The 137,500-nt window shown below is 43.1% G+C and overlaps 1 protein-coding gene and 1 long non-coding RNA gene across 2 annotated transcripts in view; one reads left to right on the top strand and one right to left on the bottom strand.

The window, feature by feature from the left end:
* Window positions 1-38,864: 38,864 nt before the first annotated feature.
* LOC141778384 (uncharacterized) lies at window positions 38,865-97,762 on the bottom strand. Its single transcript, XR_012596058.1, has 3 exons — window positions 97,177-97,762; window positions 94,139-94,280; window positions 38,865-40,847 (listed from the first exon to the last, which is right to left on the bottom strand). It is a non-coding gene; the product is annotated as an uncharacterized LOC141778384 (long non-coding RNA).
* A 30,529-nt stretch (window positions 97,763-128,291) lies between these two features.
* Window positions 128,292-137,500, top strand: part of rspo3 (R-spondin 3) — a 17,932-nt gene continuing 8,723 nt past the window's right edge. The window contains exons 1-5 of the mRNA XM_074652517.1: window positions 128,292-128,764; window positions 135,171-135,365; window positions 135,913-136,056; window positions 136,249-136,395; window positions 136,935-137,120. Of these exons, the coding sequence (XP_074508618.1) occupies window positions 128,680-128,764; window positions 135,171-135,365; window positions 135,913-136,056; window positions 136,249-136,395; window positions 136,935-137,120 (757 nt within the window). The 5' untranslated portion in view covers window positions 128,292-128,679. The remainder of the gene's footprint in view (window positions 128,765-135,170; window positions 135,366-135,912; window positions 136,057-136,248; window positions 136,396-136,934; window positions 137,121-137,500) is intronic.

Below are 137,500 nucleotides of genomic sequence, written 5' to 3'. Positions count from 1 at the left end.
AGTATCCACAGTGGAGCTATGATGGGCTTTAGAGAAAAAAGGTTTTAAACCGTCTGAAACATGTCCGTCCATCAGAGTCGAGACCTAGACAGCCTCCGTCAAGACTCACTAATTGCACTGATGCGTCGGTTACAAATGTCCTTTCAATGTTGTCGCAACAGGTCCAGGCAAATTCCTTCCACCCCGGGGACGAAGAAAAGCACTGTGGGAAATGTAGGAAAGAACTAACTGAAGCTAAGGGTAATGTGGTGGAGGAGATGTAGAAGTATCGGCCTACCGATCCGCTCACCATTCAAACAGACAGAAGAACAAACTGCATACACAGACTGAGCCCAGTTGCAAAGTGACGTCTACTGGAGCCAAAAGTCATGATAAGTAAATGTCAACGTGATCTCATGGGAAGCCGTATAAACAGCAATGCCACGTTTGAGGACATTTTGTGTACGAATATACTGCAGCTCCTAAAGACCAACAGGAGTTCCCCGTGTCTTGTTTCCCGGCAGCTGAGTGGAATGACGACGGGTGTATCGAGGCGACGTTGGACAGAAGCGTGCACGCAATTCATCCCAGTGCATGTAGACGCTGCCTGCACGGCTCCACGAGCAGAAGTACTCAGCTTCCTTGGTCAATATATCAATTGACTCATCAATCAATTATTCAGATGATTAAATTTACCATCAACACATCCACATGAAAGGTGCAGAATTTAACGCCGTTCTCATTCCCAACTCGTGACATTCAGACGCACGGTTGCAGTTTTACTCACGTGGTTTACAGCGTGAATTCAAACAAAACTACTTGGTTAGTTGGTTACATAAATGAAGTTGTGTACATAAGTGAAGTAGTCAACGTAAATAAGTCAACGGTTGACTTTTGGTTTCACACGGGACATGGACGGCGTTCTCCTGAGTGAAAGTGGTGTTTATTTAACCCATCCGTCCACCCCGTCCTCCTCCCTACCAGAACACTTGCTCTGAGCGTCTTTTGCGTGAAATGACACGCTGAAAGCAAAAAAATATGAAGTGATAACACAAAATGACTTGAGAAATTGTCGTGTTATTCATTACTGAGACCTGCCTGCAAAATCTAATCAAATGTATGAAAACCTCCCGTCTGTTATGTATCTGTTTGCATATCCTCATCTCTTTCTCCTCCCTCTCATCCCTCCTTTAACCAGCCCTCTTCCTCCTCACCTTCATACTTACTTCCTCTTTCATCCCCCTCACCTATCACCCTCCTGTCCCCCCGACCTCCCACCTCCCTCCCGCTGCTGTCTCTCTGCCAGCCCCGGTCTGTCTCCAGCGGCCCAGCCTGAACCAACAGAGCTCTAATCCCAGGATCACCTCTCATCGCTGGGTGACAGAGAGCGGGATCAGCCCTTCTCCGACCTCCAGGAATCTCCAGTCCAGCTCTCATGGCTGGGCCACACGTCGGTGAAGGTGGGGGGGACAGGGACAGAGAAACGGACAGAGATAGACACTGACACATGCGTCATGTATTGTCTATGTAATTAGAATGAAAGCAGTGGCTGCTATTTATTGAGCCAGCTGAGCCTGTGTGTATTGGCTGTGTAATTGTCAGTCTGGTACAAGGTGAACGAGGCTTGTGGCAACATTTCCGTCATAGCTGACATGCTGTCTGTGTCCTCTCCTCTGTGATGGTGAGCTATACTTCACACATGAGCTTTAATACAGCAGATCAGCCCGCGACAACAGACTGAGGCTGAAGGCCATGAATCCCATCGAGCTCTGACCACAGACCGTCGTCTTTGTTTGGTTCTGGCGTTCTCTCTTATTGTTCCGTCAGCAGTTCATGAAATACTCACAAGATTGAATGTATTGATTTGTGTACATAGACACGGATTTCACATGTTTTTCGTGATGGACATCACTAAATCAAAACGTATTCATGGAAATGTGAGCTGAAAAAGTGCATGGTGGAAAAAAACAAAAAGGACTTTCACCCAGCAGACCGGTGTTCGTGTCCCGCGTGAAACAACAAGTCAGAGTTGATTTGTCACGTTACTTCCGTACTTAAAGGCAGGGGTGACGATGTTCTCCAGTATCCACTAGCTGTTATACTGGTTGAAATGGTCTTCACACCCCGACAGCGATCCATTACTGATGAGCTCTGAAAAAGGACCTGAAAAGAGCCGTCATCTGTAGCTGCTGTAATCCTGTAAAAACGTCTACCAATCACTGCCTCGCGGTCCGCTTGGAAAGAACCAATCAGATGCCTCCCTGCTTCCCTGCTCGTTCTCTACCCTTGGCGTGCACCGGCCTGAACTCAAAGCGTGTCGCCGCCGTCGCATGTTTCCTGGAGAATGGAAGAGAAAACTCAGCCCTGCAGTAGGACTGCCGCGGTTACTGGTCATGAGGTAGTGTTGTTGAGTTGAGGCCCTCTCTCCGCTCTGTGGCGGTGAAGTAGTTACGATGCGGCGCTGCTCATGCATGTGTGTGTGTGTGGGGGGCGTTGCCTTGGAAGGAGCCCCGAGGGGACGAGGGGGGGGGGTTTAGACGGAGCTTTCCAACATCGTCGACCATATCTTTAAGTTGTGGCACTTCCTGGACATTCGTAGGAAAATGCACGAAAAAAACGTTGTTGAAAGTCGTGCTGAGCTTCACGAAAAAAACACAGGAAACGCAAACACGAATCAAATAGAATACATTTCGTGACTATTTCACGAACTGCTGTGAGGCTGAGTTAGTTCTGTAGTAATGACAAGCATATATCATAGTGAAGGTTTCTCTGGCATTAGCCTGCAGAACATTCACTCTACTGTAGAGCACACACACAGGGACTCACAGCTCTGCTGCATCACGACACATTCTACTAGACCTCCGATAGAAAGCAACCCAGTTCTCTCTAAACGGCCCGACAGCAAAGAGTTAATAGTTAATAATGGGTCCGGTCATCCCCCCTATTGCACCGACAGCTGCTGTTAATCAGGAAACTGTTAGAGCCGTCATGGGCCACAAAGGAGGGCAGCAGGCAAGCAGGAGGGCAGCAGGCAAGCAGTAGGGCAGCAGGCAAGCAGTAGGGCAGCAGGCAGGCAGGCAGGCAGGCAGGTAGACAAGCAGACAGACAGGCAGGCAGGCAGACAGGAGGGCAGATAGACAGACAGGCAGACAGACAGGCAGGCAGGGCCCTCTGAAAACTGAGGGGTTGACTTTGGTAGCGCTGCTGTAGCATGACAAGATACCAGACAGCACATCTGCTTATTCTCAGCACTCACACTTTATCACCATCATTTTAGGAAACTGAAAGGGTCTCCGGCCCTAATCGTAGAAGTCAAACCTCACACACACATTTATGAATAGTCCAAGAATTCCTTTTTGTTTTAAGGTCATTTAACATATTAGTAATAGTATATAGTATTTGTTTGTTTTATTTAGGGCTGTCAATCAATTCAAATATTCAATTAATTATTAATCGCATGACTGTCTATAGTTAAACGCGATTAATAACATTTTATTATCTGTTCAAAATGTACCTTAAAGGGAGATTTGTATTTAATAGTATAGTAGTGTTTAATACTCTTTTCAACATGGTATTTAATAATCTTATCTTATCTTATCTTGACAGTTTAATTGTTTATGAGAGAATAGTCTGGAAACATTGTTATGTACTCTATGACGGGGCAAACAGGCTCATGTTGCTGCGTGACTGTGTGTCAGTGGTGCGATTCTAACCAAAAGCCTGAATCTGATTTCCTGTACGCCAGACCCCGAGGAAGCCGAGTAGCTGAGGCTATACCTCCAACAGGCTTCTGCTCAATGTCAAAGCCTCAGACGTTTAGTCATCAGACTATTACAGTATATTACTATTACACACTATCCTCCAGTTAATGAGGTATCAAGTAGTATTGAAAATCAAATTCAGGCTGAACCTCTGAGTCCTGAGGGTTTCCTTCAGTAGCTCCGTGTGATGACAAGATAAAACACAGCAACATCTGCTCAGCGTCAGCGGTCGGCCGCGGCAGAGGGCTGGAGGGATGAACTGCTGGAGGAGGGGAGTGTGTGGCAGCGGTGGCTGATTTAAACTCATGAGCTGATGGCTCTGCTTTTACTCTTCAGAGAAGGGCGGGGGGCTAAAAACACAGAGGGTGTAATGCACAGGGCTGGGAAGTGATGGAGTACTTGTAATAGCATTACATCACACAGTATTTTCAGATTTACTGATTACTGACAGTACTGACTGATCACCTGACCTGGTTGTTTGGATGCGTCGCGGTTGACTCTGTTGCTGCATGTCATTTCACCATTTTTTGCCTCCTCGTCTCCTCACTCCTCTGGCTGTGACCCGGAAATCGATCTCAGCGCTCCATCTTGAAGGACGTCCCAATTCCTGAAATGCATCTCGAGGACCGAGGATCGAGGAGGCTTGCCAGAGGAGCCATGAGCGAGGATACACCAGTGTATCCTCCACGGAAGATTTTACCGACCGACATGCCCCCTTATTGACAGTTTGATCTGATACACGTCAACATCACTAGAGTTTTATACCGGAGTGAAGACAGATCACAGATTAAAAGTTTTATATTTGAGTTGTCTTCTGATTCACCATCTAGACCATGTTGATGGTGAAGTGTTCCAGCAGCAGAAGGACCTGCAGCATCTCTGCTTCACACACCGCGGCTGAAGGAGTCTGACAACGACAACGAACGGACCTCAAACAACTTTCTTCATTTATTAGAAAGAGTTTTCTTTTGATGATCTGTTATTTCCCCCGTTAACTTTTATTAAGGATCCAGTTAAAGTCAGAGAGAGAAGGAGGGTCTGTCTTTTACACCTTTTTACATCATTTCCATTCAGTCCCATGTGAAGCTGATAATTCCTGAGCATTTGATATTAGTTACATCATTTCAAGTGTCAGAATATCAATAACTACAGACGCTAATAATGAATAAATAATATAAAGATATTGATCCAGTAGAGATGGTTCCTGGTCCTCTAAGCAGGACTCAGTCCACAGTAGAAATACAGACTGCAGCTGTTATTCATGTGCAGGTGTTTGTTCAACAGGTAACAGGCTACAGAGAGGAAACACTGCTGCTCTGATAACAGCTGTTAAAGCCGACTGACAGCTGATCCAGCTGTGATCAGCTGCTGCTGTCATCAGAAACGGACGTCGCTTCACGAGACGCTTCAGAGGAAACGACGTCTCATGTCTCTAAAAACATATTTCCTCTCTTGCCCTCTCCTCGTGTCTTTTCCTCGCCTCCTCCACTCGCATCTCCCATGGGCGGGACTAAGACGCGAGGAGAGGAGTCGAGGAGAGGAGTGGAGGAGAGGAGTCGAGGAGAGGAATCGAGCCGTATAAAATGGGAAATGGAAAAGGCCCTGTGTGTTCTCATGGTCTCTCAGACGCACATAACAGTTCAACCAGATGTATTTGGAATATCCTGCATGAACCGGTCAGAGGTCGACACGGCTCAGTACAATCATCTGAAGGAGGAGCTGCATCCTCTGACTAATAGGTTTCGGTTTCTCACCGTGTCATTAGAGCTTCTCACCGCTGGATGATTCACACAGTCGGCCTCTAATTAAGTCTCTCTGGAGCTGGAGGTTGTTGGTTTCAAACCACGGACCTGTTTGGGGAAAAATAGACGAGGAAAGTGAGCACGTTTTCCCTCTTTCCTCCGCAAAAACCACAACGCTGCCCATGAATGAGCGAGGCACTTTATCCATCGCTTCTTATTGGAGGTGATATTTGCTTCCGATAAAAGAACAATAAAAGTTATTAAGATCCTCTCGCTGACATTAAAAGAGTTCAGCTTCCTCAACAAAGAGATTCTCTGTTGACCTCTGTTACTTAAATGTAAAATTGCAATAAAAAAGATATATATTTGTCCCCTACAATCTATGAATAATCGTGATGAATAATTATGATCTCAATATTGATCAAAATAATGATCATTTTGGCCATAATGGTGCCGCCCGACCCCTCAGGAAGGTGAGATGAGATGAGATGATAAAGATAAAGAGAAGGTCAGCTTGTGATGAAACAGAGAAATTAGGAAACACTTTCTCTCTGCTCTCTCCCTCCTTCCAAAGGCAGGACGTCTACCTTACACAACATCTCCTTCATTTCTCTCTTTCTCCACATCTCATTTCATTGCATTTGCACCCTCCGTCTCCGTCATGCAACCCTTCCTCTTATCTTTCATTAAAACCGCTAAATGACCTTATAAACTGGTTGGATTTATGGAAAAGTTGAGTACAAACCTGAAGAACAACACTTTATGTTTAAGTCAGACTTTTGGTCTTAACAACGTCCACGATGGTTATCATTTTATGAGTATGCATATGTGTGTGTTTCTATGTGTGTCTATGTGTGTGTTACCTGGGGTCATAACTCTGCCCAGGACAGTTTTATAAAGTGCGCTGCAGCCAGCGAAGCAGCAGTAAATCAGTTTTATTTGCTGTGTGTTGGGGGTCAGCTCTCTTGACACCCCCCCGGACCCTGACACCGCAGGAATGGACCGGCTGGATTTTGCTATTGCAGCTGTGTTGTTGCAGGCTGGTAGTTAAGGGAGATTTATTCTTGCACAACGTGATTCACCTGAGGAGAAAGAACAGTTGCCATCGCCTTTTTCAATATTTACTTTAGTTTGGACGGTGCACAACAGTTTTTTTTTTTGCTTCCTCGAGTAAATACTGTTCAATATAACGCTGGAATCAAGAACTTAGCTTAGCATAAAGAATGGAAAGGGTGAAGCAGCTATCCTAGCTCGAGGTGCTGGGAGGCAAATTCAGTTACCTCTGGACAGAGCCATGCTAGCATTTCACCCTTATTTACAGTATGTATGCACATTGATGCATACATACTGTATGTGACTGTAAAATGTCTGCAAGCAGACTTATTAGTGTCTGAATTGTTTGCTGCCTCTTTCATCCCCTTCATCGTCTTCCTCTCTTGACCTCTTCCTGAGGGGCTAGAGGAGGGTGCTGATGCTGGCTCTTCTTCCTCAGCATCGCTGCCGTTGTCACTGTAAGAGGATCCACATCCTTCCACAGGCCGGTTGACTTCCACCTCAACTTGGGGCTCAGCAGCAGCGACTTCAATAGGCCATCAATAGGTCGTTAATAGACCGTCAATAGGTCGTTAATAGACCGTCAATAGGTCGTTAATAGACCGTCAATAGGTCGTCAATAGACCGTCAATAGGTCGTTAATAGACCGTCAATAGGTCGTTAATAGGCCGTTAATAGGCCGGCAATAGGCCGTCTATAGGCCATCAATAGGCCGTCAATAGGCCATCAATAGGCCGTCAATAGGCCATCAATAGGCCGTCAATAGGCCATCACAGGCCGCCAGTAGGCCGTCAGTAGGCCGTCACAGGCCGTCAGTAGGCCATCAATAGGCCGTCAGTAGGCCGCCACTAGGCCGCCAGTAGGCCGTCACTAGGCCATCAATAGGCCGTCAATAGGCCATCAATAGGCCGTCAATAGGCCATCACAGGCCGCCAGTAGGCCGTCAATAGGCCATCAATAGGCCGTCAATAGGCCATCACAGGCCGCCAGTAGGCCGTCAGTAGGCCGTCACAGGCCGGCAATAGGCCGTCTATAGGCCATCAATAGGCCGTCAATAGGCCATCACAGGCCGCCAGTAGGCCGTCAGTAGGCCGTCACAGGCCGTCAGTAGGCCATCAATAGGCCGTCAGTAGGCCGCCAGTAGGCCGCCAGTAGGCCGTCACTAGGCCGTCATTAATCTAACCATCAACATATGATGTATTATGTTACTGTATTACAATACAGACTCACAAACTGAAACAAGTATTCAAACACACACATAGTATATCATGTGCCGGTGATATATGTTATCTAATAGATAAGAAAACTGAAGAAGTCATCTTTCACGCTAGACAAGCAGAATGATTAAAACCCTCGCTAGCTGTCGGACCCCCTGCCGTTTCTAAAACCAGGACAAATTGCTCTCCTGATATCTGATAGAAGCTGCGTCTGGCTACTATAGAAATACATATATATGCATACTGTACTCAGCGGGGGGGAGAGAACTGACTCTCTGATGCTGTAGGCTCCGTGAGATAAGATTAATGAAACACCAGTTTATAAATTCATCCAGCTGACAGTTAAACAGAGCCTGAAGGGTAACGTACTAGATGTATTGAAGAGGTCTGAGATGTCCCCGTAAGGACACTTCCTGATGAAGTGAATAGAGAGTCTAAGTCTTTAGACTTCCGGTGGACTCTATGGGACCTTATTTTGGAAAAAAATATGTATGATAGTCAACAAAGAGAGACAAATAATATATTGATCCTGTTTGAATTGCACATATGATAAATTAGAAAGTCTCAGTTTGTCGTAGTATCATTTATTTCTGTGTGAAACCGCTCAGTGAACTACATCTCTCGTCTCAAGTCAAGTTCATGGGATAGCATAGAAAGTTAGATGTAGAAGTGACCAACTGTATTAAATGAAGAGCTCCTTCACAGGACGATTCATCCTCAGTTCCATATGTTAGTCTCATCCCACCATCGGCGCTGGATAAGAGGACTTCTCACCGGTTCACATTAGCATTGGTCCACTTAGCCACATGCACACGGTGGTTCAGACGATGCCCACACACCTCTGCACACATGTGCTCTGGTGTTTAGAATAAGATGCATTGATATTCAGCAGGAACCGGGGAAATCCCCCTTCACACACTCTCTGTCAGAATCTGGGGGCCATTTCCTTTCTCTCTCTCTCTCTCTCTCTGTTTGCATGCACCTGTTTTATGTTTCTTAGCTATCAACTCTGGAGGTCCTCCGAGGCCGGTTGCAGAGTCCAATAGTCAACAGATGCCTTCTCACAGGGTCAAGATTAGCCTGTAGGCTGTGAGTGTAGGAGAGAAACCGAGAGAGGCATACCAACAGAGAGAGATAACATCTCTTCCATCGTGCATCTGACCCTAATTTAACGTTTCTCCACGATAAGCTGAGGAAATGAAAAACCATAAACTGAACACATACTTGTGCTTAATTAGGATTTATGTACATATTTGGGTAATCATGAGTGTAAGTGAGTGAGTTGAACTCGGACTGTATTCGTCTGCTGCAGGTCTCTAATCGGAGTAGACGCAGCGCCGGTCACACATTTAACCAATCAGTGAGTGAAGCCCTCTGGCGAGGCAGAGTCTATGGTGTGTGTGGTATGACCTCAGGTTGCCAAATCTTGGACCCAAACGACATCCAGAAGCACTCGATCAGGCCTCTCCGACGACTGGAAACTATTTCACCAGAGGTTTAACACCTGAGAGCGAGACACAGAGGGGGGGATATACGGAAAACCAACCTGAACCATGTTTGGGTTCAGAAACAGGCTCCCTTTGTGGGAACACTTGGGTAACAAAGGATATCTGTAAGTGTGTATTAAAACATTTTAAGTTCTATTTTGTACTGAATTGTATTATTCTCTGTCCTCTTTCCAAAAATAAAATCCTTCAATAACAACACAATATCACAAACTTACATTGTCCAAATTCCCTCAAATGAACAGCTCATGTGCATATGCATTGTAAAAAGTGTAATTTTCATGGCTTTTATATTATAAAGCAGGTTTAAATGTTATATACAAATACTGTCAAAGTATCGAAAATTGCGTTCTGAAACAAGCCGTCAGGAAATCTACAGTATTTAGACGCTGACCAAGGAGTCTAACGCACGCGCGAGTCAGAGGGTGCAAGCAAAACCCCGTGGTGCAATGAAAGTGAGGGCCGGCGCGCGCCGGCTGAGGTGGGATCCCAGCTGGACCGCTGACCCGTCTATGTATATATTTGTATGTATAGATTTTCTTTTCTTTTTTTTTACATTTTTTAGACATTTTTCGGATTTTTAAAAAAATATTTTTTAGACATTTTTCTGTTTGTTTTTTTTTACATTTTTCTGACATTTTTCTGATTTTTTTTTTTTTTTAGACATTTTTCTGATTTTCTTTTCTTTTTTTTTTACATTTTTTGGATTTTATTTTATTTTTTGACATTATTAGATATTTTTCGGATTTTTTTTTTTTTTTACATTTTTTAGACATTTTTCGGATTTTTCTTTTTTATATATTTTTAGACATTTTTCGGAATCTTTTTTTTTTTGTACATTTTTTGGACATTTTTCTGATTTTTTTTTTAATTTTTTTTTAGACATTTTTCTGATTGTCTTTTTTTTGCATTTTTTAGACTTTTTTCGGATATTTTTCTTTTTTTTGCATTTTTTAGACTTTTTTCGGATATTTTTCTTTTTTTTACATTTTTTTAGACATTTTTCTGATTTTCTTTTTTTTTACATTTTTTAGACATTTTTGGGATTTTATTTTATTTTTTTACATTATTAGACAATTTTCTGATTTTCTTTTTTTTTTTTTACATTTTTTAGACATTTTTGTGATTTTATTTTTTGGGATTTTTTTAAACATTTTTTATTTTTTTTTTTTAACATTTTTTAGACATTTTTCGGATTTTATTTTATTTTTTTACATTATTAGATATTTTTCGGATTTTTTTTTTTTTTTAATTTTTTAGACATTTTTTTTTTATATATTTTTTAGACATTTTTCGGAATCTTTTTTTTTTTTACATTTTTTGGACATTTTTCTGATTTTCTTTTTTTAAAAGTTTTTTAGACATTTTTCTGATTTTCTTTTTTTTTTTACATTTTTTGGATTTTTTTTTAAAAATATTTTTTATACATTTTTCGGATTTTTTTTTTATATATTTTTTGGAATTTTTTTACGGATATTTTTCTTTTTTTACATTTTTTAGACATTTTTCTGATTTTCTTTTTTTTTTACATTTTTTAGACATTTTTCGGAATTTGTTTTTAATATATTTTTTAGACATTTTTCGGAATCTTTTTTTTTACATTTTTTGGACATTTTTCTGATTTTCTTTTTACATTTTTTAGACTTTTTTCGGATATTTTTTAGAAATTTTCTTTTTTTTAAATATTTTGTAAACATTTTTCGGATTTTTTTTTTAACATTTTTTAGACTTTTTTCGGATATTTTTCTTTTTTTGCATTTTTTAGACATTTTTCTGATTTTCTTTTTTTTTTACCTTTTTTTAGACATTTTTCTGATTTTCTTTTTTTTTTTTTACATTTTTTAGAGATTTTTTGGATTTTGTTTTTTTGAATTTTTTTAAACATTTTTCATTTTGTTTTTTTAACATTTTTTAGACATTTTTCGGATTTTATTTTATTTTATTTAAAATGAAGATCTTTTATCTTCATTTTTTAGACTTTTTTGGGATATTTTTCTTTTAATATTTTTTTTAGATATTTTTCTGATTTTCTTTTTTACATTTTTTAGACTTTTTTCGGATATTTTTCTTTTTTTGCATTTTTTAGACATTTTTCTGATTTTCTTTTTTTTTACCTTTTTTTAGACATTTTTTGGATTTTCTTTTTTTGGATTTTTTTAAACATTTTTCATTTTTTTTTTTAACATTTTTTAGACATTTTTCGGATTTTATTTTATTTCTTTACATTATTAGATATTTTTCGGATTTTTTTTTTTTTTTTACATTTTTTAGACATTTTTCGGATTTTTTTTAAAAAATATTTTTTAGACATTTTTCGGATTTTATTTTATTTTTTTACATTTTTTAGACATTTTTCGAATTATTTTTTTTCCGGAATTTTTTTGGACATTATTTCGGAAAAAAGGCCCTCACACGTTCACATATCTGGAGGTCAGAGGTCAAGGTACCCCTTTGAACATGGACATGACAGTTTTTCCTCGCCAAAATGTAACCTTTTTTTTTTTTTTTACATTTTTCTGATTTTCTTTCTGAAAATGTATTTTTTTTTTACATTTTTACTTACAATTTTCAGACAGTTTTTCCTCGCCAAAATTTAGCGTAACTTTGGAGCGTTATTTAACGTCCTTCATGACCAGCTAGTCTGACCTGGTTGGTACCGATGGATTAATTTTATAGTTTCATATGATGCCAGTATCTTCACTCTAGCTTTAAGCCTTTAGCCCGCTACAACCTAAAAATCACAAGCTGCGTTAATGCATTAAAGAAATTAGTGGCATTAAAAGAAAATCTTCCGTTAACGCGTTATTATCACGTTAACTTTGACAGCCCTAGATTATAATTATAAGAGTGTATAGTATATGAAAGATTAAAATCAACATGAAGTGTGGCCATAAAACAAAACAGTATACACATGTGAAAGAGATGTGATTGAATAAAAAGATTTATTAAATGACACAGTTTATAAACTGGAAAAGGTTGTTGAGATATTGGAACAGGGCTTGTTTCATTGTTCCACTACTGGTTAACTGTTATATCATACAACATCTTTATGAGGAAGAGATTGAGCTGTATCTGAATTGAAAGGACTTATCCTGGGTGAGCGCAAAAATTCAGGGGAATTCAGGAAGGGTGTGAAAACTGGCAGCAGCCTCGAGTGGTTATGGCAGCACTTCCTGGTTAATGGTGTATGAAGAGCCTTTGATCGCCTCTCGGAGCGTTAAGCCACCGTCGCCGAGAAGCACAAAGAAGAAAAATGTGTTGAGGCCAGCAAATGACTTGCTAATTATCAAAAAACCTTTTCTGTACAGTGGTTATCTACAAAATGAGTTTAAAATTAGCTTCCTTAGTCTGTCCAAACACAGAACTCTAACCACCTCTTAAGAACATGCAACGCCCGTCTGAGTGGTTCTGATCTTTTCTTCATTTTCATTTTCAGCATCACAGTTTACCGTTAAAGTCCCCGTTTGATTTACAGATAAAACACCAACACAGTAGCAGCTGCTACCAAGCTGCTCTTATTCTCCACCAAACTGGGAAACTATGTTTGAACATTTCCATAACCTTTCATCAGGAATACGGTACGCGATACCATCTGTGGTGAATAAACGGCCTTCATTAAAGGGCAGGTTGCATTTATTCTGCCCCGCTTATAAACATTGCATCCATATAAAAGCCATGAAAGCGGTCCACTACACACAGTACTCTCCAATATTACCACTAATACATTCAAGGATAGTGTAACGTATGTACGATATCAAAGCATTAGAAGTGTTGGTATCAGTGAATCTCAACTGTGTTGGAGGTTTTCATGCTTGACTTGTGTTTCCATAAGAACATTAATGTCTTATCTTCTCATCATCCACTGCTGGAACGCACAGCTGGAACATTATATTCACACTTCATTTAACCTCTTACCAGACACGGACACATTAGCACTTCAAGCACAGTCATTTAAGATGGAAAAAGTGAGCTAGAAAAAACCTCCGGCTCCAATATGTATTTTTTATTAGTAAATATGATGTATTCTGCCCGGGGCTAGTCTCTTTCATTTCAGCCTGCTTCCAAATGCCAAAGCCCAGGGTAAATTAATACAAACCATGAAGCCATGTGCCAGTAAACTGGACTCAAACTCCTGGCAGAGCACCAGACGCCCATTATTATTTATTAATTTATTTTTAATTCTGCAAATGCTTTGCAGATGTTTCGCATACCTCATGTGTTTTTGGGAGACGATGTGAAAGAATAGTAGTGGTACCTAACATGTGCTGAATGCTTTCTTTTTTTTTTTTTCCTATCACTTACTTGTAGCAGAGAAAAATGCTGCAGCTTTTAAACGCAGTCTGTTTTAGTTTATTTTCAGGTGCTCGTCTTTCTGGAATTCCCTTCTACCGTCTGCGATTGTGAGATAGAAATTGTACTGATGTGAAGTAAGCAACCATGAATCATTCTGGCTTTTCTTTCTCTCTGTTTCTTTGTATTTTGGACACTGATGTTGACATCAGGATTACCCACAATAAGAAAAGTCTGTAAGAATACGGGCCAATGTACCGTATTAATGTGAAGGAATTTTCTTTATCAATTTTTCACAGGAGTTTTACCCGTATCTTTAAATACGCATTGCATTGTGGGAACAACAACCTCCGCTAGCGTGAAAGTTGGAAGAGGCAGAGACCATCACATGCAGCAAAGTTTAGTTCGGATGTGGAGAAACCTTTCTCTCACTTCTGTGGTAAAGAAATCAACATTTAATGTCTAACCAGAGTGATTCATGTTCAGGACTTAACGTTAGCTCAGAGTCGTTTTGGTTTGAAAGCTGCTTTGTGGTTTAGTTCAGCTGTTGTCGACCGTTAACGTTACCAGATACGCAGGAATATTTTGAGACTAAAGCAAGTTTGGTATCATAATTTCCGTTTTACCAATGTTTATATTTTAGACTTCAGTGGACGTCAGGTAGAGTTAGTCCCAGTTTAAGCCTCAGGCGGTCTGCAGAGACCGATAGGTAACGTACAAATGCTAGCGTCTGTTTTCCCTCCAGAATGTAAAGGTTGGGCCTGCTATTTGGCTCGGTACGGAGGACATACTGTAAATCAACAGAAATTTCCATTTTAGGGTTGAAGAAAATGTCCGTAAACTTAACGGAAAATGTCCTGGTGGTTTTCTGCCAGGACATTATCTGCTTCTTAGAGTGCAGGAGGGTTCATGAGTTCATGTCATTGAGCTGTAAGGAAGCTTCTATTCAATGTGTTACAGTCCCGGTTAGAAGACCGCGTTCAACCCTGTGCTTTCATCATTAGAGAAGCCCGTCAAAGTGGCAGAAAATATTGTGCTGTGTGACTAAATGTTGCACCACCACAATGTTCCACAGATCTGAAAACTATCTTCCCTTTGAAAAGGTTGGATTGGGTCATTAAATCCATCTGGCGGTGCATCTGTGTGCTTATATACAAGAAGAAAAACACATTAAAGTCATATACTGCCTACACAAACACACAGAGCTTCAGTTAAAGTACGGTGCAATCATAATGAGTAACTTTGACCACATTAATACCGTAGAACACCAATCAGACCACAACAGTCCAAACCAGAACTGTTTATAGAGACCTTACTGTTTGCTCCTAAACCAAAGCAGAAGAGCGCTTCTGTAACGGAGGCCGTTTGAAGTCCTTAATCAGTTTTTAATGGTACGGAGTGAGGTGGATATTAACTACTACATGTGTGGTTTTATGGTTACTTGGCATTGCAGTAGTTTGCGTGCTATATTAAGCCGTGCCAGATGCACTTAACCCACAGCCTCTTGTTCAGATAGCTGGCTAATGATAGTAATAAACAGGTGCTGTGTGAAATGTTTTCTCTTTTTATAAAGCAGAATCTGACATTTAGTTCCTCCGAATGGCGGCGACTGTTGGCCCGTCGACTTGGAAGAAGAATTAGCGGATGCTGCCTGTTGCCATGTGCGGCCTTTGGGGAGGTCACTGAGGGTTTGTGGGTGTATTTCGGTGTTTCACTTACAGCCTGTATGATTGGAAGGGCAGTGATGACTCAAGTAATGAGACACATTATACATATATTTATTTCTAATGTGGTAAATGTGGGTTTTGGTTCTGCATGTATATGTAGATGCTTGTCCACTATTTGGCAGCGGCTAAGTATGTCTTACTGGAAATCGGTGGCTTCGGCGGTTAGCGGTTCGCTCACATGCATAACGACAGAGGAAGCCGTTTGAATAGGAGGCACAACTTCACAGAGCTGGCCCGGATCAATTAGGTGCCCTAGGCGAGGCTATAGCTGATGCCCCTCACATCGCAGCCAACTCCACCACCGATCATTGTGTTCATACACTTTATGTCTTTGAGATTAAGCTACGCAGATCACACGGAAAAGAAAAACTCTTTTTCTCAATATGATGTTGTAGGTTATTCCCCAAACGTGAATAATCTTTCCAACTTTCCCCTAACTCTAGCGTTTTATTAGCTATCAGGGTGATGCACCGAGCGACTCAGAAAATATATGGAGAAAATCAAATATCACAATATCTTTGACCAAATACCTCGATATCGATATTGTGACGATATCGTAGGGTTGACCATTGGTGCTTTCACATATTTACACAATGAGACGTAACGATTAAGTGACAGTCTGGTCAATTCAGAAAACGACATCACTTTTACTGTAACGCAGTCTTTAAAACCAGGAAAAGACAACATCCATGCCATATTATGATGTCCAAAACGACCAAGACGTCCACGACGACATCTGGTCTCATATCCCGATATCGATATAATATTGATATATTGCCTTTTCCTATTTAATAGGCTATGTAGGTGTGATGTTGTGGGCTATTTTTTGGTAATATTTCGAAATAATAGTCTAATAAGTCTTTTTTTCGAACTTTTTTCAGACATTTTACAGACTTTTTTCAGACTTTTTTGGACATTTCTCAAAGTTTTTTCGGACAATTTTCAGACTTTTTTTCGGATATTTTTCTGAGTCGTTTGGGAACTTTTTTCAGACATTTTATTGGACATTTTTCGGGCACTTTTTCAGGTTAGGGTTAGGTTTAAAAACCTTCACACATTCACATATCTGGAGGTCAGAGGTCAAGCGTTGGTGCCATTGGATTCCTTAGATTTTTTAGTTTCAGATGACGCCGTTAACTTCACTCACACTCACCTCTGGAGGACAGAATAGCGGCCGGGCCGCCGGATCTTTAAGAGGTTAATTAAAAATCAATACAGTGTTTTTGAGAATCAATACAGTATCACAACACATAATAATATTTTCTTACACCCCTACTGACATTGACATCCATATACACGCTAGCATTGCTAAAAGGCTATGATACAGAGTTACCTTATTTACCTGCTCTGTCTCAACTGAGTATATAATATCCTCTCCGTCTATGAGCTCCGTCTTTCGGACTACTTTTGGTTCTCTGTAACGTAATGAGTTAAATTCATCCGTCCAGGGCCAGCTGGCTGGACTTTATAGGCCTCGAGGTGGAGACCCTGGCTGCATGTAAAAGGAGACCCTGTCTGCAAGGTGCACCGCTTTACAGGGGTCTAATCCAGCAATAAAGACACAGAGGAGAGAGAAGCAGAGAGAAACAGTGAGTGTTCTTTTACATCGGCCCACTCTTTCCTTCTCTCCGGTTTGATGTAGCCTCCGGTGCCATAAGGTTTCACATATTTTTCCATGATTTAATTGGCATTTGTTTGCCTCCAGTTTTTACACTGAGGGTCATGGGGTTTGTTGAAAATTAGCGACTGTTCTGTCGCTTTTATAGCTCCGTTAGTGCCTACCCAGTGAGACCTCGCTCTGTTCTGGTCATACGTCTGCCCTCATATAAACTCTATACAGGGACATAATGGTGGCAGAGAACAGCCATTCTTATGTCACTGCTCGTCCAGCATTTGTGTTCATATGTGTTGTATTACTGGATAGCATGGACTAAAAAGCCTTTAGTGGTACGGAGTTTAAAAAGTGAATACAATGTTTGAAATGCATTCAGTTCATTTAGACCAGGGCTGGCCCGGGCCAGAAGTCAACACCTATCGTATTGTACTGTGAACATGCAAAATGGTACTGGGATCCCACGTTCTCCTAATTCAATATCATTTTAGCTTTTACATAATTAACCCCTTAAAACCCACCTGCTGAATACAATTGGACTCATTTCCAGTCATACCCAATTTATTCATTTTCAAAACTGTTTAGTGACCGCAGCATGCAGAAATATTCAAATACACCATTTTAGAACATAACACATTTATACTGCATTAAAAGAACTGCATGTTTTTTTTTTTTGCCTCAAACTGCATGTGATGATCATAAAGTGGGCATGTCTGTAAAGGGGAGACTCGTGGGTACCCATAGAACCCATTTACATTCACATATCTGGAGGTCAGAGGTCAAGGGACCCCTTTGAAAATGGCCATTCCAAGTTTTTCCACGACAAAATGTAGCCTAACTTTGGGGAGTTCTTTAGTCTCCTTCCCGATAAACTAGTATGACATGGTTGGTACCGATGGATTCATTAGGTTTGCTACAGCCTCCGAGTAAAGTATTAAAGTATTTAAAAAAACATCATCTGGCCAAATCGAACCTGATGGTGGGCCAACTTTGGCCCGCGGGCCCTACTTTGGTCAGCCCAGAAATCCAGTCCTATTCTCACAAAAGTCTGAGCTGTGTTTGTATTAATCATTTCCAGTTTAACATTTAGCAGATTTCCCTCAGCAACTGTCAAAATCTTAAAGTGAAAGACCTAAAGACCTCAAACTGTGGACGCCTCACATGTGAGGTGAAAAAGTGCTGACTTCTACGAATGAGTAAATGTCACAATGGCGTCTCCAACAGCTCACTTTCATGCGGCTCCGGCTGCTGAGGGAACCGTCCTGTGTTTATACATGCTGGGCCTTCGGAGCGGTTGCAGCGGCTTTGGGCTCGTTGTGTTGTTTCCCCTCAGCGCCGGCCACGTTTGATGGTTGATTGAACGCGAAAACACTTGGCTGCGTTCTGCGAGGAAGCCGTGAAACTGTCGGCCTCTAGACCTTCCTTCTGTGCAGCCGGGTCTGACAGTGGTGGACAGACAGATGATCCTCTAGACCTCAACACTCTAAACTTAACAATCCCATGTTGACAACCAGTAGATGAAGTGCTGAGTAGTAATTGGACGAGTTTTGGGAAATGAGAGTCGGGCTGCTTCTCAGGGTTCCTCTCCCTCAGCCCTCCCTCCCTCTCTCTGCAGGTCATCAGTCACACCCAGGTTAATGAGAGTTTACTGAGGCCGACGTGATGTTTACTCTCTTAATGGAAAGCAGTAGGTGGTTTTACTATTTCTAAGTGTGGATATAATTCTAATACTGGACAATATGCTTCTTCTTCTTCTTCTTGTGAATTCATTTGTAAACCTTGAAGAAAAACATATATTTATCTAAAATGATTTCTGTAAATTAAGACATATTGCTCCAAGTTATGAAAGGACGGCGTACAAAACTGAAAAATGCTTCTTTGCTTCTGAAAATCAACAGGATGGAAATGACTTCTCCCTTTAATCAGTCAGCTGAGTCAGCAGCATGACAGCTGTTTTAATGCTTTATTTACATTAACAGCTTAAAGATGGGTGGTGTTGATTAGGGATGCACCGATACCACTTTTTTTCAGACCGAGTACGAGTACTTACATTTGGGTACTCTCCGATACCGAGTACCGATACGAGTACTTCTCTGTGCCAAAAGACCCTCGTGGACAAAGTGCTCGCTGCACCGCCGGGGAGGGACGGGGTCCCCTGCTCCAGGTGCGACTGTCGACCGGGGCGGACTGTCCTCAGTGCGCCCCGACCGTATCGTGCCCCCAGGGCGGGGCTCGGCCCACGTAAAAGGCTCCAGGGGTCTGCGGCGATGTCTGCAAGCCACCCGACCCGTCTTGAAACACGGACCAAGGAGTCTAACGCACGCGTGAGTCAGAGGGTGCAAGCAAAACCCCGTGGCGCAATGAAAGTGAGGGCCGGCGCCCTGCATATTCCAGCTATTCTCGTCACTCTCATCTTGCCTGTCAGTTTTCATCGTATAATTTAATAAAACAAGTGCCAAAAAAAATCACCTTTGATTTGACGGTGTAACTCTAACCAGACTCCGAGCTTTGATTATCTCCCGGGCCAGACTAAACTCTGCTTTGCAGCCAGCTGTCGGGGAAATATCCAGACACCCCAGAGATGACCCCACAATTATGAAAATGAAGTATTAATAGCTTAAAATTGCACCCAAATGGCTATCATGCAGGCGCACAAGGAAAACCTGTTTGTTTTTACTTTCCATCGAAATCATTAGCAGAGTTTGGAAAAATTCTCTTGGAGGAGGTTCAGAGGTATTCGGGACATTTGCGGTGTGTTAAAATGGGGAATGTGTGTGTGTGTGTGTGTGTGTGTGTGTGTGCATGTAAACCTGTCCATATATTTTCAGTATCTAACATCTCTACCTTACTCAATCTGACAAATATCTGGCAAATATGCTTTTGCCAAGTTAGTGTCAAATTTGGGCGATCTGGCAGTGTGTTTGCATGTGTGTGTGCATGTGTGTGTGCATGTGCAGGGGGAGGCCAGTATATAAATTTACTTCAGCTCATGTTGATGGCTTTATTGTGTCTATTCCATCCAACAAGCTTTGAGTCCGAAGTGCATTCAACTTCACCTCAATTTATGAATCTGACGCATCAATGAAAACGTATTTCCAAAGCAGAGAAGACACATCGTTGGTCTGTTGGGTCTAAACATATCAAAAAGAAGCAATGTGATGCTTCTTGTTTCCCCAGTTGCAGAACGAAGGTCCCTTATTTCATTTAATGCAATGTCTCAACTCGGTTTCAGTTAGTGTTGCAAGGCTTCAAAGTGAAGTAATAGACGGGGAACTTTGAAGTTTAAGAGAGTCGGAGCATTGAAGCAACAGTCCGGGGAGCAGACTCTCCTAATATATGAATAATGTAATAATAGGGAGCAGTGGGAGAAAAAGCTCCTCAGACATTATGTGCCTTTTCATCTTTTTTGGCAAGAACGCTTCTCTTGTTTGGTAACATGTCACTGATGTAAGTTCAGACCTGCTTTGTTGTGTCATTCTTATAATGAAAGAGTCACTCTGTTGTTAAACTCAAACGTATCTAGACAAAAGGTCAAACAGGCACCTTTTCTCTGATGACCTCAGTGATGTTCCCTCTGTGAGTGAGGGTCAAGGTACTGAGGACTGTGTTTGACGACGACATCAGTCCAGATAGTTTGCTAACAGGAATCCCTCCTGTCTTTGTTGTGAACATGTATTTGAGTGGACCCGTATTATTCCGGCTCCTGTGCGGACCTCCAGCTCAGCCTCTCGTGACGAGCCGGGGGGAAGATGGATGAGACGCAGAAAACGAGACAATTTCCTGGTGTAATCCCGGGTGGAGGCGAAGAACGCTGAGACAGAGGGAGATCCGTGTGTGTTTACTAGCGTCTTTATCTGAGAGGACTTGTAGTTTTATACTTCTCTTAGTATTAATACTACGGACCACCCAAGGTTTCACAGTTTGTTTGCCGAGTACAGTTACTATTTCTTAAAGTTGTGACTAACTTTCTGAATTAAGAGAAAATCATCAAAATAAAAACATGCAACCCTAATTATTATATTATTATTCACCCTAATTATAAGACTCTAAAAGTAGAAAACAAAGTACTTGAGAGTATCTCCCGTTAGTGGACTTTTCATTCACATATCTTGAGATGAGAGGTCAAGCAGCAAGCTAGTATCACATGGTTGGTACCGATGGATTCATCAGGTTTTCTAGTTTCATATGATGCCAGTATCTTCACTCTAGCTTTAAAACTGAGCCGCTACAACCTTAGAAATTAGTGGCGTAAAAATTAATTTGCGTAAACGTATTATTATCGCGTTAACTTTGACAGCCCTAAAAATGATATGTTGTATTTAAGTTACCGGCATACCAACAACAGCTAATAGGTGTGACAATAGGTTGTTGGTTAACTGGAGCTGTTGCCTCCGCAACCCGACCCTGGATGAGAGGTTGAAGATGAGTGAGTGAGTGAATATTGAGATCACGATTATTCAACACAGCTACTCTTTGACTTTGGAAATATCATAATGCATTTAGAAAGAACATTTTGTAGCCTACATTTTAATTCTAAATTCATCAATCTGGTGCCCTTTGAGAGCAAAACTAAGAGGCTAGATAAACAAGTTTGTAGTCTAGTAAACAATTTAATCCTAAATGTTTGGAGACAGGTCAGGTGGATTGCCGATATCGCTGCACTGAGGACAGTCCGCCCGGTTAAGAGTCGCTCCGGGAGCACGGAGCTCCGCCCCTCCCTAAGCGGTGAGGTCCGGGCGAGGGGTGCTGTAAAACGCCACCTTCACCCCGGGCCATTCCAAGTCGACCTACAGCCGGTCATGGCACGGAGGAAGTACGCCCGACGATGGCCAGCCAGAGCCGGGGAGAGTTCCCACAAGGGGATCCTCCCACACTGAGAAGTGCACCGCTGTAAAGGGGTGTGCCGGATTTATAAGAAAAGACAGAACCAGAGTGTCATTGTGAAATTGGATTAATTGCACAGCCATCAGCACATCACTAGATGCTTGGTCACTGTTAATGTAGTTTGAACACTTTGTGACTCTACAACGTTGATATTGTATCTGATATTACTGTATTAGTATTTTCCATTAAAGATTGTTTCTTCTTTCCAAAAGGAACCTCACTCTGGCTCCATAATGTGAGGTTACTGTTGCTGATTTTATGGCCCATTTGCTCTTCTTTCTCGCTCTCTGTTTCACTCATTCCTGCAGCGCTGCAGAGGAACATGTTGCATCCCGACAGAGACGAGCAGCATTACCTTCTTCTCAATGGGAGCTACCTCCAGCGTGATCGGCCAGAGAGAGAGAGAGAGAGAGAGAGAGATTGAGTTTCACAGCCACATATTAATTTAATCATGCAGCATTGTTAACAGATGTCACTGTACGGCGCCTGGCCCGTTGATCCTTCATCAGCATGTGTTGCTGCAATCAATACCCTCATTAGCGAGCCGTCAGGGCCGAGGAAATGCTTAGAGAGAGAAGGCCTTTTTCATGTTCGATTACACTGCGAAGCACTGAGCCGCTGTCCAACAGTGGTGCTGGCTGAGCTCTCGTGAGCTCTGGGAGTGTTTCACGTCACACCGGGGAGCTCGGGCCGAAACAAGAAACATGATTTTACATTTGTTGGAGAGTCTGGAGGAATGGACGATGTGTTCACGCCCAATCTGCTGCTGATTGTAATGAAGTCTCTGGTGATTCCTCTGGTCAGAGAATATCCCAGACGGATGCGTTCACACGCATATACACAAACACTTACATACATAAACTGCTCCTCCGGTGCACAGTGCAAACATATAACTTTGTTTTGGTGCAGACAGACTCTCGCAGGCTGTGGATTACATTTACATACAGCAATGCACAAACACACATTCACAGTGTGCATGTTGATGCATCACGATTTACGATTTTGAAATCGATGTTTTAATGCCAGAATCGATATATTTTCTTCATTTGAGTCGCTGTGGAGGTAGAAGGAAGTTACCGCTTTTATTGTTGTAGTAATGTTGAGTAATGTGACGTCATATCTCTTCCGTATCCGTCAACCAAAACAAACCACGACAGCGAATTGAAACGACAAAGTATAAAACGTTGGAGGGTCGTCGTGGATACGACCTGCACCCTCACATGTTAGATCCAGCGTGGTAAACACTACACATCCAGTAAAGGATGGAAACACTTTGGGTTTCACACATTGACAGGAAAAGCAGAGTTAGACAGAGCAGAGCTAAAGCTGCATGCTAACTCCGTCACGGACAGGAAACGTTATGGTATGGCGGTAACGTGGCGGTGGAGCCGGCCGTCTCTCTCGTCTCCGTGGTCAAATGGGCCGACGCTACGACTGTAGAGCACCCACATACTGACATTTGTGTTCTCTGCATTGAAACGGCCCCGATGGAGCTGACCATGGATGGATAAAGAGAACGGAGCTGACGGGAGAGCTAGAGACCACCTTGGAGAAGTTAGAGGAAGTAGACACGTGGGACTACGTCAGCTTTTCAAAATAAGGTGTTAACAAAGGGAACTGTAGATACTAAATACATCTATGGAAATCAGATTGATGGATTATATTCACCAGAAGTATAAAACATTACATGTCCCTTATAAATTAAATAGAAAATACCACTAATCTGTGAGGGAAATTCTTTTTTTTGGTTGCTGGATAATAAATGTAATAAATAATTCCTGACAATGATCCTGATATATTTGACTTCAGGACATCTCTGACTACAGACATGCTGAAAATCAAACATTTTGACTGTTCATTTAGATATTTTTCAAAGTAAAAGTCCCTAGAAGTGTCTGATTCAACTTCTTCCTCATGGTCTAGTGTTAAAAAAGTAATAAATAAATGGCACTATTTAAAAATCGTGATGGTATCGAATCGGGAGGAAGGTGTATCGTCCCAGCCCTACAAAATATGAACATTTGTCATTGCAGAAATCTCAGTCTGACTGTTTGTCTGGAGCAGACGTTGGCCCGGTTCTCTCTCCAAGTGATTCTGGTTCTTGTGAACTTGTTTCTAAACTGAAGAGTTTAAAGCAACGCCATACTGCACAACCAAAACGAGAGTGTCATCAACACCTGTACCTGGGTGTACATGTGCATGCCCTCTTACCTCCTGACGGACACTATCAGATCCGTGTATCTGCAGCCCCCTCACATATTACTTAATAGCTGCTAATAAACAATTTATGCCACTTAACTGTGGTAATACATTATATCCTGACACACGGTTGAGTAACCACCTCCACTCTCCCCCCCCCCCCTCTCCTCTTCCAGTTATGGAAAACAAAATAGTTGGCGCCGGTCCACAGACAACACTGAGGCCCATTATCTGGTGCGTGCTGGCTGAGTTCAGCGAGGCCTCTCCTGCTGACCAGGTATTACTGTAGGTATTGAATAACTGACCGGCATGGTAATGAAATATGGATAGAGTGTTACTAATGAAACATGGATACCGCTGCGGTCCAGTGAGGCCTGCAGGCACAATCACCACCACGTTTTGTAGATTTGTAACAGACATGTGCAGCAATTGCATAGATTTAATATCAATCCTGCTCATTTACAAGCATGAAATGCAAATATTAGACGTCATTAGAGCTCAATAGCTTGTATGTGAACTAGATATCAGTGGGCGTCCAGAGAGTTCCAGATGATAGAAGGTTATAATGATAGATCGTAATGATATGATGATGGATTATATGGTAATATAATACACCTGAAGAGGTCCGGAGGATTCAGAGGAGACGGTAACATGTGCATGTTTTCTGCTTTCTGCACATGTATGAACGAGGGTGCCGGCACACAGACAGTCGCACACACAAATACCTCGACCAGCGCTCGCACATGTCAAAGGAAAACAAATGATTCTCCCTGTACTCCCCTTCCACACACACACACACACACACACGCACACGCACACACACACACTCCTCTGTGTGCTATCAGGCCTGTGTGTGTCTCCAGAGGGAAACTGTATCAGACAACAGAGTTCACGTGACCCGGGGAGTCAGCCTTCCTTAATCCTACTGTCAGCCCTAATTGGGCAGCAGGGGATTGATCTAGTATGCCCTCTCTCTCTCTCTCTCTCTCTCTGTGTGTGCGTGTGTGTGTGTGCGTGCCCTAAATGGCCTCATAGCTGAAGTTCGTTTACAGACGGACTCCTGACTCCACAGTCCAGAGAAGCTATGGAGGTAAAAGAGAGACAAAGAAGTGCCAGTTTATAATTTACTGATAGACTCCAGGTGGAATATTAAAGCTTCAGCAGGCAGTATGTTTTTGGCAGGTCATTACAGAGAGAGAGAGAGAGTGTTCCTATTGGCTGTTCTCTGGTCATGTGACCAGAACTTGTCATTCCTTCAACAGATTTCTACAATGGCGGCGGCGTCACAAACTTTTTCGTTTTCCAGCTAAACCGTGCACTACAAGATGATTCTGAGAACATCTGAGGAGAGGAATAGACATTAACGTAACAGAATATTGATTCATATCTGATCAGCGCTGTCTAGTTTGACCGTTTGGTCGGAGTTCAGAGTGATTGACAGCCGGCTCTCAGAGACGGCAGCTGGACAGCAGACCTCAGATCAGCTCTGACTGCTTGTTTTCCTCCGGTCTGTGAAATCTTGCAGATGCCGTTAGAAGCACCGGAGGACACAGAGGACACAGAGGAACATGATTTTTTTCAGGTTAACTGTTTCATGTACTACTGTCACGAAATAGCGTTTTATAAAAATAACTTTTTTTAATGATATTTGCTCCAATCTGCCTCCTGATGCTTTAAAACGGATCAATCTACTGTATGTAACACTAAACAGAGTGAAACTAATGCTACCCCTCACAGGTAGAGAGATGTGGGTATCATGGAAGATAAACTTCATATGATCCTTCTACTAACTGATGGTTACCACTTCTATACAGCACATTATATCTAAATCAGAAAGTCTATTGCACTTCACCAGTAGAGGGCAATACTGCTAAAACTACAGTGACCAGTGTCCAACTCCCTCTGAAACACACTAATCACATCCATTATCTCCGTTGTTTCAGGAAGGTTGAAAGCGTTGCTTTCAGAGGAGACATATATTTGTTGAACAAAGACAGGAACTATAACAGATGATGCCGTGGTGGTGGAGACAAGGGAGGTGGCTGTAAATCACTGGCCATCATTGCATTCGAGACCAAAGGAATTCATAATTCCAGCTAAGATCCCCCCCCCCCCCCCCCCCCCCCCCCCATCCCCTGGACCGCCATTCATCTGCATGCTCTTCACTATGTGAAGGAAGTGGCTGCGTGTCTCAGCCTGAATTATTAGAGCGCTAAAGGTGAGCAGCTTAAAGCGAGAGACGCCGTGCAAGATGCACAAAGAAAAAGAAATGGATGAAAAAATGACCAGCTGGGTGAAACTAACCAGACTTGGCACCGCAAATGGCCAAAGACATCTATTAGAAACAGAAAAGTCCAACACATGTGTTCTTCTCTTTCTCCTCTTTCACCATTTGGAAGGTTTTATTCTGTGGATTCTTTGGCCGGAGGACAACAACTTTAGTCACAGAAATAAACTTCAAGAGCAGCGTGCTCACCACTAAAACAGGAAGGACCCCACAAACTAACCGAGCTCACCGCTTCATGTTGGTTTGTTTAATCATTCTCTTGCTAATACCTTTCATTTATTTCCTTTGCTGTTTTATTTGATGCCTACTGAGGTTCCACTGTAAACCCACTAAAAGCAACTCAGCCTCTGTATGACATCATGGGTACACTTACACATTTTGATTGGCTATTAGAGACCTGTTCCAGTTACCATGACGACCAGGAAACACTTTAGAAGTTGTTTCTGCAGAGACCAACACAATAATCTTGTCAGATGTCAGAATGAGGGATGACTCTCCTCAGCTGTCCAACAATGAAACCAAATCCAAAACTGAACAAAGATGCAACCGGCAAACAAAACAGCAGCCAACTCTGAAATAAAGTCATAAAGTAGACACAACTGTCTGAGATGACTTAGTGTCTTCTTCACATGCCCTGCAGGCATCTCGCTTTTGTCTGTGAGTGCCCGCTGATCTGATCTACTGCAGACCGTCCACACGACATCGCTCAGAACATTTGGTGAAAGAGTTGTTATGCAGCACGTTATCTAATAATCTGCACTCTAATGAAGCAGCTTTAGTTGATCCTTCATTTACCACATGTTGTGTTTTACCACCATGTGTTTGCAGGCATCAGACTGGGAATGCACCAATACCGGATCAGATCCCGGGCCAATACTGACTCAAATAGCTAGATCGGGTATCGGGGACAGTGGGGCCGATCTCTTCAATTCAACTGTATTGTAAATATATTGTACTTTATACATCTATATCAGCCGTAACATCGGGTCAGCATGGGCTCCCTGACCGGTCCCCATACGCAACAAACTGCTCCTCACTGTGTGTTCTGACTCCTTTCTATCAGAACCAGCATTAACTCTTTGTTTGTTTGAGCTCCAGTAGCTCTTCTATTGGATCAGACAACACGGGCCAGCCTTCGCTCCCCACGTGCATCAATGAGCCTCGGGTCCGACCCTGTCACCGGTTCACCGGTTCTCCTTCCTTGGACCACTTCTGGTAGGTCCTGACCACTGCAGACCGGGAACATCCCACAAGAGCTGCAGTGCTGGAGATGCTCTGACCCGATCGTCTAGCCAGCACTATCTGGCCCTCGTCAAAGTCGCTCACATCCTTACGCTGGCCCATTTCAAAGTTCAAAATGTTCACTAGCTGTCTAATATACCCCCCCACTGCCAGGTGCCATTGTAAAGAGATAATCCATGTTATTCACTTCACCTGTCAGTGGTCTGACATGTGTAGATTATATAATGGAATTCGAATTCCTATTTAAGTTCTGACCAGTTTGTTGCATTAAAAAGGTTTACATTTGAATCATAATTCCTGCTAAGATTTTAAGCTGCTGGTGTACAATTTATTATTTTGATAATAAATAACAATTCAGTAAATGTATATCTGTGTATTTATTTGTTATATTTTGTTTTCTAAAGTTTGGAAAGCAATGTTTAAGTCCAGCCTGATGTTGCCTTACACATAACAGAATGATCGCAGTCACTTCCACACAGCGATGCAAACAGCTTATTAATTAAACTATCGGATCGGTACTCGTTATCGACCGATACCCAAAGTTCAGGTATCGATATCGCTATCGCCTCCCTACATCAGACACAGTTTTTATTACTACTACAAACAAACGGTGAGTATGTATCAAAGAAACATCACTTAACAGATGTTAGGAAAAATATGGTCATTAATAGAGTCGTCTAAATTAATAACTATCATCTTACTGGGAGGAGCAGATACTCCACCACCATTTAGATTTAAAGTTCACCAAAAATATTAAATGTTTACTACAAAAACATCTTGATGTGCACGTGCACTTTTTTCCATGAATGAACCCCGGCGGCGGCAGCGGCGGCTCGTACGTCGTCTCGTACGTCATCTCGTACGTCGTCTCGTACGTCGTCTCGTACGTCGTCTCGTACGTCGTCTCGTACTCTCCCTGAAGATCTGGTGAATGACAGATGTTCTGACAGAGAGCTGTTGTTTAGACAGGTAATGGGCTGAGAGGAACACCACCACAGAAACCACCGCTACGCCAGATCTGGTTACACACGCACAGCAGCAGTGTGTGTGTGTGTGTGTGGGGGTGTGGGGGTGTGGGGGTGTTTGCATCTGCCTCTGTACATGTGTGCAGGCATGTGTGTGAGCACCAATGTGTCCATGCATGTTATTCTGTGTTAGTGCTGCTAGTATGATCGTTCACACAACTTATATGTGTGCAAATTGTATGCGTGTGTGTGTGTGTGTGTGTGTGTGCGTGTGCGTGTATGTGTGTGTATGCGTGTGTGTGTGCGTGCGTGCGTGTGTATGTGTGTGTGTGCTCACCATAACATAACAGCAGGTTATGAGGTAGGTTAGGGTGTCTGTGTTTATTTGTTTGCCGAGCAGACAGCGTGATGCAGGGCACTCAGCTTGTGGTTCATTTAACACATCCACATGTTTACACAGCTGGATATGAGCTGATGAGCTGATAGAGACGCTCGTGGTTCATCAGTTTAATGTTCATGTTAAAACGGAAGACAGAGAAGGTTCGACACATTTGATTTTCTTTCTTTTGACTTCTTGACGTTCTGACAGGAGAACTTCAGTTCCACACGGACTCCACCATCTCTCCCGTCATCTCTCCCTCTTTTCCCTTCTCCGTTATCAATCCATCCCAGATCCTTTACTCCACCGTCTCTACGCCCAGATGCTCCACATTTCCTCCCCATCATCCCCATCTCTCTTTCTTCCTCTCCTGCACTTCATTTCCCACCTCTCTCTCTTCACGGTCTATCGCTCAATTCTTTCTCCTCCACTCTCCCATCTCCATGCCCACCACCACATCCACCTTACCCTCTCTCCTCTGTTCTACCTTTTCCACATTTCTCCACCTCCTATATCCCTCTCTCCTCCTCCTCCTCCTCCTCCATACATACAAAAGCCACATGGAGGGTCTGCTTCTAATCTCCACATGCTGGGGTCTCCATTTGTTTTGCTTGTCCCGGGACCCCACAATGCAGTTTCCAGTGCTCGGGACCCAGCGAGTGCACATTTAATTAGATAAAGCCAATGGTGGAAGGAGCTGGAGAATTGAAATTGGACATGGGGGGGGTTTACGAGGAGGGCTGGTTGGTCCTTGGCACTGCAGGAGCCCGGCGCTACAATGCGCTTCACACTGAGAGGGGCAATGAGAAAGTGGAAGAGAAGGGGGGGAACGAGAGAGAAGAATGGAGATGGCATACTTAACTCTACCCTGGTAGTCACTAAGGGTGTGTGTGGCTATTGTGCTCCCGGTCTATAGGCTGCTGGTGCCACACCTTCTCCTGCCGCTGGGCCTGTGAGCTTGAAGGGTCTCAACAACCAGTACATTCCTACACTACACCAGTAATATGTACAGTAGTGATGCACTGGTCAGGGGTTTCTTATTACCCGCACCCGACCCGCCATAATATGTGTTAGTCAACCACCTGAACCTGACTCGCAAACTCACAACTTCATGCATTATAGTGCTGAACTCCACACCAACCTTTTACATTGATTTTACACTGGTGCGCATCATTTTTTCATTATGAGTGAACCAGCACATAATTAATATTAGTGATGTTAATAATTAACCGTTTAACCGTTAACCGACATTAAGCATTTTAACCGATTAACGCTATCGGTTAAACGGTTAAAAGAAATATTAATATTAATTAAAAAGCTGAGCGGCTCAGAGGAGCAGCTCGTCTCTTTAAGGAGAAACTCTGGTCCACCTTAACAGCCCACCTTAAAGGGACTGTTTGTAACTTCTTCCACGTATAAATCATTGCTGGTCGGTGTCCCATGTGCGCTCGCGTGTGTCTACGCTGTTCAGACTCAGACTCCAACACAAACTACAGTGAAGCACCAAAACCTCTTGGTTGTATCTAGTGAAGCTGTTAAACAGTGTTGGCCGCGGTCGGAGGATGCGGGGGAGACCGTAGCTTTGGTCTCCAGGACCGGAGTCTCTGCTGTACTCTGCTCCTCTGCCTGCCTTCACTCACAGCTCGCTCCACCTCTCACGTGCATGCTGCTCACTCCACACTGCAGAAGAGTTAGTGTAGCTCTGAGAATATCTAGTGAATGTTCAGTGGACGTTTGTGCAGAAATAACTGCTGCAGCTCCTCCAGACCAACAGAGGTTTCCCGTGTCTTGTGAAGTGACGGGGCTCCGCAGAGAGAAACGTTATCGTCTCCGACCAAAACTCTTGTGTCTCCCCTGTTCCCCAGAGTAGCATTATGTAATGTGTGCGTTGAGAGTATGTGGTGGAGTGACGGTGAGAGAGATGATCTCACATCTCAGGATCAGTTCTAACGTCCACTGAAAGCATTGGATGTGTTCAAGCAGTGTTTTATTTTGCAGATACATTTCTAACAATTGTTTTAAGGTTCTTTTTTTACCCTGATTGTGTTGTGTTTACCTTCTTATCATTTTACTGTATTTCTCTCACTGTTCTGTCCATGATTCACTTGTTTACAGTTTAAGTTGAACCTTTTTTGTGTTCTAACTCTCACGCTGTAACGCTGCTGTGAGTCCAACACGGATCAGGGTCACTGTGCTGCTCACAGGTTACCAACTCATGCTATCTGCTTTGCGTGATGGAAACATATTAAAACAATATTTTGCTTTCCATTCGTCTTCCATGTAGCTTTTTCTTCCAGGTTGGCACTAAAGCAAATACTAGCATGTATGATGACATCATTCTTACGCTGACAACCGAAGGGTTCTCATTATCCCGCCTGTCAGCACAGAACCACATTAATGTCTAGGAGACAACATAACAAATAGACGTACTGGATGGGAAGCAGAGCTCCATGGACAGAGGGAGTGGAGAGTGAAGAAGAGAGACGGGCTTATGATGAAGAGGAAGACGTTGAGCGGACACGTTAAAATATTGGATGGAGAAGAGAGAGTTTCCCTTTGATGGGGAACGAGTGTGTGCACGAGAATGAGCATAACAAGAGTTTAGTAGTTGTTGTGACTCTGGGCAGAGACCTCTGCCATCATGTAACTCCAGCTGCTGTGTTTCTATTAGCAGCACCATTCAGCTGGGTTGGATTACAGAGCACAGGCTGTACCAGATAGCCACTTCAGATTACTGGTTCCCAATTGGCAGGTGGAGGATGTTCTGATATCGTCGCTGTTGATTCTTGATGAACATGATCGGTTTTCCTGTTGTAATCGTGAGGGTTGATTATCAGTCTGCTACACACACTGCCTCACGTGACGCGTTTAATATCCTTCGTGGTTCCAATTAATTCAGGGTCTTCCTTTAAAGTATTATTGGCAGCACATGTGTAGTTTCAGGCGTCACTGAACCAACACACTGAACTCTCTGTATCACTGGAGCTGTTGTGAGGCGCCGCTCCTCGTTGATCATCCTCTGGGAGGCTTAACGAGGAGTTACGGCGGTTTTGACTAAACGAGAGACAATCGTACAACAAGGGCTGCACTCGTCTTTCCTCCGCTGTCCTACAGTCAGCATGTCCACAATGTGTTTCATCTTCTGTTCACCAACTCTCCTCTGTTGGTTCCTCTCCTCCGTTTTCTCCCTCCTCCTCCAGAGATGCGTTCATGTTAATCCATCCATCAGCCAGACTCTAAGGGGCCACCATCACTTTTGAGCTTCCTATCACAACTTTCCCAACCTTACACACACACTGACTTACACTTAAAAGATGACGGTCAACATGTGTAGCGCGCATAAAGCCGGGATGACATCCCTTTGCTGAGTATTAGTTAATACTAAATAACCATCCTAGTATCACATGTTCCTGGAGGAGAACAGGAAGTGTCTCACACTTTGAAAGCACAACACACGAGTATCACTTTCCCGCCGTCAGACATCACAGACTTGTCGTTCTGTGTGAACTGTTCTCTCTGTTTATCTTTACAGATTCCAGACCAGCTCTCGCTGAAAGGACAGTGGCCAAACATCTGTGTGCTGGCACTGAGCAGCGACAGGTCTGCTGCAGATTGGTAACGTGCACGGAAAAAACACGCGGAAACACACATATGTATTCAGACAAATGCTTGACGCACACACACATTAACGTACGAGGTCACATACCCAGAATAAACATTCATAATCACACCCAGAAACACTCACTGATGTGTGTTTAGCAGGTGCTCAATAATTCAACTTTCAACAGAGACATAGAGAGATGTAACCGCCGGAGAGACACGCACACCTTCCATCAACTCACGGCTCACCTTGAGGCAACCGACGAGAAAGAAAACAATTAAGCCGAGCACGACAAATCCTGTTCCAGAGCTACTATGTCCTTGAAACTACAGAACCTCAAGATGTGAAGACACGATTAGGTTAGAAAGACCACAAAGCAGGCAAAAGGTTATCATTTAATATCCGGGACACAGATGTGACTGTTTTAGCTGTGATAGTGTTCCAGTTAGCGGCTGTTCTCAGGACTAAAGATGCCATTAAGCCTCTCCCCCTCATGTTTTCCTTTTCAAACCATGCTTTCCTTTTGTGAAGGTTGTATATTTACGACTGAAAGCGTTTTCCACTGTTTGAGATGACATGGAACACCTGCTGTTCAACTCCGTTCCAACATAAAAAAATGTTTCTTGTTCTCGCTGCTACGAAGTCAAGGACGCTGAAAGACAGACCGTGATAGTGATGATGTTTAACAAACTCGGAGCCATCTCTGTTCATACTTCTGTGTCTTTTGTTTGGCCACTAAACTCTCTTTCTTTGGCTGCGATAAAACAAATCATGTCAAGAAACCAGACGTGATGACTATTCAGCGCAGAGGTAATAACACTGAGGACAAGCCGTGGTAGTTGATATTCACAGACCGCCGCGTAATCATATTCTTAAAGAGTCCAACTAACGTTGATCTGACAGCATTGTTTTGATGTTCTCTTTTTTCCCCCGTGAAAAACAGCAGGTTTGTGTTTGGGCAGATGGACGGGAGTTGGCTGATGCTCCCCGGGGATGAAATCAACTCTGCCGTAGACCGAGGTCCGTGTTTATCTTTGGGCTTTATTAGATGTTGATGTTGGCTGTGTGAGAGGACCACTTGTATAAAAAACTATTTTTAAGGGAAAAGGGAGAGAGAGAGAGAGAGAGAGAGAGAGAGAGAGAGAGAGAGAGAGAGAGAGAGAGAGACAGAGAGAGAGAGAGAGAGAGGGCTGAGGAGGGGGAGAGAGACAGCTAGAGTACGTTTTTGGATTTCATCAACTGTACATCTAGATAAAAAGATACACATGAACACATTATAGTACATGTTGTTCCAGAACTAAAGGAATGTAGTTGAGGAGTAGGGTTTTTATGTTTGAAGAAAGACTATGTCTGTAAAGCCCTGCTTCCACCGCAGGAACTTTCCCACGGAACTATAGGAACCTTTTGAGGAACTCGTTGAGGTTTGAACCCAGGGACCAGAGTCTAAATTAAGTTCTGGTTAGGGGGGTAATACTTTTTGAAAGGACCAGAACCTTTGGGGTGGAGTTTGCAGGGATGACTGTCGCTGATTGGCCGAACACACACACAGCGACACTGCTTTACCTGGTGGACCGCTTCATTCATAACACAAGGAAATACTTTAGTATCGATATCAGACCATTTTAGGATATGAGGAGAACATGTTTCTTTGCTTGATAACTTTGAAAGTAAAGTTCGGCTCTGAGAGAAAAAGGGTGAGCGGTAACGTTAGAAGAGGGAGACAGCCGGGGTTGGAGATTAGCACCAGCCACATGCTGGTAAAATATGCAAGTGGCTGCTAGATTTGCTTCACTCACCAGGCAAAAGAAAACCCAATGGTAATCTATTGAGTGGCTGGTAGATTTTGGAATCCATCAGCCACAGTGGCAGGTGGACAAAACAGTTCATTTCCAACCCTGGAGACATCGCGATGGTGCTGTGAACGAGAGGAAGAAAAGTGATTTTCTGATTGTTTCATAGCGGCTACGTTCTAAAGCAGAAATAAATAACCATGAAACACTCAACATATGATTTAATGTGGAGACAGAAACTCTCTCTGCATTTCATTCATTACATCCAACGTGCATCAGTAAATAATATGCTGCAGGTTTAAGGTTTTTTCTTTTTCAACATGTTTTTTAGATGAAACGTTCGGACACACTGAACTGTGTGTTTACCGATGTGAGCACCAGCAGCCTTCGTCTCTTGTAATATGCCTAATCTTAACGGGTCTTTAGACTGCTATAAAAATGCAGACAACAGTGGGCTGAAGGATAAGTTCCAAGAAAAGTAGTTCCTGGGACTAAAAGGACTTTTGGTGGAAACATGGCTTATGTAACCACTGGCCCACTGGACAGATGTCTGGTCTTAAGCAATAAGTAAAGTTGATGAAGTCAGTGATCTTGTCATCTCTGGTAGAAGTGCTATCCTTTGGAAGGCTCCGCCAGCGGTGCAGCTGTCCGTCACACCGCTGCAGAAACGACTTGTGGTTTTGGGCCTTTAACACTCGGTGCGACGCTTGATTTGACCCAGCGTTGGCCCCGTGTGTGTGTCAGTGTATCATGTGTGCTTTGTCAGCACTTGGAAAACACACTGTTTTGAACTACACCTACAGCGGGACCGAGAGAGATGTTTTTGGTTGCCTTCCATTTAAACAAGCATTAGTCATGTTGGTTTTAAACCACGTGTATAAAGCTGCCTTCACGCAGCACGCCAGGGTGTTTTTTGACCTTGTGATATCAACAGTAAAACGTAAGGACTTTCACATTTAAAACGCCGCGGGGTATTTTTGTATTTGTTAAACATAACATCTTTTGCTCGTAATGACAGTGTTTATCGTGCAGAACTTGTTTTTACCCAAACAAAAACCAATCAGTCGAAAAAGAGCTGCCTAAGGTTTTTCAGAGGTATCATTATCCAAATCACCTGCGTGACTTTCACACTGAGGTCTGGTTACACAACACCGCCACTATCCCGGATATCTGAGGTGAAAGCTCGGATTAAAGGAGAAGAACAGCAAAACATAAGTAGAAATGATCAAGTTGGACGGGAAGAGAAAGAGATGAGACAAGCAGAAAAGAAGAAAGAGAAAAGCTGGAGAGGGATGCGTTTTGTGATTGCCAGAGGTGCACCTGAGCGCTGTTTAATGATGACTCATGGGAAAACAAACTGTGGATCCAATGGGCTGAGTCCACAGCTGGCAGGCCGTTGGCTGCTGCTGCTGCCATGTTGTGTCAAACTGCAGTGATGTGAGGAGACACCAGAGGACGGAGCATCTCTACATCTTCTCCTAAATGCATTCTGATGTTGCAACCATTGCAAATTTCCCCACTGTGGGACTAATAAAGGAATATCTTATCTTATTACATTTTGATATAAACGCTGCAATCAGTGCACCAGAATGCTGCCTAGAGCTCTGACCTGTATTTATTTCTTTGGCCACTGCTGTCATGACAGACAGAGAAGCAGGAAGACGGGCAGACAGACAGACAGACAAGCTGATGGGAAGTCAGTCAGAAAGGCAAGTGCAAACACACAAAACCAAAAAAAAATAAAGTAAAGTGACAAATGGCTGGCGAATGGACGGACGCAGAGCTGAGTGAGGAATGTGTAAATGATGGATCCACGGATGGACGTGAGAGAAGACAGATTAACACACCAAATGAAAGACGGATGGAGTTTAATGGCAGGGTGCAGTGGCACACTGACAGACAGACAGGGGCCTCCTCCACACGCACAGGTGCACCAAAAATGTAATTATGCCATCGCTTTACATGCAATGATTGTTGGCCAAAAACACGCCGCTGATGATCTGTGACACTGTTTGACCTGATCAGAAAGACATTTTTGAAGATGCAACTCTCTTGAGAGAAAGCCCTTGTGCATTGTGGTTTGTCCACATGGTCAGCGGTGAAGATGTCACCTGCCCAGCAGCTGGTGTGTGCCGAATTAGGAGAGCGTGTGTGTGTTTGCACTTCCCCGTGCTCCCTCGCCTATATGCACGTGTATGTATGAACATATGTGCTTGTGTAAAATACGTCTATGTCATCGTGTGTACGAGCAGGTTTTCGTGCTTGTTCGGTCCAAGACGGAACATGTTTGGCCGGGACTAGAGGTCACGTCTGGTGCCAAACTAAACAAAGGGGTGTATCTGCTTTCCCTGCGAGAGAAAAGAGCTGGCAGCACTCTGGTGTCCACTGGATTCAGTTAAAACAGGCTCTGGTTTGTTTTTGTGCACAGTGCTAACCCTTGCACAGTGTTTGTTGTTAGCGCCTCGCAGACATTGGATCGATTAGCTCTCAGTTCTAATGATGGGATAGCCCAGTTTCAATGTAAATATTTGTCTTTCGTACAGTTTTACACTGTCAGCTAGCTGACTGGCATTCCCAGAACAAAGCAGAATATAAAATGTTTTAGGTTGCATCCATCATGTCTCACAGCTACATTCAAACAAATGAAGAGGCCTTGTCACCATGTTAGTAAAATATGCCTCTCATACGACAAGCTGAAAGCTCTGGAAGCTGATGGAAACGACAGAAGATGTTTCTGTGATATACTGTAAGTGGTAGTAAAAGGTGACCACAGTTTAAGAGGAAGGAACCAGAAGGGGTAGAAGAAGACGTATCGGTGATGAGGTCATTACTGACGGTTTGGTGAAAATGAACATCTCTGTTTTCCGTCTTGCCGTCTCCCCCGGTCCGTCTGTCCACCCCCCACCTCCCCTATCTGTCATCCTGCTGTTATTTATTGCCTCTGTCCTCAATCCCCGGGGTTTATTTACCTGCTTTGAAACCCCTCTACCAAATGTGTGTGTGTGTGTGTGTGTGTGTGTGTGTGTGTGTGTGTGTGTGTGTCTGTGTGTGTGTCTGTGTGTGTCTGTGTGCGTGTGTGTGTGTGTGTGTGTGTGTGTGAGGTGGTGTATTGATGGGGTGTCGAAGGCCGGGGGAGTCGGTGTACATGAGGCTGGAGAGTTAGTCCCCCAGTCGAGTCCCTGTATGTCTCTGTACTGTTTCCTAACATGTTCCTGGTGTCTGCCCTCACCACCTCACCACCTCACAGACGCACCATCGGATCCGGATCCTGGCATGAGGTACGATGAGTTAACTCCCATATTCAATAAGAGATCAGTTCTTGAAGAATTGATTGCTAACTTCTTGACGAATGAGCTACAAATGCAGAATGTTGAACCCTGTAAGGTTAAGTTATGGTTTAGGTTAGGTTAACCAAAACAATATATCACTTCCAGTCAGACTGTGACTGAGCATGGGCATATGAAGCATTTCACCACAGTGTTCGAGCACTTTCACAGACTAATAGAGAGCTGCAGGAAGGAGTCCTAAATACAGAAATGAGTTAGCATTTTAGAACACGTCCTGTTCCATCGTCTCAAAGTCAATGTTTTTTTTAATGGGTTTTGATGCCTGAAATAAGATCTGTGGTTAACACAAGCTGAAGAGATTTTATTACACGGCTTTGTTGAACACTCGATTCTGATTTGTCAATCATTGCGTTCTACGGTCTGTTATTTCTTTATAGCAGACCGTTGCTATGTATAACAGACCGTTGCTACGTCTAACAGACCGTTGCTATGTATAACAGACCGTTGCTATGTCTAACAGACCGTTGCTATGTATAACAGACCGTTATGTATAACAGACTGTTGTTATGTATAACAGACCGTTGCTATGTATAACAGACCGTTGTTATGTATAACAGACCGTTGCTATGTATAACAGACCGTTATGTATAACAGACTGTTGTTATGTATAACAGACTGTTGTTATGTATAACAGACTGTTGTTATGTATAACAGACCGTTGCTACGTCTAACAGACCGTTGCTATGTATAACAGACCGTTGCTATGTATAACAGACCGTTGTTATGTATAACAGACTGTTGTTATGTATGACAGACCTTTGCTACGTATAACAGACCGTTGCTATGTATAACAGACCGTTGCTACGTCTAACAGACCGTTGCTATGTATAACAGACCGTTGCTATGTCTAACAGACCGTTGCTATGTATAACAGACCGTTATGTATAACAGACTGTTGTTATGTATAACAGACCGTTGCTATATATAACAGACCGTTATGTATAACAGACTGTTGTTATGTATAACAGACCGTTGCTATGTATAACAGACCGTTGTTATGTATAACAGACCGTTGCTACGTCTAACAGACCGTTGCTATGTATAACAGACCGTTGCTATGTATAACAGACCGTTGCTATGTATAACAGACCGTTATGTATAACAGACTGTTGTTATGTATAACAGACCGTTGCTATATATAACAGACCGTTATGTATAACAGACTGTTGTTATGTATAACAGACCGTTGCTATGTATAACAGACCGTTGTTATGTATAACAGACCGTTGCTACGTCTAACAGACCGTTGCTATGTATAACAGACTGTTGCTATGTATAACAGACCGTTGTTATGTATAACAGACTGTTATGTATGACAGACCTTTGCTACGTATAACAGACCGTTGCTATGTATAACAGACCGTTGTTATGTATAACAGACCGTTGCTACATATAGCAGACCGTTGCTACGTATAGCAGACCGATGCTATGTATAGCAGACCGTTGCTACGTATAGCAGACCGATGCTATGTATAGCAGACCGTTGCTACGTATAACAGACCGTTGCTACGTATAGCAGACCGTTGCTATGTATAGCAGACTGTTGCTACGTATAACAGACCGTTGCTATGTATAGCAGACTGTTGCTATGTATAACAGACCGTTGTCGGACTCTGGAGGACCGTTTTTGTGTCAAAATATTGATTTCTTCAGTAAGTAGCCGTTGTATTAAGCGGGATAATGTACAGCTCGCGGGTCATTGTGGTGAAATTAACCCTTTCAGGGCGATGAGAGACCTGTCTGGGTTTATTTCACAACAATGCTGTTCATTATCCCTTAATTAACGCTTTCTTCTACAAAATAAAATACGTCAGTAAATATCCCACTCGAATTTTGAAGCTCCGTCTTAAAAAGGGTGGTTGCAAACAAGAGTGGCTAAATGAGACTAAACGTCATCACACCGACTCGTCCTCCTTCACTGCCTCATTGTGTATAATGCACTCATGCGACCGTGGTGTAGTTCGTTTATAGCCTAACGTTAACTTTTTACTTCTGGCGACTGCATTCACACTTCAAAAATCATGAACACGGTGTTCATTTGTGGAGATTATTTTGTTTAACAAAACGTGTAAGTATCTTGTATTTTCTGCAATAATCCAAAACCCAGTGGAACAATCCCATTGGCTTTTAGTGGAGAGAACCAGGGCGATTCTAACTACCTGGTTGGCCTACAGTTCTCATCTGAAGCCACAACGTGTGTCCAAGACTTCCGGTACATGTCATACAACTGGCAGAGAAGTGGCTGAGTTAAAGTCAGATAGATGTATCCCTACTTTCCTTAGTAACCAGTCCCACACACACTCATACAACACACACACACATACATGCCTAACCCCCCTCCCCTTCTCACCCCGTCTGTGGCCCATGAAATCAAGGTGCTGATGAGCAGCCCCTATCAGCAGATGCCATCTTGGCCTTGTCATCGGTGGCTTGCACGGTCACAGAGAAGGGCGCTGATGGCTTCGCCTTTCAAAGGCTCTTCACCGACCGCGGCCTCCCCTCAAATTCCTTCGCTCTCCATCTCTTTATGCTACATTTATTACCTGCACTTAGATAATATCCTGTCTGATCGTCCTTTTTTTCTCTTTTCAGGTCAAATTGCAGCGACTCTGAAACCACCAGCAGCCTCTGGAATAAGAAGAGGTGTTGAAAACCCGACATCACCATCATGACTGACATTTTCACTGATTCACATGAATTTTCTAAGAAGAAGAAGCAGCAGCTTTATTAGCTTGGCTCAGTGTGTTCTCAAAGTCATCCATATTACAGCTGATATGTTGATATCTTCTAGTGTACTTGTTGTGTTAGTATGGAAGTAAGAGTAAAGTCATTTCCTCCTCATGAGCACAAAAGCTGCATCATAAGGCTGCACGTCTTTCCATCTGGTTCTTGCACTTGTCTGTACAAGAATCTGCGTATATGTTTGTCCGCTCGGTCTACCCAGGCAAGGTGTTTGTGTCTGAGTCTGGCACACTCCGTTTCATCTGGTCTGAGTGAGGGTTTGTGGGCCGTCAGTGTTGTATGAGTCAAACTCAAAGTGTCAGTGTCAGCATCAGCAGGGAGACGGGTGTGTGAGCGCCGTGCCCGTCTGGTTCCTGGACTCCACAGGAAACAGACGTTTTCAGAAGACACCTGGTACCTGTTTCCTCTTCAAACATTTGAAGGAAAACAAACACCTGAGTGGGAAGGCGAGGGGTGGGGGGGGTTTCTCCCTGTTGGCCTCTCATGACGTCAAACAGGGCCTCTGGTCCTCATCGCCCTGCAGAACTGACAGAAAGAGGGAAAGAAACAGAAGCAAAAAGTGCTTCTCAAAGTTAAAGCTTTTGCACTCCGTATTTTTTCGTTCAAAATTGTCACACGTTCAAAAATAAATACAACCTCATGTGGTGTCACGTTTACACACGCAACGTGGAAAAGATCTCAGAAACCTAAAGAAACTATTCAAGTTTTCTGAACAGGTTCTATTTTCTGCATTTTTCTCATCAGTCAGAGTAGTTTGACCAATCAGAGCCACCGTAAATGCAAACGTCATCATCCAAAGTGGCGTCTGATAAGCTGATTCACTTCATTCAATTGTCTCCCAACACAAAACACTTTATGACAAACAAAGTAAAGAACACAGAGATGCAGAATTTAAAGAGCGATTGTGGCAGCTGATCGTAGAACAGCTTGTGATCGGGGATGGTTGCAAAACAAAGGATGTATGAAACATTAGATGGTAGTGATCGTGCTCTAGACAGCTAAACGATAGCTTCTTGCTTATGTCATTCACTCATTAGCCCCGTTTGGGACTAGCGCTATCCGTCGTACCCAGGCTAATAATTCAGTTTTGTCTTGTATGGCAAATTTTGCAATGAATAGAATAACTAGAATTACCACCAACCAATCCATGTCTGTCCAAAATGCCATCACTTAATCAATATTCTATCAGACATTTGTGTGAAGGTGTCATAATTAGCATATGAATTCTTAAGTTATAGCCAAAAACGTGATTTGTGAGGTCACAGTGACCTTTGACTACCAAATTCAAAGTGGATGTTTGTGCCAAATTTGAAGAAATTCCCTCGATGCGTTCGTCAGATATCCATTTCACAAGAATTGGACAGACATAAGGTCACAGTGACCTTGACCTTTGACCACCAAAATCTAGTTTGTACTTTTCATTTCCACCCAAATTGCATCATATGTGAACAAAGCTACTTGAATGTCCATTTCTGGTTTGTTACAGTCCCATGCAGGTGTGCCTCATCACAGTCCACCTGTCTTTCATTGTGTTGTGTACTGTTCTTACTCAGTTGTTCAGTGGGTACAATAACTCGATACATGTGGGGTGCCCAGTATTAGTAGTTTCCATAAGCTTCAAATATGTTCCCGGCTTTACACACTCCGACTCTCCAGAGAATATCCACTAAACTGCTGCAGTTGTCTTGAAATGACTCAACGGCGTCACATCCTCCCAGTGGAAATGTCACGAATGCAACAACGATGCATCATCCGTTAACGTACGACAGAGCTCATCGTGTCACTGTAAATTCTCTCCTGGAACAGCGGAGGAGGAGAACGGGACAGGAGGCCACCCATCTCACAATGAAATGTTCCAGAAACGGAACCGCAGAGGACTCACTGACAGTTCAACATATGGTAGAAGACGGAGATTTCTGAAGGTTTAATGGGCTTTTTAATACGTGTATGTGTGGCCAGAATATGATCTCTATCAAGTCCTTCCGAGGGCTCAAAGATAAAACTATTATTTAGAGTTTAAAGAACTACGGACTCATGGGTCTTATGTGCTGAATAGTGATGAATTGGGTGTTTTACAGTAATTAAATGTTGTGCTACTATTGCTTAGACACGGCTTTACAGCACTCTGATTTAAAATCACACGTAATTCATGTATTCTTCATTCATTGTATTCATTCTGTAAACAGACACCCTCCGATCATGTATCTACAGTAAACACGTTCAGGAAATGTAAAAGGTTAAATGAAGAGCAGACGCGTCTTCTTGGCCAAGATAAAAGCCAGAATCCTCGATTTCAGAATCGGGGCCGATCGTTGCATGGTTGTCAGCTGCTGGGCCTGTGGCTGTGTAGGCGTGACGGCCACCCCCAGTATACCACACACACACTCAAGCAAGAACACGCTATTACTCCAGCGTCCGTAAAACTGCTCCCCCCTCGACCTCCCTCCACGAGGAGAGACACTTCCTACGATTCGCTGCAGAATTTTTTTTATAGACGGTGGTTTAGTACTTTAAATGGCAGACACTCAGAGACACGAACACACTAATGATCACACGTGTTTATAAATAGAAGGTTTGATTTCATTATATGGGATGTTCATGCATGACGACATGAAAAAGGAGCTGCGTTCCCTCCGAAGGCTCCAAACTGTGAGGACAAATGAGTTAGCATGGTGGTCACGACCACAGATCCACTACTTCCTCCCATCGCCTCGCCTTCATCCTGTTCACATCGGGCAGCCTCGCCACACAGGAGGATGACTACGCTGCTCAGAGATTGATCTTATTTACCTATATAGACTGCAGATGTAGCTTTTCTTTAACATCCTAACTTCCTACTGCTGCACCGCCCGAAGAACAACGACCAGAAAACTCAAACCTGCTGATGTTCTTTATGAATCTTGTAATCTGTTACAGAGCCCGTTTTGTGGAAGTACTGATCATTTACCAAATTCAATATTGATTCAATGCATTGCATGTAATAATTATTATGGTATAGATGAAGTGAAACCAGCACTTGGTTGAAGGATCTTTGTTTCATGAATCAGAAAAAAGAAAAATGACAAAATATTTAGAGCTGCAACCATTAATTAATCAATTAGTTGTCAACTATTAAATTAATCGCCAACTATTTTGATAATCGATTAATCAGTCTGAGTAATTTCTTAGGAAAAACAAAGTCAAATTTCTCTGATTCCAGCTTCTTCAATGTGAATATTGTCTGGTTTCTTTCCTCCTCTATGACAATGAACTGAATATCTTTGAGCTGTGGAGAAAACAAGACATTTGATGACGTCATCTTTGGCTTTGTGAAACACTAATCAACATTTTTCACCACTTTCTGACATTTTATAATTGATTAATCAAGAAAATAATCAACAGATTAATAGACAATGAAAATAATCGTTAGTTGCAGCTCTAAAAATAATCATTACTCCGTCATCCGTTGCCGTCGGCAGCACTCCTGATCCATAGCGTCTGTCACTGTTAACTCTCTTCAGTTATTACCAAACAAACATCTGTCGGTGCTGACGCATGTCCCTGTACGCAAGAGGACTTTCCAGCTAACACTTTCTGTTTAAAAGGGCAACAGGTTGAGTCATTGCTGTGTTACATCAATATGTACAGCAGAGTTCTCTGGTAGTTCATCTCAGAGCTGCAGCAGTGCAATGAGCCTGTGAAGCAGTAGCTTCGTCTGTAGGTGTTCCCAGGCCGCAAAGAGCCTCGCAGGCTCGTCACATAGGTGGAAGAGATGTAAAAGTACACTTCCTGCTGTTCTGCTGCTCTGTGGGCCGTACCTGTGGGGGTTGTGTGGGGGGTATCTTCTGCACTTGGTCGCCCACACCGCATAGGAGAGACAGTTCCTCTCGGACTACAGTGGATCCAGTGGATTCATGTGTGAGTGTGTACTGTAGCAGCACATACAGTAGGTCTGTCTGACTGCGTTTTAAGTGTGTGTGCATGTCGGGGATGGCCCGGGGTAGTTGGACTGGGCTAGTAAACTGGTGTAATTAAATGGAGTTAAAGCTGCTGGTTCTGCTCTGCCACCGCCTGACAAAGCATAGCCCACCCCTGGAGACTAGCATGTTAGCACAATATTAGTGTTAATGTGCTTTTATGGCGTGGTGGGTGAGGAGGAGAGAGAGAGAGAGAAAAGACCTGATTCAGACTGGTGTGGTTGGGTTTGTGCTGTGTTTCCTTTTCATTAGTAGTCTAAGTAGATTTGATTTAAAGTTAACCCCCTGTTCATAATACAACAGAGTCTTGAATCATGTGAAATCAAACTGAACTCACCAGACTAAACAGCAGGAAGTGTTTCCTTTGAGCCTCTGCTTGAATAGGATGTGATTGACAGGAGGGTTGTGATGTCATCACAGAGGGTCAGCTAATGGTTTTGAGTTTAATGTCTCTGTGACTTGTCTCGGCTCTCACAGTGTTGTGATTGATTTGACACGATGAGAATAACCCATAGAAATAGAATAGGAGTAGAACGGACATTACCATTCAAATGAATGTAGCAGGACGGTCAGAGCGAGGGCCATTATCATGTGTACCGTTTCCATTGGATCCGTCGTAGCGGGCTGACTTCCGTATAAACTAAACTAAGTCACAGACTCACTCATGCCGGCGTGAAAATGGGCATGACGTGTAAAACAACAGCGTTGGCATCTAGTGTTCGTATAGTCCCGTCCTACTGGCTGTCCCTTTTACAAGTAAGTTAAAGGCAGGGTTGACGATGTTCTCCTGTATATCTGTTATACTGGTTGAAATGGTCTTTACACGCCGACAGCGATCCATTACTGATGAGCTCTGAAAAAGGATCGGAAAAGATCCGTCATCTGTAGCTGCTGTCATCCTGTAAAAACGTCTACCAATCACTGCCTCGAGGTCCGCTTGGAAAGAACCAATCAGATGCCTCCCTGCTCGTTCTCTACCCTTGGCGTGCACCGGCCTGAACTCAAAGTGCGTCGCCGCCGCATGTTTCCTGGAGAATGGAAGAGAAAACTCAGCCCTGCAGTAGCACTGCCGCGGTTACTGGTCATGAGGTAGCGTTGTTGAGTTGAGGTCCTCTCTCTGCTCTGTGGTGGTGAAGTAGTTACGATGCGGCGCTGCTCGTGCATGTGTGTGTGTGTGGGGGGCGTTGCCTTGGAAGGAGCCCCGAGGGGAGGGGGGGGGTTTAGACAGAGCTCCCGAGGCCATGCTACTTTCAAATGATGCTAGCTTTCCAACATCGTCGACCCTACCTTTTTATTAAGAAAGAAAGTATGAATTTGAATTTGTTTTAACAGACGTGGATTTGACTCTGTGACGACCTCCGCGGCCAGCTTAATGGTGGAGCAAAGCACTTTACGGCCCCACTGACGTGTGTTGTCACCTTAACAACTAACAATCACCATTTTCTTTAACGTAAGTAACGTTACAACAGGCAGACACAGCTGACAACCACGCAGCTAAACCAGCTAAATGGTGTGGTGGAGAGTTACTGAAGTGTCTGCATGTGTCCTCGACAATGCACGCTGTCTCTCCAGGACGGGTGAACTGGGGACTCAGCACACTAACACTGCAGCTGGCGCACCGCTGCATGCGACGCACTAATCTTGTCGGTTAATTGTTAATAATCGGTCAATGAAAAAAAAATCTAAATTAGCATCCCTACGACAGACATCCCCATCCCTAGAGCCACACCGCTAAAAACCACACAATGTGAGGACTGCGCTGTAAAAACATGAAATTAAAGAACAATATAAACATTCCTTAGAACTGTAAAAATGGATATGTGAGACAACGGTGTGTGTGTGTGTGTGTGTGTGTGTGTGTGTGTGTGTGTGTGTGTGTGTGTGTGTGTGTGTGTGTGTGTGTGTGACCTGCTGTGTAATTAGCCCAGTGGTCACTAGAGGTGACGAGGAGAGCCGGCCCTGGAATCCCCTCCTGTATGTCTGCAAATCCCCCAAAAAGACTCACACACACACTCTCTGGGTCTGTCCACCTCGACGAGCCCCCGCCGCCAAGCCTTCATTACCCTCCAGCCCCCCTGAGGGCCGCGAGGAGGAGGTGGGGGGGCAGACAGAGCTCAATCTCTCCTTCTATCCGGAGCCCTGGGGCTGCACTGGAATTTACACCTCTGGCCCTGAGAACGGACGGGATCCACACTCCTCCACTCTCCCATTGTTGAGGAGGAGGAGGAGGAGGAGGAGGAGGAGGAGGAGGAGGAGGAGGAGAAGGAGGAGGAGGAGGAGGAGGAAGAAGAAGAAGAAGAAGAGGAGGAGGAGGAGGAGGAGGAGGAAGAGGAGGAGGAGGAGGAAGAAGAAGAAGAAGAGGAGGAGGAGGAGGAGGAGGAGGAGGAGGAGGAGGAGGAGGAAGAGGAGGAAGAAGAAGAGGAGGAGGAGGAGGAGGAGGAGGAGGAGGAACTGATTTCCCATGTCCTGGTGGAGGCTTTAGTGATCAGGGGGATGGAGCTCAGCAATGGGAAAATCTCATTTTATTGCATATTTGTCCTCATCTTTCAACAAACTTTTTTCCTTTATATGTTCCTTTCTTTGTCTCCTCACTGAATGTCTCTTGTAACCCCCAAGGCGCTGCTAATTTCTTTAACTTAACAGGCCACATTACACCCATAATAACCTGAAGGTGAAAATTAGATTAGCGCCATCGTTGGCTGTGTTTTAAATCCATCGACGGGGGGAGTCTATTGTAAATTCTTCTATAAAGAAATGAACATTGTTCTGAATTCACACTCACATTGAGTGTGTGTGTGTGTTCTGCCAGAGAGGCCCATAAAAAAGCACTTCCCCAGTAATTGAGGACGGTATCATCCCCTCCCCTCCTGTTAAAAACAAACTGAGCAGTCAGACAGAATGAGAGAAGAAGGGAGGGAGGAAGGTAGAGAGCGACTGAGTGAGCGATCTCCTACCACCTGAGGTCTGTGTGTGTGTGTGTGTGTGTGTGTGTGTGTGTGTGTGTGTGTGTGTGCGTGCCGGCCTGCTAACCATGAGTAAACACAGTAAATGGTTTTTACTGTAAAAGTTGGGCCGTCCTTTCTCACGAGGAGGGAGCGTCCGAGCCCCGCGCTCCGGACCGGCCAGCCAGGACGGACTCAGATGAGCTCTGTGAAATTACAACTCAGCGACGGACGGATCGCCGTTGTCACTGTTCTTTGCCTAAGTTGGGATATCCTGGGTGGGCTTGTCTCATCTGAGCTCTCATTCCTCACTACCACTGTGCTTCTCAATCCCACTGTGGAGAGCTCTTCACATTAAATACAGTAATATTTCTGAATGATTATCTGGAGACTCAGAGCCGTCACGCTGTCGACACCTGTGTTTAATTCTACTGACGTGAGAGTCGCCCATTGGAGTCTATTTAATGCTTTGTGAAGCCGACTCATTGTGCAGTGTTTACACCAACACACTGGAACACGGGGCCCCATTGTGCCTGGTCCACGCCCCACAGCTCGCCAACTGAGTTATACCACCGGCTGGGCCCAGAGTGCCCCATTAGCTTAATGGCCGTCTAGGATTTCACAGGGGATGCGTTGCTGTTATGGCTGAGAGCTTTGCGTTTCCCTTTTTATGGCTCCTTCGGATTCACAACACCCAGAAATAGGGGTTAGAGAAGAGAGGAGGAGGAGGAGGAGGAGAAGGAGGAGGAAGAGGTGGAGGAAACGAAACAAAACAAACATAGAGGCAACTTTAAACCGGCTCGGGGCAGACGGGTCAGGGAGGGAGAGATGGTGCGAGGAAGAGCAACGGAGGAAGAGGCAGGAAGCAAAAAAGGGAAACAGAGAAGATTTTACAACACCGAACAAATGAAACAAAGGAAGTACTGTACAGTGTGCTGAGATAAACTGTAGAAGCTGCTGTTTTAGGTTTAGCAAAGAGTCCTGAATCTCTTTAAGTGTCTCTCCTGGGTATTGACCGACTTAACAACTCATGACCTGATTCTCTTTCCCATAGCTTTGACCTTTGACCTCAGTGACTTCTCCAGCTGGTCAAAAAGCAATAGGAACCAAGGGTCAAGTTCCACTTCAGCCAAGTGGTGCACGTGACTTTCAGCGTTTCATTTGTTTGACTTCCAGTCTTCTTTATCATATTCATCAGAGAATGAAGGTACATATAAATGTCAGTCTTCATTGACTTTGGCCTTTTCACACCAAGTACATCTTTTTCGGCCGTCATTAAAGTTCTCAGAAAAGGTTTGATTTTCGGTGTTTTTTTCGCGTCAATCAAACAGCAAAAAAAGAGGGTTGTTTGACAACTGAGAGCCACCGTCCGTACAAACATCAACATCCAAAATGACATGACAAAGGTTGTCTTCCAGCACAAAGCCCTTTACGATAACCAAATAAAAGAAAACAGAGATGCAGAATTTAAAGAGAGACTGTAGCAGGAGATCGCAGAAGAGAAGAAGAGCTTGTGATCGGGGATGGTTGCAAAACAAAGGGAAGATTAGACGGTGGTGATCGTGATCTAGGCAGCTAAACCATAGCTTCCTGTTAATGTCATTCATTCATTAGCCCCATTTTGGACCAGCGCTATCCATCGTACCCACGCTAATAATTCAGCTTTGTCTTGTATTACGAATTTTCACAACAAATAGAATAATAAACACATGGGACTCGGTGTGCAAGGCTTCTGTGCATAATGTTTTTTATTGGATGACGGATTAAAAACTGCATACCAAAAATACAGACTTGGTGTGAAAAGACCTTTACTCTTGATAAATGTGGAGGTTTTAACTTACTCATTAAATCATTCCATCATCTTGTTACGTTCCTTCTTCTACTAAAAAGAATCCGGTTAACCAGTCGAGACATTCAGAATACATCCAATAGCCCCAACATGATGTCCACTACAATAAATGACCCGACTCTCTCATCCTTTGTCAGTAGCCTTATATTAAAACTGTGATTTATACGTTTGCTCGTACAGAAGGAATGTAGCATTGATAGCTGATACTTTTGTGGACAGACGATGATCAATAGCTGCGTTATACACCAGCATTCCTCCTTCATGAACACCGCTCTGCTCACTCTTCTTTGTTAACTGCAAGCAGGCATCCGGGTGCCACAGAGGAGACACTTTAAAGGCTTTGCACTCGTTGGATTATGAAGGCCGATTTGATGACGTTATGTGATGCTGTTAGCCAGCGCAGTGAGCGTCTACGTTGGCGGTGAATGTTAGGCTTCACTTAAGGACCCACAGTGTCATATCTGCTTGGCATATATCGGGCACGTAGCCAAAACCATTGAGACTAACCTCCCCTGACATACGTTTGTCCTGCTATACAAAGTAACCTGATACTATTATAGGGCTCTGTGGAGAGATGGTGAACTCGGAAACTGGCCATCTGGTCGGCATTAAGGCCAAATGATGGTGATGAATTGGCTTTTATTTGGAGATGAGTAAGACGAGGTGGGATGATGATACTACAGCACTGATGACTTGCTCTTGACAGAAAAAAACACAGTTCCAATGACCAGTTTAAATCAGTTTTTTGTATTTTTTATCCCATCAGGATGTTTGCTCAACCAAAATTCACTCAGTGATTAGTGAATAATGGTTTAGAAAGGGGACCCACCCCTGGTTAATGTATGAATGTTACAGTTTAACTACTGTTTGATATTTAAATAAACATGTTAACTGAACTGGTTTTGTTTTTCTGTATAAAATTCTTAATATGTAGAACTCAAAATTTTAAGTTTTTATAAACAAGAAAGATTAATTATCTGAACAAAAGCTAAATAGTTAGCACATGTTTTATTACTTGAAATTGTTAGTATGTACAGTAGAACATATGAATGATAAGTTATCTCAACAAAAGATAATTAGTTGGCTCAAATGAAGACAGTCTTCTTCAAAACTTAAAGGGACTGTTTGTAGCTTTTTACACGTATAAATCTACCGGGTCGGGATCCCATGTGCGCTCGCGTGTGGCCGGAGTCTCTCCTCCTCTGCCTGCTTGTCTTCACTCACACACCGTGCACGTTCTCGCTGTCTCTCTCCACCTCTCACGTGCATGCTGCTCACTCCACACTGCAGAAGAGTTAGTTTAGCTCTGAGAATATCTAGTGAATGTTCAGTGGGCGTTTGTGCAGAAATAACTGCTGCAGCTCCTCCAGACCAACAGAGGTTTCCCGTGTCTTGTGAAGTGACGGGGCTCCGCAGAGAGAAACGTTATCGTCTCCGACCAAAACTCCGGCGTCTCCCCCGTTCCCTCCGGCCGCGGTCGGGAGGCTGAGGCAGGAAAAGCCAACACTAGGATCAGCATTGATTCATGGAGAGACCTTGGTCTGGTCAGCTAACATTACTGCCAAGCAGCTGGAATATAGAGTGATATGGTGCTTTTAGCTGACGTGTGTCTCCTCACTGTGTTGAGTGATGCTCCTTCATGTCTATGTAGAGCGAGCACAAGCGCGAGCACAAGCGCGAGCACAAGCGCGAGCACAAGCGCGAGCTCGACGCTGAATTTCGTTGACTTCACGGCCACGGGTGTCGCTGTTAACAAGCATTTCTGAAAGTTACAAATAGTCCCTTTAAGAGTTTGAGTTGGCCTGAAAACTAAAAAATCTAGTGTAGAAAGTTGCCTTGAAATTTAAGGAATAGTCGGGGAATACGCTTTTTAACCTCCTGTCCTAGAGGTGCAGCTGCAGAAGTATACATTAAATCAGGTATTACTCTTCAATACCACTAACAACACGCTGTCTGCAGATGACATGTAGGCTACAGCGCACGTTTATGTCCCCTCGTACAGCCTGCCAGCTGCTGTCAATCAAACACAACACCCTGATGACATCATCAGGGTTATCTATTTTATTTATTTTTTCAAACTTTGTGGTTAAGACATTTGGAATACATGAAGAAAGATTTATTGTGCCTAACCTATGATTTTATAAAGCTAAAATGATCATCAGATATTAAGGATAGAGCGGGATGTTACAGTATTGAAAGAGGACGAGTTATCTTCCTTCATGTTCAGATATTAAAGATAGAGCGGGACGATACAGTGTTGAAAGAGGATGAGTTATTCTCCTCCATGTTTAGATCTGCGGGCCAGGAGCGTTTTCACTATTGTGACCAACGTGCTTTGATATATGGAGCATGAAGCACAATGTGGTTATTGAACTTAAAGTGAGCATCTGCTCGTCATTGAGAACATGTGACTGTGATTTATGACTTAGATTCAACATCCAGACATGAATGGGATAAGAGATGACATCAGGGAATCATAAACAGAATGAGAAGAAGGTTGTTTTCTTCACATTTACCTTTCTGAGCCGAGGTCAGATCGTTAGTGGGACGTAAATCTGATGATAGAAATTAGCATAGTGATAAATGTTCATACGGAGATGAGATCAGGGTTACGTAGGGAACGTCATTAGAAGGATAGGGATGTTACTAAAGGGAGATGTGTCAGTTGTATTTTGTCAATTTCACCTACTGACTCCCATGGAGGACAGAGTATGAGGCTGTGAGCCATCAGCTGATGTTATTATACCACAGACGTGATGCAATAGGCTCTGATCTGATCTGTGTTTCTGACACAGTTGACATTTTGTGAAGTAAACAACACTGAACTGGAAGTAACGGACAAGTTGTTCTGGTGACCCAAAGGAACTGACTTATGAGAAGATCAGGACCAGGAGCCACTCAAAACATTTTTCTTTTTAAGTCAAAAGGTGGCCTTTTCTTTTTTCTTTAATTTATGGTTTCAGAGTACCTTCTAAGAGTAGATTTTAGATAAAACAATATTGTAATAAATAGTTTCATGGCAATAATGTGATGGCAAAGACTTACTGTTGGGAACCGAAGAACATAAATTAAAATCTAGTCCTCTTACTAGCTAAGTAAAAGAACACCAACAACTTACCTGCTGACTTTCCTCCTTCGTTAATCTGAACATAAAGCCCAATGAGTCTAAAACTATCTGGACTTTAAGAAGAGATCATATTCAAGATATATTTGACAACTCCTCAACAAAGGAACAAGTTTTGTTTTCAATATCATCGTCTTTTATCTTTGCGTCTCATTCTTTCAAATATTGCTGCAAGATTAAAGAAGCTGAATTTTTGTAATACATGTTAATATTTTTTTTAATGTTTACACATGACTCTGGTCAACAGGGTTTGTTCTGGAGGCAGAGGTAGTACCAGTCTGATCATGTGCACACTCGTGCATGTGTACCGCGGCGGCGTGCCTTCAACTGGCTCAATCAACACTTTAGTGGCGGTCCTGTTCTCAGATGTTTTGTAATGAACTAATATCATTTGTTTTTTTTACTCTCCTACCTGGTAAAGTGTGAAAAAAGTTTATTAAAAAAAACACAACTAGCTTCTTTAAGTCCTGACATCTCACCGGGTGTTAACAGACGCATACTGGTGTTGAGGCAGTGTTTACGACAGGATTTGTTTTTGTACATTTTAAAGTTAAATGCATCAATCTGGTGCACTTTGAGAGCAAAATGAAGAGGCTAGATCTATAGAGAGTTTAGGCTAGATCTTGTGCAAATGTAAATAATGTTGTGCTCCAGCAGAGGATGTAACTAACTACACTGAGTCAAGTACTGTACTATACAATAAGTACAATTTTGAGGTACTTGTACTTTACTTCAGTATTTCCTTCCTATGTAACCTATAGCTCATAACTCTACTCCTCTGAGCTACATCTCAGCGGGAAATATTTTTATTTGACAATATTAGTTACTACCTATTTTACAGATTCAGATTCTTAAAACAAAATATAAATCAACTAATAAACTATGATGTATTTTTAAGTAGTATATAATTATACAGAATGTACCAGCTGCAATATTAAAGTGATGAACACATTAATTCATCAGTAATTATAATACAATGATATATTGTAATATGTATTATTCTGCGTAGTAATTTTACTTTTTGTACTTCAAGTATATTTTGATGCTAACTTTTACTGAAGTGACATATTGAATGCAGGACATTAATTAGTTGATGATATTCTCTGTATATAAATTATAAAACATAAGCATCGTTGCATACTGTTCCTCCTTTTCAACCTGCTTTTCTCTCAGTAATATTATAAACCTGAAATATCTGAAATGATCTTTAAAGCATCCAGTTTTGTGGAAGTGTTTTCTGTAACCTTCATGTATACAGTAAGACAGCTGTGTGAAGGAGAAGAGCAACAGTCGGCCGATTGATGTGGGTCAGGTCAACACTCGAGCGTCTGTACCGCCGCTGGGACAGATGGAGGTCCGTCCACTTGATACCACTCTACAGGACGTCAATAGTCCCCACTTGAACTTTACAGTAAGTCCTTCCTGTTCTTCCTTCTGTTCATCTTTTATTCTTTCCTTCTAAACTTCGGTCCGTTGGCATGCTTGGCCGTCGAGATTAAAGATCCTTGATTGTGGGTAAAACGAGGGCCCACTGGGAGAGAAGAGAGCCCATACATGGCTGCGTTCACATCCCTTACCCGAGCTGACTTCAGTGTAGAGTTCCACCACAGAGCAGAACTGTGTACTCGGATCCAGTAAATAAGACCAGCGGTTTGTCATTTGATAGAGGACGTGAGTGCGAGGAGCGAGGTACACAATAACATTTGGACATATTTTGTCAAGATAGGTATAGCTCAACTGGTCCAACCCGAGCAGGGATTAAGCATGTCACTTATTATCTAAATAACACATGTGGGTAGAAAACATGAGATGGGTGAATGCTCATTCGGCTTTGCTGGATGCTCGACTCATTTCTTCCAAAAAAAGACTAATTTCTCAACATGTGATTAAACCATTAACTGAGAAATGTTTTAAATGTCCCATTCCTTGATTAAAAAATAAATAAATTACATTACATTATAGTCGTCAATCGAATCAAATATTTAATCACACAATAGTTAATCGTTTTTTATCTGTTCAAAATGAACCTTAAAGGGAGATTTTTTAAGTATTTAATCCTCTTATCAACATGGGAGTGGACAAATATGCTGCTTTCTGCAAATGTATGTATGTATTTAATATATAACACAAAAACAAACGCAGATATTGTCCAGAAAGCCAACAGGCAACAACAGCTGTCAGTGTGTCAGTGTGCTGACTTGACTATGACTTGCCCCAAACTGCATGTGATGATCATAAAGTGGGCATGTCTGTAAAGGGGAGACTCGTGGGTACCCATAGAACCCATTTACATTCACTGATCTGGAGGTCAGAGGTCAAGGGACCCCTTTGAACATGGGCATTCCAAGTTTATCCTCGCCAAAATGTAGTGTTAGTCTGGAGCGTTATTTAACCTCCTTAACGATAAGCTAGTCTGACATGGTTGGTACCGATGGATTCATCAGGTTCTGTAGTTTCATATGATGCCAGTATCTTCACTCTAGCTTTAAAACTGAGCCCACTACAACCTAAAACTCGCGAGTTGCATGAAATGAGGCCATCTGTATAGTCTGTGCATCATGTCCTTCAGAAGAAGATGAGCTCAGTGTCACAAATAACTATCTATATCTATTTATCTATATCCTGTAAGTGGCAGAGCAGCCAGGGCAGCTCTATCAGACTGGCGCTCTTGACCTTGTACGACTCCGCTCGAGTACCAGGTCCTCTGGCCAACAGCCAGGACCGCTTAGACCACTTTAACCAGTCTGCTACAGCAGAGGAGTAACAGGAGATATCAACAAGGTGAAGCAACAGGAATACAGGTAGCCATCAAGAGAAAATTAAACTCTGCAAACTGGAGGTGAAGGTACAACCATACCGCTCTGCTCATCTTACTTTGGTTTCACTGCTTATTAAAACTAATCCTGGTTTGCTCGTTCAGCATCACTGCCTTCTTTCCTTCTCACTTCTTTCTTATCCTATTTAATTCATTCCTTCTTTCTTATCCGCCTATAACCCTCTTCCTCTTTTCATTCACATATTGCCATCTCTAACTTTTTCTATTTTCCCTCTCTCCCTCTCTCCCTCTCTCCCTCCCTCTCTCTCTCAGCTCACTACCCTGACACCTCACCATCAGGGAACCGCGCTAATCTTTTTGACCCGCCACATCCTCCGCAGGCTCTTCCGCCAGCTTAAGTAGGGGCTCGACTACAGTATGTGTGTGTGTCTGTTGGGGAGTCTGTGGCGGGTAGTGTTTGTTGATGTGTCTTTCTGTACTGGTTGTAGAGGCCTGTTTGAGCTCCTCTCGGGGTCACTGAGCTCTTGGTCGTGTAAGCAACATCAGAAAAGAGCAGACGGTTCTCTCTTTGAAAAGCAAACGAGGCAAACACACAGAGTTCTGTTCTAATTACAGTAACACTAACATCAACTCAGTCAGTCCAACATGGTAATGAGATTACATTATGTTAGACGCTCTGATTTACCAAAGTTAATGTTTACTAAATGATTATCTTTGTCATTAACTACATCAATGTGCATTTGATGTAATTCAGTTATGAGAACATGTTTAATCTGCATTCATGTAGCTCATTCATTTATTTTTTATTTTTTATCTTTGAATTCTTTCTTTTATAAAGTTGTTACAGTTACTCCTACAGTATTATAACAATTATTATTCATTGCACACTAGTCATTTAGCACAGAGTATTTCATTTAGCGCTGCCCCCTCTTATGCCAGGATCAGACTACAGGATATCTTTGACGGTTACGATGGTCACTATGTCAGATTAGACGATGGAGAGTCATAAATTCTTGCCTTGACTTGGCCGCGACACACGACAGACTACACGTCAGTCCCCTGTTCCGGCAACACACACTCTCCCGGCACCGTCTTCTTAATATATACAGGCTTACCGGGGCTCATGTGAAGGGGCCCACGAGGCTCCGGGGGAAAACAGTAAAAGTATAATTCACAGGGAGAAGAGAAAGCGGGCGCACAACGGGATGCTCCATGACGCAAAGACGCAACAGCGTTGGTGTTTTTTACTCCGACACAACCTAGATTGAATATCCTACAGCGAGGTCCGGCAGAAGTTGAAGGTCCGATGACATCATTCTGCATAATAAGTAGCCTTCTGTTTACAGCTGTGTTCGTCTGAGCTCAGCCGGTCAAATTCACGGCCGTGACGGAACACGACGTGGAAAGCAAAAAAAATCTAGACTTCCTGTCGGGACGTCGTGAGGCGTCCCAGACGCGGCGTCGGTTGTCGTGTACTATGACACACTACACAAGATAAAACCATAGATTTTCGCACACGACACTCATCTATCGTTCCTGATCCGAGTCGACACCCTACGACGGCCGTGTCGGGCTGTAATCGGGCTGATATCCTGGAGTCTGAACCGAGCATTAGTCGATAAGTCGATAAGTTACTCCTCAATAGAAAGTCAGATTTGAAAAAAAGGAGAAAGAAAGAAAAAGATTGAGATATCAGGAGAGAGAGAAACAGCATTAAGGGGAAAAAGACGTAAGGAGAGAAAACCATTTAAGTTAACTATGAACTGTGTGTGTGTGTGTGTGTGTGTGTGTGTGTGTGTGTGTGTTGAAGGGCCGGCCCGACGTCGTGATTTATGAGCTGAGAGCAAATTCTATCTCTTACTGACTTTTACACTTTGTCAGCGGTGATAAACGAGCGGGTCACACACTCTCACCCCTAAATGAGCTGAATCTACCTCACCAAAACACACAACCCTCGCTGTTACACATTTACATTAAGTACACACACACACACACACACACACACACATACACACAGTCCAACATCAACTGTGGACGTACAAACGAATGCACAACACAAAAAAACATCTAGACACGAGCGCTCTCCTGAACCCATAAACACACGTTCACACACACTTCTCACTCATTACCCAGAAGTCTCTTACCCCCCCGAGCCACCGTCCACTGACAGGCGCTCGCCCCGACTTCTCTCTGACACGTCCCCCCGGGTCAAAGGTCACCTCAGTAGTGTGAAGAGCAGGGGGCTGTTGAGGGCCCCGTGGTGTGGTTGGTTGGGGCGGGGGGGGTCAGACCTATTCCTCCTGGTTCCTTGTGGAGCCGAGGGCCGGGGGGACCTGAAGGGGGCACGTTGTTGAAGAATACTTGTGATAATGATGTTATTTGGGTATCGCACGGCCTGCTCGGCAGCTGTTGACAGTAATGATGTAGTGTGTGAGCGTGTGTGTGTGTGTAATTAATGATTCTCACAGCTCTCCTACATACCAGCTGCTGACTGAGGCAGGAAGTGGATGATTGATGGGAATTATTGATACCTTTCTCCCTCAGACACACATACATGAAGCAGCAGCGTGCCGGCCTGCGTTGCTGAATCTGTGATCGGCGTTTTTAGTTTGTTGCTTTTTCTCCATCTATTCACAAAGTGACTCATCAGTCATCGCTGAAGGAATGTCAATACTCCACTGTGCTTTAACTTACCGTCTCCCATATGCTGTCGTTTCTCTCTGATACTCAGTCCAGACGGAGTCTTTCTAATATAACAACAGTTTACGTCTGAATTTGAGATAAAAGCCACAGAAATGTCAGATATATATAAACTGTAATGGAGAGATTGATGGATGGCGTTTGGAGCCCGTGGGTTCATGATCGGTGATTGAAAACCTCATTAAGGATGTTTTATTGTAGGGCATTCCCCTCTTAGTCAATTAGTCGACTAATCGTCTGTTTCCGTCTGAGTCGACTGAGATTACTTTAGTCCATTACTCATTTTTTATGTTTTTCCATAACACATCAGATTTAACGTAAGATTGCTGCTTTTGTGTGATTCTTTGAGGAAAAACTCAGTTTTATAGATTTGTCTATTGAATCAACCAATCGATTAGACGACAAAACAGTCTGAGTGTTAGTCGACCTAAACCTTTCAGAATGGGAAACATTCACTAAATTAAATGATTCATGAGACACGTTGATGATTTCATTTACAAAATACTAAACCAACAAGACAAATTATTAGCTGCAAATTATAGAAGACCATTCATATAATATTATAAATGTAGCATGAACACCAACACTGATCACTGAAGGCATCAGTTTGCTTCTACCAAAGTACTTGTCGGATGACCGAACAGCGTCTGAACTTAAACTGACAGTATGACAGGTATTCCCACGTTATTCACGCAGCAGCTGGCCAGGTGTGCAGAAGTAAAACAGTAAGCAGGGTTTGATCTTCTCTCTCAAGCTCTCACTACTTCACTACAACCGAACACTTTCTGATGCCAGGCCATTCAGAACAGCTAAACCTTCTGCCTTCAGACACGGTCGGACAACACATCCTACAAACGAGGATACTGACAACTTTATAATATACCGATGTTTTACCTATATTGTCTCTATGGGAGGTCAAATTATTTTAACATTACCTGTCCTGCTCAGTGAATTTAATCCCGTCTGCTGCGTCTATGTGGATAATCCCTCCATGCTTACACCAACATATAGGCCTATTTGGGAACCAATATGATGACAGAATCTTTTCTTTATTTTATCGTGGTTCAAATTCTGTCCAGAGCGATCGGTTAAATTAGTTGAGGAGCACCATGAATATGGCACCCGGTCGGTAACGAGACGATAAAGTAACTCGCTGCGGAGCCCCGTCACTTCACAAGACACGGGAAACCTCTGTTGGTCTGGAGGAGCTGCAGCAGTTATTTCTGCACAAACGTCCACTGAACATTCACTAGATATTCTCAGAGCTAAACTAACTCTTCTGCAGTGTGGAGTGAGCAGCGTTCACGTCTAGAGGTGGAGCGAGAGAGCGAGAACATGCGCCCGCTCTGAGTGAAGGCTGGCAGACAGAGGAGACGTACAGCGGCCACACGCGAGCGCGCATATGCGAGCAAGCATGTGTCCCGACCCGGTACATTTATACGCTTAAAAAGTTACACACAGTCCCTTTAAATTAGTTGAGGAGCACCATGAACACACAAGCAGCCAAAGCTGACCAATCTCAGTTCTTGGCCGCTGTGATCGTTGTTTTCATAATCAGTTAATCCATTTCTTTTTGCAGGGCATCACACTGAGGATGGTCGTCACTGTTGGGACTTAAAGCTGCTGAAGGGCCTTCTTCACAAACTAAATGTGATGCACAGGAATCTCTCTGCTCATAAATAAAGACATATTCTGTGTGCACTGATCTTGCAAATCTTTGCATCTTGACATCACTGCGATGTTAAAAACATGTGTCGACTCTCTAGCTGTTATTTTTTGGAGCCAAAACCTACATATACACTTGCCAGATAATGTGACTTCTTTATGTTTCCATTTGCGCCTTTTTGCACTCAGGCCAGTAGATCTTTATGTGTAACAACTATAAAGTATTTTTATTTATCAACTTATCTACTGGCAGGTACTCTGAGGGAATGCTCTTCATCACTCTGTCATCATCACAGACTTTAAGAAAGTCTTGCCAGCAGCCGGAGCCATCAATAATCTTGTGTTATACAGTCTGAGTCAGGAAAGTGTCCATGTTGATTTCACTCTATTTTAACTGGAGCTCTGCTGATGAATATTCATCTATTGTGTTTAAAGTTCCTGCATCATGTACTATACACTGCACAGAACGTTCAACCCATTGCATTTATATAGAAGTTCAATTTCTATTTATCACAAGTGTCCTTTGGTGCTACATATGCAGAGAATAATAAGCATCTTGGCGAGTTACATTAAGAGACTACATTGAGATGTTGACCTTTGACCTCATCTGGGTCTATATCTACAAAACCATCCAGGATAACACTGCTCTCATCCAGGGAGTTATAAATTAATGCCGGGACATGGGGACATGGAGAGGGAGGTGAAGAAACATGAAGACAAAGGATGGGACATACAGTAGAACGATGGGGAGACTGACGGTACGTGTCCACAGGCTCTGTGCTTTCCACGCTCCCCATTCATTGTCTATGTAAGCAGCCACGCAATGCATTCTGGTAGCGTGGCGTCGCGATTCAAGAGACTAGTCGTCACGACGCCCGCTCCTTATTTGCATAAAGTTGAGGGCTCGTCTACTTTATGTAAATCACGGGCGTCCGACGCGACTCGCCGCCTCTCCAAACTCCCGATAATCTTTTAAAATAAACGTTGTTGATCCAAAATAAAGACAGATTCATCAACTGCATGGATTATTTCTCGCCTCAAATGTTTTCAGAAACACATTTCAGTGAACTATTTTTCGTGAAATAAGAGAAGAAAGTTTCCAAACGAGCCTCCAGACTGGTTCCGGTTTGAAAGCTGGGAGCAGCAGCCAGCGGCGGGAAAGTGTTCGTCCAATAAGGAGCCGAGTGCCTTGTTCCTAGTGACCGCCCACCAGGCGTCCAATGCTGGGAAGCGTCGCGTCCCCTCGCGATAAAAAACGCCCCTGTGGACACGGACCATGAGACACGTTGGAACTGAGAGGGTACGAGACAAAGCGCCTACACATGGCTCTGCATTAGCTCTCATGCTCCTCGTGCATGTGTTCGGTGTGTGTGCGTGTGTGTATTTACAGTAAAACAGGTCGTGGAACATGTGGCTGCTATTATCACCACAAGCCGTGGTCAGCGTAGAGGACTCGCCGCCTCTTGTGAGAGCATGTGTGTGTGTTTGTGTAAAACCCATCTAAACTGCGTTTGAACTCTGGATTAGCCTTTATAGCACATTATCATCAGACATCATCAACCTGTGGTTCTAGCTTTGGTTATAATTGAGTCTCTTTATCAATTGTCAGTGTTGGAGATAAACACTGAGACAGACAGAGATGAACAGATACAGTAGAAGGTAAAGTGAGTCAAATATACAGATTGAGAGAAATAGAAGAAATAGAAAATGATTCAACGTGTAAAACACTTTATTCCAACGTCCTCTGTCTGTCTGCTAGCAGCAGGTCATAAAGTGGAAAGTCTCCTGGTGGATCTGCAGCGTTTTAATCGGTGTGATAATTCAAAGCGATGCGATGCACATCAGGAGTTGGCAGGAAGTCACAATCTCAACCTGCAGACCTGTCCAGGTTTTAATGCCCCACAGAGAGACTGGTGGGGGGGAATGTCTGTGCTGAGGTTCTCTAAACTCAACACAAAATGAAAAACAGAGAAGGTTCAACGGCCTAAATGATTTCACAGGTTAAAGCACCTTCTGTTCTTCTGTCATGTGAGCTACAACCTGGTACAACAGTGTATCTGTAACCATCAACTATAAAACTAAAGAAGAAAAGCTGCATAAAGTCATCTTTAAAAGGTTAATAACATGACAGTAATAATGTCACGATGACATCAATGTGGACCTAAAGGGACTGTTTGTAACTTTCAGAAATGCTTGTTAACAGCGACACCTGTGGCCGAGAAATCAACGAAAGTCAGCGTCGGGCTCGCGCTTGCTCGCTCTACATAGACATGAACGAGCATCGCTCAAAACAGTGAGGCGACACACGTCAGCTAAAAGCACAATATCACTCTATATTTCAGCTGCTTGGCAGTAATGTTAGCTGACCAGACGAAGGTCTCTCCATGAATCACTGCTGATACTTTGTTTGCTTCTCCTGTCTCAGCGCAGGCTGAGGCAGCGGGGCTCTGCAGCGAGAAACTCGTCTCCCTCCGCCCGCAGCCGGAGAGAGCAGGGAGACATTGGCACCCGGTCGGTAATGAGATGACAAGGTTTCTCTCTGCGGAGCCCCGTCACTTCACAAGACACGGGAAACCTCTGTTGGTCTGGAGGAGCTGCAGCAGTTATTTCTGCACAAACATCCACTGAACATTCACTAGATATTCTCAGAGCTAAACTAACTCTTCTGCAGTGTGGAGTGAGCAGCATGCACGTGAGAGGTGGAGCGATTAAAAGATCCTCGGGAGTTTCGAGAGGCGGCGAGTCGCGTCGGACGCCCGTGATTTACATAAAGTAGACGAGCCCTCAACTTTATGCAAATAAGGAGCGGGCGTCGTGACGCCTAGTCTCTCGAATCGCAACACCACGCTACCAGAATGCATTGCGCGGCTGCTTACATAGACAATGAATGGGGAGCGTGGAAAGCACGGAGGCTGTGGACACGTACCGTTACACACAGACAGACAAAACATTCACACCAACAGGCAAAGCAATCTCAACTTCACCTGAACCTGAACCACATGTCTTTAGACTGTCAGAGGAACCTGGAACATCCAGAGAAAACCCAACGAGTTTGATCCCAGCGGGACGGACTGTACATTAGCTACAGCACATCTGACATGAAATGATAACTCACTTTATTGAGGTCTTTTAAAAAAACACGAAGCATATCCGGGATTAGAGTTGTTCTAATTGGAGACCACATGTGAAACACGTTCTGATTAAGGTCATGTAACACCCACTTGAACTCCTACTAGAGGCTTCAGAAGCTGCCGTACCTCTCCAGCTTGTATTCGATGTACGGTCTCTATTGTTGGTGAAATCAGACATCAAACAGCGCGGCCTGATGTTCGTCTGCAACATCTGCCTCAGTGCTGCTCACTGTTTATTGTTTCATCTCCACCTTATTTACTGTTGGCTTAATTATTACCATGTTTGATCTTCTGGAGGGATGTCGAGGGATGTCGGGGGCAGCCATCCACACAGTCACACACACCACGTCTACAGTGTGTGTGCATACATCCACTGTCACACACACACACACACACACTCGCTGGCAGTGCAGGTGACAGAGACCTGAACCACAAGATGGATGAGTGTCTGACTGCGACATCTTAAACCTGTTACCTCTGAGTGGATGTTTATTTGATTCTCCTCCCCGCTGTATCACGTACAGGACCGGGGGGGGGGGGGAGATTCTCTTGAACTGCAGCAACAGGAGTGTAAATATTATGGGGAAAACCACCGAGACATGAAATGTAGCTTTAATTACAACACTGATATATGGAGGTCAGTCTCTCAGCGCATGTGGAGGGAACTTGACCTTTCCTTTTTCTGCCCATGATTTCTTGTTGGATTTGGTGTACACACTCATTAAACCAATGTATATACTGTATTATATATGGGACAATATGTTTGTGTAAGGGCAAGATGTATGGTGAAGGGTGCTGGGGGAGGTCTTTAAGGCAACGGAACAAGACATCAAGGAAAAGTTATTTAAAGCATTGAAATGATTCATTAAATCTGTTCAAGATAACGGCTCCTTTTATCAAGTAGGTATAGAAGCAAAACAGGTGTGCACCGAGTTAAACATAATTAATTAATGATATTAAATAACTTACTATAAATAAGCTACTGGTTCAAAATTGCTTGTGAGGCCATAATTCACTCATTTTAGCTGGAACACGTTACATCAATTCTTTCTGACGGGTGAGGTTGATGGAAATGTGATTTTGTTTCAGTAAAACAACCGTGGAGAATGTGATAAACATCGGCTTCAGGCTACGCTTTAGAAATAAACATCCTCCTCTGTGTCTCACTTTATCAGTGTATCAAACTATCACATGTTTCAGATCAATAATCTTGACCTTAGAATGACTGTTGTGGCTAAAAATCAAATAGACGTGATTAAAATCAATTTCAAGGCGGTATTATTGTACGGCCAGTTAAACATGTAGCGTGCTTTAAAGCCCCGAGACACTTGGTTTCAGATCGTAAGTGTTTCTCTATAACAACAAATATTCATGACTTAATAAGCAACAATCAGCGGGCAACCTCCGGGTCTGAGAAGTGAAGCCGGTGAGGAAGAGCCTTAAACCTTCATCCTCTCTACCAGCCAGCAGGGGGCGACTCCTCTGGTTCTACAGAAGTCTCTGAGAAAATGAGCTTCTACTTCTCTCTTGATTTATTACCTCAGTAAACATCGTAAACATGAGTTTATGGTTTCAATCTCTAGTTTCAAGTCTTCTTCAATACAGCATGATGTTCATTTAGTAAATGATGGTCCCATTTAGAGTCAGATAGACCATAAAGCAGGGGATGCTTTAGGGCGGGGCTACCTTGTGATTGACAGGTCGCTACCACAGCGTTGTCCGGTCTGGGAGTTGTCCGTGTTTTTATCCTACAACTTTGTTTTCAGCTCATGAAAGTAATTACAACCTTTTTGGTTGCCTAAAAAGGTCTTTTTCAGCGTTCGGTTGTGCTTAGCTCCACCCTCTCGTATCACAAAACCAAGATGGCGACGGCTAAAATGCCAAACTCGAGGCTTCAAAGCGGTGACTAAGACCACTTTTTATATATATTTACTATATACTATTCAAACCAGAGAGAAGAGACGCCCGCTTCAAACCAGAGAGAAGAGACGCCCGCTTCAAACCAGAGAGAAGAGACGCCCGCTTCAAACCAGAGAGAAGAGACGCCCGCTTCAAACCAGAGAGAAGAGACGCCCGCTTCAAACCAGAGAGAAGAGACGCCCGCTTCAAACCAGAGAGAAGAGCACAAAGAAAACTAAATATACAGAAAACCTCTTGTGAAATAACCAAATCCTTTCACACTTTGGCAGAAATGTTCATGTTAATGTACAACCCCATCGTTCTTAGTAAGAAACTGATTGAGACATTTTCAACGCTTTTAAAAACCTAAAAAGATAGTAGAAAGAGTGTAGTTATAAAGTGTTAGACTCCAGGTTGCTATTGTCCCTTAAAGGTTACACATGGTGTGGATGTGAGCTACTGCCCTGGTGTATCTGAGCCCTCAGCTCCACAGTTTACACTGTAGAAACATGATAACCATCAGCCACCACCTCCAGCGTCAAGATTAAACCTCCATCTGTAAAGAGAGGTGTTTAATGAAATATCCATCTGCCTCTACTCCTCTCCATCTTTGGCATGAAGAGGAAGCCACGGCATCTCGTAGCGTAACGCTATGTTTGGATAAATATTACTTTTAACCATTTTGATGCTGCAAAGGTAACTTATATTATTAGATTTTTTATTTCCAAGTAAGACATAAAGAGTTACTTTATGATAGGAATAGTTCTTTCTATCAGATTCATTTTAGAAAAACAACGTTTTGTACACACAGCGAGTCGTTGTTCAGCAGAGAGGAATGAGAAGGCTGTTACAGGCCGCAGGTGTGTTTTCATGTGAGGTCTTTTAGGTTTAAAAGCACAGACAGACTCCCCCAGCTTACTGACCAGGCTCTATGCTGGTCCCCAAGGGCATAACAACCCCCCCACCTTGCTATTCCCAAAAGGACCCAATATAAAGTTAGAGGGATGAAAGTCTGTCAGACATACCTGTTGTTGTCATGCCTGCTTCATCATTTAATAAGACATAAACCAAATGGATGAGCTGCAATAAAGATGGTATTCACTCCCCCCAGCTATACATGCTTGTAACCCAATACTCAGTGCGGGTGAAATTTAAGACCTGGTCTGGGCCGAGCTGGGCCGGGCCAGGCCAGTATATGCCTGCTCTGTGGCTCAGGGAGCTGACAGGCTCTCAAACACAGAGGGGGGGCTCTGGTGAAGTTCACGGAGGAGGTCTGGTTGTTTTTAGAAAAGAGTTCAAGTAAGGCACCATGTCAAAAAGGTAGAACACATGAGGCGCTGTACACCTGATCCTCTTAATGAGCAGTGACCTATCAATACGGCATATAGATACGTCTACATTATGCACAGGTAGATAAAGTATAGTCTAAAATATAGTCTACATTAGATACATTTTTTAGATTCGAAGCTTCTATTGAGGTTTTCGAAAGGAGCTTTGAATGTCATACTTCATGATGTCATCAGCCTAAACAAATTGTGGTTATATAAATGCAATTTATATATACTTTATATACTTTATGGTGCTATTAGATTGCTACTAGGCCGCCCCTCTGTGTGCAGTAATGGTAATTAGATGCAGTCTAGCTCTGGGTGAAACAATGAGAGAGAAATAAAGAAACTGAAATTAAAATAATGTTCAGAATTGCAGTTTGTTCATCTTTAGCAGCGTTGGCCGCTGTAGGCTTCTCTCTCTGTAGGGAGATGTCATTTCTTTGGAACAGCTCACCAGCATGTGGAAAATTACAGAAGATCAGTTACTGTTGAATCCCAGTGTCGTGTCAGGTGAGTTGAATAGTCAATTAATAAAAGGTATCAGGGAACTGGGCCAGCTCTGAGAAAAATACAGAGAATTTTTGAGAGATCTGAATGTGGGCTTCGTCCAACGAGCCGTATTAACGAGACGGAAATGCAAGAAAGCCTAATCCAATGACAAAGTGGATCATGCTTTTGCCTCCACTGTCTGCACAAATCGCTGTGATGTTTTATTGCATGTATTTATGCAGGCTGTTTGTGCCTTCCTTTACATGGTAGGTAATAGGTCTGGCCTGTACGGGCTCTGTGAGTGCAGGACGGGTATGGGTTTGACCCTGGAGGACTCTGTACAATGATGATGGTAAATGTATCTCCAAGCACGCAGGACCTTCTATCTAGAGCTGTGATCGGGCCTAAGAAATCAGGCCTGACAATACATGAACCCGCATACTTTCTGTCCAAGCCCGACCTGAGCCAGAATTACATCAGCAGTTTTGTACCCGAGCCCGATTCAAAAACAGAATTTCCACTGTAAAACAATTATAATTATACAAGATATTAAAAAAAAAATTATTACAGCTAGAGTCTTTGCAGTGCATTAACGGACATTTGTGACACAATCTCCAACATGCGCCCACAAAACTATCATCACAACGACAGACAGAAAAAACATTGGGATATTAGTGCAAACCAATCTGATTCAAGCCTGAGGGAGTTTTGGGAAATTACAGCCCGAAACCGGTGGGTCCAATCGGGTTAGGGCAGAGGATCAAAGCTCTAGACCAAACCACTGATGTGAAGAAAGGAAATGTTTCACATCATTACAGAGTTTCCTGAAAGTTACTGAATATTAAAGCACATGAGAAGATGCTAACTGAAATGTTTGGATTCTAAGTTCAGCTGTTGTTATCATGTGGGACATGACTCCCAGTGGATGAATATGGTAAGGCCACATATGTACATAGTATGGACCCTACCAATCCATCAATTAAACTTCAATCTAACATCAGCATTCAGGCATCAATCATGTGTTTTAAAAGAGCAACTGGTCCTGCAGCATCTGAACTTCTGTCAGCGAGCAGATTAGCATTATGAGCATTAACTTTTCCTCTCCCCAGTGGTCTTGTGGTTGAGGAGAACACAATGGGATGTTTCTAAGTCAACAATAATAATAATGCTGCTTCAGTGACGTCGTGCCATAAAGAATGCGTATCAGTCATTAAAGCAGGACAGTCCATGTGGAAATACTGCAGCATATAAACCACAAGAGCAATGTTTGCATTGAGGTTCATCAGAACATTCTTGAGTGACTCAGTGTGACTAAAATATTCATATTTGTAAAGACATATAAAATACACCCACTCACTATACTGTGTATATAACACAGATTTATCAAATTAGACATAGTGAGTATTAATTTCAGTTCAAGGGAAATATTTTAGGTTTCCACTCAGACCGATCGGTCTAATTGAGCCGAACCAAACTTAACTTCCAGTGGCTGCAGTGTGTAATCAATCATCCTTCAGCCAGAACAAAATGGTAAAACAACATTAACCTCACAAGACTCAAGCGGTGTATGTTTCATATTTGGACCCAGAGTATAAATCACATTAGATTTTAACAATGTGACATTTCTATATGAGGTTTGGACCTGCCAGACTGTGGAGTGTAGCCAAGGCTATTGTCTTTTATCCCAATGACATGGTCCCACTGTGGTGTACGGAGGAGATAAACAGCCCCATAGCTGGGAAGCCACGACTGTTTCCTATAAGCCGTAACGATGCAGGGATCCCATTACAAAACACATGGATTGAGAAACAGGGAAAGAAAGGAAGCCACGGGAGAGAGAACAATCAGAGAAAAAGGGTTTAGACAAAGATTTAGAAATATGATCTGAGCATTCGAAGAATCGTCCTGATTAGGAAACGTCTAAATAAGCCGTGATGTCTGCTGACTTCTTCTAGCGGAGGGGCAACACACACTGTATTATGCAACCGTAACCAAACCGAGTAATGTCACCATGTCCGATAAATAAATGTGGCAAATGAGAAGCCAAATTCTTACAAATGAAATACAAAAATTAGATGGGGGGGCGGGGCGGTACCCCGTTCTACACACACCAACTGTTCCACAACCTTGTCCTCAGCGCTACCCCGTACCCCCCCCGACAAGACTCATATTACAAAATAAGAGCAGCAGTTTACAGTCATGCTATAGAGGCTCTGTGAGGCTGTAACGAGGCCAGGGGTGCAAACCTGTCATTTCATGGTAATTCGTCCAATAGTTCTCCAGACGTTTCACTCAGAACCACATGTCAACCTTTAAGTGGTGCTAGATGATCAGTCCCTACCGGGGCTTTACCTGTCACATCTCGTTATGAAATATGTTTTTGCATTCCTCCTACTTAAAGAATAAATATGTTTTATTCCTCAACTTGGTTCTGGTTATTTCTTCTGCAGCTCTTCTCTTTGCAAATTCCTCAAGGTGTGCCTCTCCAGTAGGGCATATCACTCCCCCTTTGCATCCCTTCTTCTCCTGCACAGATGCCCCAACCATCCAGCAGGGAGACTGCAGCGACAACAACATGATCTTGATGGCTTCCCACCAGGAAATCCTGTCAGTTGTGCCCAGTGGTGAAATGGCGAGATGGAAGCTTTGTATTGGGGGACTGACCCCTGATCTCTGCTTTCCCCTCTGCACTGAAAAGGTTGATTTGTTATATACTGTATATATTTACAAAAATAAATAAATCACAATACATAGGTGATTTTTTTCCCCCACCCCTCGTCTGTACCGGTAAGCATTGTTGCAACCTTCCAACACATTCTTTCATCTTTACTAGCAATCCCACCACGCCCATTCCCGCCAGCCTCCAATCCCTCACCTCAGTCATTGACCTCCAGCCTCCATGGTGGATGCACAGCTAAAGAGAAGCGGGAGGCCGGGGTCACTGCTCCTGACAGGCAGCCTTCACTGATCTGTCTGTCGGCTAGACACATCGACAGGGATTTGGTTACTGTCAGCGGGGTACTTCAGAGGACGACCCGACACACACACACAGTAGCATGTCTGGATGAATGGATGAACACATGCTCTCTCTGCCTCACAGGCATAAACACACATCTAGGTCTCCTCCAACGCTCACACTCACAATCATCAAACTACAAATTGCTACACAACCACACATAGAGGGAAGGAGCCTGGAGGACGGGAGAAAGCCGGCCTCGGGTTTGATCCTAATTTCCCCGTGAACAGATGTTACCTGCTACCAATTAACAGCTGTTGTCCTTGCTGCTGAAATAGATGCACTGGCCTCGCTCCAACACTATTTCCATCCTGACCTTTTTCCCAGTAGCTGTTTTTTTTTTTTTTTTGAGGGAGTTGTTTTGTTGCCATGAGCTCTTCCGAGCAGGAGCTGGGTGTGTTACGCCTGTTACATCCAGAGTGTTGACAGTCTCACTCTCCAACATGCTAAAAGGCATGACTCCACATAAATTGGAAATTCAGAAGAAGTTGGTGGAATTTCCTGGTTGTGAACCTGAGGTTCACTTTAAGTGTTCCAGTGTTTTTATCCAAATTACTGATTTTATGGAAATTATGACGGTGTCTGGCTTTATAAAATGTGCACTGACATTGTTAATTTCAGTAGTCTACAGTAGCTTGAAAAGGCCCTTATATTAAAAAGCATGCTGTATTTATGACTGGAATTATGTCAAAGAGAACTTATCTGTCACCTGCATCAGTCTGGTCGGAGTGCACCTGTGCAAGGTGAGCTAACCCAACTGGAATGTTTCACAGATATAATCGTAAATATACTACTTCATTTTGTTCATATTGCTTGTTGACTTGTTTGTGTCGTATAAACACCAGCGTACACCTGAAAACAGAAATGCTTACTTTTACCTGCTTATATCATTTATGTATTATGTCTTCCCGCCCTCTGCCTCCGACCCTTTGAGCTTTCCTCCCTTTGCTCTGGTAACCCAATCCCTGTGAATCACCAGGTGATAAATGATCATTTCTTTCCAGCAGAGTGCGGGTGGCTTCGTCTGACCCTGCAGCTCGACCTCGCTCACACAGACAGAGAGACAGCAGAACAACAAACCGCCGTAGTCTTGACCTGGCACTGTAAGCTCACAGCTTTCTCCTCTAAACACCGCGGACATCTATCACATGAGAGTGGACGGCAACACAGAAGTGAAGATCAAGAGTCTGGCTGCTTTTCTTTAGGAAGCAGAGGAGAGGTTACCTGGAGGACCTGTTGCAACCTCTATATTAAGAATCAATAGGAAATTAGTAATTTAGTATGTACATGTATATTTAAAAATAAACGTGCATTTTCTTAAAGCTGCAGAAAAGGAACAAATAGGACTTAAAACAGGTATTCTTATAAAACGGTCACTATATCCTGACAGTAATGCATGAGACAGGTAATCTGAAAAACATCATGTTCCTCTGTGTCCTCCGGAGGAAAACAACCAATCAGAGCCGAGCTGGAGCCTGTAGTCTCTGAGCAGCTGTCAATCACTCACCAACTCCAATGAAACGGTCAAACTAGGCAGCACTGATCAAATATGAATCAATATTCTGCTACTGTAATGCCTATTTCTCTCCTGAGATGTTCTCAGAATCATCTTGTAGTGCACGGTTTAGCTGGAAAATGAGAAGGTTTGATGAGACAGCCATGATGAGATCAGTTAAGGAAATACCAAGCACCGCCCACCAGCTGGAGCAAACTTTCTTATTTTCTCATTTTTTTCTCACTACAAGAGAGAAATAGGCATTAAAGTAACAGAATATTAATTCATATTTGATCAGCGCTGCCCAGTTTGACCGTTTGATCAGAGTTTGTGAGTGATTGACAGCTGCCTCCGTTGAATGAACAGCCAATAGGAACACTCTCTCTCTCTGAAATGACCTGTGATTGGTCAAAGTGGTTAACGGGTAATTATTAACATCCCTAGTAAGCACAAATCATCAACAGAGAAGTACAATACAGTCCGCTACATGGATCTCCTTTCAGGCCCTGGAAATAATGTTCTTGTTTTTCCTCCCGCATGTTGCTGATTTTCCGTATCTTCCACTTGGTTTGCGAGGAGCGTGTCACTTCCTTGGTGAACGCTTCTCTGGTATATGTATGGACCCTATCAATATAATTAGATTCAACTGAGGCATACAATCCCCAGGAAATACTTTCCTGAAACTACATGTGCACACAATGATATCAGGCCTTTCCATCTGCCATTTCAACACAGCACAGGTTTTCTAGACAAAAACAAGGAAAGGAGGCTCACACACATTGGAACAACGTCGATATGCTGTAAATACCCTCCGACTTCCATCACGATAAACCTGACATGCCCTATTGAGCGTAACACCCCTTGATCCCGTTTGAAGGTTTTAATCAAGAGCGACAAATGGAAGTGTTGGACTACATGAGCGGTGGAAAATATGTGATTTCCTTCATCTCAGTTAAACGACATCACAACCTGCACAACGGTAACGTTTCACAATAAACAAGGGGAACACTTTAAAATGAATATTGGAGACCGATAAAATGAACATCAGCAGCTGTGATGAAGAAATGTAATTGACGGAGGAAGCCGGCGTAAACTTGAACAACGGAATTAAGTTTCCAGTGCACCTGTAAGATTCCTCACTATGACGTCTGCCCTTCAGTATGCCTGTCATGCACGGCTCACGGGTGGCACGGCCCCGTGGGAAGCACTGGTTCCTGGTCCGACACGCATTCCAGTCCCCCCGAGTGCGCACATGAACACACACCTAGACAAAATACACACACATACAACGACACACACACAGACACACTCCCCCAGCCCGCCCACCTGGGCTGGATGACCCCCTAAACAGCTCCAATTACCAGGCACTGACAGACAGACAGATTAGGTCTGAACAAGGGTGCTGAGGCCTGCGCAGACAGACAGACAGACACACAGACAGACAGACAGATAGAAAAGGCAGGCAGACAGAGACAAAGAGACAGACAGACACAGAAAAAGGAGTAAAAACAGCAGCATGGCTGCCCAGGAGAAGGAGAGAGGGATGGGAGAGATTCACCAGGGAATTCTGTCATTTATTACAGTGAAGATGTTTACATGGAGCCTTCATCAGACCAAACCCAGGTGGAGATTAGTTAGCTCTTTCATCATGACCGAGGTTCCCATGTGCCTCCCTCTACCTCCCCTTTGTGCGCACACATGCACATGCACATGCACATGCACATGCACATCCACATCCACATGCACATGCACATGCATATGCTCATGCACGCACACACACATACCAAATGTTCACCTTCACCCTGCAGCCACCTTCCCTCATGACCTAGAGCAGACTAGAACAAAACCTCTGTTAATGTGAGTCTGAAGACGCAGATCCAACACGGATACCTTCCCTCTCTGTGTCCCTCTGTGTTCTCTTCATATGAAGGTTTGGGAAGGGAAAGAGAGGGAAAGAATGCCAGGCCCCGGGAACAAAACAGGGCATTTTCTGGGTTTAATTGAGGACCAACCAATAAACTGAGTCCCGACCACATTGACAGCGAGAAGGTACTGAGGCGTTTCGGATGATTTATTATTCAGAGACTTTGGACGTCTTTCAGGGTTTTGGCTCGTTCTTGGACAGCAAAATGTTTCGGCTTTTATTTCAAGACTTTGGGGGAAATTGCTGCTCATGGTGGAATTTTTTTTCCAATTAAGCCGGCGTTTACGCGGCAGCGCTGGACGAGGCGATGACAGAGCACACTATGTGTTTAGACATGGGGCTGGGAGACAGACTGCCCTTCTCACAGGGATTTTGGGGAGCACGATTAAAACAGTGAGTTTATTGTTTGGAGAGCCTTACATGATACAGCCGATCCCTTGACCACTAACCCCCTCTGGAATACAGAAACATACATGTAAACACGCACTGATTCCTCGCAGCCAATCCTCCATGCAATCATGTCGTGCTCACAACAGCAGCGTGGAAATGTCAAGTGTAAAACTTTTCTTTTTTCCTCCCCTAATAGATCTCATGTGTGTCTTTGGTTTCTCTCAATGTCGCTTTCTTTGCCCTTTCAGTATTTTTTATGGCTGTGATATTGAATGTTTTGTGCTTTGTTTTTTCCCTTTTATGTAAGTTACACCAGGGAATGAAACCGAGGCCTTTACAGGGCTCAACATTTAAAGGGAGAGTATCAATGTGTGTTACTACGAGCTATTAGCAGCGTTTATTAAGCCCAGCTGCTGAAACAGTGGTTCTGAAACTGAAACGAACTGAAACAACATTATTCTTGAGAACATATCTTGCTCTCAAGCCTCGAGTCTTTTGTTTGTGCTCAATCACAATCATCTGTTTCTTTTCTGTCAAAAGTCTGTCCAACTTCTATTTCACATGTTGTTTCACTGAATAACTCCTGCTAACCTGAGTCTTGACAGCTAGCATTAGCATTAGCACGCTCTTGTCTGGTTATTGTTCCTTAAAGGTTCTCTACACGGCTCTCAACATGGCGACGGCTGAGCCGGAGGCCCGCAGCTAACGGTGCTAACAGCACTATCAGTGAAAACAAAGGCAAACCGTGTTACCTGAGGGGGAACCGCCGGGTGGGCGCTACGCTTCCGTGACGACGCTGTCGGTCGGGACGGCGTTATCAGCTGTAACCATCATATGAGCGCAGTGCAAGGCGGTGGCCGTGAACTAACCAGTAGGGCACACGTTACAGCAGCGCGACGTTAACCTCTCGTCACCATCTTTCGGGTCCTCATGCTCCACCTCCCCGAGGGTGCGGGCGAGACGGGCCGGTGGTGCGCCCGACCCCGCTGGGCCGGGATCAAACCTCAGCCGGCGCGTGCGGGTCCTCACTTCATTAGGCCACAGGGTTTTGCTTGCAACCTCTGACGCACGTGTGTTAGACTCCTTGGTCCGTGTTTCAAGACGGGTCGGGTGGGTTGTCGACAACGCCACAGACCCTGGCGCCTTTTACGTGGGTTGGGGCGCACTGAGGACAGTTCCGCCTCAGTCGACAGTCGCACCGGGAGCAGGGAGCCCCGTCACGGTGCGACAAGGTCGGGGCGGGGAGCGGTGTTAAGCTGCGGCCGCGAGCCACGTTCACCCGAGCCTTTCCAAGCCGACCTAGAGCCGGTGGCGGCGCACCGCCTCGTATGCGGGACTCCCCAGCCTGCCGTGTGTCGCTCACACCCTCCAGCTGGCTGTTAACGAGGGTCTTTAGGCACAGAGAAGTACTCGTATCGGTACTCGGTATCGGCGAGTATGTAAGTACTTGTACTCGTACTCGATTTGAAAAAGAGTGGTATCGCTGCATCCCTATGAAGAACAAAGGCTTTCTTTAAGGACATGACAAGCACCTTAGTAGGAGATCAAATGTAACTAACTTCAATTAGAAATCACAAAGACGGTTTGAAAAGCAGTTCAGAATGAATCGGAGGTGTTTTCAAGAGCGTCTGGCCAACAAAGACTGGCTCAGCAAAGTGTCTGATGAGAACCACATTTTCGCTGCTAAGTGGAAGATCGATTGAAACAGAAAACGGAGAAAAGGGAGGGAACGAGAAGACGAGGACAAGAGAACCGAAAGAACCCGAAAGAGCAGAAGGTAAATCAAAGGGAGAGACCCAGAACAAAGAGTAGGAGAAAAGAGAGAATTGAGTTTGTGTAACTCTGTCAGGGAGCCCCCTTCAACAAGTTCAACAAGCAGACTTTCTCTAAGCGGCTCATTGGATCCAGATGACAACTTCCTCCCTCCGTCCAGCTCGGTGTAGTATTGATCAGCCAGGAGAGCCACACTTGGCTGCTTCTGAAAACCCAAATCAGTCATTATTTTGATTTTGCCTTTATATATTTTATGGTATGATGTATTGACAAATTGCTCCCTAAGTTTAACTGATCTCCGTCTCTGTGGTCAAAGGGCGATGGAAGCAGCTGTAGAAATTGGATGGCTTACAATACATTTGTTGTACGAACATGCTTTTTGCTGGATTTCTGTCTTTCTAGCTTTGCGTAGTGATAGAAAAGAGTTTAGCAGACAAATCTTGCTGCCTGAATGTGAATGTTTGAGGTTTATTGAGTATTCAATCACTCTGTAAAAGCTTTAAATAAGATATCAGGGTAAGAGCTTGGACGGACACAGATACATCACTGAGGTTTGACGTGATGTGTTTGAAGAAATAAGAATAACCTAGTTGGATAAAATATGAGATTAACAACGTGAGATAGATTGTTGCGAATATTAAGTTGTGGAAAGAAAGTGATTTATTTCATCTAATATTTGATTCAGTTGCTAAACTTTATCATCTGAAACTTCTTGGGAGATGTTGTCCTGCTGACTCTCATCACTTCCAACAGTACACAAAGACAATATGTGTGTATGTTTTTTGTTTGTTGTCCAGTTGAGTTTCCATCTGATTTATGGTCTTCAATGTCAGTGAAGCAAATAGTTTTCTTCCCAACATTCCTGACTTGTTAGTGGCCCTAAACACTTCATGTCATCCTGGAGTCTTTCACTAAGAGAAAGAGAACGGCTCCTCCTTAGATTAAATTGTTAATAAATTGTGACTGGTTAGTGTGGCTGTTGCTTGGCAGAGCACCGACGTATCGTAATGATGTTTCCATTTGTTCAGCATGTTTCAGCATGGCATGTTGTTGTGTCACGCAATGCAAGTCCCTGCCCTGCATCATCCACACTGCATCAATGTCCAAGTGCATCAACAACCTTTTTATTCATTTCTAAAAGTAATAAAGTTGTGAGATCCATCTGAAATCAGTCTGCTCTGCATAATCATTCACACACAAGCAAGTTTCAAGGGTTTACCAATTAAATCATATGGAAATGTAGAGTAATATACCAACTATGGCTGTCAATCGATTAAAATAGTTAATCGCGATTAATCACAAATTAATTACATGTTTTATCTGTTCTAAATGAACCTTGAAGGGAGATTAGTTCAGTATTTAATCCTCTTATCAACATGGGAGTGGACAAATATGCTGCTTTATGTAAATGTGTGTATATATTTAGTATTGTAAATCAATTAACAACACAAATCAATGACAGATATTGATCCAGAAACCCTCACAGGTACTGCATTTAGCATAAAACAATATGCTCAAATCATAACATGGCAAACTGCAGCCCAACAGGCAACAACAGCTGTCAGTGTGCTGACTTGACTATGACTTGCCCCAAACTGCATGTGATTATCATAAAGTGGGCATGTCTGTAAAGGGGAGACTCGTGGGTACCCAGAGAACCCATTTACATTCACACATCTGGAGGTCAGAGGTCAAGGGACCCCTTTGAAAATGGACACGACAGTTTTTCCCTCACCAAAATTTAGAGTAAGTTTGGAGTGTTATTCCTTTCTTTTGGACATTTGCTTGACTTTTTCAGACTTTTTTTTTTACATTTTTCAGACTTTTCTTTTCGAACATTTTTCAGACTTTTCTTTTTCGGAATTTTTTCAGAATTTTTTCAGACTTTTTTTTAAACATTTTTCAGAATGTTTTTCCAGACCGTTTTTCAAGACTTTTATTTCAGACTTTGTCCTGACTTTATTTGTCAGACTTTTTTTTCGAACATTTTTCTGAACTTTTTTTTTCGGAATTTTTTCAGACTTTATTTTTCAGACTTTTTTTCGAACATTTTTCTGACTTTATTTTTCTGACTTTTCTTTTCGAACATTTTTCAGAACTTTTCTTTTTCGGAATTTTTTCAGACTTTGTTTTTCAGACTTTTTTTCGAACATTTTTCTGACTTTTTTTTCAGATCTTTTTACAAACATTTTTCTGACTTTATTTTTCTGACTCTTCTTTTCGAACATTTTTCAGAACTTTTCTTTTTCGGAATTCTTTCAGACTTTTTTTCAGACTTTTTTTAAACATATTTCAGACTTTTTTTTCGAACATTTTTCAGACTTTTTTTCTCAGACTGTTTTTTGCAGGCTGTTTTTTCAGACTTTTTTTCGAACATTTTTCTGAACCTTTTTTTTCGGAATTTTTTCAGACTTTTTTTTCAGACTTTTTTTTCAAAAAAAATTCTGACTGTTTTTCTGACTGTTCTTTTCGAGCATTTTTCAGAACTTTTCTTTTTCGGAATTTTTTCAGACTTTGTTTTTCAGACTTTTTTTCCGTCTTTTTTTCGAACATTTTTCTGACTTTTTTTTCGAACATTTTTCAGAACTTTTCTTTTTCGGAATTTTTTCAGACTTTGTTTTTCAGACTTTTTTTCCGTCTTTTTTTCGAACATTTTTCTGACTTTTTTTTCAGATCTTTTTACAAACATTTTTCTGACTTTATTTTTCTGACTTTTTTACAAACATTTTTCTGACTTTATTTTTCTGACTTTTCTTTTCGAACATTTTTCAGAACTTTTCTTTTTTGGAATTTTTTCAGACTTTTTTTTCAGACTTTTTTTTAACATATTTCAGACTTTTTTTTCGAACATTTTTCAGACTTTTTTTCTCAGACTGTTTTTCCAGGCTGTTTTTTCAGACTTTTTTTTCGAACATTTTTCTGAACCTTTTTTTTTCGGAATTTTTTCAGACTTTTTTTTCAAAAAAAATTCTGACTTTGTTTTTCTGACTTTTTTTCGAACATTTTTCTGACTTTATCTTTCTGACTTTTCTTTTCGAACATTTTTCAGAACTTTTCTTTCTGAACTTTTTTTTTTCTGAATTTTTTCAGACTTTTTTTCGGATATTTTTTCAGACTTTTTTTCCAGGCATTTTTCGGACACTTTTTCGGGTTAGGGTGAGGTTTAAAAACCTTCACACATTCACATATCATGAGGTCAGAGGTCAAGGGACCCCTTTGAAAATGGCCTTACCAGTTTTTCCTCCCCAAAATTTAGCACAAATTTGCAGCGTTATTTAACCTCCATCGCGACAAGCTAGTATGACATGGTTGGTACCAATGGATTCATCAGGGTTTTCTAGTTTCATATGATACCAGTATCTTCACTCTAGCTTTAAAACTGAGCCGCTACAACCTAAAAAATGACAAATTAAATGCGTTAACACCAACATAAACCCCACTGGTGGAAAACATTTAGCAGTAATATACGATAGGTCTTGGTAATTTAAATGACACACGATTTCTTGTAAAACATTGTAAAACATAAAAAAAGGCAAATGAAATGAATCCATCTCATTGACAAAGGCTGACGAAATGAGCAACACATCAGTTATTATTCCAAAGACTTTTTTTATATCTGTAAGTGTTGAACTGCTTCCGAGACAGGTTTTCCCCGTTGTGGCTCTACAAGTGCTTAGTAAGTAAAAGTGGACCTGCAGCGGTCGGAACCTTTGTAAATAATTATCTTTCTTCGGTTGATGACTCAGACGTCTCTGCCAGTGTTTGACAGCAACTACAAACATTACTGTCATCGCCACCAGACTCCCGTCCTGTCTGTGATGTGTTACTGTAACAGTTTGCTGATTGATGCTATTTTAGTTTCACAACAAGCTCACAAAGACTACTAAGGGGGTTTTTGTAGGTGTTTTTAGGTGTTTTTTGCTTAATGCCAAATGCAAAAATAGAGTTTCATACAATACATACATGTATTTGATCTATTTAGGCATTATTTATTGTATACTGTATAGTTTGTCTGCATGAAAATGTTTCGAACAAAAGGCAAACCATCATATTGTACCATTTAACATTAATGGTGAGATAGAAAATGTATAATATTGGTTTGCAGTGGGTTAAAATAACACAAATGGGTGATATTACTCACCTACAGTACCACCTTTTCTTCCACCATCAGTATCTTGTATGAGAAGAGATTAGCGCCAAAAAAGTGAACATATCGATAACAATCCAGTGATGTTAAAAAATAAAATTTGCCTAATGTATACCTTTAAAAATGTTATGTGTAATGAATAATTTAAAACGGACTACAATGGCTTTAAATTGAAAAGATACGACTGTAATGAATTTCAGAGTTTATCTTTTTACCATGATTTAAATGAGCTTTTCCCAAATTTCTTGATTTAGATTCAGTTCTGTGAGACAAACCGTTCACATGACGTGCAAGGTTAATACAACCACTTGCAGGCTGGCAACAATGCCATAAAGGGAAAGGTGATATAAATACTGTCTACGGTCACGGATGCAATGTGTTGTTCTAGGCCGGCTGTGGTTTAGCGGACGGGGCACTAACTGAGGTTGGCTGGAACCCGCTGAAAGCTCTTACAGCTGCTGCAGATTGCTTTGACATGGCATCAATTCCACACACATCTCCTCTTTTTCTGCTTCGTCCCTATAACAGACCCCGTAATCGTCCGCCTCATGTTTGTCTCATCTGGGGAAAAAGAAACAGTGTGTTTACAGAGGGGGCTGCACTTAGTCACAGAGCTTAATTGAAGGTGAGTGTTAGTATCTGGGTTTGGCCAAAAGAATGTGCATGGCCCCAGAGACTCATGGGATGTCACACCCACTCCTTGGGGCTTGGTTTCAGCTGCTTTGCATGTCTAAAACAAACCACTACATCTGTTCTTACTTTGTGTTTTGTTTGCGGATTCAGTAAAAAATAATTACATTGGCTTTATTCTCCTGGATGTCCTGGACTGAAACGGGAGAGTGATTGGTTGAAGGAGGCAAAGGAGGAGAGAGGAAGAGGAGCGATAGGGATGAGGAGAAGTAAAATGACCAGTTTGTTTGACCGTGCACGTGTGCACACACGCACACTCAAACACAGATGGATAGGATTTCCCTGAGAGTGGAAACATCACATCTCTGCCTCGTTCAGCACGGCGGGAACACATGGAGGTTTACACATCACATCCGGACATTCAAGGGGAAAACTACTTTCTCCTTCCTCTACACCGTGTCGTGCCCAGCAACCGCTACCGACACAGGATTAGTTAGAAAGACCTCTCCTCTGTATGCTTCCAAGATTATTATATCCATTAAATTCAAAGAGTGAACAATCGGCTAAACCACCTCTAGTCACGTCTTTCATCCCTTCATGCATGTTTAAATGATATCAGCTTTCTATCCAATAAAAACATCCAGTTGTGTGACCTTGTGCATTTATATAAGGCAAAACTCATTTCTAGAACTGAATTACAAATCTCTAACATATAATCAAGAACTTTCTGATCTGTGCGGTCCCTCCCTCCAAACCATCTGTTACTGTGATATCATCACGCTGAGACACCAAACCTTCTCTATGCACGCGTCAAATATTCTATACAAGACTACCAGGTGTACAACAAGATCAAAATCTGTTTTATAATAGCACCGAACTGCTGCCAAAGATTTACAGTTCTCTACTCCAACACGTACACTGAATTGTTTGGCAGCTCTTCATCCGTCTCTCTGCCCATCAATCACTATTTTACATTTTGGGGGATTTAAAATGGCAGTACAGCTCATAGACAGAAAAACCGGCCCATATTTTAAGAACTTATAATTTCACTTACAATTACAGTCACTGGCAAAATAAAAGCAACATAAAATAATATTAATATATAAACACTAGGGCTGTCCTTAAAGGGAGATTAGTCAAGTATTTAATCCTCTTATCAACATGGGAGTGGACAAATATGCTGCTTTATGCAAATGTATGTATATATTTATTATTGTAAATCAATTAACAACACAAAATTATGACAAATATTGATCCAGAAACCCTCACAGGTACTGCATTTAGCATAAAACAATATGCTCACATCATAACATGGCAAACTGCAGCCCAACAGACAACAACAGCATCTGATTACCATAAAGTGGGCATGTCTGTAAAGAGGAAGTTTAGAGTGTTATTTATCCTCCATCATGCTAGTCTGACATGGTTGGTACCAATGGATTACTTAGGTTTTCTAGTTTCATATGATACCATTCTTCACTGAGATGAGCCCGCTGCAACCTCAAAATCACAAGTTGCGTAAATGCATTAAAGAAATTAGTGGCGTTGAAACAAATTTGTGTTAACGTGTTATTATCGTGTTAACTTTGACAGCCCCAATAAACACTGAAAAAAGATTTGAGCAGTTTCTGAAATATGCCTAATTTTGAGTAAAAGTAAGTGGGTTTTTTTCAGATTTTCAAAGAGACGTGTTCAGTACCGGCACTTTTGAGAGAATGGCGGCAGATAAAAACAAAGTTTATGAGCTGAGGCGAGAATTTCGATTAACCTGGAAACAGGAGTTTAGTTGTGTGGCATTAGAGGATGTGGGCGAAACTCCAGATTCATTTACTTAAATACAAATTAACCATGACAATTAACTTTAATCGACAGTCGCACCGGGAGTAGTGCCACTGGGGCACACTGACGACAGTCCGCTCCGGTGACACTTTGTCCACGACTCCGGGAAGCACCTTCACCCCGAGCCTTTCCAAGCCGAACTAGAGCCGGTCGCGGCGCACCGCCTCGTATGCGGGACTCCCCAGCCTGCCGTGTGTCGCTCACACCCTCCAGCTGGCTGTTAACGAGGCTCTTTAGGCACAGAGAAGTACTCGTATCGGTACTCGGTATCGGAGAGTACCCAAATGTAAGTACTTGTACTCGGTCTGAAAATAAGGGGTATTGGTGCATCCCTAGTTTAAATTCTGTTTTCTCAACAAACATACTGTATGTACTATTAAGAACCAAAAGGTCCACTGCTGTTCAACTGACTGTCGGCTGGTTTGTTGATCCATCAGTGAACTTTCCTCCTGGGGGGGGGGGGGTAGAGAAGGTGGGGAGGGTTGAGCGTGTGGCTCTCAGCCCCAGCTGTTGCTGTTTGCATTGAGCGGACGGTAATTGCACGCGCACGCCCGCGGACACACTGATAAATATTGCTGTTGGCATTCAAATGGACGACTAAAGATAGAAGTCCTGACATGGGATGTGATTCTGATGAGTAAGTGTTGAAAGTGAAGTCTGACATACAGTATATATATACAGCGTACCCCTTGTGGTTCCACGTGTCTGTCTGGCTGTGACACAATCTGTGATGGGACACAAACACACACCTCTTTTACAGAAGACATCTTTGTTTCAGGCCGTTCATATCAACTTCACTACATGTATTTTTGTGTACACACGGTCTATGAATTCACACACAGTCCTAAGCCACAGGTGTGGAGAGAGTTTTGTTTGTTTGGAAGGATTTAACTCCCTCCTTCTTCTCCTCTCACAGTTCTCCACCTCCTCCTCCCTTTTCCCTTTTCACCCCTTCTCTGCTTTCTTCACATCCTCTCAACCACCCGTTCTCCCGCCTCCTTCAAGCAGCTTCTCCGGTCCTCTCTACGCATTTCTAAAATACCAGTTCATCTCTTTTCATTCTTCTCCCCTTTGACAAACTGTCCTTTCCCACCTCTTCTGCTTGTTTTCTATCCTCTCTCCTCTGGCCGCCTGACACAAACTTTCACACGCACAAATTGGGAGGAATGTCAGGAATGTGTCCGATCCTGCAGCATCATGTTGTTGTTACACATATGACTGCAACCCCAGAACCTGAGGAGGGTGAGTGTTTTTCCAGAGACCGTGGATGGATGAACGGACGGATGGATGGATGGATGGAGGCATAGAGTGATTGATGAAGAAGAGGGTCAGTGTTGACCCAGCCCTTAAAGGCTCAATGCTTAATCCAAAGGTAAACAACAAGGTGCCGACCCGGCAAAGAAAGTCCATCTTTTTCTTGTGGAGCGCTCCCTTGCAACGTGCATATTCATACACATACACCCACAAACACTTCAGATTGACAGATAATGATTATATGATATGCTTGAGTTTTTCGTCATCTTTTAAAAAAAAGTTCAAATTCCCACACTGACGACGCTGAGGACAATGTCTCATATTCTTTATCGGTTTGTTTGAAGGATTATCTGATGCAATACCATGCTCTTATTGAGTTCATATTTACACATCATTTCATAAACATTGTGCTGTAAATTCAGCCCTTCTTCTTTTCCTCTATATATACACCACTTAGCATTTTGTAATAATAAACTGTAGAGCTTCAATAAAGCTCTTTTTCTCACTGTGAACAATATAGACGAGTCGTTATCGGTTTATAAAACCTGCCCAGTGTACGTCCAATTAGCCCAGTCCCAAACCCAGACATGCCTCAGACCTCCTCCAGCGTGGGATGGAGAGGAGATTTATCTTCCTCCATGGATGGCTAACCTGATAGAAACAGAGATAACCTGCCTGCTCATCCTTGTTTGGCTGAGGAAGCGTAACTTCTGTCTTCACTGGTCTAACAGCTGGTGTAAACAAACATCTGTCACTTAATGTGCATTCAGTTTGCAAGCAACATCATGACCTGTTTACTTCAGGTTAAGCCTTCTGATTACTTTAACTACAGGATGTGACGGATGTAAAATATTAAATCTAAAACAACAAGCAACAGACAAAGTTTCCCTCTGGATAAACACCCGAATGCTCAAATGTCCAGCTCGTCCTGGTTCCTCCACTAAGAGGTAATACAAATACAACAGGCCTTCATTTTGATACCTAGCTGAAGCAAACTTTCTTCATAAAACAACACCGAGCAGTGCACATAATGTTAATCAATCATCAATCTGCTGTACTGTATACTGCTGTAGCATCACTGTGTACAGTAAACTTAGGAGAGGAGTTACAGCATTTTAGCCAACAAGCTGACACTAACAAAGTTAGATAACTGACATTACTTCCAGTAGAAGTTTACACACGATGCTTCTATCTGCATAACATTACTTTCAACTTTAAATACATGTTTCTTTTCTTCATCAAATGAAAAAAAGTCCTGAACTTGTGTGTAACTTATAGTCTCTTTTCTCATAACATTAAAGGTGCTAAATGCAAGATTGGGAGCATTTCTGACAGAGGTAACGTTGTTTACCTGTGGGGGAAACGGAGGGTGGTTGCTACGCTCCTGCGATGACGGTGCCGGTCGGGACAGCGTTATCAGCTGTAAGCTGGGAGCTAGCCAGTGGGCCACACCCACATGCACGTACATGCACGTACATGCACGTACATGCACCAGAAACTTACACGCAGCCGGCCCGGCTATGTCAACAAAGCTCAGAGAAGCTCGGATTACAACACACACAGATGGAGAGCGACTTCTGTCTTTGCTCACATTACTTCTCTATATCTTTACATAGTAAATAGTTGTTTGCTGCTATATTAATGCAGAGATTTTATGCTATATTTAAACCACCTTCTTCTACTATGGTTACGTCCTGTGAGCTCCGTGTTGCTGGTCTTATTCTAACAAATCAAGTGTACATGTGAATAAACACGCTGCATGCCTCCTTATCAAACCACCAGCATCCAAATCCCCATCGTGTCTTCTGTGGTTGAACGGGGAGTTGATTTCTGAGTGGCTGATGATAGTAGCACCTCACCTCCTCCCATCTCTCTTATCAGCCAGCCGAGAGATGGAGGAGTCCATCTAACTGGATTTGAGCTTGTCTCCTTGTTTATCCCTCGGATTGATAACTTTCCTGTGCTGAACTCTGCTCTGCATTCTCTCCACTGGTGTTTTACCATACCGGTGGCATCACAGGTCTGGAGAGCTCCGTTTATTTAGACTATAAAACATTTTACTGTTCTACTTGTTGAGAATTGGACAGATATTATTCTGCTCTACCTGCATTACTCTACCATAAATAATTCATAAATAACTTCATGTCTCAGAACTTATTGTGAATCAATTTTCCATCCTGAGGAAAATTCAATTCAGGATGCAACGGTGGAAATAATGGCAGCAGACTAAGAGCACAGCTGTCCTTATTCTTAGCTACAGTATGTCCTCAAGCTTCTCTGGGGAGACCCAGGCCAGCTGTAATGTTGAATCCTTCTACTGTATGTAGGCTACTGGTTTGTCGGGGGCTCTCCTCCCACTCAGACTGGTTGGGCGTACCTTCACAGTGAGGGGTTTCTACAGTAGGAGACATCCTTATCAGAAAGAACTCCTGAAGACATTACACAATAAAATGTCAACATCAAAGAGCAATGACTCAACTGATCTCCTGGCTTTATCCCGAAGGCTGTGTACAAAATACCCTGTGAATGTAACTAATTTCAGCTGCTTGTATCTGCAATCTTATCATACAGCTTTCAGCCATAAGCAAAACAAAATAAAACTGATGGCAATTGATAAATCATTAGCTTTGCTATCTCCACATTTACAACATCAATCTGGTGCAGTTAAACTGCAGTTACAGTACAGATCCACCTGTTCCACCAGCTCCATCTTACATGTTCTTGTGCACAAGATGAGGTTCTTTGCAGCGAAGCAGACTCAGTGAGTTCTTGCATAAACCTCCTTTAAGTCCACAACACACAAAGAAAAACTGGTTTGGTAATAACTCCCTAACCGAAATGAATGCCAGGTTAAAACCCTGTCGTCTCCTCATAAGTATAAACCTCAAAAATCAGAGTAATAATTTTGATAATTTACTACGGCACTAATGACTGGCCTCTGCTTTAATCTCCAAGTTAATATTTTTAAAGGAAATAACATTTGCCATTTGCAGCTGTTTGCACAGCCGTGCTGTCTGGTGTTAGAAACAACAGGAACAGCCCAGCCTGGCATCACCAACCTTCACTCCAGAGCACATCCCCGAGCCGTAAACTGGTACTCCAGTTATGAAAACCTCTTACTTGTCATTTGTCCAAACGCTTGTGGGCAGCAAACAGAATTAGACCCTCAACCTTTTTTGGTCCAAACCTGAAGGTTATAAAAACATCTGCAGTTTTAATATGATTCAAATGTAGATGCTGATGTGCACGTGTCATTTACAGTTGTTCAGTTTGGACGTACTGTGGATTGTGGATGAATTGTGTCTGAATGTATTCTTTACAACATCGAGTCCCGTGACCCAAAATATAAATAAAACTATGGAAACACTCAGAAATCAGACAAATTACAGGGTACTGAGAGATGCATCTGTAAACCGAGCTATTTCAAACCATTCACAGTGGGGTTATTGTGTAGATTTTTATTACCTGAAGATGAATGATTTCCACTGATTGCATTTGATTTGCTGAGTAAAACGATCACAACACAAAGCTTGTGTTCTTTCCTTGTTTCCGATCGTATACCACCTACCGTACTGGGCCAGTTTGTTGTGCAGTTGCATGCAAACACAGAGAGGAGAAGAAGATGTGGTATACTGTTAGGGACAAATGTATGTAGGCTACATTGCAACTGTACAGCACATGTAAAGCCGTGACACGCATCACTTAATATTAATCCACATGAAGTGTCTCACGTGGTATAAAATCAGCTCTGGAATGTGTTTGGCCTGACCGCTCTGTTTTGTCTGAGGCCTAAATGATTTTGATTGGAATGCAAGTGTTCCCGATGTATTAAGCAACCTCAAAAAGAAGTCACTGGCAACACACAACAACAGCGGAGCACTCAGACCGAGCGAAAAACAACCAGCCGAGGATTTTTCTGAAGATCTTGGCCGACCTTCCAGACCAAAGAGCTGTTTATCTTAAAGGTTAGGAAATGAAACCATTTGTGTTTGCTTGAATTATCCCTGATTGGAGCCAGATATACTAAATTAGATGCTAGAAAAAATGTTTCTCATTCAAGGTGAAATAACATATTAGGTAGAGTTTCATTGTTTCAGCTCACATTGTTACAGCAAAGAAAGATCCCTTTATGGACTTGTGAAACACACATGGATCAAATAGCGCGTCAAATTCGTCAATTGATGTGATGCAGTTCATTCATGTGCACGCAAAGAATATTCAGTAACAAGACAGATGAGAGGTGAAAAAATGTTTTAGGAGAATTTTACACAAATCCAAAAATCAGTCAGCTTTGCTTGAGTTATGAAAGCCGGGGAAAGCCCCAGGAATTCCTCCCCACAAAGATAAACACAGAACAGTATGGGATTCTGGCATATTATCTGGAAGCTGTGTCTACAACATACTTGATCAATTAGCCGGTCTCACTAACCACCTCTCAAATTCCTGTCTCTTCATTCCAGGGCTTAATGAGTCTCTAATAAACTGTAAAATGGTTATTAATGCCACGTCAACAGAATGATGTCCGTCTAAACATTTCACTAATGATCTACTTCACACTTTCACGTGATGGCAGTCATAATGATGATGAGGCCTTCTGTCAGTTTCTTTGATTGATTGATTCAGTTTGACGTTGTGTATTTCTTGTGAAGAAAAATTAAAACAGTTTGAACATCGCTATGAAAACCACAGTTTTATGAATGTGATTGTTTGGGGCTGATTTGGCTGAGGAAGTGCACTTGTCAGTTTTTGTAGCTGGGTGGATTTTTGTAATCAAAAGCATTCCTGCAAAATTACACTATTTAAATAAAGGCTAAAAATGTATACGTTTATTTTCATTTACACATTTAACGTGTGTTATTTCTCTGAATAATCTCCATGGCAGCCGAGCGGGAGCCGGGTAAAACTGTTTCATATTCTGGAAACAGAATTTCTTGACTCATGACCTCATGTGAAGAGCGATGGAAATGTAGTGCATCTATGGTATGCTTCATATAATAAAATGGGTAGCTCAAATCAAGCGATCTGATCGGTTAATAGCCGTGATATAATACCCACATAGGGAGGAGTGGACTGAGCCAAAAAAACGATCCACCTGCTGAACGACACGCAGCGCTACGTAAAGAGGAGGTTCCACAATGTTGCCTAGAATATGCACGCACGCAACGCAGCAGAAATCAAGAGATCTGATGCAGCAGGTCTTGACATGAGAGAAACGATGGCCATAAATGGATCGGCAACCAAAACTCGCGGACCGGAGAAAGTTGAGCAACGCCAAGCAACACACCTCCACCTGATAAAAAACAAAAAGGCAAGCCAAGTACAAGCAGTTATCAAAGTCATCCTACTGACGCTGGGTAGTTCTTCAGTGGTTAGAGAATAAACAGTAGCATACAATAATGTAAATAAATAGCCAAATAATTAAATGTAATGCTACCCCGTGATGTAAAATGAAAATGTAAGCTGCTAGTGTTTGTTCCATAGCAACCACCGTTCCAGCAACCGCCGTTCCAGCAACCGCCTCAGGATGTGCAGACAGGAGGGCCTATTTTATTGTGAACATTATTTATTAATAAAAAACTATTTAAACAGGAATGTATCTATAACTTTCATATTGCCATACTTGATGAGCATTTTATAAAAGCAATAGCTCACTTCAGACTGTGATATGTTATATCACAGCGACGTGAAGCTTTGCGTGAGCTATTGTTTAAGTATCTTGAGGAGAAACATGCAAATGTTTAGTTCATACGCAACAACTAACAACGTTGGCCTGTGGTTTCTATGAATACCATAGTTACAAAACCACAATAAAACAGATCACTGTGGATTTTTACAATCTAATATGTGAAAATGTTCCACTGTGGTAAACGGTTAAAACAACCTGATGTTAATTCTTATTGGACAGAGAATGCTTGTTTATTAACTCGTGGTTCTTCCCATGCTTCTTGGTTGTTTTGCATCTTTGTTTTTTATCGTCTTGTTGGGTTACACTCCTTTGTCCTTTGCTGGAATCCATTGTTCTCTATAATCTATTTTGTGGTAGCATAACTTTCTGTGACTATCTTGTGACAGATTGGAGGACTGAGAGAGAGAAAAGAGACAACGTAGTTTGACTGGAGCAACCAGAGTCTGACTGCAACAGAAAGGTCTTCATCCTCCGTTTCCCTTACAAGTCTATTGTATATAAAGCTTTGAGGCTAGCTACACAGTGAGCTCCGATTGCTATGTCAAACAAACGCAAACTGATATAACGTGTGAGAGAAGACGTTTCCCCTTTGAGGAAGTGTTGCAGGCTGAGGACAATATGTCCTACAGAGTGAGGGCTGCACACCGAGACAAACATCCAGTCCACATATTGCACCATCTAATGATCAGAAACTCTAACACTTACTGTTAGTGTGATCAGTAAGCCTGGCAATAGTTACATCTTATCACAGGCGAAGTTTAAGGAAGAACCAGATGAATGACTAAAACCATTTACTGTAAAAAGATCCAGATTATCAGAGCTGCCAAACTTCAGAGATATACAATCCTGAATGTACCTATCGTGGACGACCGCAGCTGAGGGGCATAACTCTGACAGAGGAAGTGGTTTTCAAGCCTACACACTGAGGTTAATGCCTCTAAACCTCTACATGTGTCAGTGATTGTGGTTTAACAGGGTGACGGCCTAGTTGGCTCTGAACGAACGCTCAACAAAGTTGCCATGCTTTAACCTCCAATTTGACATGACACTGGGATTATTAACAGGCTCCGGGAGGAGGAGCCGACGGCGTACGGGTGGTGGGGAGCGCAGAGAGAAACTCCTTTCACTTCTTCTCCATCTTTACAGTAAACACAATCCTCCTTTGTCCACCCCATACATCTGTCCTGTCCAACAGATGTTACCTGGAATAACCTTTTGACTTGCACGCCACTTGGAGAGAGATTTACATCCTGTTGTTGTTGTGGTAATAAGCTGAATTACTCAGCCATGTCCAACAGGTAAAAGGCAACACATGACAGTTACAGACAGTTCAGAGACGTCAGGAACTGCATCTGTCTGTGTGCAATGATTGTGCAGTTGTGACTGAATGTACATCATACGTGTTGATGTATTTGGTCAAGGAAATGGATGAATAGGAGCATACAGAATACTGTATATAGAGGCCGATAATCGGTTACTTGAATGTATACGTTTATAGAGTTTGTCTCTAAAGCAGATTAGGGATGTCACAATAACAGAAATTTAGTAGTCGATATCAAAACCAGTGAAATTACACGATTCTCAAGACCAATTCCACACCACGGTCACCACTTCAACATACACACCTTTATTACAGTTTGTATACTGTTTTTTGTTAGGAAGTTAAACAGGTCATAATTCCCTCTCTATTATCTATGTATATTGCTGTGAAAACATCTGTATCTATTCAAGTTGCACATCAAAAACTACATTTTACAACATTACATTTGAACACATCATGGTAAGATTAGAATTTACTTTCGCCCAATACTCATTTTTACTGAATAAAGCATCATAATGTAAATCAATGGCATGTATCATCAGGGAAAAAATAGGGTGCGTCCCCTGAAAGCATCTATAGTGAGTTTGCTGCGTCCCAAACACACCTCCTATCGTCCCCGGGGACGACGGGACGCTGTTAGTCTCGAGCCCCGACGGTACCGTAGACAAACGAGTAACATCACATTTTCCGAATTTTGGCATGGACTCGGTGCCGAAGTATCGGTTCTTGTGACATCCCTAAAGCAGATTAGATTAAAAGACAAAGAGAGAGAGCTAAAGAAGAGAGACAAGAAAAAAAAAAGTGAAACTCTATAACAGACTTAGCAGCCAGGCTAATTACTACAAAACAGGACAACCAGTTGATCCGGTAAAACACGACACCAACAACAAAGCTTTCAGTCAGCAGCAGAGCTGTCAAACACATGGCAGTCTTTATCAGCAAACAGAAGAAATGTGTGTGTTTCTTAGTGTGTTTCACATTTTTGGGAAGAAGAAGTGGCTAAATAGCAGATATATCCCTGCTGGCAGAGCTTGGAAAGAAGCTGTCCCTCTGAATTTCCTGGTTGGACAGTAGAAGCTATAGATACGGTTACCCCCGCAGAAAGCTGAGGGGACTACACTCCAATTAGACTGAGCTGCTGCTGGCCTTGATAGCTCTCAATAGGAGACGCAGATGGAACTGATATGTGTGTGTGTGTGTGTGTGTGTGTGTGTGTGTGTGTGTGTGTGTGTGTGCGTGCGTGTGTGTGTGCAACAAACCTCATCCTGGACATTGCCGCAGTTTTCCAACAATGCTAAAAGCATACATCCGTAGAAATCTAATAAAATCCATAAATTGTTCTGGTGGAATGCTGCGGTGAGATGTATGGTGAGCAGGCCACAGGAAGCAAATGAAAACCACCCACTAAAGACAGAGAGACCAAGTGTGTGTGTGTGTGTGTGTGTGCACACTCGATATGAGCACATGTGTATGCTTAAGGTGCCAAAGTAAATAAACCAAAGTAAATCCGTAGATAGAAGCAACACAATAACTGTGTTTACTTCTGCTCTAAACAGTGTGTTGATAAAAACATGTAATGGATGCAAGAGAGGAAATAACTCGCCATTATCATTAATGCGTTTTATACAAATATTTTGATCTTTCCAAATTTGTTAAGTGTATTTTGGATTCATGATGAGGAAAAACATTCAAATTCAGCACGCAATAACCATCACTTAAACACGCAAAAGTCAAATGACGGATTAAGAAGACTAAAGCATGGTTCAAGTTTGAGCAGTAATGTGTGACTCCAGTGCCAGTGAGAGTAATGTGCAGCAGGTGCTGCTTTTAACATGACCTCAGTCCGTCAAGAATCTCAAACAAATATCAAAATGCAGATCAAACTCAACCCTATCAGAAATAAAGAGTAAAACATTACTGTAAATGAAAACAGGAACACGATTACAGCTCTGCAAACGCAGTAAGACCAGAGTGAAGTGCAACTGTGTTGGACTACAGCCAGAACCGGAAACATTGGTGCACACTGTTTTGGTGTTGTGGTTAAAGGGATTATATTAGTAGTAGTTCATATGTAGGAAACCAATGGATTGCCTACTCCGGGTAGGGAATGAGTCCTCACCCCAAGTGAAGGAGTTCAAATACCTCGGGGTCTTGTTCGCGAGTGAGGGGACGATGGAACGTGAGATTGGCCGGAGAATCGGAGCAGCGGGGGGGCGGTATTGCATTCGCTTTACCGCACCGTTGTGACGAAAAGAGAGCTGAGCCGGAAGGCAAATCCTTTGCGTCGAAAGGATCCAGTTGAGGTGGTTCGGGCATCTGGTACGGATGCCCCATGGACGCCTCCCTTGGGAGGTGTTCTAGGCACGACCAGCTGGGAGGAGACCACGAGGAAGACCCAGGACTAGGTGGAGAGATTATATCTCTACTCTGGCCTGGGAACGCCTCGGGATCCCCCAGTCAGAGCTGGTTAATGTGGCCCGGGAAAGGGAAGTTTGGGGTCCCCTGCTGGAGCTGTTGCCCCTGCGACCCGACCCCGGTTAAGCGGTTGAAGATGGATGGGTAGCTCATGTGTGTTGACGGCTTTCATTCACCTCAGTGAGGGAACCAGAACATTATCTTATTGGCAACAGCAAACTCACTAGTGCTTTTGTCCTGCCTTTCATACCAACTGTTTTTTGTTTTGCGATTTTATCCTACAAATCATGAATTACAGCCAGACTATTTTAAAGCATACCCTGGTGTTTAATGTGTGTGTTTACATCCCAGGTAACTATTCAGCACAGTATAGAAATCAACTGCAGAATTTTGAGCCAGGTAATCAATTACAGTGAATATAGTTCAAATCTTGCATGTTAAGGCAGCATTCACTCCAGTTTACCGCAGCAATTTAGCATTGCTCTTCTACAAAACTCTCACAAGAGACAGGTTTTAAAAAGGAATGGTCAAAATTGGTGCAGCAGAGCCCAAGATGTCCTGTCCTTTTAGTCTCTAGTATGGGTCAATCTCCGATGATCCTCCCTGCTGGATCCATCCTACAATTTCCATAATGAAACCTGACATCTTTAGGGTGGAAAGTTCTCTACAGGGGCGCAGAACAAATGATACAGCTGTCTTTAGAGGCAATAAGACAAGTGAACTGAAGCTTGTGTGTAAAATTTAAATGTTAGAAGGAGTTCAATTGAATAGCTCTTTGAATCTCTATATCTATATCTATATCTTTGTGTTGTTGAAATATTTAAGGTGTCAGTAAGGTCCGAACTACAAGTTCAACATCCCACTGGAACAGAATTCACAGTCTCCGCTGAGCAGGGGACGGTAACGTGAGGTGAATCTTTGCCTGGTAGGCAGTGACCTCAATGTGGCATATGGATAGATCTACATTACGCATGGATAGATAACATATAGTCTAAAATACAGTCTCTCAGAGAGAGAGAGAGAGAGTAAAAAAAGGCTTATTCAATCCAATCCACAATATGTGCAAAATCGCACCAATAACCACATAATGAGCGTCTGGTGACGGGGCACCAGTAGCCTAACATCAGACAACATACACAAGTCAATAGATAGATAGATAGAAAGATAGATAGAAAGATAGATAGATAGATAGATAGATAGATAGATAGATATACCCCCGAAAGAGGGAGGGAGGGAGAGCGAGAGAGAGAGAGCTTGGTGTCAGCGCACCAGTAGAAAACTGCTTATTCACTCCTACAAAATGCACAAAAGGGCACCAATAACCACACAATGAGCGTCTGGTGACGGCGCACCAGTGGGCTAACATCAGACAACATGCACAAGTCAATAAAAGGTTTAGATAGATGGATAGACAGACAGACAGAGAGACAGACAGACAGACAGACAGACAGACAGACAGACAGACAGATAGATAGATAGATAGATACACGATGACGTTTGGTGACGGCGCACCAGAATAAAGAAAAAAAGATCAGGCAACAAGCACAAAGCTAATAAAAGGGTTAAAGGGGACGTTTCATGTAAAACTCACTCCTTCAGTGTTTGTGCTCATACATTTAGGTATCTAGAGTCTCTACCAACCCACAAACTGTGACATAAGACGACCCAGTCAGTTTTTTGTGGGCTGTCTAGATCAGAAAACATGTGATTCAACAAGCCCTTCACATCTGGCTCCCCTTCCTATGTCACATCTGGCTCATTAGAATATACCAACCACAGCTGGAGATCTACCTTTGCAAAGGTGAACCATATTTTTTTCTCTAGCCAATCAGAGCAGACTCTTTTTCAGGAGGAGGTCTTAAAGGAGACGGGTGCTAAAACGGAGCGTTTCAGACAGAGGTATATATACAGGTATATTCAGACGGACAGGATGAGAGAAATAATGTCATTTTAGAACATTAAAGCCTGTAAACATGTTCTATTAGAAACCCCCAAACACAAGTATGAACCTGAAAATGAGCATGATATGTCCCCTTTAAAATAATACATAAAGGAGGCACTTACTCTATTCGTAGACGGTCTCCCCTCTTCAATGGAAATGTGAGCCAAAGGATGAAGGCCGGTTCTGATCCATTCTGTTATGGATCTTCATGCACAGATGTGGTGGTGTAGAGGGTAAACGTTGTGTGGCCTCTGGTACAGTCTCCTGCAGATTGTTTGTCAAAAAAAGAAAGCAGCTGTAAGCATTATTCCTTAATCCAGGAATCAGCGACCTTTACTATCAAAAGAGACATTTTAGGAAAATAAAAAAAAAGAATAATCTGTCTGGAGCCGTAAAACATGTGATCATTGTGATGAAGGTAACACAGTTTATAGTCTAAGTATATAGTATATAAGTCTAATGCAGTGAGGGACAAAGAGACAATGGACTACGGAGTATTAGGGCCACATTGAGGGAAAAAACATCTGAGATTTACAGAATAAAGTCAGAATATTACGAGAAAAAAAGAAAATAACACGTAAAGATTAATACTTTATAATATTATGAGTTTATTCTCGTAATATTATGACTTTATTCTCTAAATCTCTGATTTATTTTTTTCCTCAATGTGGCCCTAATACTCCGTCGTAGCGTCTTCAGTTTGTTGTTATCATCAAATCTTAGCTGACATCTCGGCGAATTTCTTGCAGTCAACTAAAGCCAAGGAAGCTCCTCCAGACAGTCAAACCTGGCTTTCATTTGTCCAGAGATGTTGTCAGAAACATCACAGAGTTTTATTTTCTCTTATCTCTGATCAGAGATGTCTCCTTATTTATCAGTTAATCACTTTTCTGTTCAAAACCATCATCAGAACTGTCAAACTCATGGAGTCTCTGTTGGAGGAGAGTCTGTTCCAACCTGGAACCAGAGTTCAACCTGACAGAAGCTCTGCAGCATTTCACTACTTCATCCAGTAAACGGTGCACCTGCTTCAGTTAATGTTAATCCTAGTGGGAACACTATTCTACCGGGAACAGACTTCACCATAACACCGGTTAACACGGTGGAGGAGATAACTAACTGTGGGGCTAACTTCTTCTTCTGTCAACAGTTCAGCAGAGTTTCCAGGCCGTGGATGTTTCATGCTTCAGCAGAGCTCTGGGTTAATAGTTCAGTATCAGTTCATCATAGTTCATCCACTCTGTTGCTACTGGAGGAGAGTAACTGGAGGAGGAGAGTAACTGGAGGAGGAGAGTAACTGGAGGAGGAGGAGGAGAGTAACTGGAGGAGGAGAGTAACTGGAGGAGGAGAGTAACTGGAAGTGGAGAGTAACTGGAGGAGGAGGAGAAGGAGAGTAACTGGAGGAGAGTAACTGGAGGAGGAGAGTAACTGGATGAGGAGAGTAACTGGAGGAGGAGGAGGAGGAGAGTAACTGGAGGAGGAGAGTAACTGGAGGAGGAGGAGGAGAGTAACTGGAGGAGGAGAGTAACTGGAGGAGGAGGAGGAGAGTAACTGGAGGAGGAGGAGGAGAGTAACTGGAGGAGGAGAGTAACTGGAGGAGGAGAGTAACTGGAGGAGGAGGAGGAGGAGAGTAACTGGAGGAGGAGGAGGAGGAGAGTAACTGGAGGAGAGTAACTGGAGGAGGAGAGTAACTGGAGGAGAGTAACTGGAGGAGGAGAGTAACTGGAGGAGGAGAGTAACTGGAGGAGAGTAACTGGAGGAGGAGAGTAACTGGAGGAGGAGAGTAACTGGAGGAGGAGGAGGAGGAGAGTAACTGGAGGAGAGTAACTGGAGGAGGAGAGTAACTGGAGGAGAGTAACTGGAGGAGGAGAGTAACCGGAGGAGGAGAGTAACTGGAAGTGGAGAGTAACTGGAGGAGGAGGAGAAGGAGAGTAACTGGAGGAGAGTAACTGGAGGAGGAGAGTAACTGGATGAGGAGAGTAACTGGAGGAGGAGGAGGAGGAGAGTAACTGGAGGAGGAGAGTAACTGGAGGAGGAGGAGGAGAGTAACTGGAGGAGGAGAGTAACTGGAGGAGGAGGAGGAGAGTAACTGGAGGAGGAGGAGGAGAGTAACTGGAGGAGGAGAGTAACTGGAGGAGGAGAGTAACTGGAGGAGGAGGAGGAGGAGAGTAACTGGAGGAGGAGGAGGAGGAGAGTAACTGGAGGAGAGTAACTGGAGGAGGAGAGTAACTGGAGGAGAGTAACTGGAGGAGGAGAGTAACTGGAGGAGAGTAACTGGAGGAGGAGAGTAACTGGAGGAGGAGAGTAACTGGAGGAGGAGGAGGAGGAGAGTAACTGGAGGAGAGTAACTGGAGGAGGAGAGTAACTGGAGGAGAGTAACTGGAGGAGGAGAGTAACTGGAGGAGAGTAACTGGAGGAGGAGAGTAACTGGAGGAGAGTAACTGGAGGAGGAGAGTAACTGGAGGAGGAGAGTAACTGGAGGAGGAGGAGGAGGAGAGTAACTGGAGGAGAGTAACTGGAGGAGGAGAGTAACTGGAGGAGAGTAACTGGAGGAGGAGAGTAACTGGAGGAGGAGAGTAACTGGAAGTGGAGAGTAACTGGAGGAGGAGGAGAAGGAGAGTAACTGGAGGAGAGTAACTGGAGGAGGAGAGTAACTGGATGAGGAGAGTAACTGGAGGAGGAGAGTAACTGGAGGAGGAGGAGGAGGAGAGTAACTGGAGGAGGAGAGTAACTGGAGGAGGAGGAGGAGGAGAGTAACTGGAGGAGGAGAGTAACTGGAGGAGGAGAGTAACTGGAGGAGGAGGAGGAGAGTAACTGGAGGAGGAGGAGGAGAGTAACTGGAGGAGGAGAGTAACTGGAGGAGGAGAGTAACTGGAGGAGGAGGAGGAGGAGAGTAACTGGAGGAGAGTAACTGGAGGAGGAGAGTAACTGGAGGAGAGTAACTGGAGGAGGAGGAGGAGGAGAGTAACTGGAGGAGGAGAGTAACTGGAGGAGGAGGAGGAGGAGGAGAGTAACTGGAGGAGGAGAGTAACTGGAGGAGAGTAACTGGAGGAGGAGGAGGAGGAGAGTAACTGGATGAGGAGAGTAACTGGAGGAGAGTAACTGGAGGAGGAGAGTAACAGCAGCCACATATCTAACGTTAGTTAGCTGCTTTTCTTACCTTTCTGTTTGAAACCTCCTCCTGCTCTTTCTCTGGGTATCATCCTGCAGGTCTGGTGTTGGTTCACTAACAGCGACCACAGCTCCTCTTTCCTTCCTGAGCCAGTTTTAGGTGAGATAGATCCATGCTTACAGTAGCCTCTCGGTGCTACTATGAGGAAGGCCGAGTGGCGAGCAGGAGAGAGGGAGTGGATGATGTCACATGAGGTGAGCACATGAGGCAGGGTCAGAGGTCATAGGTCATAGGTCAGGGGCTTTTTTTCTCAATACTTTATTAGCAACACAGTAATAGTACATTACAATACAATACAACAGTACAGGGAACACTGGGGTGAAAAAATAAAAATAAACTAGTTATATGCACACAGAAAAACCAAAAAACACCACAAGAAGCTTTTTAGTTTTTAAATACTTTACAGACAGATCCTAGAATGTCTGAAGTTCAACATCGAACAAGTTTTTATTTTTGTTCAGAAGAAACTAAAGAAATCTGACCTTGTGAATATGATGTTTGCCCATAAGACACAGCACATTTTATCAGTAAGTTATCAATTTAAAGCAGCACTGGGTAGAATTAATAAAAGTTATTTTTATAAAACGGTCTCTGGCTCTGACAGTAGAGCATGAGACAGGTAATCAAAAAATCATGTTCCTCCGTGTCCTCCGGTGCTCATAATGGCATCTGAAAGATTTCACAGACCGGAGGAAAACAACCAATCAGAGCCGAGCTGGAGCCTTACCTTACTTACATTTTATTGAGGACAAAACACCTGTCAAATTCATTCCAAACATCTCTTTCCAACGATGAAATGACTTAGGATACTGATTTTGAATAGAGGTAGGAATACTTTTGATATGAGCGTTATTACAAGAACGTTCCCGGAGAACCTTTCCACCATGACCAACTTGTGGTCTTGAACTTCCTGCGTTCAGGGACGGTAGTTTTAGTAGCAGGTGGCGAGAGGAGCCCACTATACTATTCTGACTAGTTTTACTGGAGTATGTGTAATCCTGAGACAAATTATGAAAAATGAAAAATTCAATAACTACAATTCATATATATGAATATGAAGAAATGATCAGTAAATACAACTATAATATAATCTCCTTTCTTTTTATCTTCGGTGAGGCGCTGCCGACCCCGTCGACCCCGACGGCACATCACTGGCAGAGGAACACTTTACCATTTAACTCAAAGGAAATGAGCCGGACAGCTCGGTACATTATTTCTCTTGCAGGCTCAATCTGCTCAGCGATTCATCACAACTTTGAGCCGCGCAGTCAGTTTTTCAACAAAGAACGGTGTTTGGGCTCGATGCTAAAACACACAAACATCCTGATGGCCTCTCCGGTGAAACGTAGCATCAGTCAGAACTACATTTAAGGGAGGAGATGAGTGAGGAGCAACAACCTCTTAAATGCTATTTAATCACTTGAAGCAGCAGCAGTAACCATGCGATCCAGCACTTAGACTCCCCCTTGCTGTTTATCTCATCTTAATAATTGAGAAGAAGGTTGATGGATGCGTTTAATAGCTGGGGAGAACAAGACCACTTACGAGGCTCATCAATCTCAACCTGCTAGGGGCGAAAAAAGACAGCCTTCTCCATATCCGAGGGATTTGGCTGCACCTTTTAAGGAGCTTCTCCCAGATACATCAAGACAATTTGAGTCTTTTCTTTTGGGGGTGGGGGGGACGCCAAGACACAAAGGACGAAGAATGAGAGGAAGAGGGAGGGGAGGTGAGAGGGCGGGAGAGGTGGTTGGAGGAATGAAGGGAGATGGAGAGTGAAGATGAAGAGATGTAAATTCAAGAGCGGTGAGAGCTCGCTGGATTTCTCCGGGGCAGGGAGTGCTACTTTGAGTTCACGGGTACAGTTGCAGGGAAAAGGGAAAACTGGGGACAGGCAGGAAGGAGACAAGAGCAAAAGGATAAAGGAGGAAGAGAGAAGAGACACATTTCCTGAAAAGGTTACCACGAGGATCCTTTAATTCAAGCTACCGTCTGATCTGAAATAAGGGATGTAACGCTGAAGTCCCACCGGGCAGCGACGAAGAGCAGCCTGCTGCCAAAAAACTAGCCTCCATTTTTCTGCAGCCGCGAGGCGTATTCATGTGTTTCTGGTGGGAAGATATTCTTTGTAACACAAGTCAATATGTCGCAGGAGTCACAGGATGTGTTTACTGATTGGCTGCTGGTCCTCTCTGGTCGCACTTCGCCGCAGAATGAAGCTCGCTGAGCTCGGGGGCGGCCGCCGCAGCTTTTTTGCCATGTCACGGTTTAACACACAAGCATATCAAATTAAATGATTTCAAGCATGATTTACAGAGAGTCATGAATTACACCACGCCAAGCAGCGATAAAAACCTTCACAGGAAAAACAATAAGTACAGTTGATGTAACAAAATGGAATATTTAAAGGTAAAAAAGTGTCACACAGGTTGAATAATGCGTATATTGCATTCTAAGCTTGACGGGGGACTACATGAGGAAACAGGACTATGAACATGTAGCAGCTTCAACGTGTCGACACTTGGCTTCATTTTCTGATCTAATGTTAGCAAACTTTAGATATTAGATATTACTCCGCAACTGACATTAATGAGCTTTGCTTTTTGCTGACTTTATGACTCTTCTCGTATTATGCTGTTAGACTTTATTTTAACATTGACTCTTAAGGCCTTTTACACACCGGGGGGGGGGGTGACAAATAAACAACACAAAAATGCAAAATACTTACCCGCGAATGTTACATGTCTAGGACTTTTATTGTGAAAGGTAAGAATGGAAGGAGTGGATCTGGTCTCTGCTGTCTTTGTCAAGGCTGAATAACATGCCTTTATTCGTGGTGCGAAAGCTCGCTGCGTAATATTTCCATTCCGTGTGAAAGTATTCATGACAAAACCAACAGTTCAAAAAATATATCGACATGCAAATTAATCGCACAGAAAAAGCAAAAAGGTGTGTAAAGGCTTTTATCCTGTAATTGCAACAGTTACCTCTCGTAAGCAAAAGTTAGGATTGCTTTAAATCTATCCTTAACCCGAGCCTTAACCAACATGGTTTTATTTGTCTACACAATCCGTTAGCTAAACATATCCATGTGGAAAACACATGAAGATGGTGTGTCTAATTCACTATATAGATCCTAACACAAGGAATATGTTCATGCAGTCTTGTATTGATGAAACGTAGAACCTCTTTATCCCTCTTTCCCACTTCATGTTTCAAAATAAACAGTCTGAAAAAGCTTCCCTCACTCGCTGCAGAAATGAACTGCATCCCCCGTCTGGCCGGCCGTCAAATTCCACATGACTCTGCTCATAGCTCCGCTCCTCTGCTTTGCTTAGTTAGGAAATAATATGACTGTGATGATATGAATGTGACCGTTTCAGAGTAAGTGCTGAGGTATCGACAGAGAACGAGAGCGATCCTAATCTAATTTCCTGCTCAGGTCAACGTCTTAATGATACCTTTGGTTTTGGTACATTCTGAACTAATGTTTCTCTTTTACACGCGTGCAGGAGGGCGGTTACGGGGGGGGTAGCAGGAGGAGAGAAAAGCCGGGACGAACACCTGCTTGCAATTTTACAGAAAAGGGAAAAAAAATCTTCAATCTGGGCTTGAATGGCTGGCTGGCTGGCTGGCTGGCTGGCTGGCTGGCTGGCTGGCTGGCTGGCTGGTTGGCTGGCTGGCTGGCTGGCTGGCTGGTTGGCTGGCTGGCTGGCTGGCTGGCATAGGAACACGGCATTGTTTTTCAGATCAATCCGATATCGAGCCTACACACAAACGCCAACTTCTCTGGAGAACCGGCCAAGTGTTGACATTTTTGACACATGGCCAGCGGCCCTTGTAGGCAGGGATGAATGTCTTTAACAACTTTCGCACTATTGGAAATTCAGCCTGTCCAAATGTACATTCCAGTCAAAGCTCAGTGTCATAAAATATCAAAAGAGGACAAGCTGTCTATGCCACTGTTTGGCTGTTAAAGTGTTTGATGGGATTTAAAAGGAGTGGGACGACTTGTCTTCTTTTGATGTGTCCCCACAATAAAAGAGTTGTTTAATTGTCCCGTTGGGACTCTAAATCCTGTCGACACTTTCTATAATTACAGAACTATCTTTGCTTTATGTTCTGCAACAAGCCAGATCTTAAGGAGATGGTAGTTCTTTACACAACAGGGTGATTAGATTTATAGATTATATATCAACAGAGGGGTCACACTGGGTATTCAGCCACTAAAACTATGGAGGCGGTCACGACATTCCCACATTCAATTACTAGCATTCCCCTTTTGGTAAGATCTGAAAACCAGTTTTGATTTCACTAACTGGTCCTCGGAGCTAAAACGTTTTTTTCTCAGCTGCATGCGGTCGAGTGTCTGAACGAGTTTGTTTGTATGTGTATTGTAATTCTTGTGGGTGCATTCATGTATCTGAGTTGTGCACCACTGTACTGTATATATGTGCATGCATCTGTTTATTCGAGCATTCAAGAGCCTGCTGGAGATTTTGGAGATTTGAAGCGACCCAAACCACAGAGATGTGGCCCTCTGAGTCTGTGCTGTCTCCGTGTCTCGGGCTGTATTCTGACTTTCTGGCCTCGTCGAGAGAGAAGATATCAAAGGACTGCCATCTGGTTCTCTGGACCGTTCCTCCCTCTGTTCCTCTGTCTCTGTCTGTTTCCCCCCTCTGTCTCTGTTTCTCCACATGCAGTACGAAGGGATGCAAGTTGAGAATTCTCTGAGCTGACTTGTGGGAAGCGATCTTGTCTTGATGTGCCGATCGAACGGGCCAACGTACGTCTCTCTCTCTCGGGGAAGGGAGAGAGACGTTTCATAACAATTCTACATAAATCTCTTTTAAAAATGTCCTGTTGATTTCAGATAATTTACAATGCATTTACAATAAATAAATGCCATGTGGGATATTCAGTGATTTTTTTTAAAGATAGTAAATCAAAAGTTAAAATACTAACAACGCTAATGAGTTTGAATGACGTAGATATTTCACACAATGGTGCAGATGCTGACATCTCACCGTGTTTATCCAAACCTTGTGACCCAACAGCCGCTGGTACACAAACACTTGAATCCACTGATGCATGCACACACTCACAAACACACACACAGCTGTCAGACACACGTACAGATCTCATCTCCACCTGGAAACAGATCCTCCACCATCCACGTGGTGCAGCTGTCATGGTGACTGCACTTAGTGTACATTTCTGTGGAGCTGGACCGCGACCCGCCTGCTGCAGCTCTGCAGTTTAGCCCATCTTCAGCTGATAAGGAGAATCTTCCAGAACAATGCGTCCAATTATGTATGAGCTGTTCGTCTCTGCAGGGTGACTGAGGAGCCGAGCAGATATGAACACACATCCAGTCTGGAGGAACTATGAAAACAAACAACTCTTAAGGACTATTTATGCATTCCTTTCTGTTTCTATGTGTCTCTCTAATAAAACCTCAGAGCTGCATCAGAGAGACCGGGAGGCAGCAACAGGTTCATTCTGATGTTTAAGCCAATAAGTAGAATATGTTTGAGCTTTAAGAAAGCTTAGTGATAGAAGCAGAGTTCCAGTATCAGAGAAAGGATCACACAGGTTGCTTATGATTCCAGGACACACTATGCTATTAAAGTCACTTATTGCATTCATGACAATGTCAATGACATGCAATGTCATGAGAAATATCGCTCTCTCTCTCACTAACTCTCTCGCTCTAATATCAGGTGTATAGCCTATTAGCACATGATTCAGCACCCTGGACAGCGGATATGTAATTAAAACACATAGAAAAATCAAAACAAAAAGCTAATAGTTGCAATTTTAAAACGTACAAGCACACATGAAACAATTTTGACAAACCCCAGATGTGATTACACTTTGTTGAGCCGTTGTACAGTAAATGTATGTACACTTACGGCACGGTGGTGCAGTGGACGGTTGTGGGTTCGAGTTTGTATCTTCTCTCCGTGCTAGTGTGGGTTTTCTCTGGGTCTTCTGGCTTCCTCCCACAGTCCAGGGAGGGTGAAAAGAGGAGATGTCATGCGTCATCAACGTGTCGTATCTTTGCGATACAACACGTGTAGTAAAATCTGATCTTCCAATAGCAACGCACGACCGCAGCTCCAGTTACACTGTGCATGTGTCATTCCCCATAGCTCAAGACTGAGTCCCAGCCTCTTTCAACAGGCCTTCCCACAGTCCAAAGACTGGCAGCTTTGGTTAATTGTTGACTCTCTTACGTGAGTGTGAATGGTTGTCTGTCTCTATGTGTCAGCCCTGTGATTGACTGGTGTCCTATCCAGGATGCACTCCACCTCTCGCCCAATGTCAGCCGGGATCAGGATAGATCCTGTAAAGGATGACAGGTTACAGGTAATGGATGGATGGATGGAAACATTACAGTCATTCAGTGTCTGTTAAGAACCAATGCAATAATTGTAAAGTCTGCTTTGAGTTTACATAGCTTAGTAAAAGCAGCAACCACAGTAAGCTGCAGTAGCTTATACACAGATACTCTTTCTACGTACTTACTGTATAATATTTAAAATGTAAAACATCTACATGTTTAGGTTTGTTTTTCATTTTGTTTGATATTTTTTGATGGACTGTCACAGGTGGTTAATATGATGAGGTGAGTAAGCTGAGACTCCGACACAAACTCCACGGAAGCACAAAAAAAAAAAAATTATATCTGGTGAAGCCCATCTTGCAAAACAGGAATGTAACCGACGCCGGGGGGAAACTAGTGTTGAGAATAGCAGAGCCAGTGCAAAGAGTGGGTGTGCATATGGGAAGTGAGTGGTGAAGCAAGAGAGAGAGAGCGGCAGCGAGTGTGTGAGAAAACGAGCGAGCAGCGGAGCAAAAGAGAGTTATAGTTTAGCTCTGAGAATATCAAGTGAATGTACAGTGGAAGTTGCAGTTTTGCAGTTCGCTCGTGTCTACGTAGTGCGAGCACAAACGCGAGCAGCAGGTCTCTGACTGTCGTTGACTTAACGGCCACAGGTGTCACTGTTAACAAGCCGTTTCTGATTCTTATATAGAGTCCCTTTAACTGTCGATAACGTTGTGTAAGTCACTGGTGTGCACAGTTTTATCTGAAATCTGACGTGCTGCACGATGCAGAGTTTTTGCTACAATCTCATCTCTGACATGAGTCTTCGTACACGGGTCTCCACACATCTCGTCGCAGACAGAGATCTCTGGAGGCGTTATCAGACATACCACTTAAACACTCGGGAACACTGGATCGCCTCTTAATTCTCAGTAAATCTCTGCGAGATAAAGCCGTGCTAGCTTCCCTTTGTGTGACGACAGACACCAGTATATGAGCAGAGATGAAAGGATAGTCTTTCAACACTGAACGGAAACAAACAGGCTGAAGAGGCCAAGCATACTTCCAACCCCCTCCTCTCCTCTCCTCTCCTCCGTTCTCTCTCTCCATCAGTTATAGGGGAGTCCTCCAAATCATCAGTCAAGCATGCACAGGGGTTGATGCAAGGATGTTAGCTGTTACTCAGAGGGCTTTATTTCAATTAGCTAAAGTTACCAGGATGTTCAGGATTTGCTGAATTAGTGGAGGACTAAGTTGTTGTTTTTGTTTGTTTATGTTTTTTCTATGGAGAAATTGAATCACTGTTTCACAAAAAAAGATTCAGAAATAAAAAAAATAGATATGTCTCTCCTGGTATGTGATTGCAGCACATGGATACAGATAGTATCGCCGTTTTCCAGAAATGTTGGCCGCCAACAGTAGCTGACACGCATTAGAGCCAATAACACATTCTCCCATTGTTACTCACTGCTCTTACTCATCCTGCTGGAAATAACGTTCATTTGGTTGAAGATTGTTTTTGTCTGGGGTTAAATTCAAATCAGTGTTGGGGTTACTTTACAGTGTTGGTGGTTTCTTTACAGTGTTGGTGGTTTCTTTGTTTCATTTTTTTTCTTCACATCATCTCACCAATCTGGAATTGCTAATTTCCTAATGTTGGCCCGGGAGGATGTCGACAATCATGTGCCCCCCCGTGACAAATAGAGACCCCGACTTCTTCTCATCACCAGCCAGCAAACTGGGAGAGTGTGACGTCAGCAGACGTTCACAGTATTTACCCTGAGACACCCAAACTCTCCTTTGTGCAGGAGCCCCAACAAACCAGCTGGAGCAGCACCTCACGGTTAGTGCAAGGTCATGATCCCACACTGGCCTCCCACCCACAAAGTCAGCCATGTTTGATAGCTTGCACATGGCGGGGGGCGGGGTGGAGTGTGTTCGGCTTGTGTTGCTGTTTATCTAATGTTTTCTGTTGCTGGTTAATGAGAGAACCACATATTCAGTTCATTACTGAGACAAATGCACTGAATTGGAATGGCATTTTATTGTCCTGTTAATTTCCCGGAGCTTAAGGGATAGTAAAAGTCAACAATAACAATACTGTGAGTACTAGAACAGGATTACATCCATTCAATTCAACTCCTTCCTGTGATGCAATCGGTAAAATACAGATGTGTAATAAAACAGCGTTCTCTGGTTCATATGAAAAAAAGAAAACACTAAAGAAATATTCAAATGAAAGACATTTTTAAAGGATAGAGAGACAAAGTCCCGCCTCTTCCGGTGGACCAACATGGGACCTTATTTTGGAAAAAAATATGAACCGTATCAATGGCAAGAAAAAAACATTTTTTTGGATCCTGTTTGAATTACGCCATGAATGATGAAAAAAAGATAATTTTGTCAAGAAAGTTTGTTGTAAATCAGATTGTGAAAATACCTAATTAGAAAGACGACACACCCAAAAGTAGCGTAGTGACGTGGGTCACGCTGAAGCTCCGATGTCTGTGTGTTTCCTACTGGGATGAACTCACACCAGCAACGGGTCTCGCTCGTTCTTTCTCTTCCCGGCTGATAAAAAGAGCAGGAGTCTCTGGATAAAACACATCAGCTCAGAGAATGTTTCATTTGTGTGTTGAACATAGCTAAGTTAGCCAGCTGGCTAGTGTTGGTGACGTTTATTATGCGAGATGAGAGATGTAGTTCACTGAGCGGTTTCACACTAAACTAAATGATGCTACGACAAACTGAGACTTTCTTGACTTTCAAAATCATGTTTTAAATTGACAAACATCATCTGTGTGATTCATGGAGCAATTCAAACGGGATCAAAAAAACATTTGTCTCTCTCCGTTGACTACCGGTCATATTGTTTCTGGTCCACCAGAAGGGGACGGACTTCTCCTCCCTATTGGGTGCCAACAGCTTCCCGAGCTTCTTTGTATTTACTGTAACCTACTGTATACTGTGCAGTTGAGTCTACTACCCACTGCCATTCTGTTCTTTGGATTATGAATCATTTCATAGAAAAACAAAAAGCTCTCAGAGTTAACAAGCTAACTGTCAGTTATCAAACTCGCTAGCTTCGTTGCCAACAGAACAAAAAGCTTACAGAGTTTATTCAAAAGACGTATTTGTACCATTGATTCCGGTCTCACACCTGTCTGCAAACATTCCTCTGGAATCTCCCGTCCAGTAGACAGATTGCTATAACAGGTGAAGTGATCGTGGTGATTCTGTTGGAAAGTGTTGCTGCTTTAGATGCTGGTGTGAGCACGCCTTAATGCAGGATCTACGCAGGACAGTTTTAAGGTAAGAAGTCAGTGCACGCTCTTCTCCCACCAGATATTTCTCCTGTTAACCTCTCATTGTTCGCCATGATCTCAAAGACATTCCCACAACGTCCTCACTGGCTTCACTCAGTGACTCAGATGGTCTCGAGCTCTCCTGTCACGAGGAAGCTCTGAACATATGATGGAAACAAGGCAGAAGATGAAAGCGTGACACATCACTCCAGAGAGCTTCTCTTTGCTCTGCAACGCACCCTGCTCATCAATGGAGGGCTTTGACTTCAAACAGCCGCTGTCCAGCCAGAGAATGACACGCAGGAACACGATGCACCACTCGGGGGACTTTTCATCCCGTCAGAGTCGGCCCGATCCACCAAACAAAAGCTTGAAACAGGTTGCTTTTAACAACTGACATTTGTGTCTGAACACTAAAGTACCAAACATCTGCTGTCATACAAAACAGCTTTACCAACTTTGAGTGCGTATTATCACTGAGTAAATTTGTTTTTCTTGAAAAGACGTGAATGTCAGTCAGCAACAGGGACATCTATTTATATTTCTAGGTTTAACTTCAGTCATACCTCTTGTCTGCAGGGGAAATAGCATTAAGTGTGCTTTAGTCAAAATCCAGCATGAATGAATGGAGATCTTGTTTGATTTCATTCCTCAGCAATTATCCTATTGGTGAGGAAATTACGGCTTCTAATCACAGCGGAGAAAAACAATTCAGACGGGATTACTACCTCCCTCCAGACAAGAGTGTTTAGACTGTCTACTTCTTCACCAAAGTCTATTTAATATCCGTCTGATTCTTACCATCCCCTGGCTGCTCTGCTTATCTGGGCTCATATTTTCCGCTGTCCAGCTTCAATTTCAACAATCGACCTCAGTACTGAAGCCAACCCACAGCACTGGAAAACAAACCAACTAAGGAGGAGCTGTTTTTAGTTGCACCCAAACACAGAGTTCAGGTGAGCGTTTCCTCTGCGTTATCTCCTTCAGTTTGATTGTCACTTCTCTACAGAGCGAGAATCAGCCCATCAGCCAGCATGGAGGATCGCTCCCGGTGATGCGCCCCGCTTCCTGAACGTGGAACTGATTCAGGAAGCAGAGAGACATGGTGGTTGGCTGGTGGCGGCGTCACACTTGTGATAGAGCCCACGGGTCTTATGTCTGCCAACAGTAACCTCGATCAACCTCAACAATCTCAAACCCAAACTAATGCTCAATATTTAAGATACTTTTACCTTAAAACAGGAGAGACATTAACTCTTTTCCTCCTCCTCCACACTCGTCTCCCCTGGCAATAGTTGGTCGTGTTTTTATCCTCTTTTATGTGAAGGTAGTGCATCATTTAGTTGACTTAGTTAAGTAGGAGACTACGCTAGTAGTTAGTGTTGACTCAACACCCAAACAATCTTACTGTAACAATAAAAGCTGCTGCAACAGGCAAGTTCCACTATGAAGAACAATACCACCCGACGTGACTGTTATCAGCCATCAAATAGGCGTTATCAGTCGCTATAAGCACTATAGATGTGGGTCAATAGGCGCCTACTACGCCTACTACATTGTAAAAGAGAAAGCAAAACTTAAAAACAACACATTCGAACAACTCTTCCTAACATACAGCGAGCGAGCAAACTCTGGCGCATGGAGCATGAAGAATGTCCAAATACTACGAGCGTTACATAGAGAGTGAGATTGATTAACTCTCAGTTACTGTCAGCGTCGATTCTGACCAATGAAAATAGGTTGGAAGGGTCAAAACTTCGCATAAATAGAGCCAGGGCGGGCGTTTTTTTCAAACAAGTGACACGTTGCGTTGCCTGTCCGCTGATCCACCGAGCAGGTCAGGACATCTTCATTAGGAGGAACTGAAACAATCTGATGTCCGCTCATTTGCTCTTTTGAATCGCGTCCAGTTAGGAAGAGGTGTAACACGTCGTAAAACTGAATGAAACGTCACGTTTTAAACACAATCAAAAAGGCTTCTTTAGGTTTATGCAACAAAAACACTTAGCTAAGTTTAGGGAAAAACTTTTGGCTTAAAATAACTACATTTCAAAAGTGGAAGTGAAACTTAACGCTTGTGAACACAAAGACAACTACACCGGATGCGAACCCCGGTCTCCTGGGTGACAACCTTGTGTTTTGTGTCCATCATCCCCGACTTCCACCCAATGTAGAGTTTCATGCTGTCTAAACTACAGCGCCTGACTTCAGCTTCTGCTCCTGTTATAATTACTACGGTCACTAGAAGTCGCTGTTGTCTTCTTTTATACCTTCTTTCAGTGATCTACTATGTGAATAGATGATAAAACCTACCAGTATGTGTAGTAGGCCCCTATTGACCCACACCTATGGTGCTTATAGCGATAGATAAAGCCTATTTGATAGCCTGATAACAGTCCAACACCTTGCCTTGCCTCATCTGGATGGAGCTCCCATCTAGTTGGGTCTCCCTCCACTTTTGCACCATGCACACAGAGTTAACTTGTATTTATGTAGTTTTGTGTAAATAAGAAGTGTGTAGTTGATTAGACAAGCTGTAACAACATCTCTTGTGCTGTTTCTCTACAGTGTCACACAATCACTTTTTGATATAAACCAAAACTAATTTAGGGACAAGTTGAAATGGTTGTGTGTCCAGCGGATGGATGCTCAGTCAATAAGAGACCCAATCCTCTCTGCCACTGAGATGTCCTGAATCAGTGGTTCTCAGGCTCAGCAAGGGGGCCATACTACTGATTCCATGCATGCCTTCTCTCCAGGACATCCCACCAGCAACCAACCACACAACAACTCTCCCTCCGCCGCTAATTTAATGTTGTGTTTGGTGTTTTTTCTTCTTGCCCTCCGAGAGCTCGTCTAAACGGCTGACGTTGATGAATGCGTGTAAAGGATACGCTGCAGGTAGGATATGGTTACAAGCTAAGCTGGGAGGGAGGGATGAGGGGATAAGAGGGAGGAATAGAGGGAGGCATAGTTTATAGATGGGCCTGGGGGAGTGGTGGTGGTGGGGGGGTGTGGAGGGTCAGGATGTTTGTCTTCCAATGAGCCGTGACTCTGAGAGAAAGAGGACGGGAGAGTGGGATGAGAGAGAGAGGAGAGGAGGGTGAGAAGAGATGAAGGGAGGGAGATTAACGGAGAGTGCCACAGCATCTTCATTGACCGGGGGGGGGGTGAGAAGGTTTCCATTTAAATGGAGCTTTTATACTCTCTTTATCACTCCTGATTGTATTCACATGTTTCTAAGCATATCTTTCTAGCATGTCTGTGTGTCGTTGTGTGGTAGTGAGTGATAGAAATCAGAAAACAGAGAGAGACAGCGGGGGGGAACGTGCATGCCTGTGTGTGTGTGTGTGTGTGTGTGTGTGTGTGTGTGTGTGTGTGTGTGTGTGTGAGAGAGAGAGAGATTGTGGACTTTGTTTATTTGTTTTTCTAGATGGCTCATAAAATGTGTGTGTTTATGTGTGTGAGTCTGTGGTGTGTATGTCTCCCTCAGGGCACGTACAGGGCAAAGGGAGTGTGTCTGTGTAGGTGTGTAAACAGAGCACACACACACACACACACACACACACACACGCACACTCATCACCCCGTGCTGAGGTGTTTATAAGTCCTGAGAGTGGAGATTCCCTTCGCACCCCCGAGGGCAATCTCATTCCAAACCAATTAAATGTACACCTACACACACACACACACACACACACACACACACACACACACACACCTACACACACGCACACACACGCACACACACACACACACAGGAATGCTGACTTAAAGACGGCTCTGATCATGTGAACACACATCACCTACAGTAAGAGCATGACATGCATAAACAGCATTCATGTCACTTTTGACTTTGAGGAAAATCATTGAAATTATTTCTTAGAAATTTTGTTAAAGCAGCAGTAGTCAGTATATATTCGGCATCATTGGGCAAACATCCCATAATAACCTTTCAGCATATTGTAATTCAAGTGTTCTGAGAGAAAACTAGACTTGTGCTCCTCCTCATGGCTCTGTTTTCATACTTTAGAACATCTAGCCCGTGACGGGAGACTTTGACCAATCACAGGTCATTTCAGAGAGAGAGCGTTCCTATTGGCTGAGCTCCGGTCATGTGACCAGAACTTGGCGTTCCTTCACCAGATTTCACAATCGTTCTCCTTTTCCAGCTAAACCGTGCACTACAAGATGATTCAGAGAACATCTGAGGAGAGAAATAGGCATTAACGTAACAGAATATTGATTCATATTTGATCAGCGCTGCCTAGTTTGACCGTTTGGTCGGAGTTCAGAGTGATTGACAGCCGGCTCTCATAGACGGCAGCTGGACAGCAGACCTCAGATCAGCTCTGACTGCTTGTTTTCCTCCGGTCTGTGAAATCTTGCAGATGCCGTTAGGAGCACCGGAGGACACAGAGGAACATGATTTATTTCAGGTTCCTGTCTCATGCTCTACTGTCAGGATATATCGACCGTTTTATAAAAATAACTTTTTCTAATCATATTTGCTCTAAATCTCAAATACTGATGCTTTAAGGAAATCAGGACATCTTTAAGGTTTTATATGAAAAAACTGTGAGAAAATTGATAACTGAAATTGAAATATGAACACTATTAAATATGGAAGAAAAAAGTATTCAAACCAAAAATCTGTAATCATCAAATAAAGTAAAAACAAAAAAAAAAAACTTAAATATAACATCTTTATAAAAGAAGATGTCAGTGGGATGCAGAGTAACCAAACCGTTAGAGATCGTCACTCCTCCTCATCCTGACCGTGTGTCACTGTTCTCACAATCTCTACCACCACCTATTCCAAGAAGAGGACTTGCCAAGGATCATAAATTGTGGATTATTTTAACAGTCCTGTGATATGATGTATGTAGTTTTAGTTAAGATGAACCTTACAGGTGACTGAATCTATGTACCTGTCATTTCTAAGTCATGTCTTCTTTACTGAGAATATCACTATTAACCGTGCATCTGATGATCATCAACCTTCCTAGGTCCTCTCTACAAAATAACATGAATATGATTCAGTATAAAAATAATAACCATCACCATAAATCTTTTAGTGTTTTCATTGAACTGGACTCACTTGGCAAACGTGCTGCATCCTGATCTGTTTTATTTTGTTTTGTGTGCTTTATGACATCAACTTTAAAACTGGCCATCGTTCCTCTGAAGCACACGGAGAGGGTGGAGTTAAAGGTTGTTGAGCAAGTGAACATTAACTTGACCCACCAGATGGTTTATTACACAGAACCATCTGAGAGGCCGTCATTGGAAACTGTTTAGAAAAGGGCGGGCACTTCCAAAAAACTACATGGCAGGTGATTGGATGAGCCATCTGTCAATCAAACTCTTGCCGGACCAGTCGGAAGAAGAGCGAAAACACATTTTCCATCGAATTAAACTTCAGTGCTGTTTTTTGTTCTTCTTTCAATGAAGAAATCCTCTCCGGTTCTGATAGAACTGTCACACACACCTGAGCCACGCCCCCTAGCTGACTGTAGCTCCTCACAGGATGCTGATTGGTCCGGCTTACCGGACACAAACGCATCACTTGAAGCGTGACACGATGGATTTTCCTGTGATATGTGATCCCGCGATTCTCGTGTGATCTCGTGACATTGTGAGAATCCAGCTGCCGTGTGCGAGGTAAAGTGAATATAGGAGCACTGGTTAGATCAAATAGAGCAAAGCGTTGGGAATAACTGAAACACTTTTTAATTCAGCTTTTTAAATCAAAGGAAACTAAAAAAAACTATTTGGAAGAAAGCACTCATTTCAGTGATGGAGATCAGTCATTCCACATCTTTGAAAGTCATCAAGTCTCTGGTGTGTGCAGTTTGAAAACTTTGTTGTCGTAGATTCACAGCTACCATTTAAAGTGTGTGTGTGTGTGTGTGTGTGTGTGTGTGTGCTTCAGCACTTGCCATTGTGTGTCTACTTTATTACCACATGTCATCACTGTAGTGGTGTTCATGCTAAATAAATGCCTTGCGTTGTTTTGCCAAGGCGCGCTGGCACCTGTTATCCAGCGACTCCATCGGTTTGCTGTATCTGTTTACCCCGTTACTGATGAAAACACTACTGAGGACGTGTTGCTGCGCTACCTCTACAGACATATTTACTGCGGCGGGTATACCTCCAAAGAGTGCGTACGTTCTCTGTGTGTGTTCTCGTGTGTACACACACACACAGCCTCGTCTTCGTAGCCTGAAGGTGTTCAGGATCAAATTTATGGGCTAATATTCCTGTTCGGAGCTGCTATGACACAGCTGTGAACGAGGAGACGGATGATGAATAGATGCAAATATAGATACAGGATGGAGGGAGCAGCTCGGTAGATCCACAGAGAGGTGAAGCTCGACCCAAACCTGTCAGTCTCGTCCACGCCGCTCTGCTTTATGCCGGGTTCAGCGAGGCTGTTTTTCCGTTCTCAAGCAACACCTCTCCACACACCCATAACTCTCCACTTCTTAACTACCAGCACTAAAACCATCTCTGATTAAATAGCTGGAAGACAACTCCTCGTGCTGCAGGCTCAGATTGTTATCCAGCGGGGTCGGGGTTTCTGGGATTTAATCTGCAGTTGCTGTAGGTTTATTTCTCAGAAATATCTGCTCTGTAATAACTGAACTTGAGTCAGTTGCTATGTGACTTAACGTTATGTTGTCATCACTGGCTTTGGCACAGAAGGACGTTTTGGGTGTTTGATTTATTTGCATGCCATTGCATCTTCCCCCCCTCCCCCCTCTGCATTCCTCTTCTCTTCCTCAGCTTTCTGCTCCTCTCTCTCTCCCACCTCTCTCTCTCTCTCTTCGCTTGTGTCTTTGGTTAAACGTCGTTAAGTTGCGGTTTTGGAATGATTCAGAAATTGTGGATTAATGTAAACAGCATGGACATTAGCGCAGGGGAACTACTTTTTATGACGTATAAACGTTCCAGCGCTTTAAGAGTTCCAACAGTCCGATGTGAAGGTATTTCACTGACTAAAATAACATCCAGCTTTTTGGAGTCATTTTCTCAGAGTTTCTTTATCATCTCTGGTGTCAAATCGTGCTTCTTCCTGGTGTAAATATCTCCACGACCACGTTGCTGTAAAGCTGTTTGAAGACCATAAATTCCTCTTAGCGCAGAGCACAGATGGAGAAACTGTTTTTATCTCCCAGAACCAAACATACACAAAGCGACAGCAGCGGGGAACCGAGCCGCCGGTCTCATCTTGTAAAAAATGATTATAGCCTAATAACTTTGATTTAACACCTTATAACAAACACATCAATCTACTAATTCGCTCTCGGGCCACTGCTGCTGGCAGCTATTTGTTCCACCATTTGTTTTTGTTAAATGATGGATCGTTGCGCCGCAAAAATACTATTCACCGCACCGTCAGGCTGAAGAGAAGTTATACGGCGGGCTCAGAGAGGTGTAAATGGTGCAAATGGAGACGGCAGTAGAAAAGCAAAGCGATGATTCATGTGTGACGGAGCAGACAAGAAGTTCTGTTTGGTTTAAGCTACAGTGACTCTAATCCCTCTGAGACGGAGCGAGCTGTTGTTAACCACGACTACCGCACGGCTAAAGAACGGCATCAATTATCTGTCAACTGTTAATCTCTTGTGTTACATATGGAACATCTTTTATCTCTGCATTAACATGTATACTAGGCCTGTGTTTCCTAAACCCTATTTCATATTTGGTTCACACACACGCCCACATTTCTCTGTGAGTTTGCCACCTGTTGATAATTTGAAAATTCCAGTAAGTTCCAGACTGAAATGACAGTGAGTCATCTATTCTGATGATTGGTGATATCCACCATATCCTGTGTGTGTGTGTGTGTGTGTGTGTCTGTTCAGTTAGGTCATATTCCCCTGGATAGTTTCGATTCATGATTGTATTACACATATATTGTACTAAAAGGAAGGTTAAGTGGTATTTCCTGGCGTGAACCGTCGGAGCCAACTCCTTTCAGTCACGATCAAGGACGGGAACATCTGCTGCCAAACAAATCATCCAAGTACAACAAACCTGCCCGTATCACTCATATCCAACACGGTCCCTCAGCGCCACCAGATCTGTGCTGCATTAGCCTCCCCCAACACGTCACATGTCTGTCTATGTCCAGAGATGTCTGACCTTTGACCTGGAGGAGAGTTCTTCTGAGGACACTGAGGTCCACTGATTGAAAAAATGGTCCATGCCAAGGTTTTACGAAGGCTTCTTTTTCCAGTCAGGGTCCAATCAAAGTAAATTCATCCTCATCCAGGATCTCAGGCTCAACCTGGATCTCAGGCTCAACCTGGATCTCAGGCTCATTCAGGACTCGTGTCAGAAACCGTTTTCAGGCTCTGACCCAAAGGTTAAGACACTGATTCAAATCAACCTGAGATTTAGAGAATAAAGTCATAATATTATAATTATATTTTTCTCGTTTAGTTATGACTTTATTCTCGTAATATTCTGACTTTATTCTGTAAATCTCAGATGTGTTTTCCCTCAATGTGGCCCTAATACTCCGTAGTACATTGTCTCTTTGGCCTTCACTGCATTAGACTGATATACTATATACTCAGACTATAAACTGTGTTACCTTCATCACAATGATCAAATGTTTTGCGGCTCCAGACAGATTTATTTTGTTTATTTTTTGCCTAAAATGGCTCTTTTGATGGTAAAGGTTGCTGACCCTTGAACTAGTTAAAGGTGCTCTATACGATATCCAAAATATTAATACAGCAGTAAACATACATTTGTTTTAAACACAGAGAGGAGTAATGTCTACCTGAGCAGAGAGTGAAGTCGCTCTCCCTCTGTGTGTGTTGTAATCTGAGCTTGTCTGTGCTTTGTTTACATAGCCGGTTCGGCTTTTAGTGCATGTGAGTGTGTCCCACTGGCTCGCTGCATTGCTCTCATACGGCGTTTACAACGTCGTCCCGACCAACGGCACTATCATGGAAGCCTTTCGATTGGTGGACAACCTGCTCTACCCTCTGAGCCCCCATATAGAGCAGTTCTAGACCGTACTCTATAATCTAAAAAAACAAACATGAATGACCAGGTCAGTCAGAATAACACAAAGAATGTTCCTGTAATACGTCAATGATCAATATATTAGAAATAGCAGATCACTTGGGGTAAGGACTCATTCCCTACCCGGAGTAGGCAATCCATCGGTTTCCTGCTGAGAACCACGGCCTCAGATTTAGAGGTGCTGATCCTCATCCCGGCCGCTTCACACTCGCCTGCGAACCGATCCAGTGAGTGCTGGAGGTGACAGACCAATGATGCCAACAGGACAACATCATCTGCAAAAGCAGCGATGAGATCCTCAGCACACCCAACTGCAAACCCTCCTCCCCCCCGGCTACTAATACATGCTTTTATTGCGTCTCTCATACATGTGGTTGTGCAAAATGGTGGAAAAAGTGCTGAGAAAAAAAATGCAAAATCCAATTTTTAACCATGACAATGTTCCTATCATTATACCGGTGGTTTTGGTTCCCTAAACGCAGCCCTACTTTAGACTTGCTTTAGTTGCCATCAGCTGTTATTATCTGGGACATCTGGAAGATGTTCCCTTTATAAATGTTGACAGTCATGATGAATGTTTTGTTTGATATGTCAATTTAAAAAAATGCACTTTGCAGCATGAACTATCCGCCCAATGTCACAAAGTCACGAGCGTAATTAGCCTACTGTTGCTTTTATATGGAGGCCATTATCACCGGCTATAAACAGCCGCTGTAGTCCGTCGCCCCTCTCTTCTGGTCAGATCCAGGATCAGTCATGTTTTACTGGCCTCATGTGCTTCACATGTGCTGTCCAGCTCCACTCAAGTCCTCCGTGGGTAAATACTGTCTGTAGGTATATTTCACTTCATCGACTCAGTCGGGAGGAACTCCATCTCCAATGTGGCCGCTGGTTATGATTTGAAACACAATTACTTTGTGGAAAACATCAGTTTTACTTCACCATAATCGTTGTGGTTGGTATTGCTGATGTTGTTTACAAACATTGGTGAATTTTTTTGAATATATTTTCATTACCGTTGAACCGTTACATGCTCGCCGTTGGGTTCAAAATCATTTTCCAACTTACTAACGTCATCGGAGGTTTTATGAAACCTTTTGAGAATTGGATAATGACATAAATGTTATGTGATCGAGGTGAAACACGGCTGGTAGTCTTCCCAAAAGTTACTATTATACTATACTATAAACATATACTGTGAGAAATTATGTTCCAACATATAAGCCTTTATTATATTATATACATATATATTATGTATTGTATCATAGTGTATCATTGGAAGCAGGGATGCACCGATACTGCTTTTTTTCAGACCGAGTACAAGTACAAGTAATTACATTTGGGTACTCGCCGATACCGAGTACCGATACGAGTACTTCTCTGTGCCGAAAGATCCTCGTTAACAGCCAGCTGGAGGGTGTGAGCGACACACGGCAGGCTGGGGAGTCCCGCATACGAGGCGGTGCGCCCACCGTGAAGTGGTATCGGTGCCGTTGTATCGGAGCCGTTTTGCGAGTACATGAGCACAGTATCGGCCAATATCCAATTAGGGATGCACCGATACCCTAATTGGAAGAGATTACTTTATAATGTATTGCACTTATATTTTCTTTATACGTTTCTTTGGAAACTTTAGTTCCAGTTCTTATAAACCTTGTTGAGTTGGTCCATGAGATCAAACTAGTCAGGATGCCAAATCACAATCAGACCAGCTCTGCACTAACAGGCTTGGCTCAACAACAGGGACATTCAGAGACACTGTACCCTCCCTCACGCTCACATTTAAACCTCCCGGTTATTGTTGCCGTTCTTCTTCTTACTTTCTTTTCTTCCCATCAGCTGGCTTTAGCCTGCGTGGAGCACACATTGTACTGTCACGGCTCCCACTCTGGTCATTAGCAGGAATGAGCTTTGGCTTTAATTATAAAACACCAGCCCTTCAAACCCGCTGTTTTATTGTTCCTGGGTATTTTTATATGACTGGTTCTCCAACATGAAATGGATTGCTTGTGTGCGAATAATCAAAACTTGTTAATTTTGTAGAGCCTCCGGGCTCTCTGGTAGAGGAGAGATTCTTTCTCTTTTGTTGCTCAACATAACAATATGGGACTAAAATTAAACAGAATCCATGCTGACAAGTTCTTTTCTTCATAAACATCACAACCTGATGGTATTTGGGTTTCATAACTTCTAGAAAAATGCTGCATGTTGTTTTTTAACCACACTAGCTCCGTGGCTCTATAGGGAGCATACAATGTCGGCCAATCCAGACTGAAATATCTCAACATCTTTTGGATGTGTTGTTATGACATTTTGTGCAGATATTCTTGGTCCCCAGAGGATGAATCCTACTGACTTTGATGATCCCCTAACGGAGGGGTCAGCAACCTTTACTATCAAAAGAGCCATTTTAGGCAAATAAAAAAATCTGTCTGGAGCCGCAAAACATGTGATCATTGTGATGAAGGTAACTCAGTTTATAGTCTAAGTATATAGTATATCAGTCTAATGCAGTGAGGGCCAAAGAGAAAATGTACTACGGAGTATTAGGGCCACATTGAGGGAAACAACATCTGAGATTTACACAATAAAGTCATAACTTTACGAGAAAAAAAAAAAATAGCACGTAAAAATACTACTTTATAATATTATGACTTTATTTTCTAAATCTCAGATTTATTATTTTTCCTCAATGTGGCCCTAATACTCCGTCGTACTGTCGTTCCATAGACCTACAACAATGATCAATAAAAATGAAAAGGTAAACAAAAAACAGTTATTCATTTCCACTAATTCTTTTATAAATTCCACAGGGAGCCTCTGGAGAGGAGCTGAAGAGACGCAGGTTGCTGTCCCCTGGTTTAGGGTCGCCATGAGGTTGACATTTTTAGGTTTTAGATAAACTATTGGATAAATTGCAAAGAAATTTGGTCCACACATTAATTTTCGTTAGCACGCTGAAATTAGCATTTAGCACCGCTGTGCTAAAGTACAGCCTCACACAGCTGCATGCAGACTTTCATCTTATTCAGAAGAAGAAGAAGTCTGAATTCAGTCTTTATTAGGTGGAAGCTGTTTGGATAACGGCTCTTTGCTCCATATGGAACAGTTAGTTTCTGTGTATCCAATTATACGTACAGTTTCATCACACAGTAAACTATACTTCCTTCCTTCCTTCCACCAATGTGGAAAGAGGCAACATCCTTGCCCGGCGTGATATTCCGCGGTGCATCTGAGAGAGAAGAGGCATCTCTCCGCTGTGTTAATGTTTGGAACATCTGAGAAGCTATTTGTTGACTGTTGAAACCACTGACTGTCTCAACAGTCCCTGAAATCAACAAGCCAACGTCAGCCACTGGTGACTGCAGCAGAACACATTTGGCCGACACTCTCAGCTTTGCTGGAGGAGGAAACGGGTCTGATTTTTTTCACCGGATGGAAAAACGTCGGCATTAATTTACTTCATAAAAAGCAAATTCTTTTTGTTTTCAGTGCGGTCGGCTGGGGTTGTTCTGCCTGGGTGAGAGACGAAGGGATAAATTGTACTTTCACACGTGTTTTAATTCAGGGTCTTTCCATTAGAACCTCTTAGATTGAGAGGAAACTGTTCACTAGAAAAATAAAGCTCAGGCCATCTGCCTTCTTTCAACTTTCTATAGCGAGTAATTTCTCTGTTCCTGGACCGTATGTTCCCAAAGAGGCAAAAATGATTTACAGTATTTTGCACGACAAACAGAGATTGGGCTTTGCAAACTTCCCATAATGATGACAGTGTTCTGTATCTCTCACACATCAGTACACCTCCTCTCTTTGAGGGGGGGGGGGGGCTGACACGGGTCCCCGCGGAGCTCAATGATCACAGGACAAAAGTGGAGGGCAGACGGGCCGCCTGCCATAAAGAAGGAGCTGAAAGGGTTTTTATCAAGGAGAGGAAGAATAGACTCCCCATGCAGATTAATAAAATAACCCCGAGGTTCTTCTATACAAACCCTGATCTGCACCCCCCACCAGAAATACCACACACACACACACACACACATACAGAATACCTGGGGTCAGCCTCACCTGTTGCCTAGCAACAACTGATGGGATAAAAAGCCGGTGGTGCTGCGATGATTAAAACTTCCCGGGTAGCGGTGTTTGATCCCCGGTACGCCGTCATTGTCTCTCCACAGCTTCATAAGAGACGGGAGGCTGGGCAGCGAGAGGGAAGAGAATATATAAACTTTCTCACTCCTGTCAGGAGGTGGCTGGCTTTGCTCACTGACTTTTCCTCTAATTTTTGGAGGATAAAGAACCCCCCCCCCCCCCCCCCACCACCACCACCTCCACGACTCAAGTGAACTCAGGAGTCTCTTTACTTCCCCCCCCCCCCTCCTGTCATACTAGTCACTTTGACAATTCACCGGTCGGTCACGTTTCTCAAAGAGAGGCTACAAAGAAGAGGAAATACATCAGTTGAGGTCGTAGCGAGGGTCAGACACACAGAGCGGAGGCCTTTCCTCTTTCCTAACAGTCCTGCTCTCAGTTTATTTAAAGTGTTGCTGCCGAGGGGGGGGGGGGGCACCGCTTCGGAAGGAATGTGTAGTTAATGCCACGCTCATGGCCAAATTAGTCAGGCCTGCTGAGGGGATTCCTCCTGGGGTCACTTCCACAGTAAAGAGCAGCACACGTACACTTCAGCGCAGCACATCCACATGAACCGCATATTTCCATACTTACATGTGCACATACATATTCATGATTTATAAACTAACACCAACAAGGTTAGTGTGGCACAAATACGTTCAGGCAGTGTACCAACACACGCTTAAAGATATGATATGCAACACTTGTCGGTTGGTGTTTGTGAACACACAGCATTCAAAGTTGGCCACACCTCCACCGCACCACACCTCCATACCTCCACGGCACCACACCTCCACACCTCCATACCTCCACAGCACCACACCTCCACATCTCCACGGCACCACACCTCCACATCTCCACGGCACCACACCTCCACACCTCCACAGCACCACACCTCCACGGCACCACGAGCCGAGAGGTACAAAGTAGCAAATCAGAGAAGACTTTGTTAGCTTTGGAAAGACCTGTGCTAGCTGTTTTACCCTGTTTCTGTGCTAAGCTAAGCTAAGCTAGGCTACGTTAACGTCTACACAGTCGATCTTCTCATCCGACTCTCAGCAAGGAAGCCAAGAAGCTTCAACATGTCAATCTATTGATTTCAACACAAACTTAACACAGGAGGATTATTTGTTGTTATTTGAGAGGAATATGGGTCAAGATGGGGAATCTGTGGTAACTGATACACACACACACACACACACACACACACACGCACACACACACACACACACACACACACACACACACACACACACACACACACTCACACACACACACACACACAGTACCCTTCTCTTTTGACCTTCTCTATACAAAACTGTGACCTGCTCTCCGTCTGTGTGTTCAGCTGACAGCTCTCGCTCTCTGTGATTATCTGTCCTCGACTACCTCCTCAATCCCTCTTACTACGAAATGATCCCCTCAATCACCCCAGTGCACACACACACACACACACACACACACACACACACACACACACACACAGACACACGCACACGCACACGCACGCACACACACACACACACACACACACACACACACACACACACAGACACACGCACACGCATACAGACACACACACACACACACACACACACACACACACAGTTAAGATGAGTTGGCCCCACCTGCCGCTCCCCCACACATGCACCTGTCTGATCCCTGTTTATGTTAATCTAATCCTCCATGTCTCTGTTTATAATAGAATTTCAAGAATCAATAATTATTTATTAGACCTTCTAGATCCTGTATTTATGTGTGTGTGTGTGTGTGTGTGTGTGTGTGTGTGTGTGTGTGTGTGTGTCTATTTTCATAACTTTGTACAGCCTCTCTGTCTCTCTCTCTCGCTTCATGCTGAGAGAATGCTCCGGATCGCCACCGAGCTATTTGCAGCTTTAATAGACGCAACGTGAGAAAAAACCCTGCATATAAGGCCACGGACTGCACCGCTGTGTTTTCACAGACCCCCCGCCCCCAGAGAGACACGCGCTATCAACTGCTGTCCACACTGAGCCCGGCCTAATTCATTAACCGATGACAGGACGGTGGATCAACATTGTCACTGTCATCTGGGAATGTTATGAGTCACAGCGCCCGGTGGAATGAGCAGTTTGGAGATCACAGGCGTTAGTGGTATGTTTGCTGCTCTGAAGCGTCTGAGGATTAAGAGCGTAAATGGATTTGTGCAATGTCATATGAATATAACACAGTGGACATCTGCTGAGCTGAATGATATCAGCCTCTGATTGTAGCTTACAGACGGGGGAATGCTAGGTGTGATTAGCTTCTGATACTCTTTGAACTGCAGCTTGTCAAACCCTGACAACCCTTATCCAGAATTAGTAGTCTCTTTTAAATCACCTCTTAAAACCCATTTTTAGAGACTGGCTTTTATGGGATATGTTTTGTTTTGTTTTGAATATTGAACTGTTTTATCTGTGTTTAAATGTGACCTTAGTTTTACCTTTGGCCTCACTGTTGGGCTTTCTGTGGTCATATTGTGTTGTATCCTGCTTGCTTTGTCTGTTAAAGCGTTTTGTAAACTCTGTTTTAGAAGATTCTATATAAATAAAGTTATTATTATTATTAAAGGTGCCCTGTGGAGTTTCCTTATAAACAAACAAAAGTTATGTTTACATTCAATATTACTCTCCAAAACGCATCGTGTGTAACCTTGAGGTCTGACAAAACAGGAACCCACTAATATAAAACCTGTGACATGGTGCTACAGTACTAGAGGTACCTTTAAAGCTGCTCTAATCTATATTGTTTTTATCAACAATGGATGAAAATGCTCTGATAAACTAACTGTCCACCACCTACTCAGCACCAAGAGAGAGACAGTCAAAGTTAGCAACTAGCCGGTGAAGTTATTGAAGCGTTTAGCAGCTAAAGAGTCAGATATTTCTCTTCAGGAGTTGGTGCAGACCAAAAGTGTTTTTAGACAGCGTATCCTCACACAACGATTCGTAGGATATCTTACGGAAGGCTTCTCAGGAAACAACTTGGTCAGGTTTAGGCAACAAAAATAACTCCAGAAGTGACGTAACTTAAGTGCAGAAGTTACGTGACGGCAACAAAACTCCTTAGTTAAGTTTCGAAAAAGATCGTCTTACGCCAGGATCAGACTACAGGATGTTTTAGACGGTTACGATGGTCACTATGTCAGATTAAACAATTGAGAGTCGTGACTTGGCCGCGCCACATGACAGATGACACGTCGGTCCCCTGTTCTGACAACACACACTCTCCCGGCACCGCCGTCTTAATATACGGGCTTACCGGGGCTCAAGACCCCCGGGCTCGACCATGTAAAGGGGCCCACGAGGCTCCAGGGGAAAACAGTAAAAATATAATTCACAGGGAGAAGAGAAAGTGGGCGCGCAACGGGATGCTCCCTGCGCAAAGACGCAACGGCGGTGGTGTTTTTTACTCCGACACAACCTAGATTGAACATCCTACCGCGAGGTCCGGCAGCAGTTGAATGTCCGATGACATCATTCTGCATAATAAGTAGCCATGTGCTTCTGTTTCCAGCTGTGTGCATCTGAGCTCAGCCAGTCAAATTCACAGCCGTGACGGAACACGTCGTGGAAAAAAAATAAATAAGATCAAACATGCTAGACTTCCTGTCGGGACGTCGTGAGGCGTCCCAGACGTGGCGTCAGTTGTCGTGTACTATGACACACTACACGAGATAAAACCATAGATTTTCACACACAACCCTCATTTATCGTTCCCGATCCGAGTCGACACCCTACGTCGGCCGTGTCGGGCTATAATCGGGCTGATATCCTGGAGTCTGAACCGGGCACTAGTTTAGGTTTAGGAAAAGCTTGTGGTTTGTGTTAAAATAACTCCAGAAGTGGTGTAACTTAACATGGAAGTTACGTGACAAATAAATCAACATTGATTTCCGGTTTCACCCGGGACATGAACAGCGGTCTCTTGGGGCCATCCTCCCCGACCTCCTCTCTACGTGGCGTTTGTCACTCTTTATACTTCCTGGTTCACAATTTCTTGGATTACATACGAACAGATTTTGTGGGATATATACGAATTAGACTGCATTACTTCTCGTAGGTATGCAAACGGTGTATGACAACCTGTTCTTGAAATGTTGAGATCTGATAGAAGTTTAACTGCCCAGCTAAACTTTATGCAGCAAGGATGATGCCATCCACTCTCATGCCCCCCCCCCCCTTCCTTAGCTCAGGGCCTAAATTAGAGTCCGGCTAAAATAGGACTAAATGTGGTATTATTAAAAAAAAAAAGTTGTAGTGTGCATCCATCCTTGGTTGGGAGGGTTTATGCACCTGCCCGGCTTCATTTACAGGTGTCGACTGATTCTCTCACTGGACGGTCACAGGGACTGACCAAGTGACCTTAACCTCGCGCACCCCAATGCCACATACACACACACACACACACACACACACACACACACACACTCACATGCTCCTACCCCCCCAGGGGCTGCTGGTTCAGACTGGGACACAAAGACGAGCATTATTCTCACACCAAACTGCCGGGACGGAGGAGAGGGAGGAGGGACGTTTCATTGTTTCATCAGAATATTTTACAAATGTTGTTTTTAAATGTTTTGCAAAACATGTTAATTTAACACACCTGAGTTTATATTAAATCTCATTGTCTAATATATTACAGCGCTTTTGTTCAATAGATCTATAAAAGAAATGGACGTTTTAAATTTGCATAGTCACATTCCCAACTAATGTCCCGGGTAGAGTTTGGAACGGGCAGTCTGCCTCGGTGGAGGTGAAAGGGTTTAAAACAATGCATCAATCTGTGTTATGTCTCCGTGTCCCGGTTCTGAGACAGTACAGAGCAAACAGGGAAGTATTCCCATAAAGACAGAGACACCACGCTGTGTTTGCATTGCTTTCTCCAGCACAGTGACTGATGAAAGACCAGAAGCCACAGCGATGAGACGCACTGGACTGCATACTGTTCCTCCTAAACATCAACACACAGTTAGACAAATGAGCCCCCCCCAACCTTTACACTGCTCTGCTCCCATCTCCACTAAACCTGCAGCTATACAGCAACAATTATTATTATCATTATCATTATTATTATTATTATTATTATTATTATTATTATTATTATTATTATTATTATTATTGTTTGCTCTTAAAGGAGAAACAAGTCCTGAATGCACCTTTCATGCTTTCTCTGACTCACCACTGTGAGTTGGACTCTCGGGTGGGATGTCCTGCACTGGCAACCCGGCTCTCCCATCGGTAGATCTTTATATATATATAAGGTGATTCTGGGTCTGCTCCCACAATACTTCAGTGTTTTTATTACTGTGGACAGTATTCACTGCGTTCACAGGACTTCTTTGTGCTCTCTGTACCAAAAGCTCGGACACAATTTGAGGAAAGGGCTTTTGCATATTCTGACCCTCAGCCTGGAATCTGCTCCAAAACAACCTGAAAATCAAGCTGGTCTCATTAAACATGTTTAAATCTAAGATGAAGGCTTTAGAAGCAGACTCTATGGCATGCCAATGTTTTTAGCTTCCCTTGTTGTACAGCTGACTCCCAGAAAAGTTCCTTTTTGTCCCCCATTTGTCTTTAGATAGTTCTCTTTTAATGCTCTCGTTTGTAGTGTTTGTGAACTGTATTTGTGTCTCCGTCTGAAACTTTGTGTTCTTGCTGCTGACCGTCTCGGCCAGGTCTCCCTTGGAAAAGAGGTTCTTAATCTCAATGGGACTAACCTGGTTAAATAAAGGTTAAATCAATTTCATGAAAAAAAAAAAATGCATGTGATTTTTAACCTGTTTTCAATTTGGTTTCTGTTTTCCTCTCTTGATCTATCCTCTCTATTGTGACAACACAAACAACATCACGTTTAGACTCAGCAGGGAAAAGGTCTAGAGCAACAGTTTACTAGAACTCACTGATACTCAGGTTAGTCTGTTAACGCTCCTCAAGCTTTTATGGAGCTAACTCCCTCTAGAGGTGATACGATGAGATGCTGCTGCTGCTGCTGCTGCTGATGTCAACTGACTCCACACCAAACCATCACAATCCGCCACTGATATTAAAAGTAAAAATAATAATAATAATAATAATTGCACATAAATAGAAGTGATTAGACCACAGAGTATCCTAACAACTACCTGGTGCATGAATAAATTACCTTCTGGTTCATCTTTAGGTGATTTTTTGCAGATCAACTTCAAATGTTATAATTGAAAATAAATATAAGTCACAAACTCTGCACAACTTCTCAATCCTTTACTGAAAGAAACATTGTCCTGGAGTAATTTTAGAAACATATGCACAAATATATCCTAAAAACAAATCCTATAAGTCACTGTAAATGTTAATCTCACATAGTCAAGGTGGATAAATTATAGATCCCCTTCATCTTTGAACACAAACTTTAACTAGCATCTTGATGAACACTGCTGTCACATCGGAGCCCCTCTTGTTCTCATTCAGTGTGTTTAAACAAATTAAAACTCATTTTCATGAACTTTAGTTATTCAAATGTTATTTTTTTGCATATTTTTTTTTCTTCTGTTACTTTTATACATTTTAGTTTTTTAAACAAATAACATGATTGTCTTTTTTTCAGTTTTAAAAGAGGAGTTCATTTCAATCACATCATCAGTTCTACATTCAGTTCATGTTGAAAGATACACATTTAAAGCGTCAGCTCACTGTAAACAACTGCTGTTAATTTACAGCAGGATTTCAACAGCATTAACCTGTTATTGCTAAAAAAAACAGTGCTTTACTGTTAATACAGAAGAAAACCTGTTAAATTACGCTCATAAAACTATAATGCATTCTTAAAAAACATCACTTAACTGCTGATCAACTGTCTAAAGTCTCATCAGTAACAGTTTCATGCAGTATTTGTTGAATTCTGGGACCTGATCTGCTCATGTGAGGCTCGTACATTGTACATGATTGTAAAATATAATAATAATAATATATAATATATATAATATAATAAATAATTAGCTCTGTTCTTCACTCACATGTTGTTCTGGTTTGCATTCTGTGCTTGTAGCCAGCTAGAGACACACATTTTGGGAAAAATGTCAACATGTCTATTATAGCCTTTTTCCTAACAACCTTTAATTGTATTTAGTGTGACTATTCCTATGTCTGTAACCTGCTAAGTCTATTCATCTAGGCAAAAAATAATATTTATTAAAATGTATGTAAAAAATAAATATTGCATTAAAACAAATCAGTAATATAATGTAAAAGAAAGGTGGAAAACAGCTCTAATGTATCTTTAAACAGTAAATGAACTGTGAAATTAATAAAAAACAATTTGAGCTGTAAATGAGCTGTACATTTCAGCGACAGTATAATAATGTTAATTTTACAGTAACATAAAGGCAACCCTGCTGCCAGTTCTTTACTGGTATTTTACTGGGAAATTATTAACAGTGTAGTGAGCTCAAAGTCAGACAGGAATCAGAGAGAAGCTGCAGATCACATTCATCTAAACCAAAAAGTCTCTCTCTCTCTCTTTGTATCTCTCTCTGTCTCTCTCTTTCTCTCTGTCCTCTAAATAAACTTTGGAGCTCATAAGAGAGAGAGAGAGAGAGAGAGAGAGAGAGACAGCAGAGGTCTGTAGTCATCAGCCGGCCGGCAGCAGCAGCAGCAGCAGGAGGAGGAGGAGGAGGAGGAGGAGGAGGAGGAGAGTGAATGAGTCCTGCACTCACAGAGCTGATCTACTTTGGTTCAGTTGCGCGCGGACAGCGAGCAGAGAGGAGGTGCGCGTGTTTATCAGCCAAGAGAACTAGAAACCTTCAACTCACAGATCTGTTTTCCATCACTAGTGTTGGTCCTCTGCTGGGTTTTTACTGTTTTAGCTGCTGATGCTGAGATGAAGCGGAGAGCCTAAGCGCGTCTGGCACATCAGAGTCTCCAGGACGCACCGGACCGGTCCGGACCAGGACGCACGGAGCATCTCCACATCTCCACTCAGAGAGAGAGACCAGGAGGAGGAAGAAGGTCCATCTGGAGTTCTGCACATGGAAATTACATCTCAAACTTTCAGAGAGTCATGTGAATCATAAATGATAATTCTTTTTGACCTCCACTGATGCTTGATTTTACTGTCCTGCTGCGCACACCGGATTTGTTTGTTTGGTTTTGTTTGTTTGGCATGTTGTTCCTCCCAGCCCGGATAACGGATCCCTGACTCGGTCTGGGCTCATCTGAAGATCCTCTCCAGGATGTTACAGTCTAAGCGGCCCAGGCATCATTGGGCCACCGTTCACTACCACCACCACATATCACCACACAGCTGGGGGTCCCGCTGTGTCTAAGGAATTACCTGAATTACCTCCACCCTCTAGCCTCCACCTCCACCTCCAGCCTCCACCCTCCAGCATCCAGCCTCCTCCCAACACCCTCCAGCCTCCACCTCCAGCCTCCACCCAACACCCTCCACCCTCCACCCTCCACCCTCCAGCCTCCACTTCCACCCTACAGTCTTCACCCAACACCCTCCAGCCTCCAGCCTCCACCCAACACCCTCCACCTCCAGCCTCCACCTCCAACCTCCAGCCTCCACCCTCCAGCCTCCTCTGCCTCCGTCTGAACACGGAATCTTATCCAACTAGTGACTTGGTGACTTGGTGAACTTTGACATTGGCTTTACGAGTCTCACCTCTGGGCTACTATGCAATTACAACTGATCTCCTTTGTGTTGATCATCTTGCACCACTGCATGGATTACACTGGTTGTCAGCACCGGCAGCAGAAACGTGAGTAGGTTCAGTGTGCAGTGTGCGCGCACACACACACACACACACACACACACACACACACACACACACACACACACTCATCATGTTCCTTTTTTATTATTTTAATTCAGCATTTATCAGCCTGTTTTACGCAAAGGTCTCCAGACTACATTCTACATCTTTTACTAACAAAACTGAAAATCCAATATTCACTAAATATCTAAATGAATGACATGATTTGGTCAGTTTGGTAAATGTGTACCAGTAGGTCACTAAACAATCCTACACATCAGAGGAACATCAGAGGAACACTGGACAATGTTCCTCTGATGTTCCTCTGATGTTCCTCTGATGTGAGTTTTTCTAGATGTGACTAAATAAATGTTGTTTTCTCTCCATTATATCATTTAAAATCAAAACTAAATTTTTTTCTGATTTGAGTAATTATTATTTATCATTAAATCTATTCAGTATAATAGATCTATTATCTCTACAGTCTGCATTACGCACTCAAACATACTAAATTGCTGGTATAAAATGGGTCAGTTATGATGAAGTTCCAGCAGCATACTGCAGCCTATCAGCTCTGTGGTTGTCTGGTCCACCCAGGAGACCTTCAGGAGTCATTTTTAGTCCACTTTTACTATGTTTCCTTTGATGAATGAACTGCTCTGCCTGGTCACCTGAAGCCTGCAGCAGCTCCTCTTTACGCACAGTCTCCTGGTTCCCGTCGCTCTCTAGCGGTCAGAGGAGCAGCCTTCAGGCTCGGAGGAGGAGGAGGAGTGAGCTGCTGCTGCTGCTGCTGCTGCTGCTGCTGCTGCTGCAGGCCTGATCACTGCTCACAGAGATATTCACAGCTTTAGTCCACATATGTAGTGAAGTAAGTAGTGAAGTAAGTAGTGAAGTCATTCTGGAACTCAAGAGGAAAAGTTTCTCCTGATGTTGGCCCAGATCACATATTCACAGAACTCAGTATCATAATTTTAAATCATGTCCCATCTTGTTCTTGTTACTGTTCAAAATCTGAGTTAATGCAAACTTGACAGTAGGCTCCATAACCCCCCCCCCCACCCATCCAGAGATGTTCCACACTGAAAACACTCAAGCCTGATGGTATTTCATCTCCCATATATCTCCCCGAGGTCCAACATTATGTCTCCTCTCCTGAGCTACGGCCAGCCTTTTTTCCATGACACTGTGAAATAAGTATTAATAAAGTATATTTTTCTATTCTTCCTACGCACACTTTTATCAGTGAGGGTCTCCAGATGTGCTCCGTGACTAAGTCTGTTAGGGAAGAGCATGCAGTGACAACTGGAATATTCCACGTATCGCTTGCCAGCGTGGCCGAGAACTGTCGGTGATCCACAATAACAGACCTTCCAAGTGATGTTTTTATCCCTGCCACCTGGAGCTGAAGCCTCTCTCTACATCTCTTCACATTTAGTCACACAGCTCAGATCTGTAAACCGGACCAGGACCGCTTCTGTTGTCATTTCTTCCCTTATGACCACCAAAGTGGACATTTAAAAACAGAACGCAGCAGGGAGTTGCAGCATCTGGGGTTAACTGTGTGTTTATTGTGTAGTTTTAAAGAGGTCCCGGGGTGGCAGCTCTGTTCAGTGTAGGTCAGATCAGACCTGAAGAACTGCTCAGCAGGGTGAAACAGCTACTAGAGGTCTTATTTAAACTGCAACAAAGTGACATATAATGACACCAGATATCTACTGAGAATCAGAAAACAGTGTTAACAATGTGCTTTTAAAGAAATTTTAAAATTTTAAAATTAGTATCTATTGCTTTTTGTTCAATATGAGATGCTGAAAATGTGTTTTATGGACTGAAAAAGATAAAACATACAGCATACGCAGCCATGATGTAATTCAGTTGTGAGATGGCAGCACTAAAGCATCCATTATTTTCTGTCCACACTGAAGGTTTAGTTCACGTTCTACGTTCTGCCTTTCCAGACTGACTCAGTACCGATTAAAGCTGCAGTCGGAAACTTTGAGTAAATATGATAAGAAGTTATTTTAAAATAAAATGGTCACTATATCCTGACAGTAGTGCATGAGACAGATAATCTGTGAATCATGTTCCTCTGTGTCCTCCTGGGCTCCTGGGCGTCTGATGGCATTTACAAGATTTTAACGTGGTTCAAGGAAAACAACCAATCAGAGCCGAGCATCACCCCAAAGCGTGTAAAAGACCCGTCTGTCCACCAGAGGTCACGTTTTGCCTCACAGAGACGTGAATATTACATGCCTGGATTAACATGCAGTACCAGCAGGGGGCAACAAAACCACTGACTTAGGTTCAGGAAAGAAAACCATTTAGTTAGGTTGAGATGGTTGGGCTTAAAACGAGTACGTATACTAAGTAAAACAAGTACGTAAACTAAATAAAACAAGTACGTAAACTAAATAAAACAAGTACGTATACTAAATAAAACAAGTACGTATACTAAGTAAAACAAGTACGTAAACTAAATAAAACAAGTACGTATACTAAGTAAAACAAGTACGGAAACAACGTAACGTCAGTGCAGAAAACATGTGACAAACGTCATTAACGTAACTTACAAAACAAAACACCGGTCTCCCGCTTGAAAGTCCTGTGTTTGTTTGACCCCTGCAGCTCCCCACCGGCCACAATCAGCGGTCTTTCTCACTCTATATACGACGTAACTAACTCTGAGGTTATACTTCTGTCACACAACACATGACAAACGTCATTACTAAACACTGCACCTTCAAGCAGGCGAGTAATATTCACGTATCGGCAACACAAAACGTGACACTGACTCTTTCTTCAGGTGGACAGGCCAGCCGGTTTATCACACGCTTTGCTGTGAGACCAGGCTGACCAATCAGAGCCGAGGAGTTGTTTTCCTTCAGGCACGTTGAAATCTTGCAAATGCCATTAAGAGCACTAGGATGAGGGAGAGGAGCATGACTTTTTTCAGATTATCTGTCTCATCCACCGTCAGGATATAGTGACCGTTTTATAAAAATAACTTCTTATCATATTTGCTCAAAGTTACCAGCTGCAGCTTTAATTGACAAGTGCTTCTAAGAATCTAAACCTCCGCCAAAGATGCAGATATCTAACACTTCCTGAGATATCAGGGAGGATGGAGGGATTAGTTGGTGAAGGGGTGAACGAGTACAGACTTCAGAGGGAAGGAAGGGGGTAAGAGTGGTTTGGGAGTCAATGACCATAGAGTCAATGGGCCAAAATTACCGTGCAGAGACTGAACCCGAGCTCCGAGCTTCCTGTGTGTGATGATGCATCCAGAAATGAAGGCGTGTGGGTGCTAACAGTGGGAGTTCTATATACTGTATTATATAGTTTATCAGGTGAGCTCAGGGGAGGATGAAGACGGGCGGATGTAGGTCTTGATTTCAAACTAAACATAGGATTATAAAGTGTGATGAGTCCTATAAAGAACACATTCAACACTTAAGCAGCACTTTTTTTCACGTTATTTCTATTTTGTTGCACGGTTCTATTTTCTCCGCGAAACCATCTGTGTTTGCGTGTGTGCAGGCACGTGAGTGTGTTTATTCATATGTGACTTTGTTGGTATGTTATGCAAGTCCAACTGAGGTTTTGTTGGTGCGAGTGCTAGGGCAAGGCCAAATTCCTGTGTCTTTAGACTTGTGTGAATCAGGGGCAGCTTGGCAGGAACACATGTGGGCAAATGGACAGCAGTTGTAAAGATTGTCGAGATATTTCAAACAAAGTGTCCGTGATCTATGGCGAACTGTCAGCCAAACCCCTCGAGCTCGGAGGAGAAGGAAGAGGGCCAGCCAGCGTTATAGCAGTGGCATGAGATGCCAAGGCTGGAGAGGAAAACCAATTCCTTGGACGCTTGCAGGGGTTGCTTTTGATTTGCCTTCCATGTGAGACTACTAGAACAGTTTCCAATCAATATCTTTGGGAACGGAGTACCGATGCAGCATGGGTGCACAAGTATGTAAGACATGGAACTTCTCTCATGTCTGTTGCCTACATATTGACTCTATGTCACAGGTGTCGCTCCTATATATAAGTATCGGCTGTAACATGCGTGTCCCTGAGAGTATACTGTTAAACATCGGGACCAGAAGCTAAAAGCATCCTCTCTGAACTGCCCAACATCATGGAACCTGCTGGTGGCTTTCTTCCAGAACATATATACACACATCCCCAACCAACCAGCAGAACCCTCTTTGTTGCTGTTTGTGTCCACTAAGTGCAATCAGATACTGAAAAGGATGATACACAAGCTGTTTACAGGAAACCGACTGCACTGACTGTATTTCTCCTTCTCTAATACGATTACTTCTTCAAGACTTTAACTTTTTATACTCTTTAGATTTCTGGATAAATAAACAGGCTGTAACTTGAGAGACATTAAACACGTCTGTGACAAATTGTCAACATACAATTAAAATGATTAAAACCTACAACCAGAGCTTTCATCCACGGCAGACACAGTCTGGTGAATCATCCCACAAACTAGTGAAGAGTGGGGGATGAAAACCCGACTGTAAAATATATAAACATAAACTAAACACTTACAGTATGTACATAAACAGGGTTGTAAACAACGTATAAACAGCTGAGACAGTAGGTGATTAGTTCTATATGATACTGCATGTGAAATAATAACCATCCACAAAACAGCTGACAATTAAACCTGACTATAACCTGAAATATTTCAATACTTAAAAAACACAGTGGTGCTACAGGACAGTCTGACCTGAGAGATAAACCTTCATAACTTCACCAATCTGGGTTGAACTTATCAACCTGATCCTGATTCGTGCACGGCACCATAACAACAATAAAAAACATTAATACATTAATAAAAAAATATATTTTCCAGTGTACTCTGTGCAGACATCAGTAGGAGGAACTTTATTTTACAAGCAGTTGTCGGTACAACGGGTGTTATTCTCTGTTCTTTGGTTGTTTTAGGTAGCGAGAGGAAAGTTTTAGATATAAGAATACGTGTTAACGCTCCTGTTGTCCTCGGGGCAAATTTCACCCGTTTTCAAACTTCATTATATCATAAATATGGATTTCTTTAATCTAATTGCCCCAAAATAACATGGATGATATTTATTGACCACTACTTTCGTTGAATTGTAGGTGTTTTATTCAAATCTATAGCATCTGTGGTCTTCCTGGGTCAAAATTGTAAAAAAAAATCATATTATCTGCTTTTTTTTACTAAAAAATTAGGTATAATTTCACGGTAATTGGGTTTATTAACCTTAATTTCTCCCCAAAACGTGTAAAACTTAATAATTAAGGATGAAGTTGGCCAAAAAGGTGAAACACAGAATTTGGTGATAGTTTATACTGTATGCTTTATAAACAGTCAAACCAGACTAGATCTTTTCTCGACCGGACAAAAGTTGCACGGTCGACGGGAAGACAACTTAAGAGGTTAAAGAGGGTTAAAGAGGGTTAAAGAGGGTTAAAGAGGGTTAAAGAGGGTGGTATGAACGGGATGAAAAGATAGAAAAAGTTGGATTTAGTAAAGCTATGAAAAAAGAAAAAAGTTATGAATTTAACCACTTGGTGTCTTATTGTCTAGGACTTAAAGGGAGGATGTGGCGGCATCTAGTGGTGTGGTTTCAGATCGCAACCAACTGAGTCCCCCCCGCTCACTCCTCTCTTTCCCAGACTGCAGTTACGTGAGCCGCCGAGTTCAAAACCGTGGTAACGCCGTTCACCTCGATCGGAGGCCATCCATACCATAATAACACTACTCTAGGAGCAACAGAAGTCAGACGGCGGCTGGCGGTACCACGGTTTAACACTCTACGGCTCACGTTACCGCAGATTCACAAGCGTGTTGAGAACTACGGTGGCCTTCAGGTAACATAAACAACGTGAAAGTCTCTCTCCAGAGCAGAGTTTGGTTTATCCGTTCTGGGCTACTGTAGAAACATGGAGGAGCAACATGAAGAGCTCCCTATATAGACATGAAGGACTCATTCTAAGCTAACAGAAACAAAATGATTCTTAGTTTCACGTGATTATACACTAATGAAATTACATTACATTTGTGTCTGTAGCTGGAAAAAAACGAGCACAATGATATATGTACATTATATTTCCTTCCTTATATTTTGTGATACTAAATGAATTACAGTTTAACAGAGAAGCTACCTGAAGGTCACTGTATCCGTCCTCGGCACCAACAGAAAGGTGAACTCCTTCTATGAGCTTACAATAAGAGGATGGTATTACCTCTTACAGCATTGAACTGGACCACTGGGGCTCATCAAATGCTGCGATCTCACTAAACTGGAGCATATCTAGCAAGCGATCCGTTAGGATAAATTCCACTTTCATAGTTTAAAATGCCCAAAAAGTAATTTGGTGATATTCATACCTAACCCCCCCCCCCTGCTCCTGTCAACAGAGATCTCTGGTGTGAGCTCAGGGTGCCAGCAGGGTGGCTGTCTGACCTGCTCTGACTACAATGGCTGCCTGTCCTGCAAGCCGCGCTTCTTCATGCATCTGGAGAGGATTGGGATGAAGCAGATCGGGGTGTGCATGACTTCCTGTCCTCCGGGCTTTTACGGCACACGCTCGCCAGAAAGAAACACCTGCACAAGTAAGCCACGACGAGCGACCAACCGTATTTATATCGCAGAATATTAATGAAAATATTCCTGGCATTTCATGTTCTAGATTTAAATGAACACAAGTCTGTAGGTTTCTGGCTTCTGTGTAATTAACTGTTAAATATAATCTTCTCTCATAAAAACACACGGAAAAGTATCTCAGCCGTGTCCTGAGTTAAATGTGGTTTTACTTACATGTGACAAGCACAAGAAGTCCAAATATATGTCCTCCCTTCTTTACAAGCAACATTTTCAAGACCTGCCTGTGTAATACGGCATTATGTATACAAACATTATGTATAATATACATACAGTATGTACTCACTTAAGCATGTTTCCTTTTGGTGACATTTAATTAAACCAAGAGTTGCTTTACTTAAAATCATATAAGACATAATTGCAGTGGTCTTTATTCCTGACTGTATCCCCAGTGAGACACACACACACTGACACCCTGTATATTTAACACGCAGGACACACACGATAACGTGTACAGTTTAAATAAACGCTGGCGGTGGGTCTGTGCTTTTCTGTCAGAGTGCAGGTCGGAGTGCGACTCCTGCTTCAACAAGAACTTCTGCACACGCTGCCGAGCGGGATTCTACCTTCACCTGGGGAAGTGCCAGGAGAACTGCGCCGAGGGGCTGGTCCGCAGCGACCCGCAGAGGGAGTGTGTCCCCAGTGAGTGTTTACAGCTCATACTTATCATGGACAGGGATCAAAACATGGGGTTTACCCCATCACCTTGTATTTATCCCACATTAGCCATGCAGAGTATACCGAACAATTTGGAGATGAAACACACATAAAACATGTTCATGTGTTCAATCGGTCCATTCAGAGATACGTAACTGTACTGTTGTGTGTTTGCAGGGTGCCCTGCAGAGTGTGAGGTGTGTGTGAACGGTGAGGCATGTACGCGGTGCCGGCCAGGCCTGTACGAGCTCAGCGGGCGGTGCCACCATGTCTGTCCAGAGGACTACGAGCCCAACGACAAACTCATGGAGTGCACAACGCAAGGTCAGTCCAGAGAGTGTGTGTCACACCTCAGATGAGACTGTTATCAGGCTATTAAATAGGCGTTATCGGTCGCTAAAAGCACCATAGATGTGGGTAAAAAAGGGCCTACTACACCCACTAGGAGGTTTTATCATCTATTCACATGGTAGATCACCAAAAGAAGGTATAAAAGAACACGACCGGCGACCTCTAGCGACCGTAGTAATTATAGACAGAGGGTTTTGAGACCAGGGTTTGCATCCAGTGTGAAACCATTAATGTGTAGTTGTCTTTGTTTTCCCTTTTGAAACATAGTTATTTTAACGTTTCATTCAGTTTTACATGTTAGAACGTGTTGCTTTAAGTTTCACTTTGACTTTACAACGTAGTAGGTGTAGTAGGCCCCTATTGACCCACATCTATGGTGCTTATAGCGACCGATAACGTCTATTTAATGGCCGGATAACAGTCTAATCGGGTGCATGATGATAGGGGAGGCCCATGAATGGCTTCACACTTTCTCTGCCTCACTTCTCCGTCTCACTTTTCCCCCCCGTCAGTGCACTGCATGGTGGGCGAGTGGAGCGAGTGGAGCCCCTGCTCTCGGTCCGGTAGAACCTGCGGGTTCAAGCGGGGCCAGGAGACCCGCACGCGGCAGGTCCTCCAGTACCCGTCACCCTTCGGCGACCCCTGCCCTGAGATCTCAGAGATCAAAGACTGCCTAGTGAAGAGGAGGAAATGTCCAGGTAAAGTTACTGTTACTATGGTAACCGCTGCTTACCCGTCACATCCGCTGCCAACATTGTATTTGTGACACACGGCAACGATTTCTATGAATTCCAGACGCTGCTGCTTCAGCTTGTACAATCAGAGCTAGTCTGGTCTTCCGTTCGGGACTACGGCTGTTTACTCAAAGGATTGTCATTGTGGTTAGAGTGAGGACGGCGGGGGGGACAGCGGGGAGGAACACACATGTGTGATGTTGCAATGGGTCTGTTGTGTGTTTTCCCACGAGACCTCTTTGGATTTTTAAACAGTGAAACCGCTTTCTCTGCTCCCAGTAAACAGGGAATAGTGTTCTAATGAAGAGAGTTCAAACTGCTTCAGACGGGCTCGTCTCTCTAGA

The sequence above is a fragment of the Sebastes fasciatus genome, chromosome 12, assembly GCF_043250625.1.
Source record: "Sebastes fasciatus isolate fSebFas1 chromosome 12, fSebFas1.pri, whole genome shotgun sequence".
In the NCBI taxonomy this organism is placed as follows: Eukaryota; Metazoa; Chordata; class Actinopteri; order Perciformes; family Sebastidae; genus Sebastes; species Sebastes fasciatus.
The sequence above is the reverse complement of the archived record's forward strand: the minus strand, read 5'-3'. Positions and strand labels throughout refer to the sequence as shown.